Raw genomic sequence first — 137,889 nt, 5'->3', positions numbered from 1 at the left:
TCAATTGACACCGAATCGGCCCTGAGTTTCTGAAGGTCATATGCAAATATAAAAAGTGGTCCTTTAATAAATAAAAATGATTTTTTTATAAAAAATTGTCCTTTATTTAAATTACAAATAGCATAAAAAAAATAATCATCACTGCAAATTAACGTAAAAAGAGTCATAGTCTAATTAATAATAATAATAAAATATTTTCTAACTACTTAAAACGAGTTATTTTTGGAACATTTTTCGTAGGAAATTCGTCAATTAAGTAATGTATTAAATTTTACACTCGCTAATTTATTAAAACTACAGCTCCATAAAAAAGATTATGTGTCTAACAATTGGACTTTTAGGGCCCATTTGGTGCACAGGATAAGAGACAGGATAGGATAACTGTATCATATCCTGTTTCAGTCCAGTGTTTGGTGACACAACAGGATATGATAAGTTAATCCTGTAGCTTATCCTATCCTGTCTCTCTAGTTAAAATTCTTATCCTGAATTTGAGTTGGGTTACCAGCAGGATAGGATAATTTTTTTTTTTTACTGATTTATTCTATAAAATATATTTTAAAATAAAAAAAATGAAAATTAATAAAATATAAATAATAAAATAATTTGATAGTAAATTAATAATAAAATAATTAATTTTTAAATATACTTGTGATTTTCTCACAAGGGTAATTTTGTAATTTACATAATATAAAAAAATCAAAATTATACTAAAATTACAATATTTTAAAGTAAACTAATTATTAAAAAATCGTAAAATATGGATATTAATTTAAATTTTATAAGAAATTAAATATAATTATTTTGCAATGGTATTTTTATTATTTACGTATGAGATATATCATATATTTATTTAGCTTATCTAACATGTATATATCATTGGGTTATTTATTTGATCATGATTCATAAAAAAAATTAAAATTTTTTATTTTCTCATATTTTTTTATTTAAAACTATATAAATTTATTTGATTACTTATTTATATTTTTTATTTAAAAAATTCAAAGTATTACAAAATAATTTTAAAAAAATAACAATTAATTTACAAGGGTAATTTTGTCATTTAAATATTTTATATATCTTATCATATTATTATGAGCAAGTATGTATTAAAAACATGATATAATAGTTATCATGTTTGTTATCCTGTGTGCGCCAAACACAAGATAGGATAACTGAGGATAACTGTTATCCTGCTGATATCATATCATATCCTTATCCTGTTTTATATCCTATCCTATCACTATCCTATCCTGCGCACCAAACGGACCCTTACAGTTTGTTGTATAATATATTGATTTTTGCACCCCTAATTTACTAATACTACTACACTTAAAAATAAATTGAGGCCTTCATTTTTAGGAGGCCCAATGCCGCGGCACATGTTGCACATGTGTCTGGGCCGAGCCTGCACTGACATCACATTTGATATGTAAGAATCAAAATTCAAATCTCAAACACTCCACTTATTAAGTTTAAAATGTGAAATTCTAACCGTTAGTTACTTGACAAAAAAAAAAAATGTTCAGTTTATTAGAGAAATTGAAGCATAGTTCCTACGAACCAATCTTGCCACCAAAATTGTCATAAGTAATAGCAGTCAATGAAATATAGACTCAACAAGTAGAGAATATGTATAAATCAGAGCAGAACAAAACAAACTACATGTAATTAAAGCATATGGTGTGTCTACAGTTGATAATTTTATTTTAGTAAAGTATATGGTGTTATGGTTTTTACTACATAAACATAAGTAGCATATTATGCCAGTTGCTGCTATGTCGACCTGAACATTATTAATCTAGTTTTGCTGGCTTCACATGACTTCCCATTCTGATCACGATGCCATCAATGTCTCTCACGTATCCAACCTTTTGTCCCCACTCCTTCATCTCCGGCTCACTCACTGCCACCGCTCCGTTCTCCACCGCCCTCTGTTTCATTACATACAAAATTTCAATCAATCAAAACACAATACAACATAAATGCATTTAAATTTATTTAAATTATACTACAATGAATTACAATTTCTTTTAGTGTTATATGATGTCAAAATTAGTGTTTCAATTTAGAAAAAACAAATATAAAAAAACTTGTAATATTTTGAAAATCGGTTTTAGAAAATCCATTTTCAAAAATAAAAAGAAAAATTTCATTTTTTTAAAACTGAAACAAACATGCCCTAATAATAATAATATTGTCATACTACCTCGTTCGTATATATAAGAACTTTTTGTAAAATTTTATTGTCCCATTTTATAAGACAAAAGTTCAAAGTGCATTAATTAATAATTTCGCCATATTTAGAGTGACCCCTCTTTGTCTACTCTACTAATTAATACTACTAATATTGTTATATATGGACTGATCCAACACAAAAATATAGTAACAAACTTAAAGAGGAGTTCATTCGGAGGTCCTAGGCTTATTCCAGCTACTTAATAATTGATTAACAATAGATTAAAAAATATATATAGATATAGATGTGATTATGTACCTTGTAAGCAGCATCAACGTCGGGGTAAACAAAACAAACCTCAAGCGGTGGTCTTTCTTGTTTGGATTTATTGGCATGGACAACACCGGTGAGATCATCGGTCTCGTGCTGGTGGATTGGAGTGAAAGCAATAGTTGTGTGACCACTTTCCAACTCTCCCCATCTGAGATTCAAAATTAATCAATCAATCAATCAATGTTTAACAACGTTAATTAAATTACTTATAATTAATTAATTAGTGAGTCTAATTAATGTTGAAAGATTAAAGAAATGAAACCTGTGGGATTCGTCTAAGCGACGAACGGAATAGCCAAAGGCTTTGGCATAGAAATCAACAGATTCGGCAACATCTTTTACGTAAACCACCGTGTATGCAAACGCTGCTGGGTTGAGATTCGACGAGGTAGCCATTGATATTGTGTTTGATTTGATATCTTAATTGTTTGTTTGTTTGTTCCTTAATTTTCTTGTTCTATCACTTGCATAAAGTTTTCATACTCATTGGTGGAGAGCGAGTCAAATTTTCATGTAGGTACGTACGTGGAAAACCATCTTGAGTCGCACGTGGAGTGCATGCACGTTGTCACCTGTTTGCTTGCTTCCTTGCTTCTTTTATTTGACGGGAGAGATTGGGCTAGATATTATAGAATTTCTAAAATTACCCCTCTTTGTCATTTTTCTCTTTTTGGCACATCATTTGATTAGGGGTAAGTTTGTCTTTTCATACCAAAATTTAATAAAATAATATTATTATAATAATTATACTTTATTACACATCATTTTTGTATTTTATTTCTACTATTTATATGAGTTCTTTAGTTTTACTCATATATTAATAAGGGCTGTATATTTTTTAATAATTTATGTCGGACATATATTTATGCCTATATATTAATATGAATATCTAATTTTTGTTGCACTTTCTATGAAACCCGCATATTTTTACTCATATATTAATCAGGTTGTTTATTTTTTTATAATTTTTACGAGACTTATATTTATATATACAATACCTCTATAAAATATTGGTGTCCTAGATCGAATACTTTGAGACAATTTTTTTTATAAAAAAAGTAGGTCAATTAATAAGGTACAGATGAAGTAATTTATTTAAAAAAGTAATATATTTAGGGTGTGTTTGACCTGACTTTTTTATGCTCTAAAAATTTCTTTATAATTAAAGTAAAAAAAAAGAACTTTAAAAATAAAGTTAAAGTTGTTCGGTATTTATTAATTTTTTCTACTTAATGAGGACTTTTAAGTGATAATCTATTGTTTAATTTTTTTTGTAAAAATTTTGGTTTTATTACAAATTACCGTAAAAAAATTAAACAGTCAATTTATTAAATATATAATTTTTTATTTTGAACAATATTCATATACAATTATATAAAAAAAATCATGCACTATCATACAAAACATTAGAATAAATTATATGTGACATTCTTTTGTATATATTTTTTGTAATTTATATGATGAACTATTTCTCTACTCATATTTTAATATGGCGCGCATTTATTTTTTAATTTGAACAGGAACCTATATTTTTACTCATATTAATACGTACGTTTGTTTTTTTTTTTTTATAATTTTTACGGGACCCTAATATGATTCCTATTTTTTTAAAAAAAAATTCGACGAGAATCTATATTTCTACTCATATATTGTGGATTTATTTTTTTGTATTTTATGCGGGACATGTATTTCTACTCATATATTAATACGTGGGTCTATTTTTTGTAATTTCAACTAGAATCTATATCTCTACTCATATATTAATATGAGGACCTAGGTTGGAAACATCTTGGTGCCCCTTAATAAAAATAAGTTTTGGGTCTTCCAAATATAACAAACTATGATTTTAGTCCATAAAAGTAAAAATAGAATGTTTTTGTCCTCATAAAATTTTCCTTTTTGTTTTTAGTCCTTAATAATCAATTTATGTTCACGATAATGTCAATGTTATAACTATTTTATGTTCAAGACATGTCCATGTCATATACATCTATTATGTCAAACATATATACTCCATTCGAGATAAAAACAAAACTAGAAGATATCTATTGTGTTTCTCTACTAAAGGTTTTGAGAGAGTAAGTTTTTAAAACGGTCCATAAATTATGATGATACTATTAATTTGAATCGCTTTGGAAATTACGAGTTTAGTTTAATTAATTGTTTTAATGTTAAGTTATTTTACATAAATTTTGAGGTCAAGTTTATCGGTAAACAAATAAATATAACTGTTGCTTTCTCATCTGATCCTAAATATGTCATAAGTCACAACACAACCCTTTTTTTTTTCTTTGCTTTTTTTTTTCTTGTTTATCCATCAGAGAGTAATGATTTATGGTCATATTTGATCTAAAATCAAATCTTCTTGATATTTTTCATTTCTTTTTATTTAAATAAGTGATTTTCATATATTTTAGGTTTCATTAGAGTTTTCTTCTCCGTTATTTCAGAGTTGTTTGTTTTGATTCTCTGTCTTGGTACGATGTTTGTTTTGAATTTTCGTCTTGATTTGTTTTGTTCAGATTTGCAGATTTACTTCCATCCAAATTCAGTGGAGATTCCATGATTTTAGTATCTTCAACATTGCAAATCTGGAGGTATCATTATTCCGGACATTTGATTTTTGTCATATCAATTGTAGACTTTGTTATTAGACTAATCTCTCGAGTCTTGTAGGACCCAAATGGACGACAAACTCTTGAATGAATGATTACTGTTGTTTTTTAGTAAATATATATAGTTGCTCACATGTTTTATAAAATGTTGATAAAGACAACTTGGTCTAAGAGGGTTTGGATCCTTGAAATATGCATCTCTTAAGGTCTTATGTTTTATTTCCTCTTATGCCAATTTTGGTGGCCTAGTCCGTACAGAGCAACAAAAAAAAATGGGACACCCCACAAGTGAGTGGTGTGATTAGTCTCTCAAATTAGTTGATCCTTGGACTGAATATTGAGTTTTAAAAAAAAAGAAGTTTATAAAGACTATCATTTTTTTAATAGCAAATTGTTAATTAGTATGTTATTTGACACCTTGTTAGGACTTGAATCATGTACCTCCAATTCTATTACCCTTAGTTCAACCAGATGAACTACTCATCTTACCCTTAAAGATGATCATTTAGTAAACTAATCTCAAAATTAAATCAGTTAAATTTCATTCCAAAAGACTAAGAATGAACGAGGCAACTAACCTATCTCTACCTAGTAAGGCATTGTACGCCACCAAAAACCACTAAACTTGTGGATAAGAATATCAAACTCAAAAACAAAGTCATACTTGCACCAATCGACTACAAGGCATGGGTCATGACATGGGCGGAGGAAAAGGGGATCCACCAAAAGCATCCGCTGAATGGATTCCACAATATCTCCACCTATAAATTCATTACGGGGGTAGTCAGGGATATGAGTTACTAAGAAGTAAGAACATCTACTAGTATCATGATAAATGACATTAAACTTAAGTGATTTATAAATTTTTTAAAAAATGAATAATTTAAAAAATTCGAATTTGAATTTTAGTAGAAACAATTCTTTATCAAGTTTGCGTACCCTAAAAAATCACACCTAATCTAGTGAAACATTTAATTCTCTTTCCTATCCGTGATGATTTAGTCGTGTAAAACATGTGTGACCGTTGACGTCTGAATCAACAGATCTACACCGTCCACGTAATGATATAACAGTTAGTTCCCCGAATCAAATGATGCTAGTACTATACAACTGCGACTTACCATGAGCATTTTCTGGAATCGGCGACTAAACAAGATCAACTCAAAACGCTGACATTTTCGATCCATCATCTTTCTCCATAAATCAGGTTAACTTTCAATCAGATCCTTCATCCCAATAACTAGAAATACTATTCATCCAAAATAATTATTGCATATACTACCATTTGTTGCAAATTTGATACTACTAATATTTTACTCTACGGTGTTTGCATATACTTCATTTGTTCTACGATAATTCATATTTATTTTAAGAATTTGCACTGTTCATTATCTATGAAGCACCGACATGTACACACTGACACGTTGACACCGGTAATTAGTAATTATATGACAAAATGACATAATTGAATGTAATCAAATGTGTTGGTCAGACAATGGACACGATTTCCATCAGAAGTGTTGGTGCTATAGAGATAGATGTTAGTTCTGTATCATGTAATAATGCGCCATGTGTTAATTGCTTGTTTCCTTGCACTCTTTAGATCTTAATTTAGTAGCAGGGTTTTAAATTGCATTTGGTGATTGTAATTGTGATTTGTGGCTTCAATGTCAAGGTTTCTGGAACCTCTGTGATTGAGTTGTGATCACAATTGCGGCCGCATCAACAGCTTTTGTATGTAATTTTCAGTGTTATCAAAGATCCACAGTTTAAAACCTTGTTTTGTGGTTAGGATAGTGGAATGTTGTAGTTTAAAAGGATGTTTTGTTTAATTAGATAGGGTGTGTTTGATCTGCTAAAAAATAAAGGAATGGGCAACACAACTTTGATTTTAAAATTGTTCTTAGGACTGGACAAACTAGGGCAAAGGACAATTTTTTATCATCTCCACAAGTTGTCTAAAATATCAAAATGAATTTTTTTCCACCAAACATCGTACAAGACAAAATTTTGGTAAATACCTTAAGTGTTTGTCCTATGTTATTCTGTCCAGTACTTACCTTTTGCGAATCAAACGAACCCATAGATTTGACTTTGAAAATATTTCATTTGGTACCGATATTGTAACCTGTAGCTGAATTTTTTTTTGTCTTTTTGTTGTTGCGCTGCTTGCCAGAGAAACTGAATTGCCTTCAGTTTACATGGGAGAGAGGGTGGATAAGTCTAACATGAGCATGAGCTCTAATTCTAAACAAAACAGTCTTATCACTGGGAAAAAAACGTACCAAAAACAGTTGGTTGCATCACGTCCTAAAGGCTTTGCACAGAGATATTGTGAACCCCTTGTTTCATTGAGAGATAGTGACTTTGGAAGCAGTGCTGTGGGGCGTGCCACATTTTTTTTACTTAAAGTTGCTGCTTTAGAGACTGTAAGGAGGTTCTCCAAGAGTAGATACCCATGTTTGTGGCGAGGTCTGCAGGGTCTACAAATCCTTGCCATACCACCATTTCAATATATTCAGAGGTGGGCTGTCTTCAGGGGTTTGGTCAAAAGCATGCAGGTTTGTGATTATCAATTCAATATGGTTTCAATACATATTTATGTTTATATAGAAGGACATTTCAAAGCAGAAAAATGTGTTATGTCAGGAAAACCATTTGCTATGAAGTTGAATTATTTTGGAGTAGCATCATTTAAAAATCTTTAGAAAATGGCCATATCATTGGTATTTGTGTACTTCTAGATGATCTTTGTTCCAGAACGTTTTATGTGGGTTACTTCTATGTATCGTACATTTTTATTGAATTTGTTGTAAAATGAGTCTTTTTCATCTTCCTCATTTTTATTTTATATAGTGAAGTTTGACATTCCCTTTATTTTGACCAGTGAGATTTTTTTTCCTTAAAAGGCTATTCTTGCTTACAGTATTATTTCATCTTTGGCTATTATAAGATATACAATATGATATTTCCTAGACCCTTTTCCTGTAAAGGTTAAGGAGTGGAAGCTCCCTCACTTTTCTGTCAAGTTGCTTCAGTTTTTTCTCCTTTTACTATCCCAAATTCAGCTATATACATGAAGCAGATGGTTAATACTCTCTCTGCTACCAGGTACTATCAAGACCATTATTAGTCCTTTCCATTGCGACAGTCTTTACTGAAGAACTGGAATGTAGTGATGGAACCTCAGATCATCTTACTGACTCTCATGATTCAGAAGTATCTGCAGCAGAACCATCTCCTGTGCAGGATAATTTGAATATTAGGTATATGATTTGAGGCTTCTTACTAAGGTTTACATGTGCAATTTATCCTTGTTACGATGTTATTATGAACACTTTATTTTTTAGCTTAATAATGGCATAATTTTCTACGTAAGAACTGTGATGAGTATATTAACATTTGCTTATTAAGTTATTATTGACGTCTCGGCCCATAATTTCTAGAGAGTTATTTGCCTAATTGAGGATCATTTGACATTAACCTATTGTGGAATTGATAAAATTGGCTTCACAAATAACTGATATGCAACAACAAAACCAAACCGTGGACCATCCCACATTAAGCAGGTTCCTATGTTTCTAATTATTTTACTCAAATCGTTGTTTCTGAAAATTTGGAGTGATATTAGAATTGATGGGAAATTATTATCTTTATGTTTGGGAGGTTTCTTTCAGGTTCCTATGATTCTAATTATTTACTCAAATCCCTGTTTCTGAAAAAAAAATTATACAAACATTACAAAAAATCAGAATCGTCAAGAACAATTGAGAAATTGAAGAAGATATAGTTCAGAGAGAAAGTAAGATCTTTTGTATATTTCATAAGCAGAAATTCTGAATACAAGAGAAACTGTAGCTAGGAATACACCGTGAAGTAATCTAACTGATTACAGAACCAGTTAGTTACTTGAGAGTTTAGTCCTGAACTAAACTATGTAACAAAATTTGGTATTCTGTTACTCAACTCTCCAACCGGTGCAAGTGCTGCTCGGCACCGAAAACTGAAAACACAATTTCAATCAAGTGTAGTTCGGATAATATAGGCATCATTCTGTAGTTCTGATAATAATTAGTTTAGCTAGTAGTCTGGTAGTCATTGTATACAATAATCCATCCATGAAATTATGCAAAATCTAAGATAATTACTGATTGGACCACACTAAATCAGTTTCTACACTGTCTTCCTGAGAATGTAACTTAGTAACTTATTTCAAACTTGGACAGTTTCCAGGATTTAGAGTCTAGCTTCGCTTTGTTGTTTATATATCATCTGGAAAATCAAAATGCCTAAACCTCTCATAATATCTCCTACGTATAATTCGAACTTCAATTAAGACTTAAATAACTGTGTAGTCTGATTTATTCATGGCTTCCATTTTGAAGATTCTGGTTATTTATATATGAACTAAAAAACCGTCTATAATGAGAAGTTGTCTTTTTATTTATATATGACATTTGGGGTCTGTTCTTTTTGTGCTGTTTTCTGAACTTGTTGGTTGCAATACAGTTATGTGTATGTCTATGTATATTCCTCGTGTTTCAACATGCATGATGTGTGAAATTCATTACACTGTTTTTAAATAACAATACCAATCTTGATAAACAAAAAATATGCAGCTGTGTATTTCTCCAAAAGTAATGTACAATGTTGATGTTTATTGAACTAAGAATGTACAGGGTGACCCCAAATCAACCTTAGTCTTTCAGTGTTGGTGCTTGTTAGTATAAACTATAAATATCAATCTCTAAAGTAATTACTTCTGTTGAAATCCCATATCAACTGGAGATATGCCCAAGATAGTCCTTATAAAGCTCGGACAATCCTCGCCTCTTGATTTAGGTTTACGGTTGAATTAGGTTGAGTCCAAATTCTAAGATGGTATTAAAGTCTATCCAAGACTTGTTATCGGGTCACCCATATTTGTTTATGCTCTAGGTGATTTAGATTTACAGTTGAATTAGGTTGATTCCAAATTCTAATATGGTATTAAAGTCTATCCAAGACCTGTTATCGGGTCACCTATATTTGTTTATGCTCTAGGTGACTAGTCCTAGGCGTGGTGTTCTTGTTTAGCCACCTGTATTTGTCCACACTCCGGGTGTCTAGTCCTTGGTGTGTTTTGAGATTGACATCAACTAGAAATATAGTGAAAGTTGTCTATAAATTGGGAGTCTTCATCTCTTGATCTAGTTTTTGGGTTCGAGTTAGGCATAGCACAAAACCGAAGAACTTCAATCCTATGATAAAACCCATGAATAAAGTGCTTGTCACGATCTACTTGCTTTTCAGGATAAGTTTGAGGTTGTTGTTTAGGATTTGTTAAGAATTCTCTTTGCAGGCTTCTTTAGTTCTTGCTAATGTTTTTCTTTCCTTTTTCACAGTCAACCTGAGAGAGCTCCTGAAGTTTTAGAATATGAAAAATGGTTGACTCAACTAAACCAAGAGCTGGAAAATCAAGGGATTTGTTTGCCAGAAAGGTATTTTATGGTTTTGTGCATAATTATGCTATTCCGAAAAAAGCAATGACATGATACTCTCAGAATTCTATTTCAAATTAAGCTATTGGATTTTAATACGATTATAATCACTTTGTAATTTGTGTTGGTACTTGGTAATGTAGATCTACTCCTGTCTCCTTGTTTGGAAAGAAAGAGAAGCACAAAAAATAATTTATTGGCAATTGTGTTTAGTTGCGTTTAACAATTGAATATGTTAAATTATTTTCATTGAGTGAATAACATTCAATGTAATCATTAGGATATTCATCACATTCAACGTAATCACTTTATTCATCCCCAACTCGGGGATTAAGTACTTGTGCAATGGTACAGCGGTAGATAATCAAGCTATTAGTAACCATTGATTTTTTTCTGCCAATGTTCTGTATATTTTCATTCTTGAATTGTACTGTTGCATTTCTTTAGGCAAGTTTCAAAATCTTGGTCAGAGGTTCCTCTTATTAGATAGCAATAGCATATTTACTTGCATATTTCTTGGCTTCTCCTGTTGCAGCGGACCATGATTTAGTGGTGTTTGTGCAGAATCAACGACGATGAGCTCCACAGATTTTACGCAGCTTCTAATAATGACTTTTCATGCTTCCTTACCTCAATCAAGAAGACAATACGCTGGCGAGAGTGTTACAAAATTCTTTCAGTAGAAGAGCTGGAAATGTGGTCAAATATGGTGTTTTGGCATGGATCTGATTTGTTGCACAGACCTTGTCTCATTGTAAGGCTTGGGATGGCTTGCAGCTCACTGGCCTCCCAAGATAAACCTCGATTTGCTCAGGCAATTGGTATGTTTTTCTTTTGCACATTCAGTATTTTTTTTTTGCTTGCCACTAGTTCTCATATTTGCTTTATTTTGAAATTGTAACCCCCTTGCCACTTATCAATTTTCATGTAGTTTAATGAGTAACCATTGGTTTTTGCTTCAGTATCACAGGTAGAATATGGTGTCTTGCGCTTAGTTGATAGAGAGAACCCTCAAATTACAGTATTGGTTGACTGTGAAGGGTTATCTCCATTGAGAATTCCCATGCAAATACTGAGATCTTGTTCTTCCATTCTGCAAGATCATTTTCCTAATCGTCTTGGTTGTTTGTTTGTCATAAGACTTCCCGCAATTGCTCGTGTTATTGCCCAGACTTTTATTCAGGTAAACTCTTTTCCATTTATTTAGCATAAAGCAACATAAAAGTAGCAAAGAGAGAACAGTCTCGGTAAAAAAAACAAAAGAGGGAATGCATTCGTGAATTTGTTGTCTTGTTGATCATGAAGTTACAACTATTCAATAAATTGTTTGATTGAATGCAATTTTACTTATCCTTGTGGTGTATCAAACACAGAACAGGTTTCTTTGCCTGTACAACACATTTTTTTGTTACAAAATTATCACTTGGAAACATGTGCTTTCTTAAATGAGAACTAATTTAAGCATTTGAATCATACATAGGTTATAAAGCCAGCTACTAAGAAAAAGTTGAAAATTGAAGGAGAGATGTACAAGAAGCTTCTTTATGACTATCTGCCGACACTACCATTATATCTTGGAGGCCGCTGCACATGCGAGAAATGTTCTAAAATGGTCAATCACAATATGGTACAACCACATGAAACTGGAACCAGCACCAGCAGGATTGTTAGGGAGGATGATATCAGTGACAACGAGGATTCACCATCACTACATCCATCTATTGTATTAGATGAAAGTCAAAACAACAGCTATGATCAGTTGTTGAGAACTGCTGTCATTAGTCTTCTCGTATTTTGGGTTGTCGTAGCTCTTGGTGCTGGAATGTATGGACCCCCCGGTATGTAAAAATAGATTGACCAAATTAGTTTTATTTCCTTAGTTTGAATAAATCTGTAGAAAACGCCTCTTGTATGATTTGTCTTTAGGAATTAGGAGGCCGCACTTGTTTCAGATTCTACAGATAAAAGATCTCCAGGGCTGCAATAAAAAACATTTGTTTGTGGGTTTTATAATAACTTCTCTTTTTTAATGATTATAATAAAATCATATCATAGAATCCATATTGCCATAGAAAATTGCTCCTACTATAATGATTGATCCTTTTAAGTTGTGAAGTCAACAATAGGAAAAGGATTTGGAATAGATTACATGTTATTTAGATGTGATTACTGCGCTCTTTATAGAAGTATGGTGTGTTTTTTCTGTTCAACTGTAGTATAACTATAGAGTATAGACTGTAGAAGGCGGAGACGGAGACCGCTGTCCGCCACCCCTCACCTTGAAGGCTAATGATCAAATGACACATTCCTCTATGTTTATTGTTTACCACTTTGTTTTATTTTCGTATGGTTTGTGCTCATAAATTGGCACATCTCGAGAGAAAAAAGTTTCCATCTGATATTTTGTTTATGAACTGACGGATATTCTGAATTAAAATGTAGGTAGAAAGATTGTTAATTGTTTTTTATTTACAATGAGAAAAAAGAAAGGGGGAAAAAAAAGGAAATTAAGTCCTTAAAAAGGACACTCCCAATTGAAAAAAGAAAAAGACACTCCCAAAGCATAATACTGATAACATCTCTCGGTTAAAAAGCTTGAATTGTCCTCCATAAGGCCTGATTCAATTAACAATCTCAATATTGTTAGATTAGACATCTACATCTACATCTGAGTTTGAATCAGAGATTTTTGAAATTCTGAGTTTGAGTGGCACTTATCACTTCTTTTTTGGTATGTTTGGCCTGACTTTTCTTCAACTTATAAGTTACTTTTAGCTTAAAGTTAAAAAATACAACTTTAAAGATAAAGTTAAAGCCGTTTGGATGTTTAAATTTTTTTTTAATATAAAAGCTACTTTCAAAATAATTGTTCGACTTTGATAAAATATTTCTAGAAAAACCACCGTTTTATTTAAAATTTCTTCTAAATTAATTTTTTTAAAATTATTTTTTGTTGTTTACAATGTTACTAATGAGGATCGAACATAAGATCTCATGCATACTACCCAAACTCATCATCACTAGATTAAAGTGAGTAATTTTTAGATAAATTATTAATACAAAGTATATATATATAATCTATCATCCTTTGTATTAAATGTTTTTATATAAATTTTAACAATGTTATATTTTTTACGTCAAAAAAAAAAAACAATGTTATATTTTTTTAATATTTAAGAAATCTAAAAAATATTGTAGATGAGAAATATATTTTTTAGCATCAAATTATCTATATAATAAGGGTGTTTGGTCTCTTGACTTTTGCGTATAAAAAATATTTGTTGAAAGAGAAGATTCATCACAGGTCACATATTACACTCGCTATTAAATCGCAAGTAAAAAAATATTTAAATATTACTAATTCATTTGTCAATAAAAACATACTATAACTAAATTGTTAATATGTTTAATAAATAAATTGGTAGCATTGCACCAAAAAAAAATTGGTAGCAAGTAGTAAAAAAATAAACTATTCCAACTGAATAGAACATGCCAGGTAAAGAAATAATTCAATGGCACACGGTAAATGACAATAAAAAGAGTCAAAAACAAATATAAAATAAAACAAGAGATGTGTGTTCGGTGGGAATCGAAAAGGGGATGGAGAAAATAAGTCACGCGTGTCCAGTAAAAAGTAAGTTTCATCAACTTTTTTTGAAAGTACTTTTTACACAGTTTTCTTCTTTATAAAAAAGTGACTTTATAATATAAGTGATTGTTCTAAATTTTGTTTGGCCTGACTTCTTCTTTTAAGGAGATAAAAAGTTGCAAAAAAATTGGGCCAAAGGAATGAAATTTTAATAATTTAGAGTTTGGCCGCGAGGTAAAAAGTTTGATAAAAAATTATTTCCATTGAAAATTGAACTCCAATTCTCCACAACTCATGGTGAAAATTTGGCTCTAAATTATGCACAAAATGATTAATCCACAATTCAAGGTTTTTATTTTCTTAGTTGATAGAAGAAGTGGTCAGCTAGACCCAAAAAGTAAATTGTGGTCAAAATTTGGGAAGGCCGTCAATATACATTTTTAAGAAAAATTTTTTGTTAGTATAAAAAAATTAACAATTTTAAAATTGTTAATTTTGAAATGTAATATAATTATATAATTTACTATATTATCAATAACTTTTAAAAATTATTAACAATATACTCTACATTATTAATTTTGGCCGACTGCTATATCTTTTTAAAATTTTGTTGACAGTATTGAGAAAGTTTTGTATCTACATAATATAAGAGATTATTCTCTACAATTATGTATAAAAAGTTTAATTGTAGTTTAGATTTTCCACTTTTACTATTTTGCATAATTGACCTTTGTGTTTAAAAATTTGATAATTTTTGTCTCTTTATCAAATATTTGGTTTAAAATACAATAGTAAAATATAATTTTATCGATATTGATATTTTCTCATCATCGAATCATATATCATGTCATTTAAAACATATACATCACTAATTTTATAGTTCAAAAATACGTTGAAGACAAAAAATGACAAATTTTAAAATAAGAAACTAAGTTTATAAAATAACAAAAATAAGGGATCAAAATTACAATTAACTTAAATAAAAAATATTGAGAAAGCAAAGTGTTTGTGTTGAGACTGAGATGAGAGTGAGAGAAGTAGAAGACAAGACAAGCATTTCAGTTATGTGATAAGTCCCTGCAGTTTTACCTAGTTTTGATATTAGTCCTTGTAGTTTTTTTTGTTGGTTTTTCATCCCTGCAGTTTGAAACAATTTTGGTATTAGTCCCTCTGTTACTTCCAGTCGTTACAAAAAAGGAATACTTAACGGAGTGCCACGTGGCCCAATCAATATAAGCCACGTGGCACATTAAAAAACACCACTTTTATTAATATTTCTTTTACCATTACTATTTATTTATTTATTTTTTATTATTATTATTATTATTATTATTATTATTATTATTATTATTATTATTATTATTATTATTATAGGGTATACAAAATCATTACAGGGTTATAGAAAATCACATAACGAAAACGAAGGCAAGAAAATTGGTTAGGGTTTATCAGACACAAGAGATATCAAAAGGCATTTATGGATTTCGCAAATCACATAATCGCGGTTGGTTGTGTTTGAAAAACTGCTTAAAGGTTCATTTTTCTTCAATGGTTCGTCTTTCTTTTATATTTTCTTCTATGGTTCGTTTGTCTTCTATGAGAACAGCAACTGGGTGTGTTTTTGTTGGATTTGATCGGGTTTTGCTTGATTTAGGTGGTGCTGGTCTGCTGCTTTTTTTTTTATGTTTGCGGGATTTTGGATTTGATGGAGTTTTACTTGATTTCCCTTGTATTTTATAAGTACTTCTTGTACTTTTCATTCTAATAAAATTTGCCTTATTAAAAAAAATGGTTCTTTTGTCTTCTTTTGGGAAATATTTTTCTTATTTGGGAAACTGTGGTTGATGGTGGTGGTGTGGTTGATGAAGAAGATGAAGAAGATGAAGTTGGATGGTGGTGGTGTGGTTGATGAAGAAGATGAAGTTGGATGGTGGTGTGGAAGAAGAAGAAGAAGTTGGTTGTTGTTTTAGAAAATGAAGGTCACAAAATCTCTCTTCCATGGCCATGGCTGCTGCTCACGAAGTAGAAGGAGACACTAAGTCAAACCCCTCTTTTATGCAATCATTTATTTTTCTTCACAGTAAAAAAATTTAAAGTGGTGTTTTTTAATGTGCCACGTGGCTTATATTAATTGGGTCATGTGACACTCCGTTAAGTGTTCCTTTTTTGTAACGGTCGGAAGTAACAGAGGGACGAATACCAAAATTGTTTCAATCTGCAGGGATGAAAAACCAACAAAAAAAACTACAGGGACTAATACCAAAACTAGGTGAAACTGCAAGGACTTATCATATATTTAATCCTAGATTGGATTGTAGCATACTCTTGTTTGTTCATGTCAAAAAGAAAAAAAACATACTCTTGTTTGTCTTTTTTTGTCCATGTATGTACTTTACTTTACTCCAACTCAAATTCAACATGCAACTATTTCCATGACACGTGTCACCCCGTGATTGGTAATCTCGTACACGAGCACCAGCACATTCGGTATCGTCTCAAACAAGCTCACCACTTTCACCTGGTAAAAGGTTAAAAATACAGAAAAATTAGATTTATTTAATCTTTTATATTTACTACTATCTTTTTTCACGAGAATTTAATCTTTTATGTAACAAATTAAATTTGAATTCCAGTTACATTAGGATTCAATCCCTATCATCAATCTCATTAAAAATTCATCCCAAAATTTGTTCAACCTTCAAATCCAAAATTGCAATTGAAACCTCATTCACATCAATCAGTTAGGTAATTACTGATTTACTCGTACATTTGATTCCTTAGTTAGGTGAATTTGATTTTGTTCTCTTCTGTTTGGTGTGATTAATTGTTACCTTGGAGCTTTCATTGCTTCCTTCAACTTTACGTGACTTTCAAACCTAGCTTCCAAATTAAATTAATCACGTTTGTTTTTATTCCTTCCTTAATTCTAATTATTATTTTATAAACTTTTACTGAATTAATTAATTAATTAATTTAGCGTCAAACATTTGTCATTGGATCTAATTCTCTTGCTGTCTTCTATATATAATTTGATCTTATCACGGTTTGATTAGATCACAAGTGTTGGTAGGGTTTTACTTTGAAACTCTCAATCAGGTTCACTACTACCTGTTCTCTCTCTCTTTTTGTGTATTAAGTATTAAGCCTCTGGTTCTCGAGAGATTTCGATTTTGATCTGATTGAAATTGATGCAGGAATTGAAATTAAGAGGCGTTTGCAATGGCAACTAATGGAGATCACCAAACAACATCTAAGCAACCTCCCTTGCCATCTCCACTGCGTTTCTCCAAATTCTTTCAGGTCAGCTAAATTTTCTTGCCTGTGGCCACATTGTTGTTCTGATTTGTTTTCGAGATCATCTGATACAAAATTGTGTTAATTAAATTACTTTGTTCTCAGTAACACCGATGATAATTTGAGAAAATTGAAGTGATTTATGCAATTATTATATTGGTCGGTGTTAGACACCAGATACATCTTTAATCTCAAGTTTTGGTGCTACATAAGCTTCGATTTTTTTATTTGTTGAATCTGGTGATCATAATAAATACTGTGAATAACTTATCGTTGTTTATGAGTTTGTTCTCCAGAACTTGCAAATTAGTGTGGTTTGCTTTTATACAGAACATGGCCACTATTCACTGCAAACTTCAAAAAATTGAATTCAGAGCTTACTAAGACCCCTTTTTAAAACTAATGAGTTTAACTGATACTTTTTCCCGTTTAGCTATCCGAAAACAGTTACGGATTTCGACCATCCGATCTAAGTCAATGGTCGAGATTCTTTAAGATTGATTTAGTGAATGTGTAATGAGTTATCCGATCTCAAATCCATGATCGAGATTGGTAATTGCTTTGTAATACGTCCAGATCCTTAGCTATCCTCTGAAATTGAATATCCTTGGTTTATAAAAATGTGTAAGTGAGCATACAAGTATTATATATGATAGTATAGCTGTTTGTTGAAATTTGTTACATGATTATGAATGAGTCTATTCTCAGAATCACTTAGTCTGCATAACATTTTTCTGTTTTGATGCTTAACTTACATTTCTTTCATTCTTGACAACAGTCGAACATGAGAATCCTAGTTACTGGAGGAGCTGGATTCATTGGTTCTCACCTTGTTGATAGATTGATGGAAAATGAAAAGAATGAGGTCAGCTCGTTTTTCTTTTTGCTTGTATTGTTTTTTCCATTGATTCTACTATTCTTACCTAACATTATCACCCTAAATTTGATAAAATATACACGATACTGTGTGATCTGATCAACTTCGTTAACATCTTTAATCAGGTCATTGTTGCTGATAACTACTTCACTGGATCGAAGGACAACCTCAGAAAATGGATCGGTCATCCAAGATTTGAACTTATCCGTCATGGTATAGTCCATCTTTTTCTTTTCAACTTTCTGTGCATGAAAATTCTGTGTTCATGTATCGCATTGAATGTTAATTTACTTTTTTGTTCCATTTGGCAGTACATCTCTGAACACTTATATGTAGGCGGTAAAATGATTTACTAACTTAAAAGGCTACAAAAGCTGTTTCTATATCACTCACAATTTTGATCAGCTGGCATTATGAAAGCTGAGAACATTTATAATGATGAATTGTGTAATTAGTATATAATGTTCAGCATGCCTTCAAATCAGCTTACAACTCGGTAATGCTGATGAATTTTTCATTCTGATTCCTTTGTAGATGTCACTGAGCCTTTGATGATTGAGGTGGATCAGATCTACCATCTCGCATGCCCTGCATCCCCTATTTTCTACAAATATAATCCTGTGAAGGTATGGCCGTGTCTTATTTTGTGTTTAATCATACTGTTTACTTGGCAAGTAGATATAGTTGTATCAACAATTGAAGAGTTTACTTTTAATGTCCATTCATCATTGCACTGTCACTAAAATTGGCTGATTCATATAAAAGTGCATAGAACCCACATGCATAATGCTAAAATCTGCATCAACGATTATATCTGCTGTATCACTGCTTGAAAGATTTCTTTTCATACTGCTCCTTGAGAGATTATCTAATGTGTAATAATAATTTTACAGACAATAAAGACAAATGTGATTGGCACTCTGAACATGCTTGGGCTTGCAAAACGAGTTGGAGCAAGGTTAGGAATTTTTGTTTGGGAATAAGATTTATAATTTCAGATTCTGCCATCGGCTGGTCTTGGTTTTGTTTTTTTGGTGCGGAATAATCTTAGTTCTTATTTTATTGACAGAATTTTGCTTACATCAACTTCGGAGGTATATGGTGATCCTCTTGAGCATCCTCAAACTGAGAACTATTGGGGCAATGTTAACCCTATTGGTATGTGCTTTTATCTCATTCGTTAACCTATTGGGCTTCTTAAATGAAATTGTATATGTTGCTATGATTTTTAAAGATATCTGTACTAAATAAACCTTGAAGACCTTTCTTATTTATTGTGTGTATAATAATATTAATGGCTTGTTTGGTTATGATTTTTTCATGACAAGATGTAGCTTAACTAAGAACTCACTTTTGTCCATAACAGGAGTTCGTAGCTGCTATGATGAGGGGAAACGTGTGGCTGAGACTTTGATGTTTGATTATCATAGGCAGCATGGATTAGGTAATTCCTGGTCTTCTGTTCATATTAATTTCCTCTCATTCTCTGTAAGGTATATACCCTGTAGAAGTTTTGTTTTGTGATTGAAGAAACTAATATTTTTTTCCGACATAGAAATTCGCGTTGCGAGAATCTTCAACACATATGGGCCGCGCATGAATATCGATGATGGACGTGTTGTAAGCAACTTCATTGCTCAAGCACTACGGTAATAAAACTTACATTTTCTTCTCGCTTCTCCCCATTTCTAAATTAATGCCTACCAGTTTAACAACCTTTTCTGATGCAACCATTTTTGTTGTGATTAGTGGTGAATCCTTGACGGTCCAATCTCCGGGAACGCAAACTCGCAGTTTCTGTTATGTCTCTGACCTGGTAATATGACCCATTCAATCTTTGTTTTATTTTTCCCCATTGAATTAATAGTTGTATGCTGATTTTGTGTATTCTGAAACCCCTTAGGTTGATGGTCTTATCCGTCTCATGGGAGGATCGGACACCGGTCCAATCAATCTTGGAAACCCAGGTTAGATTTCTACAATTGATTTTCTTTGCCTTTTTTTATTGTTATAATATCTTCACTTCCTTTTCCTTTATTTGATTCTGGAGTCTCTTTGCTTTTTCAGGTGAATTCACAATGCTTGAACTTGCTGAGACAGTGAAGGAGGTTAGTTCTAATCTTTTATCCCTTACAACAGCAATCCACCTCTCATATAGTTTGATTTACACTCTTGTAAATTACGAGTAATTAAGTTGTGTTATCTGAAACGTCAAAGAGCAGCTATAGCGGCGCTATACCACAGAAGAATTTAAACATTTCTCTATTGTTCCGCAATACGCTATCTAATACAAAATGTTGTTTAATAGCTGCTATAGTGATGTTATAGCACTGTATCATAGCAGAATTCGAACAAACCGTGATTTCCTATGATCTGTGATTGATTTCACTGTCTAAAACTACTTGGGAGACAATTTTAAAGTCATGTTGTGGTTGATTTGCAGCTTATTAATCCAGATGTGGAGATTAAGATAGTGGAGAACACTCCTGATGATCCAAGACAGAGAAAACCAGACATTACTAAAGCAACTGAAGTGCTTGGCTGGGAACCAAAGGTCAAGCTGCGTGATGGTCTTCCTCTTATGGAAGGAGATTTCCGTTTGAGGCTTGGAATCGAGAAGAATGCATAACTTGTTTTAGCTCATTTTATTACATGTCAATAGATAATAAGTGGGGATGCATTGCTCTCAGTTTTCAAATTTTTTACTTACATAATTATGGTACTGAGGAAGTTAAGGTGCCTGAAATTTTAGCTTCAAAAAGTATCAGAGACCTCTAGCTCTCTTGTTTGACAAAACAATACAGCATGTCTGTCCAATTTTTGCTGGTGGAATTATTATTGAATTTACATTTATCTAAAATGTCCCTGCTTCATGCTTCTCTTTACAACTTGTTTTGTATGGTTTTTTTATTCAACCACTTCAATTTATAAATTTTAAACCACTATAAGAGCATTTCTAATGAGCAAGATTTAAACAATCCAATTTGAGTTCTATTAAATCCTTTACACTATGCCACAATATATTTAAGCAATCCATCAACCTTTGCTCAAATGGTGAACATTTTTTTCAAGTCAAATGGTGAACATTAAGAAGCTTTGTATTTTTATGCTTTTTTTTTTCCTGCTTGATTTTGTTTCAACTTAATTTATTTTACTTTTTTGTTATGCATAGGCAATATTTTAACCATGGATCAACAATGTTTCAACTTAATTTATATAATTTCTTGCTTCCTAAAAATATCATCTCTCTTATATCTCTGCTTCCCTCACTTATCTCTTTAGATTCGACGGGAAAGAGAAGTTGTGCACAATGAGTAAGATTGGTTGGCATCCAAAGATTGCTCAACACCAAGCTCATCAATCACTTGTCTTCGGGGACGAAGATTTGACTTATAACATATTCAAAGGGATATTGACTATCCCACAAGGAGTGATCATCCTCCTCGTATTTACCAATAAGTAAATCAAAATGCCATCCACCACGAGGAAACTGGACGGGGGTGAAGAAAGTAGAGGTTGGCGCAGCAGGCTCAAGATAGATTGAACGATCAATAAGGGTGGATACACCGGCTATGTCCCTACAAACCCTCTTTGTACTTGTGGTCTCTGGATGAGGGTTTGAGGATGTGATTGTGATGATATCACGATGTAAGGAGGGTTGAATGATTCCTTGCACAACCTGATTTTTTCCCTTACATCATACTGGCATGAAGTTTCAATCGTCGTTAGCGATGACTAATTTTCGTCAAAAAAATTGTATGGCACATAAGGTAGATTCTCCCCTCCCAACCAAATTTTTTCCATATACATGAGTCGGGAATCAAATATCTGACCACATAGTTAAGAGGGTTAAGACTTTTACCACTTTGATCAATTCATTGTTGCTCGAAAAAAAAATCATTGTTGGTCATTGCCTAATTTATTTTAACACACATACAAATAAAAAAGTTTTAATATAAAATAATTTAGTTACAAAATTTAATTATCCTTTCTATTCATTTTTTAAAAGTATGTTCAAGATGATTTTTAAAAATTTAATCCATTGGTTAGCATGGGACTTTAATATTCACTTTTTGTATCGGATCTTAATGCTATTGTATTCATTGATCATCTGAGACATCGGAGGTTAATAGGTATAATAGATATCTCGGCGTTATCTGGACACGGAAACGTACGACGAGCGATACGTCATAATATTGGTAGATGGCTAAAATCTATATAACTGATTAGGGAAATACAAATGAATGAGTTAATGAAATCTAATCCCAGCAAACTTATCTCTCTGTGATTTCAACCATTTCTTTACCGTCGTTATAGTTTCGTACTTTTTCACAAACAAACACTTTCAATCCCTTTACTTAAAATTATATTAATTGTTGAACGACATCGATATCGTACCAGTCCCTGTGGAGACGATAAAAACATACTTACTTTTGTACTTCAACAAAATGGCGCTGTTGTCGGGGACTGGCGTTAGATATTGAAGCATCGCAACAATTTATATTCTTTTAATATTTGTACATATTTGTATATATTTGTATAGTTGTGGTTTGCACTAATCCTTCTTTGCTAGCCAAAGAAAAAAAATTCTTGTTAGTTCAATCCTTTTTCAGATTCTTCATCACATATAGGACCATGGTTGATCGTGGTTATAACAACTTATATACTTCAAATGAGTATGATTCATATCAACAATATCCTTTTGAAAATTATGGGCAAACTCCTTACTATTATCCTCCTGAACCAAAACATAACTCAAATTTGGAAGAGATAATGAGTAAGTTCATGGAAATGCAAATGCAACAGAACCAACAACACCAGCAACTTATGCAACAAATGCAATAGATGCAAGATCAGCACCTACAAAATCTGAAAAACAATCTTGCACAGAGCAAAAATATGGAAAACCAGCTTGTTCAGTTGTCTAAACAGTTGGCCAATAACATTAACCAAGGATGAACTTTTCAAACCAACACTCAAACCACTCCTGACGAGAAAGATAATAATCTAAAGAAAAATGAGGAAAATGAAGAGAGTGTGGAAGGTGTTGAAAACATTGAGGAAGAAAGAATGTTCGGAGGATATGGTGTAGAGAAAATAGTGAAAGAAATAGAGACACCACACAAAGTAGAACTTCCTCAAGAATTGTTATGTATTGAGAAGACTAGCATTGTTGATATTGAAGAAGTGATGATGGGTGGAGAGCAAAATGCAGGATTACTTGACAAGGAAATATCATGTGAACAGAAGAAGGAGATGGAGAACAAGGTGGAGATTGATCAAGTCATTGACGAAATTTGTGCCTTGTTCAATGTTAAAGAATTGGGGAGGATTTGGACTCCACAACATATTTATCTTAAGTTCATGGAGTTTCTCCCAAACCGAAGGAAAAAGACGGGTGATGTGTTTTCCGTCTCATTTTGGCGACCCTAACCAAAAAGGCGTCAAGCTAATGACGTAAAAGAAGCGCTCGTTGGGAGGCAACCCAATTTTCTTTACTTAGCTTTTATTTAATGCATTTTTATTTCACCTCATGTTATAATAGTTTTTTGAATGTGTCTATGTCGTTTTTGGAAGCAACGAGTTTAAAAATGGTGTGAATTTCATCTGAAATTCTGTTTCTGCTATAGTCGTTAAGCGAAACCCTTGCTCGCTAAGCGAGCTTATCAGAGCTTTTGGAAATTCTGACAAAAGTCTAGGGCTGTATGTTTTACCTTGTTATAAATGCAGGCATAACTTCATTTTCATGGCCTGAGGACAATCTACACTTGTTGAAGAGGGAGAACAGCAGAAGCAGAGGATTAAAGCACGCCATATACAGTGACATTTTATTGTTTCAGTCATTAAATTCATGTTTTATGTTTATTGCAAATCTTGACTAAAATTTTTGTAAACATACATGGTTTAAACTTTTGTGATTGTTACATGTGCATATGAATTGAAAAGTTTAAGTTTGTGATTGATCAAATTCAAATGCATGGTTAGAATGACTTTTCCCTTAAATTGCTTAAATTGCATTGCTTGAGGTCAAATGTTTGTGATTATCTTTGAATGTTAGGATGCATTTAAACCAAGTAGCTTTATTCAATTTGATTTCATTCATTCCTTCTTAATATGATTGATTGATTATGAATCACTTAGACCTAGCCGGGTGAGATTGTGTGAACCTTCCATTGTTTATATATTTGAGAGCCAGCAATTGTGTTTAACTCTGTTGATTTTAACTGAATCTTGCTATTACTTGATGTGTTTGAAGTCATGGAAATGATCAAGGCCATGTTTCTTTTTAAGTGATAACTACTTAAGCCAAAATAACCTACCTTGTGAGTTGTGTGATCCTTTGCTACCCCCTTGAGCCAAAATTTTAAAATTTTGTTTGATTTTGAACCCTTGAACCACAATAAAGAAAAACAATGACTTAACCTGAAATTCTGGTATCACTAGAATGATGTTGCCTAAGATGTCCCAACAACTACTTTGTGGATAATGTTGTTTTCTATTGTTGGCACATCTTATATAACATATAAAAACTGACAGAAAATAAATAAATGGCACAAGTAATTGTTAACCCAGTTCAGCCAACTGCCTACTCTGGGGGATACCAATCCAGGAAGGAAATCCACTAATAGCTCTAGTTACTAAGACCTCCAGCAAACCCTAGGATTTACGCCTTACACTAAGACCTCCAGCAAACCCTTGGTTTACGCCTTATAACCTCGACACTACTCATGCAACTTCTGCCTAGGAACTCCTAGACATGAGATCCCATCTCACTTCCACTCACACAACACAACCTGTGTTGATTATACAATGTTAGGAATGATGTGGCGACAACTTGCCAAGACAACACTTCACTTTTGCTTAAAAGCTTCAAATGAATCACACACGGTAAACTCCGTACTTCAAAGCTTAGGAGTAACCTTAAAATAACAAACTCACTTCTTAACTTGTGTTATAGAATCCACAAGCAAGAATTACAATCAAATAATAAAAGACTCAACAAAGACTCAATATGTGAACTAATATTTTTCAATGAGATGTATATTCTTGAGCTTGGTCTTCGTATATATAATGATTAGGCACGCTCCTCTTTCTTCACAAATGCTCAGACGCTCCTTGAGAATCATAAAGGATGATCTGATACTTTTTCAATCTTCATTAAGGATATATCAAGACTTTCCAAAAGTGTTTAAAGGACTTTATATGATAGGATAAGTCATCCGGCTATTTCATTAAGTTTGTCTTATCCTTAAAACTCCTGATCAGATCAAATCTCCATTGAGCGTGCTCTTTAAGTGGATTTCCATAAATAGCAGATGCTCTCATAAATGCGCGAGATTTCCTTCAGCAAAAAGGATGTTGTAACATGTTTTCCAACATCTTGTTAGTATATTTGTTTTAGCAAAATTAAGCCAATTCAAATATCCAACAATCTCCCCCTTTGGCAATTTTTGGCTAAAACAATTTCAGGCCATTACCCTTGAGAGATTAAAAAGCGCAATCCTTCAAATCACCATGGTCACACAAAAGAAGGAATGTTAGAGCATCATTTAAACAAAATTTCACATAGGTGAAAAATATATGCATCAGAGGCAGCAGCAGCGGAGTTATCATCAATTAGCCTCGAGCAAAATAAAACGTGGTATCAGAGCAAAACATATATCATATGTTCGTCCAATCAGGGCAGCATCCATTCAGCAGCAAACTCCCCCTGACTTCATCAGCTTGTGCATCTTCTCTGGGTAAAAAATTTTACTCCCCCTGAATACTTGCTTACTGCTACTTAAAAACATGTCATAACAAAAGACACAACAACATGTAGCAGAGACAAACAAATCAAAGTACTACTCCCCCTTTTTAGCCACAAAATGTGCCAAAACAGGAAAGTTAAGTATCCAAAGTGCAGAATTAAAAGTACAGACCATGCACTCAGAAGGTGCTAAAATCCAGGGCACAAACAACCCACAAACCAAATAACAAAGTGCAGTAAAACATTAAACAGATTACAAAATCATTCATCATCACTGCTGTCAGAGGCTTCATCCTCATCTGCATTGTTTTGATCACCTGTAGCAGCCACATTTGCACTAGCTTTCACAGGTACCTCATCAGCTTCCAATCCTTCAATCATCTTTAAGAACACATTCTTCCTTTCCTCAAGCTCAGCCTGCTGTTTATCTAACTCCTGACATTGAAACTTTAAACCAGCAATAATCTCCTTTTTGGTCATAACACCAGCTCCAGCAGCAGATGTCCCAACATGATCAGTAACATTGTGATTACCAAAAAGCTTATGATGAAAAGTAAAGCCAGATTCCCTCTTCTTAGGCGTGTCAGTCACAACTTTAATATCTGGATATTGGGCCAAGATAATTCCACATAGCAAAGATGGAAATGCTATTGGCATCTTTACAGCTGTTGATCTAATATGCTTAATGGTTTGATCAAAAATAAAGGTCCCATAGTCATAGTCAAACTTGGTTCCTACAGCATATATAAATCTACCCAGGTTGGTTGCAACATTGGTTGCATGCTTGGTTGGTACCCAATTGGTTGATCCTATCCTATTGAGGATGGCATATTTGACATTCAATTTACTCGTGGGTATCAGCTTCTTTGTGGGCCAGATCTTAACCTTACCACCAGTTATCTCAGCACTCACAACATCATTAGCAACCTCTAATTCAGCCTTAGGTTCTATAGATCTTCCTAAGTAATTATTAATCACAACAGGGGAAAAATTGATACATTTACCTCTGACAAAAACTTTGTGGTAGTCCTTGCTCAGTGGATTATCATATTCTTCAGGGATGTTCACCAGAAATTCTTTCACAAGCAGCTCATAACAGGGACTGAAATCACAAACTGTCTTCATCAGACCAGCTTCCTTGATGTAGTCAAAGATGTCTTGACATTTGAGAGCATCTTTGGTCAGTTCCCTTTCAACAGCCAATCTCCTTTGGTAAATGTAGTCCCATCTCAGTGCAAAGGCAGCACGATGGAAGGAGATGTTATCACAGGGGGCTTCTTCAATACCTTGAGGAGCCTTCTTCACAGTAGCTTTCTTAGGGTTGGCAGATGAGATGTTAGCAACATCTTCAGCAACATCATAGTCTGAGTCACTAGATGACTCCTTCTTTCTCTTCAGAGTCTCCTTCTTCTTGCTGGGAGGGGAGAGAACCTTACTCCAACCTTTGACTGGTCCAACACCTTTTGTTTTCACTCTTGATGTAGGAGTCTTGCTTGCAGTGGCCACAACCTTCCCTGTACAGCTTCTCAACCTTTTTGTTATACCACCAGTTGATTTTACAGCAGTCTTGGTGGTGACATAATCATCAACATCTACTACATCCTTTTCTTTCTCAGCTTCTGCAGGCTTGTCAGCTTCAACCTCTTGCTCATCTGTAGGGATGGACTGGTTGCTCTCTTCAGATTGAGTTTCCTCTTCATCAGCAGAAACTCCTTCATCAGCAATTTCAGTCTCTTCATCTGAGGTTTCAGATGTTGTGACAGTTGTCTCAACATCTTTTGCAGCATCAGCTTCCTTCACAGGTTCTTCTTCAGCGGTTTCAGTTTCTTCATCTTCATTCTCATTCAAGGATGTTTCAACATCCTTCATAACAACTTCTTCAGTAACAGCAGGGGTTGATTTTTCAGCCACCATCTCAGCAATTGTTGGTGATTTCTCAGCAATATTAGGCTCAACCTCTGTAGGAGTGTCTTCAATCTCCGTTTCAACAGGCATAGAGTTAAGATCTTGCTTTGCAGCGTCAGATCCCAAATTTTCTTCGCTAGGGTCAACAGCAGGAGGAATTGTTTCAACAACTTCAGACACAGGTTTAGGATTCTGAGATTCTCCTTCGTTGGTTTCAGATGTTTTCTCAGATGTGTTAACATTCGAATCAAACACCAAATCAGACATAGACAGAGAAAACTTAGATTTGTAATCCCTTCTTTTCCTTTTAGAACTTCCTTTACTAGATTTATTACCCAAAGGAGAGATAGCATCACTTACTTTGATGATTTCTTCCTTTTTCTCAACATATTTTTCTTTTCCTTTCTTCTCAGCGACATTTGTTTGAGCTTTGGGTTTGGAAGCACGAACAGTCGTAACAGGGACGGCGTCCTTGATGATCTTCGAGGAATCGATCTTCGCCTTTGATCGAGTAGAACGGCCAGACTTTGTAGTTTGTGATGATTCAGACATGTTTGAATGACGGTTTTTGAAGTTTGAGAAGTTGAATGGATGAAGATTGTGGTGAGAAGCAGTTGAATAGGGTTCACGATCAAAAATTAGGATTTGGGAGAAAGTGTATTGATTGCGTGTAAAGACATATTTAAGGGAAGTGTGTAATGATTTCCCTAAATTAGCGTGCATTGATTGATGGGAGAGAAAACGGTTCCCTTTTGCACGCCTCAACTGCTGTAACTGCTATGCATCTTCATGCAGGCAAATTCCCAATTTGCCCCTTAAAAATTAAAACTGATTAGCATCAAGCGCCTTTGTAAAAATGTCAGCTAGCTGTTCACTTGTACCAATGTGCTTAAGTTCCACACAATTTTCTTCAACAAGGTCTCTGATGAAATGATGCCTGATGTCTATGTGTTTAGTTCTTGAGTGTTGAACTGGATTCTTTGATATATTGATTGCACTCAAGTTGTCACAATATAATGTCATGACATCTTGGTCGACATTATATTCTTTCAGCATCTGTTTCATCCACATCAGCTGGGAACAACTGCTTCCTGCAGCTATGTATTCAGCCTCTGCAGTAGACAGAGACACACAATTCTGCTTCTTGCTGAACCATGAGATTAAATTATCACCCAAAAAGAAACATCCTCCTGAGGTACTCTTTCTATCATCAGCACTTCCAGCCCAATCTGCATCACAATACCCTATCAAAGTTGAATTCTTTGTCTGGGAGTACAGAATCCCATAATCACTGGTGCCCTTTATATACTTCAGAATCCTTTTGACTTGGACAAGATGGCTCATCTTTGGCTTGGCTTGGTATCTTGCACAAACACCAACAGCAAAGGTGATGTCTGGTCTACTAGCTGTAAGATACAAGAGACTGCCAATCATGCTCCTGTACAGGCTTTGGTCAACATCAATGCCATTCTCATCTTTGGTTAGCTTCAGATGAGTAGCAGCTGGAGTTCTCTTGTGTGCTGCAGTGTCCATTCCAAACTTTTTGACCATGTTCTTCGCATACTTGCTTTGAGAAACAAATATGGTGTCTTCCATTTGTTTAACTTGCAGACCAAGGAAATATGTCAGCTCACCTACCAAACTCATTTCAAACTCTGATTGCATTTGTTGTACAAAATGTTGCACCATCTTTTCAGACATTCCACCAAATACTATGTCATCAACATATATTTGGGCAATCATCAGCTTTTCTTCTTGTTCTTTAACAAACAAGGTTTTGTCATGGCCTCCTTTTCTGTATCCTTGACTAACAAGAAAATTTGTCAGCCTTTCATACCAGGCCCTTGGAGCCTGTTTCAGTCCATAAAGGGCCTTCTTCAGCTTGTACACATGATCAGGATTAGCAGGATCTACAAAACCTTTAGGCTGCTCCACATAAACTTCTTCATGTAGGTACCCATTAAGAAAGGCACTCTTGACATCCATTTGGTACAGCTTAAATTTGAAGATGCATGCTATACCAAGAAGTAGTCTAATAGATTCCAGTCTTGCAACTGGCGCAAATGTTTCATCAAAATCAAGTCCTTCAACCTGAGTGTACCCTTGAGCCACTAGCCTTGCCTTGTTTCTTGTTACAACACCATTTTCATCTGACTTGTTCTTGAACACCCATTTTGTGCCTATGACATTAACACCATTGGGTCTAGGAACAAGATCCCACACATCACTTCTTCTAAACTGAGTTAATTCATCTTGCATGGCTTCTATCCAAAACTCATCAGTGAGAGCCTCTTTTACATTTTTGGGCTCAACTTTTGAAACAAAACATGAATTAGTAACCACTTCATTTGTCCTTCTTGTAGCAATTCCCTGGTTAGGATTTCCTATGATGAGATCCTTGGGATGGTTCTTCTGTATTCTTATTGAAGGAACTTTACTCACAGGACGAGGTGTAGGAATGGTTGATTCATCATCTGAATCTGATTCTTTTTCTGCTACAGCTTCTTCAGATGTTGGCAAAGTTGTTGCAACATCATCTTCTGTGTCAGATGTTTTAGCAGATGTCAAATCATCTATCACAACATTGATAGATTCTACTATTACCTTAGTTCTCTGGTTGTAAACTCTATAAGCCCTGCTGTTTGTTGAGTATCCAAAAAACAATCCTTCTTCACTTTTAGGATCCATTTTTCTTCTGTGCTCTCTATCAGATAGGATATAGCACTTACTTCCAAACACATGAAAGTGTTTGACAGTTGGTTTTCTGCCTTTCCACAGTTCATATAGTGTAGTAGAAGTTCCAGTTCTGAGTGTGACACGATTGTGAATATAACAAGCAGTATGCATAGCCTCAGCCCAGAATTGATATGGAAGATGCTTTGCATGCAACATCACTCTGGCTGACTCTTGTATTGTCCTGTTCTTCCTCTCAACAACACCATTTTGTTGAGGTGTGATTGGAGCTGAGAATTCATGCTTGATTCCTTCAGAGATGCAGAATTCAAGGAAGCTTGCATTCTCAAACTCTTTTCCATGATCACTTCGTATCCTAACAATAGCAGAGTTCTTTTCTCTTTGGAGTTGAAGACAAAGTTCTTTGAATGCATCAAAACTTTCAGATTTGTCTTTTAGAAATTCAATCCATGTGAACCTTGAAAAATCATCTACCATGACAAACGCGTACCTTTTTCCTCCAAGGCTCTCTACTTGCATTGGCCCCATCAGGTCTATGTGCAGTAATTCTAGAACTCTTGTTGTGGTAAGATGTTGCAACTTTGGATGTGACATCTTTGTCTGCTTCCCTATTTGACATTCTCCACATATACTTCCTTCCTCAATTTTGAGTTTTGGAAGACCTCTGATTGCCTCTTTAGCTATTGCCTTCTTCATGCCTTTGAGGTGCAGGTGGCCAAGTTTTTGGTGCCACAACCTTACCTCTTCTTCTTTACTAATAAGACATGTTGGTACATCTTCTTCTTTAGGGATCCAGAGATAGCAGTTATCTCTTGACCTTACTCCTTTCATCAACAGCTCTCCTTGCTCGTTTGTAACTAGGCATTCAGCTTTTGTGAAGTTAACTTTCATGCCTTGATCACAAAGTTGGCTTATGCTGATTAGATTAGCTTTAAGCCCTTTTACAAGCAGCACATTATCTAGCTTTGGTAGGCCATAGTTTGCAAGTTTACCAACTCCCTTGATCTCTCCTTTGGCTCCATCTCCAAAGGTAACAAAACTGGTAGCATATGACTTCAAGTCTTCAAGATAGTGTTCAACACCTGTCATGTGTCTAGAACAACCACTATCAAAGTACCATGTTTCTCTTGAAGAAGCTCTCAAGGATGTATGAGCTATTAGACCCGTGATCTTCTTCTTTTCTCTCCATTCCTGTCTTGTTGTAACATTAGGAAAGACAGGAGTGTAGAATTCTTGATGAACTCTCCTTGGATATCCGTGCAGCCTATAGCAGAAAGGCCTAATATGTCCTTTCCTTCCACAATGATGACATGTCCAGTTATAGTACCTGGGCACAGGATGTTCCATAAGATGTTGCGACAATCCTCCTGACACAAACGTGTTGTTGATTGGAGTATGTATAGTGGCATTGTTGAACTTCATCTGTTGCTTTACTCTTTCATGTTCAAAACCAATGGGCTTAGGTTTCCCGTAGTTTTGTCTTTGTAACATTTCTTCAAAAGCATCAGTACCTTTGGTCATCATTTTAGCCACTTTTGTGACTTGATCCAAGTCAGCTTTTAACTTGGTCACTTCTTCACCTTGTTCAGCAACTTTACACAGAAGGTTAGACTTCTCCATTTCCAACTGTTGAATTTGACTACTCTGATCTTCAACCTTAATGTTGAGATTATTAATGTTCATGAGTAAGTCATTTCTCTCAGCTTGCAGTTTGCCATTGATCTTCTTTTGTTTCTCCAATGCTTTGCAAACTTCTATACTTCTATTGTGAAGATCTTTGTAAGTAGCAGCTAGTTCCTCATAAGTTACCTCCTCATCACATGATTCTGAGTCAGATACACAAACTCCTGTTAAAGCATTAACAAATTTGGCAGATTCTTCCTCCTCTGAATCTGTATCAGACCATGAAACCACAAGACTTTTCTTTTGCCTTTTTAGAAAGGTTGGACATTCAGGTCTGATATGGCCAAAACCTTCACATTCATGGCACCTCACTCCTCTTTCATCTTCATTTGTCTTCTTCTGAGAGCTGGACTGTTTGTTGAATCGACCATTTGGCTTGGCCCTTTGATCTACTTTCTTCATCAACTTGTTGAATTGTCTCCCAAGCATAGCCATGGACTCAGCTAAGCTTTCTTCACTTTCAGATTCAACTTGTAAATCATCAGCAGCACTTTTTGAGGCAAAGGCTAGATTCTTATCTTTCTTTTCATTTCTCCTGTTTAGGCCAATTTCATAGGTCTGAAGTGATCCTATGAGTTCATCTAAATTTAGACTTGAAAGATCATGAGCCTCCTCAATAGCTGTCACCTTCATATCAAATCTTTTAGGCAAAGATCTGAGTATTTTTCCAACTAGCTCCTCATCTGAGATAGGTTTTCCAAGTGCATCAAACGAATTTGCAAAGTCAAGCACATTCATCTGAAAGTCATGAATGGTTTCTTCCTCCTTCATTCTGAGATTCTCAAAATTGGTTTTGAGCATCTGAAGTTTAGATAGCTTAACTTTTGATGTTCCTTCATGAGCTTTTCTCAGAATTTCCCAGCATGCTTAGCAGTAATACATCTCTTAACAAGCCTGAACATGTTTGCATCCACACCATTAAAAATTGCATACAAGGCTTTGGAGTTGCCAAGTGCCAGATCATCCTCATCTTTAGTCCATTCATCATTTGGCTTCTTGACATCAGTTTTATTGCCATCTTTGTCAAGAACCATTGGTGGTTCCCATCCACGTAACACAGCCTTCCATGTCCTGCTGTCAATTGATTTTATGAAAGCCTCCATTTTAGATTTCCAATAATCATAGTTCTCAGGACCTGTCAGTAAGGGGGGTTTAGACACTGACCCTCCTTCTTTATCCATTGTACCAGAAAGTACTCTCCCTGGAGCTCACCCAAAATAACAGAACAGGGTGCCTGCTCTGATGCCAAATTGAAATTCTGGTATCACTAGAATGATGTTGCCTAAGATGTCCCAACAACTACTTTGTGGATAATGTTGTTTTCTATTGTTGGCACATCTTATATAACATATAAAAACTGACAGAAAATAAATAAATGGCACAAGTAATTGTTAACCCAGTTCAGCCAACTGCCTACTCTGGGGGATACCAATCCAGGAAGGAAATCCACTAATAGCTCTAGTTACTAAGACCTCCAGCAAACCCTAGGATTTACGCCTTACACTAAGACCTCCAGCAAACCCTTGGTTTACGCCTTATAACCTCGACACTACTCATGCAACTTCTGCCTAGGAACTCCTAGACATGAGATCCCATCTCACTTCCACTCACACAACACAACCTGTGTTGATTATACAATGTTAGGAATGATGTGGCGACAACTTGCCAAGACAACACTTCACTTTTGCTTAAAAGCTTCAAGTGAATCACACACGGTAAACTCCGTACTTCAAAGCTTAGGAGTAACCTTAAAATAACAAACTCACTTCTTAACTTGTGTTATAGAATCCACAAGCAAGAATTACAATCAAATAATAAAAGACTCAACAAAGACTCAATATGTGAACTAATATTTTTCAATGAGATGTATATTCTTGAGCTTGGTCTTCGTATATATAATGATTAGGCACGCTCCTCTTTCTTCACAAATGCTCAGACGCTCCTTGAGAATCATAAAGGATGATCTGATACTTTTTCAATCTTCATTAAGGATATATCAAGACTTTCCAAAAGTGTTTAAAGGACTTTATATGATAGGATAAGTCATCCAGCTATTTCATTAAGTTTGTCTTATCCTTAAAACTCCTGATCAGATCAAATCTCCATTGAGCGTGCTCTTTAAGTGGATTTCCATAAATAGCAGATGCTCTCATAAATGCGCGAGATTTCCTTCAGCAAAAAGGATGTTGTAACATGTTTTCCAACATCTTGTTAGTATATTTGTTTTAGCAAAATTAAGCCAATTCAAATATCCAACATAACCTTTGTCTTAGGATGATTGAGCATTGAATTTAAGTAGGGTTGAAAACAAGTTGGGGAGAAAGAGGTTATTTGTTTGAGTGAAAAAAAAAGAAGAAGAAAGAAGTAGTTGAAAAATATGAGATGTTGAAGATGGTGATTGAAAAAGAAAAAGAAAAACATTGAAAGTCATTTGACACACAAATGAAAATCAAAGAAAATGTGTTACAAAAGAAAAAGAAATGAATAGAAATTGTGTCAAAACAAAAGAATCACCAAAAGTAAAGAATGGGGAAAGTGAAAGAGGATGAATAGCTTATGTAATGTAATGAAAATACTCAAAGTTTATGCTCTCTTATCCTTAAGGCCTTTTGAATCCAAAGAAAAACAATGTTTTTTGTAGCCTAGCCCCATTACACGCTTAAGAAAGACCTTAGTGATCCATGATTGATAACATGTTTTGTGATTATGTTGAGATGTATGTTTGAATTGATTTGTTGTGAACACATTGCTTGGATTGAGAGAAACACTACACCCTTGAGTTGAAACACTTGTGAGTATTGTGATTCTAGTTGATTATCTTGTTGATTTGGAAAGCTTGAAATCTTACTTGAGTTTTGAGACTATTTCAAATTCATGCTTTGATTCTTTGATGATTATGATGATTGATTTTGAACTTGCAACACATTGAATCATGCAAACAATGATGTAAATCCAAAGTTTTTGATTAATTGCAAAGCTTGAATGAACTATGCACAAATGATGTTTGAACCATGTTTTGAGAGTTTATATTTTGGACTTTTGTTTGAGAACAAACAAAGTTCTAAGTTGGAGAGAGTTGATAAGTGCCAAAAAGTGGTAATTTTACTTATATATTTTAAGCACTTATTGACTTATTTTAAAAGTAATTTCATATAAAAAAACCAAACTAATTGTAAATATTAGTCTTAATGAGAAAATTTGTTATTTTTACTATTTCTATCTAATTCCAACATTTTTTGTAGGAAAATTTGGATTTAATGAAATTTGGAATGAAGAGATAAAGATTTTGAGAATGAGTTGTTGGCTAAGCGACGACAAAGCGATAGACAAAGCGACACAAGCTGTCATAAACTGTAGAAAAATCAGTGTCGTCGCTGAGCTAGAGATAGCGAGTCAAGTCAGTGGCAGAATGAGCTGTAGCGAGAGATAGCGAGGGATAGCGAGAGGCCGTCGCTGAGCGAGCTGTAGCGAGAGCCAGCGAAGCCGTGGCGGTTAAAGAGTACTTCAGGGTGAAGAAACCTCCATCGTTAAACGAACAGTTTCATCGCTAAGCGAGAATCCACTTTTCTGTCACTTAATAAAAGGTCATCAGACTTCAGTTTTTGGGATCCAATTCACTTTCAACCACTCAAAAACGCAGAGGGAGACCCCAAGAGCCAGAATCAAGGAGATTTGAGGGTGGATCTACAACTTTTGTTGGGAAATCATCATTGATGTTTGTTCATCTCTTTTCTTCTTATCTTTTATAAAGCTATCATGAAAATGAATAGCTAATCTCTTTTTTGTTGGGATTAGGTGTAAATTACTCTATTAGTATGTATTTATCTTAATCTTGTTATATATGTTTTAGTTTATCTATCAATATTGATATTATCTTTGAATCTCATGTTTTATTTTAAGATTTGAATTGTTTTAGACATACACTCTTTGAAACTAAAAGAACTAAGATGATATCTATTAAAGCTTAAATTCTAGACATAGATTTAGGTTTAATATTCACTTTTTGTATTGAATCTTAATGTTATTGTATTGATTGATCATCTGAGACATCGGAGATTAATAGGTATATTAGATATCTCGGCGTTATCTGGACACGAAAACGTACGACGAGCGATACGTGATAATATTGGTAGATGGCTAAAATCTATATAACTGATCAGGGAAATACAAATGAATGAGTTAATGAAATCTAATCCCAGCAAACTTATCTCTCTGTGATTTCAACCATTTCTTTACCGTCGTTATAGTTTCGTACTTTTTCACAAACAAACAATTTCAATCACTTTACTTAAAATTATATTAATTGTTGAACGACATCGATATCGCATCAGTCCATGTGAAGACGATAAAAACATACTTACTTTTGTACTTCAACACTTCTCTTCTCTCTGATTGTTGTGTCTATGACACTAATAAAGTACGCGTCACGATCTTTTCTAATATAATATGATAATATGTTATAACTTGTATCTATTGATCTATGACTATTCTCACAAATTTTCTTCAATTGGTATCAGAGTCGTTAGATACATATTATGGCTATTGTTGAATCACATGAACCCTAATTTAATTTAATGGCTTAATTAGTATTTTGGTCCTTTAAAGAAATTTTTGGTTTAACATTGGTCCCTTAATGAATAAAGGGTAAATAGGGTTTTACCCCCCCTGTAAAATAGGCCAGTTTTGCGTTACCCCCCTGCAAAAAAAAATTTTGTGATTACCCCCCTGTAAAATGAAGATTCCATCATTTACCCCCCTCAGTCGATAACATGGATGCTGACTGGACAAACATGATGACGTGGACACGTACAAGTGGAATTAATTTATTTTATATTTATTTTTTTATTGTCAATTCATTAATGAATGTATAATTATTATTTTTTTAATTAAAAAAAAACTGGAAAAAAAAAGAAGAAAAAAACGATAGTAATTGGGGTTGAAGGTTCATCTTCTTCAATAGTTGTGATTATAGAAGATAAATAATTTAGGGTTGTTAATAAGATGTGAAATTTGAGAGAAATTTGGGTAAGAAGATTTTGTTGATTGTGTAGGATTTGATTTGTGATTACACCGAGAAGAAGAACAAAAATGTTTATAAATAAATTCCATTAACAATTTCTTTTAATTTCTTTTTCTTTTAGAAAAATTAATAATTATATTAAGTTATTTATCTACGTGGCACAAAAACTTTAATAAAAACTGAATGAAAAGTCACACATGCATCCCACGTCATCAATTTTGTCCAGTCAACATCCATGTTGTCGACTGAGGGGGGTAAATGATGGAATCTTCATTTTACAGGGGGTAATCACAAACAAAAAATTTGCAGGGGGGTAACGCAAAACTGACCTATTTTGCAGGGGGGTAAAACCCTATTTACCCATGAATAAATGGTCCTTCTAGGTCCCTTATTGATATCTCTGTTAGTCAAAAGGTCCCTCCCATTAAATTTTCAACCACAAATATATTAGGTAGACCAATATTGTAGAAGGTCCACCATATACCTCAATAAATATTTTAATATTAACCATTTGATCTTATTGTAAAAAAAGATACCATTGAATTTTGCATGTTCATGGATCTAATGGTACATCATCACCAACTAAATTATTTTTCTATTTCTTCATCTTCTTCCGCAAATTCCTCTCATATTCTTCATAAATTCATCATTCATTTCCAGATTTTCCATTAACTTCAAAAAAAATTAGATTTTTTTAAAAAAGTTCAAAATTTTAACTTCTCACAAAATCCCAAATCTTGAAACAAAAACCCTAAATTTCAAAAATCATAGATCTCAACATCAACCTCCTACAAAATCCCAAATCCCACATCAACCTCCTACACATGAGGTAGGTTTTCGTCATCTTTTTCCTTTGTTTTCATTATTCTGCTTGTTGTGTTCATCGTGTTCTTCATGTTTTTCCTTGCTTCATGTTCTTCTTTTTCGTTAATTTGCTTGCTAAAATCGCCTGGTTTGCTGTGATTTCTCCACTATGTTTTCAATTTTCTGTTTGTTGTGTTCATTTTTGTTCCTATTTCATGGTTCTACTTGAAGCTATAGTTGTTGTGTTATCTGTGCGTGCTGATATGGGTAGAGCTCAAAATGGGGGAAATAAATTCATGGGTATGTTATTAAAGGTGGATATGAAGGACATCAGATTAAAGTTGTTAGAAAATCTGGAAATTATTGATGAATTTATGAAGGACATAAAGAAGAATGTGTGGAAGAAGATGAAGAGATAGAAAAATGATTTGGTTGATGATGGTGCACCATTAGATTCCATATGGACATGTAAAATCCAATGGTCTCTTTTTTACAATAAGATCAAATTAAGATCAAGTGGTTAAAATTAAAAGATTTATTGAGGTATATGGTGGACCGCCTACAATGTTAGTCCACCTTATAAAGTTGGTTAAAAGTTAACGGAAATGACCGTTTTGACTAACAGATATATCATTAAGGGACTCAAATGGAACATTTATTCATTAAGGGACCAAAGTGAAACAAAAAATTTCTTTAAGGGACCAAAATACTAATTAAGCCTAATTTAATTAATATTCTAATGAATCGATATATCCGATTTTAATCTTTTTGGAACTAGATTTGGGGTTTGTGTAGTAGGTAAAGAGGAGGGATCCGTTGACTCCAGGAGTATGTCTCCATTGACTTACTCTGTTTAATAACTTGATATCGGCATTATATTTCTTCAATCCAACCGTTGAATTCAAAGATCTCATTGAGTAGATCAACTCCACAAATTTTTATAAAAATTCAAAACCGTTTGATACTTTTTCTGACAACTTGAATTGAACATACTACAAACTTTTTAAAAAACCGTTGAATTTCAATAGTTTGAATAGATAACTACATTTTTTGAATTTTTCTAAAAATTTGTGGAGTTGATCTACTCAATAAGATTTTTAAATTCAACGGTTGGATTGGAGAAATATAAAGCCGATATCGAGTTATTAAACGAAGTAAGTCAATTAAGACTTTTTTGAGTCAACGGATCCCTCCTCTTGTGTAAAATAATAAATCGCTATTGTGAATCATATATTATTGGATTGATAAATTGTTGTTTTGGATCATATGATTTATTCTATCTACTTGCTGATCGTATGCCAGTTGCTATTTTTTTTTTTTCTATTATTATCCTTATACATGAATTGTGAACAGTTCTAAGGCTAATAAAGTGGTCCATATATAGTAATCAACCCCCCCAAAAAAAAAGTGGTCCATAGTTTTGCTAAATTTGGAGTTTCAACGTAGAATATTTGACTCAATCCCTTCCTTTGCTAATAAAGTCATGTTGGCTGATTTAAAAATATTTTACAATGTCCTTAATTTTTTATATTTTGTTTTATAATGAGCTATAAGCCCGTTAGATTTTTTTTTTACTACCATGTTATATTTCATTTAGTGATAAATAATTTTTGTTGGAGAATTCGTGAAGAATAGGTATTTTCCCCTCAACAGAATTTTTTACTTGCGTAGAGTGAGGGATCAAATCCATGATCATTTCTTGTTTAAGGCTCTTGTCACTTAGACCAATTCATTATTGGTATGAGTCTATTTGATTTGCAAAAGGTAAATATTGGACATTACAAATAAAGTAGCGTTTGGCCGAACTTAATTTCTACTTTTTTATGATTTTAAGTAAAAGTTAGGCCAAACACAATTTAGAACAAATAAACAGTGCCCCCGGGGCACTAGTTAAGGATATAAATATGGAAATTTCATCTCGTAAATTGTGCATTCAATGCTTTAATATGTAAAAAGTTATTCTCTCTCATCATTAACTTTTTCATTTGTTTCTTTTTTTAGTATGGTTAACTAGTGCCCCGGGGGCATTGTTTAGCATGACCCATATTAAAAAGCAACTTTTATACAAAGAAGAAAATTAAGAAAAATTGACTTTTAAAATAAGGTGATAAAACTTACTTTTTGAAAGACACGCTCAACTTATTTTTCCTGTCACCTCTTCGAATACGGTTGACAGCATTGTTTTGTTTTATTTTTATTTTATATTTTTGAAACCTTATTTCTTGCAGTTACGATATACTACAATTGTGTTACGGTATACTATATACAATTGAATTCAACCGTAGTAGTTTATTTTTTTGGTTAATTGCTAGTATGCTTTTTTTTTTTTTATTATATTAAAGTATTAACAATTTGGTTATTATTTATTATTATTATAAAAAACAAAAATGCCCTTTTTCACAATTCTGTACACTAGTATAGTTTTATTGACAAAAATAAAATAATATTTTTCTTATGAGTATTAACATTTGATTATGACGGACTTTTTTCAAAAAATACGACTATATATTCTATTCCTTATTTATATAACTTAAGATGTGATTAGTTTATACAACTTTGAATTAATACTTGTATAAAAGTCATCACAAGTGTGCTACTGTTTTTGCGTAGCAAGTATTGTGGAGCCATCATGTAAGTCAAGTCACCCTTTGTTATTTTTCATATTGTTAATATATTATCTTCCATTGCCTTTGCTCCATTCATTGCAATCACCAAACCCAGTAGTCACTTTTAAATTTTTGTCTTGACTCATCTGCTTTTTCTATTTTTCATTTGAAGAATGGCTGAGCAAATTCCATATGCTGTTGCTGCAAGCCTCATTAACAGGTATGGTTTTTTCAACCCTTTTTCTACTCCTTCCCACTAACTTGTATGGTTTTTTTTTTATTTGAAACTTTTTGGGAAAAAAAAATGAAGAAAATTATCAAATTGAAAGAAAATTTTCTGTTGACAGGTTGGGATCTGCTACCTTGCTTGAATTTGGACGGATTTATGGTGTTATGGATGAATTTGAAAAGCTTAAGAACACAGTTGAGTCTATTAAAGCTGTGCTCCTTGATGCTGAAGAGAAACAAGAAGCACAAAATCATGCTGTGCAAAACTGGATAAGAAGGCTCAAAGACGTGCTTTATCCTGCAGATGATTTGTTAGATGAATTTGTTATCGAAGATATGAAACACAAAATGGATGTAGTTCATCAAAACAAAATAACAAAGGTAATTCATTTCTTATCTCCAAACAGAACTGCTTTTCGCCGTAAAATGGCTTATGAGATTGAAAAAATACAAAAACAGTTTGATGATGCGGTGAAAGATATGTCTGTGTTGAATCTAAATCCAAATGTTGTGGTAGTTGATAAAAAAAACAATGTATGGAGAGAAACTTGTTCTTATGTGTTAGAGTCAGATATTATTGGAAGAGAAGATGATAAAAAGAAGATTATAAGCTTGTTGTCCCCAAATGAAATTCAGAATGTCTCTTTGGTTGCTATTGTTGGGATTGGTGGTATAGGAAAAACAACTGTTGCTCAATTGGTATACAATGATGGGGAAGTGCAAAACATGTTTGAAAATAGTATGTGGGTATGTGTCTCTGATATCTTTGAACTCAAGGCTATTATGACAAAAACATTGGAGTCATTAACCAAGAACAAAATTGATGACACATTATCACTGGACAATTTGCAAAATATGTTTCGTGACAGTTTAAATGGTAAGAAATACTTGTTAGTTCTTGATGACATTTGGAATGAGAGTTTTGAAAAATGGACTCAATTGAAGACTTTCTTAATGTGTGGTGCTCAAGGCAGTAAGATTTTAGTGACAACTCGTAGTAAAACCGTGGCACAAACAATGGGTATAAGTGACCCCTATGTTTTGAATGGTTTGACTCCAGAAGAATCATGGGGTTTGTTAAAGAAGATTACATTCAGAGATGATACCATTAGAGTGAATCGGAACATTGAATCAATGGGTAAGAAGATAGCAGAAAAGTGCAGAGGAGTTCCATTAGCAATTAGATCATTGGGAGGCATATTGCACGGTAAAAGTGAAGAAAGAGAATGGATCAATGTCTTACAAGGTGACTTTTGGAAATTGTGTGAGGATAAAGATAACATATTGCCGGTCCTAAAATTGAGTTACCAAAACTTGTCGCCTCAACAGAAACAATGTTTTGCTTATTGTGCTTTATATCCTAAGGATTCGGTAATTGAGAAGGATGAGTTGATTCAAATGTGGATGGCACAAGGTTATCTTGAATGTTCAGTTGAAGAACAATGCATGGAAGATGTTGGTAACCAATTTGTGAATATTTTTCTGATGAAATCATTCTTCCAGGATGCAAAAGTGATTCAAGATGGTGATATAAATTATTTAAAAATGCATGATTTAATGCACGATCTTGCAACACAAATAGCAGGTATTGATTGTTGTTACTTGGATAGCAAGACAAAAAGATGTTTAGGAAGACCAATCCATGTATCAGTGGAATTTGGTGCATTTTGTTTGTTGAAATCATTGGACCCAAATAGACTGAGAACTTTAATTTTGTTTTCTTCAAATGAGAAGAAGAAATTGGATGAAGAAGAATTGACAATTATTTCAACATTCAAATACTTGCGCGTCTTAAAATTGGTGCATTCTTCTCTGAGCAAGCTATCCAGTTCAATTAATAAATTGAAGCATTTAAGACATCTTAACTTATTGACGTGTTATGGACTAGAAAATCTTCCCAAATCTATGTCCAATCTTGTTTGTTTACAAACAATAAAATTGTTATTGGATGAAAAAGTTGTACTTTCAACAAAAGATGTTTCAAAATTAATCAATTTGAGACACCTTATGATTTATGATTGGACCTTCAGAGACAAGGCAGCACCTGGATTTGGAAAATTGAGCATACAGCAACACAAGGGTTTGATTTTTTCCAATTGGCTTTCTTCTCTCACAAATATTATTGAAATATCTCTTGATCGTTGCGGAGATTTTCGATACCTCCCACCATTGGAACGTCTTCCATTCCTTAAGTCACTTGAGTTAAACTGTCTTCATGAATTGGAGTACATATATTACGAAGAGCCTATGCTTCACAAATCATTTTTCCCATCTTTGGAGAGCCTAATTTTTTGGCAATGTCACGAGTTGAGGGGATGGAGGAGGATGAGAGAAGATTTCAATGATATTAAATCTTCACATCATCTTATGTTTCCTGAGTTTTCCTGTCTTTCTAAATTGTCAATTGATGGGTGTCACAGGTTAACTTGTATGCCTTCTTTTCCAAACATCAAGAGATTATCATTGAATGATTGTAGTGTGGAGATATTGGAAGAAACACTAAATATAGCAGTGTCGCGATATTCAATTGGTTTCCCTCCTCTTTCCATGCTCAAATTTTTCAAAATTAATGAGACCATTATGGATGTGACAAATGTCCCACAAGATTGGTTGAGAAATCTTACTTCTCTTGAGAATCTTAAAATTGACCATCTTTCAAGTCAACAATTTCAAGTAATTGAAATGTGGTTTAAAGTTGACCTCATCTGTCTTCCCTCTCTCAAAAAAATTACATTTCATAACTGTTTTCATCTAAAGGCATTACCAGATTGGATATGTAACGACCTCCCATCACTCCAACATATCAAGATGATTAATTGCAGAGATTTGGTGTCGTTGCCTGAAGGAATGCCTCGTCTTACTAACTTACGCACCTTAGAAATCATTGAATGTCCACTTTTAGTTGGAGAATGCCGGACAGAAACAAGTGCAACTTGGTCTAAAATTGCTCACATCCCAAACATAAACATGAAGTGATTTGCATAAAAAAGGTAGACATATATCTTCTTAAAACAACTAGTATTTTTGGTTTTTTAGGTCCGGTTCGGTAAAATCAAACTATAAACCTGCTTATATAGGTAATAAGTTAATAACTATTTAAGTATATATTTTTTCCTTTTTTTTTAGCCTACTAGTAAATTGCTGTTTGAAGGCTATAATATATCTGCTAATTTTAACAAACCAATTGGGTTGATTTTGATTAATCATTTAGTTTTATTATGTATAAAAGACAGATCACCAATTCAGTTATCATCTTCCTTTTATACTCCTCTTCCAACATTTATTTGATTCTGGAGTCTCTTTGCTTTTTCAGGTGAATTCACAATGCTTGAACTTGCTGAGACAGTGAAGGAGGTTAGTTCTAATCTTTTATCCCTTACAACAGCAATCCACCTCTCATATAGTTTGATTTACACTCTTGTAAATTACGAGTAATTAAGTTGTGTTATCTGAAACGTCAAAGAGCAGCTATAGCGGCGCTATACCACAGAAGAATTTAAACATTTCTCTATTGTTCCGCAATACGCTATCTAATACAAAATGTTGTTTAATAGCTGCTATAGTGATGTTATAGCACTGTATCATAGCAGAATTCGAACAAACCGTGATTTCCTATGATCTGTGATTGATTTCACTGTCTAAAACTACTTGGGAGACAATTTTAAAGTCATGTTGTGGTTGATTTGCAGCTTATTAATCCAGATGTGGAGATTAAGATAGTGGAGAACACTCCTGATGATCCAAGACAGAGAAAACCAGACATTACTAAAGCAACTGAAGTGCTTGGCTGGGAACCAAAGGTCAAGCTGCGTGATGGTCTTCCTCTTATGGAAGGAGATTTCCGTTTGAGGCTTGGAATCGAGAAGAATGCATAACTTGTTTTAGCTCATTTTATTACATGTCAATAGATAATAAGTGGGGATGCATTGCTCTCAGTTTTCAAATTTTTTACTTACATAATTATGGTACTGAGGAAGTTAAGGTGCCTGAAATTTTAGCTTCAAAAAGTATCAGAGACCTCTAGCTCTCTTGTTTGACAAAACAATACAGCATGTCTGTCCAATTTTTGCTGGTGGAATTATTATTGAATTTACATTTATCTAAAATGTCCCTGCTTCATGCTTCTCTTTACAACTTGTTTTGTATGGTTTTTTTATTCAACCACTTCAATTTATAAATTTTAAACCACTATAAGAGCATTTCTAATGAGCAAGATTTAAACAATCCAATTTGAGTTCTATTAAATCCTTTACACTATGCCACAATATATTTAAGCAATCCATCAACCTTTGCTCAAATGGTGAACATTTTTTTCAAGTCAAATGGTGAACATTAAGAAGCTTTGTATTTTTATGCTTTTTTTTTCTGCTTGATTTTGTTTCAACTTAATTTATTTTACTTTTTTGTTATGGATAGGCAATATTTTAACCATGGATCAACAATGTTTCAACTTAATTTATATAATTTCTTGCTTCCTAAAAATATCATCTCTCTTATATCTCTGCTTCCCTCACTTATCTCTTTATATTTCTATCTATATCCTTCAACACTTTGCACCGGCGCTCAAGCTCTTGTATCCTACCTTGCAACTCATATGCATTGGAATGATAACAACAACGACATTGTTCACTAAAATCATTAACAAGTTGTTTAGATTCGATGGGAAAGAGAAGTTGTGCACAATGAGTAGGATTGGTTGGCATCAAAAGATTGCTCAACACCAAGCTCATCAATCACTTGTCTTCGGGGACGAAGATTTGACTTATAACATATTCAAAGGGATATCGACTATCCCACAAGGAGTGATCATCCTTCTCGTATTTACCAATAAGTAAATCAGAATGCCATCCACCACGAGGAAATTGGACGGGGGTGAAGAAAGTAAAGGTTGGCGCAGCAGGCTCAAGATAGATTGAACGATCAATAAGGGTGGATACACCGGCTATGTCCCTACAAACCCTCTTTGTACTTGTGGTCTCTGGTTGAGGGTTTGAGGATGTGATTGTGATGATATCACGATGTAAGGAGGGTTGAATGATTCCTTGCACAACCTGATTTTTTCCCTTACATCATACTGGCATGAAGTTTCAATCGTCGTTAGCGATGACTAATCTCCGTCAAAAAAATTGTATGGCACATAAGGTAGATTCTCCCCTCCCAACCAAATTTTTTTCATATACATGAGTCGGGAATCAAATATCTGACCACATAGTTAAGAGGGTTAAGACATTTACCACTTTGATCAATTCATTGTTGCTCGAAAAAAAAATCATTGTTGGTCATTGCCTAATTTATTTGAACACACATACAAATAAAAAAGTTTTAATATAAAATAATTTAGTTACAAAATTTAATTATCCTTTCTATTCATTTTTTAAAAGTATGTTCAAGATGATTTTTAAAAATTTAATCCATTGGTTAGCATGGGACTTTAATATTCACTTTTTGTATCGGATCTTAATGCTATTGTATTCATTGATCATCTGAGACATCGGAGGTTAATAGGTATAATAGATATCTCGGCGTTATCTGGACACGGAAACGTACGACGAGCGATACGTCATAATATTGGTAGATGGCTAAAATCTATATAACTGATTAGGGAAATACAAATGAATGAGTTAATGAAATCTAATCCCAGCAAACTTATCTCTCTGTGATTTCAACCATTTCTTTACCGTCGTTATAGTTTCGTACTTTTTCACAAACAAACACTTTCAATCCCTTTACTTAAAATTATATTAATTGTTGAACGACATCGATATCGTACCAGTCCCTGTGGAGACGATAAAAACATACTTACTTTTGTACTTCAACAAAATGGCGCTGTTGTCGGGGACTGGCGTTAGATATTGAAGCATCGCAACAATTTATATTCTTTTAATATTTGTACATATTTGTATATATTTGTATAGTTGTGGTTTGCACTAATCCTTCTTTGCTAGCCAAAGAAAAAAAATTCTTGTTAGTTCAATCCTTTTTCAGATTCTTCATCACATATAGGACCATGGTTGATCGTGGTTATAACAACTTATATACTTCAAATGAGTATGATTCATATCAACAATATCCTTTTGAAAATTATGGGTAAACTCCTTACTATTATCCTCCTGAACCAAAACATAACTCAAATTTGGAAGAGATAATGAGTAAGTTCATGGAAATGCAACAGAACCAACAACACCAGCAACTTATGCAACAAATGCAATAGATGCAAGATCAGCACCTACAAAATCTGAAAAACAATCTTGCACAGAGCAAAAATATGGAAAACCAGCTTGTTCAGTTGTCTAAACAGTTGGCCAATAACATTAACCAAGGATGAACTTTTCAAACCAACACTCAAACCACTCCTGACGAGAAAGATAATAATCTAAAGAAAAATGAGGAAAATGAAGAGAGTGTGGAAGGTGTTGAAAACATTGAGGAAGAAAGAATGTTCGGAGGATATGGTGTAGAGAAAATAGTGAAAGAAATAGAGACACCACACAAAGTAGAACTTCCTCAAGAATTGTCATGTATTGAGAAGACTAGCATTGTTGATATTGAAGAAGTGATGATGGGTGGAGAGCAAAATGCAGGATTACTTGACAAGGAAATATCATGTGAACAGAAGAAGGAGATGGAGAACAAGGTGGAGATTGATCAAGTCATTGACGAAATTTGTGCCTTGTTCAATGTTAAAGAATTGGGGAGGATTTGGACTCCACAACATATTTATCTTAAGTTCATGGAGTTCCTCCCAAACCAAAGGAAAAAGACGGGTGATGTGTTTTCCGTCTCATTTTGGCGACCCTAACCAAAAAGACGTCAAGCTAATGACGTAAAAGAAGCGCTTGTTGGGAGGCAACCTAATTTCTTTACTTAGCTTTTATTTAATGCATTTTTATTTCAACTCATGTTATAATAGTTTTTTGAATGTGTCTATGTCGTTTTTGGAAGCAACGAGTTTAAAAATGGTGTGAATTTCATCTAAAATTCTGTTTCTGCTATAGTCGTTAAGCGAAACCCTTGCTCGCTAAGCGAGCTTATCAGAGCTTTTGGAAATTCTGACAAAAGTTTAGGGCTGTATGTTTTACCTTGTTATAAATGCAGGGTGGATGGTGACATTTTGGGATAAGTAGTAGAAAAACTTGGAGTTAGATCCCCCTAAGATCAAAAATTCATAAACCAAACCCCTTCTTCTTTTGAACTATAGTGGACTAGAGAACTTTTTTCAATTCATCAAATTAACGTTTTGCAATTCTTTTGAATTCAAGGCTATCACTTCTTTTTGTACTTCTTTTCAATATTTCTTTTCTTGTTTTTTTTTTTTTTTCATTTTTCATGTCTTTTTATCATTTTTCTCTTGACTAAAGCCTTGCACAATTTGTGAAATTTTTCAATCCAAACTTTGTATAAGTTCTCTAGTACCCTCACCCCAAACTTTATTTGTTGCTAATTCCAAAGAGCAACCCCAAACTTAGTGGTGAGCAATGTGCATCAACCACTAATTAGGTGCCTAACCTCCAAGAAAGTCATTCCTTTTTTTTTTCAAAAATTTCTTAAGGTTTTGCAAAAATAACATATTTTCTTTCAGCTCAAATTGGTTAAGCAAATGATATATATGTAAGGGTGGATAGAAAGACTCAAAGGTACCAAAACAACATGCCTCGTGTGTGCGACAAAATTACCAATCAAATAAAGAGACGACAAGCAAAATCGAGAGACAATACACGAGTGGATATCACACATAGAAAGAATGAGAAGTGTTTGGCTCAATACCTCACGGTTGGGTCGAATCAAAGAGCCGGTCAAAAAGTGTGCATTCCCTTCCTTTGCCTCTTGATCACATGAGTGCAACAAGCAATTGCACTGAAAGTTTAACAAATCACACACGGATAGAATCAAACAATTGATACTCAAGTAATAGAAAGAACATGCCAAGATATCGAAACAAACTCTAAAGGTAAACGAAATTCCACAATTGAACATAAAAAGATTCAAATTCAGAGTTAAAAGTATCTTCATCCAGCAAATTCAAAGAGAACATCAAACAATTATTCATAAAGTAGCATAAGAGTGAAAGGGAAGAAAGGACCGTAAACTCATGGGTTGCCTCCCATGAAGCGCTTCTTTCTCGTCATTAGCTTGACGCTTCATCATCACAAGTTAGGGAGGATACTTCAACTTTGATTCAACCCGGCTCCTCTTGTTCTCTTCATTCAAAGGAGCAATATTAATATCAAATAGTAATGATTTCACGCTTCCCGAATCACTCTTGAGACCTTCCCATTTGGCCTTCAAATTGGTTCTTTCCTTCTTACTAGACCGTGATGGAGATTTCTTAGAACCTTTCTTCACCGAAGCTTTCAATGTTGAAGTGGAAGACTTTTGAGGATTAACAACCGGATTGGGCTCTTCTTCTTTGCCCACCTTGTACAAACAATAGATAGGAACCACACCATCCAAGTCCCATCCTAGGTCGTCATTCACTTTCTCCGCTTCTTTTAACACGTCATTCTCTTCTAGTGGAGTGAGCAAATCACTTATGATCACGGGTTTCCTAGAGTCGCCACCCAAAAACACATACTTCCATTTAGGAGGAAGTTCTTTCAATTCCGGTGGCTTTTTTATCGCTTTTGGCTCTTTCTCCTCTTCTAGGGGGTTATCCAAGTTTTGAAGAAAAATTTCAATCTCATGATCCCACTCTTCGTCTTTGTCATCTTTTACCACTTCCTCTAGCACTTCCACTTTGAAACATTCGGATACCACTCCACAAAATTCAAGGTCTTGGTTCTTGACCTTCTTCAACCTAGGATAAGGCATTCTAGCATATGGTGAAGGAACTTGAAACTTGGGGTCCTTCACAATAGGTTTCTTGCCTTTCTTGGCACTAGACTCATTCTCCACTCTCTTTTCAACTTCACCATTTTTACTCTCATCCTTCTTAGGATTCTCCACTACTTTTTGTGATGAAACTTCTCTACTCCTCAAATTAATGGAATTACAACTTTCATTACGAGGATCCGTGGTGTTTCCACAAAAACCACTTTGAGTTTGTAGAGAAGATACTTGCCTTGCTAGTTGACCCATTTGGTTTTCGAGATTTTTGATGGAGGCTTCATGACGTTCGCTTGACACTTCTTGGTTTGCCTTCATCACCTCAAAATTGCCTTGAGTCATCTTCATGGCTAAGATAAGAGTGTCTTCAAAAGATTCAAGGTGACCTTCAAAATGTTGATCTTGAGGGAATGCTTGATTTGGATTAGCTCCATAAGAACAATTCATGTGATTCTTCACTCCAAGATTGTAGGTGTTGAAATGAGGATTATTTTGAAAGGTTGCTTGCACCATACATTGAGCTTCTAGTTGTTTGGTAATTGAAATTCTGGTATAGCAGAACCAGATGTTGTATAGAATGTCGAGACATCTGGTCTGACATGAATAACACGGCAAGGCATATAACATTAAAACGGATACTGAGAAATAATGTTTTATCAGATGTTCCAACATTCAATTTAAAGAGAATGTCATACTTAATGTTGGAACATCTTACGAAACATAATAAAATCAACAAGTAAATAAACTGCACAGGAAATTGTTAACCCAGTTCAGCCAACCTGCCTACTCTGGGGGATACCAATCCAGGAAGGAAATCCACTAATAGATCTAGTCACTAAGACCTCCAGCAAACCCTTTGAATTTACGTCTTACACTAAGACCTCCAGCAAACCCTCGGTTTACGTCTTACACTAAGACCTCCAGCAAATCCTAGGTTTACGCCTTATGACCTCGACACTACTCATGCAACTTCTGCCTAGGAACTCCTAGACATGAGATCCCATCTCACTTCCACACAGCCAACACAACCTGTGTTGTTCATATAATGTTGAATAAAATGTGGCGACAATCACCGTGACATATTTTACTCTTGCTTAAAAGCTTCGAGTAAATCACACACAGTTAACTCCGTACTTCAAAGCTTAGGAGTAACCTTAAAACATTACAACTCAATAAAACACAGTCCTACTCAAGTATTAAATCAATACGTGAGAGGCTCACAAACACTATCTCCTTGCTTAAAAGCTTCGGAGATATTAAATACTCTACTCATTACCTAAAGGTTTCTGAGTGAGGACATAGTGACCATCTCACAACCTGAGTGGTTCACTTACACCAACTCTCCTAGAGAGTGGCTTAAAGACACGAAACCCTAAAGACTACATCTTTGATGAACAATGGTTTCGGTTAATAAAATCATGGTCTTGAGTCTTCTTTATATAGACAGAGCTAGCACGCTCCTGATCTTCCAAGATAAGCTTCATAACACAGCTGGTCTTTGAGTCACGTCCAGCTAAGCAAATCAGACCTTAATAAAAACTTTCCTAAAATAGTTGATCCTCTTTAGGAAATAAACAATGTGTTGAATCATTCCATTAAGTCTTGATAAGAACATATCTTCACTGATAACGTCTTGATCAGATCAAATCTTGATATACACGTTTGTAGAGTGGATTTCCATATATAGCAGATACGTGTAATAAATGCGCGAGATTTGGGCAATCTGACTGTCGTACCCAAACATGTTACAACATTTGGTCCAACATCTTTTGTACCCAACATGTTGAAACATTTGGTCCAACATCTTGCTTGTATATTTGTTTTAGCAAAATGAGGCCAACACACAAATATCCAACAATCTCCCCCTTTGGCAATTTTTGGCTAAAACAACTTCAGCCCATTAATTAGCATAGAGAGATTTAAAAACCATACAATCCTTCAAGTCAACGTGAGCACACAAATATGAAGGAAGGTAGAACATCTTCTATGTTACTTCCAAAAGAATTCCTCAAATAAAAATAACGCACAGGGTAAAGAAATAAACTTTACCATAAACCATCAGAGGCATACACAGCAGCGGAATCATAACCAACTTAGCTTCATCCTTCAGTAGAGAGAAATAAACTCTCACAAGCACACTTGGGAAAAATAAATTCCCACATCAGCATCAACATTTTGTAGCGCATCATAACGTCCATACATTAAGCACACATAGGTAGAGAACTTGATATTGCATTACTCTCCCTTAATATCAGATCAGAGAAAAAAATACTTATCTCCCCGTGAATACATCAGCTCATGCATCTCATCAGGCCATCAGAAAAAAATGGTTCTTACTCCCCCTGAATTCATGCATGTCACAACACACACTACTACTTCTTCATAGACAGGCTAGACTAGCTTGTCACAACATCAGATACAACATTGTAAAGTAGCAGACAAACACAAACAAACATACTACTCCCCCTTTTTAGCCACAAAATATGCCAAACAAAAACTTCGTGCATTAAGAGCAATAGTAATGAACATCACAGAAATCCATAGTGCAGAATATCAGAGCATAACAAATCCATATATTAGTATCTAGCAATCCATAGTCTTGAAATAGCAGAAGCATTACATCACGTACCAACAGAAAAGACAAATGTCCTCAACATTATGCTCCACATCATATAATCATCAGATACCATACATCACATACTGCTACCGCACACAAAACACATCACAGATCATAACTCCTTAAGCAAACCACAAAATAGCAGTTGGGAAGAGTAGATTCCCACAAAGCTGAGAAAAATAAGTTCTCATGCAACCAGGATGTTCCAACATATGGCAGGACATCATCCAGAGCAAACAAATAGATCATTGCACAACAGAATAGTAACTACTTATTGCATTATGCTACTTCCCCTCAAAGTCAGAATCAAAGAAAAAATTAATTTCACTCCCTCCAAATACATTGACACATGCTTATCAGAATGATCATCAGAAAACAATTCTTGCTCCCCCTCAATTTTATCATTCATATCAGCACATAAGCATACAGCAACACAGATTCAATACTACACCACTCAGATTAGCATATGTCTAAGCATCAGACACCACATCATATAGTAGAACACATCCAACCACTAAAAGAGCATGCATATGTTTCAACATCAGGTAGCACAACAGACATTAGCAGCAAAACATATCATGCCTACCAACTACTAAACTACTTCCCTTTTTAGTCAGAAGTTTAGACAAAATAGGGTCTTCATGCATTAATCAAAGAGTACAATAGTATAGATATCCAAGAACATAGTGTACAGAGCTACTACAAACGAAGACAACACCATGGGATACATACCTCATCAGATATAAATCAGCAGTGAAGTCATCATCAAATAGCCTAAAACAGATCACACTTCATCAGCACAAAACTTTCAACATGATGACCAAGATGTTTCACCATCTAGTACCACATCAGATAGCACAGGTTCCTCCGGTATGATATCAGAGCATTGATAACAAAGATGTTTCAACACATGTTAGCACAACACATAGCATATGTTAGAAAAAATGTTTCAACATATGGTAGCACAGCTTCTAGCACAAGTTCTTCCAGCATGGTATCAAAGCACGTGGTCTTCCAATCAGGGCATGGAGCATCCATCTAGCAAAAACTCCTCCTGTACACATGATCCCATCTTTGTGCAAAGGAAGCACGATGAAAGGAAACATTGTCACAGGGAGCAACAGGCACATTCTGAGGGATCTTTTTCCCACCAGACTTTTTCTTTGAGGCAGAGGGTGTGATGTCTGGTACATCCTCCTCAACATTATACTCAGAGTTACTTGAAGGTGCTTCCTTTCTGTTCAGACTCTATCTCTTCTTACTAGCAAGCACAATAACCTCATACATGTTCTTCAACCACTTCTTCATTAAGTGGCACAGTTTTATGCCTTTCTTTAGACTGAGAGACCCTTCTTCAACCTCAGTAGAATTCTCTTCATCAGACCCTGTTTCTTCATCAGATGAGTCAGATGGGTCAACAGATGTCCCAACATCTTTCACCACAACAGTTTCTTGAACGGGTTTCTGGACAATAGTAACATCAGCCTTAGGTTGGTCCACAGATGTGTCAACGTCTGTCACAACATCCTTTTCAGGAACAGTTTGTTTTGATTTATCAACAACAGAACCAATAGCATCTTTTGTCTGAGATACATCAGCAACAAGAACATCTATAATTGTGTTTGTGGAATCAACAACATTCACACCAGCAGAGATAATAATGTCAGGAGCTAGTAATACTTCTCATAGCTTCTTTCTCCTTTAAAGCACAAAGGGAGAAATAAACTCCCATATACAGAGGAAAATGAATTCTCACACATCAGAGAAAAATAAATTCTCAAAAATCAGATCAGGATGTGTAGACATCATGGATGACATCATAGCATAACATATTTCATGAGAACATAAAGCTAGAGGTTTCAGAAGCAGATCTGAAACTATCACACATAGTAGTATTAATCACATTTAAGTATCACATATCTGAGCATTATCACATCTGATTACAACACATCTGAACACATATAGTACTTCTCAACAGAATGCACATCCACACAAACAGTCATAGCATGACCAGTTCTCTTTCAGTCATACTTTGAGCAATAGCTTGGTCTCATGGAAGATCATCAAGATCAGTTTCTTCCACCACAGTCTAAACTTCAATACTCCAAACCACCATCTGGTTTAAGACTCTCAGAGCCATATTAACATTAGTTTGGGGAATTGTAGAACAGGTTTCAACAACACTATCAGGTTGGTACAAGATGTTTCAACATCTAATGTGACATCAGACTCAGGTGAGATTTCTTTGGGGGACACAACCACAATTTTAGTGGGGGATAACAAAGTGACAGAATCAACAACTTTGAAAGATGACACATGAAAGAATTAAAAAAAAAGTCATCAACAACCACAACATTCATACTAGACTGACCTATGGTTTTAAGAGATCTTGGTTTATCTAGAATTCCAATTTCAAAGGCAGATCTCACAGATTTTTCAACACTACTCACAACATTTGAACCGACAAAAACCTTTAACAGATGTAACAACATTTGATTCAACATTAGGGGTAACAACTGAATCAATGAGGTTATCAAAACGAGTTTGGTAGGTTTATTAACATCATCAACAAACATAGATAGACTTTTCTAGGACCTTTTGAGAGATAAGATTAACTTGGATAATGGATTTAGAAATAGGTTTCCTAGATGATGCATATTTTGTTCACCAAACAATATAGAAGTAGTTTCAGATGGATTCAAAGTATTCACAGACCTTTTATGCATTCCCTTTTGACACGTGGTTGATCACACTGTCCATTTCACTTCCTTGTTGATCTTACAGGAAACATGTCTCGAATAATGTTCTAACATTCAGTCAGACGTTGTCTTCTTTTACTTGCATTGATCAACACATCTTCAAACATACTGTCTTCCACTTGATTCTAAGTGTTCTTCTTTCACTTAGACTTAGTGACACATACCAAGACATCTGAATATCACATTTGTGACATCTCTCAATAATGAAGACTCCTGGAAAGTCCTTCCAAAAAAAAACTGTAGAGAAAAATAAATTCTCCCAGACTCAACCATTTAACGACTTGAGAGATATGTGAATAACTGATATAATTATTCAGCTTTACATGACTAGAATCAACCATGCCTTGTTAATAATTTCATAATGTCACAACATGTTGTCTGACATCATATTCTCATATGAGGCAAAGATCTCCAGAAGCTTGTACAACACTCTAGACAATATATATGTACCAATGCAATCCACAGAAAAACACATGACTCTACCTGTCATAGATAATCAGGGCTCCAGCTGAAGATGAAAACTCGAGCACTAAATGAAAACATGTGAAAGACTTCATGCTTTCATGTTGAAGGGCAACACCAACTCCTTCAGTAGAGTCGATTCTGAGTAGATATTCTCACTTCTTGAGAATACATTCAAGCATTCTGACCTCTTCAGTTAACAAGGACACATCTGATCAATGTCCTAGCAGAACCACACTATGTATCATGACCTTTTGAATAGGCAGGATGTCATGCATACAAGGTGTAAAGTCACTCACAAAGTCCAAAACATCTTAGTTTGCTTAAAAGCTTGACTAAGATCCTGATTATCAACCCTTTTCTAGAGTGACTTGCAACAGAAGAAAACCAAAGACAATTATCAAACCTCAGTATTTGACAATATTCTTCTGCCCTTACATTCACTAGTAGTTGTTGATACTAGTGGAATAAATAGTCATGCATTGCTAGACCATACTATTAAAACAAGATCAGAACCTCCACATTCTGATTCACATAGTCAGAAACACGTCTTCTGACCACACAGCTTGAGCACTCCCATGCAAAGTCTCAAGCACCTTCCACAGAACAGCCATCAATAAATATGATGTTACAACATCATTTAGGACACCAGCTTCTGATTTTGGAACCCAATTACATTGATTCATAAATCACCATTCAAAAGAACTCATTGTGCATAGACATCCTTCAAGAAGCTCCCAATAGAGTACCATCAATGCAGATCATCCAGGTTTTTCAAAACACCTTCTCACACAAGGTATGACATTAGATCTGACATCATTCTTCTGCACATATATGGCACCAACAGATAACATCCACTCATGACAGTTATTCTTACAAAAAGGTCATTCCAGATTAGGTCAGTTGCTTGACCTTGTACTCCACCCTGAGTAGAACCAGCTTCCTTGGCTGAAGGAGCAGATGTTGTAGAAGATGTTTCAACATTAATTCTGACATCAATCTCAATCCCATCGGTTTCATCCTGAACTATGGTCTGAAGATACCATAGTAGTCCATAACTCTTGCAAGGGGACACAGGAGAATCAACCATCAGTAGTTGATCAACCTTCAATATCAAATCATCCACACATGCAGGGACGTGCATATTTTACATCTCAAAAAATTCTTCTAATGTTCCAACCCCTTGTCTTACTTTGAGATGTTTGATGACATTCTTCTGAACCTATAGAGGAGATTCCCTCTAACAGGTATCTGGAACACTTTGATCCAACATAATATCAGGTACTACAGATGTGACAGTACTTAGCACAACATCAGTCTTAGGTGCCAAAGATGTACCAACATTCGACGCAACATCATTTTCAGAGACAGATCAACAAACTCACTTGTGACCTTAGTGGAAGCATTAAATACATCAGATGGATTTCCCTTGATTAGTGTGCACCAGACAATGGAGAGAGGGATGCAACATATACTTCCTTTCTCTTCAACACAAACACATATCTTGAAGGGAAGTAAAAACTTCATCAATCTTAATTCAAAAGATATCTTTAACGCACAAGGTAAAGAATTAACTTCACCAAAAATACCAGAGAACCATAATCCTTTGGTCCCAAAAAAATAAATCCTCCTTGTTTAATCATGCATTCATACAACTAGATATTATCACAAGAATATAACATGCATGGTTAAAACATCATATAACACATCAACACTGCGCACAACTTTAACTACCACTTACTTGGATGAACTAACTCAAGAGGTCAACCATATGTTGATTGTGTCCCAACAAACTTATCTAAGACATGTTTCTAGCGTAGAAACCATCTCAGACACAGATGCCTCCTCTTCCAGGTCAGGAGAAGGTTCCAAACATATGTAACCAACACACACATTTGTTTAGCACCCAAGCATCTGCCATGCCCTACTGTCATCCAACAAGATTCTGCAGAATCTGCTCGTCAGATGTTCCGTCAGATGTTCCAACATCTGGTAAGACATCAGTTCCCTTTTAACGGAACACACCAAGAAATCCTTTATCAAAGCCAATGGAGGTTAGCTTTTGGAAGCAAAAATAAATTGCTCATAACTTTCTTCAGATCCCTTTTCAACAAACTCATACATGAGTGCCTTTATGAGTGGACTTAAGATCACCCCCAAGTATCTTTGTCATCTCTAACAAAACTCTCCTCGAGCATCACCACACCAGGGCTTACATCATAGAACAGAGTAGTGCATCCTCAACAAACAAAACCACCAGGAGTTTTCCATCAGATATATATGCAGCGGAATTCAAACCACAAAACTCCTCAACAAACCTCAGACACACTACAATAACACATGTTTGAAAATAAATCAAACCATACAGCAACTCATCACAAGATCTACACGCCTGACCAACAAAAAATAGGTCTAATACACACCCTATCATGAATAGTCCATCCTCCACTTCTAGGGACCATTCAATCAATGTGAACTTCTCCAAGTTCAAACAAATTTTCAGTATTCCTTACTTGCCCATAACCAGAAAGTATCTTCCCTAAGATCTCATCCAGAAAACAGAACAGGATGCCTGCTCTGATACCAATTGAAATTCTGGTATAGCAGAACCAGATGTTGTATAGAATGTCGAGACATCTGGTCTGACATGAATAACACGGCAAGGCATATAACATTAAAACGGATACTGAGAAATAATGTTTTATCAGATGTTCCAACATTCAATTTAAAGAGAATGTCATACTTAATGTTGGAACATCTTACGAAACATAATAAAATCAACAAGTAAATAAACTGCACAGGAAATTGTTAACCCAGTTCAGCCAACCTGCCTACTCTGGGGGATACCAATCCAGGAAGGAAATCCACTAATAGATCTAGTCACTAAGACCTCCAGCAAACCCTTTGAATTTACGTCTTACACTAAGACCTCCAGCAAACCCTCGGTTTACGTCTTACACTAAGACCTCCAGCAAATCCTAGGTTTACGCCTTATGACCTCGACACTACTCATGCAACTTCTGCCTAGGAACTCCTAGACATGAGATCCCATCTCACTTCCACACAGCCAACACAACCTGTGTTGTTCATATAATGTTGAATAAAATGTGGCGACAATCACCGTGACATATTTTACTCTTGCTTAAAAGCTTCGAGTAAATCACACACAGTTAACTCCGTACTTCAAAGCTTAGGAGTAACCTTAAAACATTACAACTCAATAAAACACAGTCCTACTCAAGTATTAAATCAATACGTGAGAGGCTCACAAACACTATCTCCTTGCTTAAAAGCTTCGGAGATATTAAATACTCTACTCATTACCTAAAGGTTTCTGAGTGAGGACATAAGCACCATCTCACAACCTGAGTGGTTCACTTACACCAACTCTCCTAGAGAGTGGCTTAAAGACACGAAACCCTAAAGACTACATCTTTGATGAACAATGGTTTCGGTTAATAAAATCATGGTCTTGAGTCTTCTTTATATAGACAGAGCTAGCACGCTCCTGATCTTCCAAGATAAGCTTCATAACACAGCTGGTCTTTGAGTCACGTCCAGCTAAGCAAATCAGACCTTAATAAAAACTTTCCTAAAATAGTTGATCCTCTTTAGGAAATAAACAATGTGTTGAATCATTCCATTAAGTCTTGATAAGAACATATCTTCACTGATAACGTCTTGATCAGATCAAATCTTGATATACACGTTTGTAGAGTGGATTTCCATATATAGCAGATACGTGTAATAAATGCGCGAGATTTGGGCAATCTGACTGTCGTACCCAAACATGTTACAACATTTGGTCCAACATCTTTTGTACCCAACATGTTGAAACATTTGGTCCAACATCTTGCTTGTATATTTGTTTTAGCAAAATGAGGCCAACACACAAATATCCAACAGTAATGATTTGTAGAAAGACATTATTGAACTTGCAACTAGTTAAGAGTGCCTCTTCATTGTATGATTCAAACATGTCTTCCTTCCGCTTTACGATTTGCTCGTGTTGTTTTCTCAATCTCAGAATCGAATTCCAGCTCAATTGGACCTGTTCTCCGCATGCACAAGAAAACAAACAAGTAGAACGCTCTCGACAGAAAAATGTAAAAACAGAAAAATCAAAGAAAACACAAAAAATATAAACATTATTGCCTTGTCGAATCAATCACAATCCCCGGCAACGGCGCCAAAAACTTGATGGATAATTTTCGCAAGTGAACGAATTACCACGTAGTAATAAAAATATCGATCCACAGGGATTGTGTGATTAAACGAGTCTAATAGTGTTCATAAACATGATGCAAAGAATACACATAAATTGGGGGTTTGGTTGAGTAATTTGACGGTAAGAAAATCGTGCTAATTCAATAAGTGGAAAAGCGAGGTAGAATCATCGGAATCACCTAGTCTATAGCTTAATCACATGCAATCTACCATACAATATGAATTCACTCAAGTATTCGCAACTGGATCAACATGATGGTGAATCGCAATCTCTTGTCAAAATCCACCCTATTCGTTGTCGATACTCCTCCGATCTCTCGGATGAAAGCTACCTACAACGAAGTATTTGAAAACGCGTTGATCGTTCGCTACACTCTATGTTTCAATCTCTCGACCGGAAACACTCAAGTGCTTAATGCAATTCAGTTCAGAAATTAAACCAATATTCTCATACGTGACTTAAATCTAGATCCATTACAACGCTAATGAAGAATCGTAAGGCATTAAGTATAGATTTGCATTAAACGAACACTATTACAAGAGTGAAATCATACAATATAGCAGAATTACATTAGATTACTCTACATCCTAAGCTATCCTAGATCCTACCTCCACGAGAAGTCTAGCTCCTCATGTTGCTTCGTTCGCCTCCTAGCTTCAACTTCATGGCTTGAGAATCCATGCCGCTGATGTGCTCGAAGCTATCCAATGAAATCCAGGATCCAATAGATGAAATGCTCAGAAAATCAGAATATCAGTGTACTGTAGCAGAAAATTCGAACCCAGATCCAGAAAACTGACTTTTCTATATATACTGATTGCAACCACGCTGCGCGTCAGATCTACCACGCTGCGCGTGGTTGCTGAAATTAACACTACGTTGCGCGTGAGATGGGCTACGCCCCCAGCGTAGTGCAATTTTCTCCTTGACGCCGCGCGTGATAGATCTCATGTCGCGCGTGACTAAGTCAGTGAGCAAGTCTTCTCAGGTCAGAGTTTCACGCCGCGCGTGGACAGTCCCCACGCCGCGCGTGATCAAAGCAGGTTTTTGGTCTCTCTGTGATAAGCATCACGCTGTGCGTGATGGACCACGCCCCCAGCGTAGTGCAAAATTGTATTTTTCTGCATAATTTCCTGCTTTCTTGTATTCCAAGTAACCTTGCTTCCGAGTTGATTTCTCTTGATTTTTATTGCTTAAAACCCTCTAAAATGAGTCTAATGTCACTCAAATAGGCATGGATTAGAGAGTGTGACGATCCGTCATCACAACCCCAAACTTAAACCTTTCCTTGTCCTCAAGGAAACAACTTTTACCTCAAGCTTTTGTGTCAAGACTTTGGCATTTTCCTTAGATTACTCGAATCATACATGCGTGAGACTTACCTGATGATCAATGGTCCACTCGCAAGCAACACTCAATTGCACAATAGTTCCCGCAAGGCATTTTCAAGTAACTCACACTTTTCAACCAATGCTCTATGATTTCATCACAATCCTCACATACACTCTTCAATCATGGTAAATCACTCAAATCAACACATCAAGCAAGTCAACAATAATTTTGCAAGTAGTCTAGAAATTCATTCGGTTCACTTTGCGCACACACTTTAGAGGTTTTTTAGGGTTATAACGTGGCTTGGCTAGGGTGGATGGTGACATTTTGGGATAAGTAGTAGAAAAACTTGGAGTTAGATCCCCCTAAGATCAAAAATTCATAAACCAAACCCCTTCTTCTTTTGAACTATAGTGGACTAGAGAACTTTTTTCAATTCATCAAATTAACGTTTTGCAATTCTTTTGAATTCAAGGCTATCACTTCTTTTTGTACTTCTTTTCAATATTTCTTTTCTTGTTTTTTTTTTTTCATTTTTCATGTCTTTTTATCATTTTTCTCTTGACTAAAGCCATGCACAATTTGTGAAATTTTTCAATCCAAACTTTGTATAAGTTCTCTAGTACCCTCACCCCAAACTTTATTTGTTGCTAATTCCAAAGAGCAACCCCAAACTTAGTGGTGAGCAATGTGCATCAACCACTAATTAGGTGCCTAACCTTCAAGAAAGTCATTCCTTTTTTTTTTCAAAAATTTCTTAAGGTTTTGCAAAAATAACATATTTTCTTTCAGCTCAAATTGGTTAAGCAAATGATATATATGTAAGGGTGGATAGAAAGGCTCAAAGGTACCAAAACAACATGCCTCGTGTGTGCGACAAAATTACCAATCAAATAAAGAGACGACAAGCAAAATCGAGAGACAATACACGAGTGGATATCACACATAGAAAGAATGAGAAGTGTTTGGCTCAATACCTCACGGTTGGGTCGAATCAAAGAGCCGGTCAAAAAGTGTGCATTCCTTTCTGAAATTCTGGTATAGCAGAACCAGATGTTGTATAGAATGTCGAGACATCTGGTCTGACATGAATAACACGGCAAGGCATATAACATTAAAACGGATACTGAGAAATAATGTTTTATCAGATGTTCCAACATTCAATTTAAAGAGAATGTCATACTTAATGTTGTAACATCTTACGAAACATAATAAAATCAACAAGTAAATAAACTGCACAGGAAATTGTTAACCCAGTTCAGCCAACCTGCCTACTCTGGGGGATACCAATCCAGGAAGGAAATCCACTAATAGATCTAGTCACTAAGACCTCCAGCAAACCCTTTGAATTTACGTCTTACACTAAGACCTCCAGCAAACCCTCGGTTTACGTCTTACACTAAGACCTCCAGCAAATCCTAGGTTTACGCCTTATGACCTCGACACTACTCATGCAACTTCTGCCTAGGAACTCCTAGACATGAGATCCCATCTCACTTCCACACAGCCAACACAACCTGTGTTGTTCATATAATGTTGAATAAAATGTGGCGACAATCACCGTGACATATTTTACTCTTGCTTAAAAGCTTCGAGTAAATCACACACAGTTAACTCCGTACTTCAAAGCTTAGGAGTAACCTTAAAACATTACAACTCAATAAAACACAGTCCTACTCAAGTATCAAATCAATACGTGAGAGGCTCACAAACACTATCTCCTTGCTTAAAAGCTTTGGAGATATTACAATACTCTACTCATTACCTAAAGGTTTCTGAGTGAGGACATAGTGACCATCTCACAACCCGAGTGGTTCACTTACACCAACTCTCCTAGAGAGTGGCTTAAAGACACGAAACCCTAAAGACTACATCTTTGATGAACAATGGTTTCGGTTCATAAAATCTTGGTCTTGAGTCTTCTTTATATAGACAGAGCTAGCACGCTCCTGATCTTCCAAGATAAGCTTCAGAACACAGCTGGTCTTTGAGTCACGTCCAGCTAAGCAAATCAGACCTTAATAAAAACTTTCCTAAAATAGTTGATCCTCTTTAGGAAATAAACAATGTGTTGAATCATTCCATTAAGTCTTGATAAGAACATATCTTCACTGATAACGTCTTGATCAGATCAAATCTTGATATACACGTTTGTAGAGTGGATTTCCATATATAGCAGATACGTGTAATAAATGCGCGAGATTTGGGCAATCTGACTGTCGTACCCAAACATGTTACAACATTTGGTCCAACATCTTTTGTACCCAACATGTTAAAACATTTGGTCCAACATCTTGCTTGTATATTTGTTTTAGCAAAATGAGGCCAACACACAAATATCCAACACTTTCCTTTGCCTCTTGATCACATGAGTGCAACAAGCAATTGCACTGAAAGTTTAACAAATCACACACGGATAGAATCAAACAATTGATACTCAAGTAATAGAAAGAACATGCCAAGATATCGAAACAAACTCTAAAGGTAAACGAAATTCCACAATTGAACATAAAAAGATTCAAATTCAGAGTTAAAAGTATCTTCATCCAGCAAATTCAAAGAGAACATCAAACAATTATTCATAAAGTAGCATAAGAGTGAAAGGGAAGAAAGGACCGTAAACTCATGGGTTGCCTCCCATGAAGCGCTTCTTTCTCGTCATTAGCTTGATGCTTCATCATCACAAGTTAGGGAGGATACTTCAACTTTGATTCAACCCGGCTCCTCTTGTTCTCTTCATTCAAAGGAGCAATATTAATATCAAATAGTAATGATTTCACGCTTCCCGAATCACTCTTGAGACCTTCCCATTTGGCCTTCAAATTGGTTCTTTCCTTCTTACTAGACCGTGATGGAGATTTCTTAGAACCTTTCTTCACCGAAGCTTTCAATGTTGAAGTGGAAGACTTTTGAGGATTAACAACCGGATTGGGCTCTTCTTCTTTGCCCACCTTGTACAAACAATAGATAGGAACCACACCATCCAAGTCCCATCCTAGGTCGTCATTCACTTTCTCCGCTTCTTTTAACACGTCATTCTCTTCTAGTGGAGTGAGCAAATCACTTATGATCACGGGTTTCCTAGAGTCGCCACCCAAAAACACATACTTCCATTTAGGAGGAAGTTCTTTCAATTCCGGTGGCTTTTTTATCGCTTTTGGCTCTTTCTCCTCTTCTAGGGGGTTATCCAAGTTTTGAAGAAAAATTTCAATCTCATGATCCCACTCTTCGTCTTTGTCATCTTTTACCACTTCCTCTAGCACTTCCACTTTGAAACATTCGGATACCACTCCACAAAATTCAAGGTCTTGGTTCTTGACCTTCTTCAACCTAGGATAAGGCATTCTAGCATATGGTGAAGGAACTTGAAACTTGGGGTCCTTCACAATAGGTTTCTTGCCTTTCTTGGCACTAGACTCATTCTCCACTCTCTTTTCAACTTCACCATTTTTACTCTCATCCTTCTTAGGATTCTCCACTACTTTTTGTGATGAAACTTCTCTACTCCTCAAATTAATGGAATTACAACTTTCATTACGAGGATCCGTGGTGTTTCCACAAAAACCACTTTGAGTTTGTAGAGAAGATACTTGCCTTGCTAGTTGACCCATTTGGTTTTCGAGATTTTTGATGGAGGCTTCATGACGTTCGCTTGACACTTCTTGGTTTGCCTTCATCACCTCAAAATTGCCTTGAGTCATCTTCATGGCTAAGATAAGAGTGTCTTCAAAAGATTCAAGGTGACCTTCAAAATGTTGATCTTGAGGAAATGCTTGATTTGGATTAGCTCCATAAGAACAATTCATGTGATTCTTCACTCCAAGATTGTAGGTGTTGAAATGAGGATTATTTTGAAAGGTTGCTTGCACCATACATTGAGCTTCTAGTTGTTTGGTAATGATTTGTAGAAAGACATTATTGAACTTGCAACTAGTTAAGAGTGCCTCTTCATTGTATGATTCAAACATGTCTTCCTTCCGCTTTACGATTTGCTCGTGTTGTTTTCTCAATCTCAGAATCGAATTCCAGCTCAATTGGACCTGTTCTCCGCATGCACAAGAAAACAAACAAGTAGAACGCTCTCGACAGAAAAATGTAAAAACAGAAAAATCAAAGAAAACACAAAAAATATAAACATTATTGCCTTGTCGAATCAATCACAATCCCCGGCAACGGCGCCAAAAACTTGATGGATAATTTTCGCAAGTGAACGAATTACCACGTAGTAATAAAAATATCGATCCACAGGGATTGTGTGATTAAACGAGTTTAATAGTGTTCATAAACATGATGCAAAGAATACACATAAATTGGGGGTTTGGTTGAGTAATTTGACGGTAAGAAAATCGTGCTAATTCAATAAGTGGAAAAGCGAGGTAGAATCATCGGAATCACCTAGTCTATAGCTTAATCACATGCAATCTACCATACAATATGAATTCACTCAAGTATTCGCAACTGGATCAACATGATGGTGAATCGCAATCTCTTGTCAAAATCCACCCTATTCGTTGTCGATACTCCTCCGATCTCTCGGATGAAAGCTACCTACAACGAAGTATTTGAAAACGCGTTGATCGTTCGCTACACTCTATGTTTCAATCTCTCGACCGGAAACACTCAAGTGCTTAATGCAATTCAGTTCAGAAATTAAACCAATATTCTCATACGTGACTTAAATCTAGATCCATTACAACGCTAATGAAGAATCGTAAGGCATTAAGTATAGATTTGCATTAAACGAACACTATTACAAGAGTGAAATCATACAATATAGCAGAATTACATTAGATTACTCTACATCCTAAGCTATCCTAAATCTAGATCCATTACAACGCTAATGAAGAATCGTAAGGCATTAAGTATAGATTTGCATTAAACGAACACTATTACAAGAGTGAAATCATACAATATAGCAGAATTACATTAGATTACTCTACATCCTAAGCTATCCTAGATCCTACCTCCACGAGAAGTCTAGCTCCTCATGTTGCTTCGTTCGCCTCCTAGCTTCAACTTCATGGCTTGAGAATCCATGCCGCTGATGTGCTCGAAGCTATCCAATGAAATCCAGGATCCAATAGATGAAATGCTCAGAAAATCATAATATCAGTGTACTGTAGCAGAAAATTCGAACCCAGATCCAGAAAACTGACTTTTCTATATATACTGATTGCAACCACGCTGCGCGTCAGATCTACCACGCTGCGCGTGGTTGCTGAAATTAACACTACGCTGCGCGTGAGATGGGCTACGCCCCCAGCGTAGTGCAATTTTCTCCTTCACGCCGCGCGTGATAGATCTCATGTCGCGCGTGACTAAGTCAGTGAGCAAGTCTTCTCAGGTCAGAGTTTCACGCCACGCGTGGACAGTCCCCACGCTGCGCGTGATGGACCACGCCCCCAGCGTAGTGCAAAATTGTATTTTTCTGCATAATTTCCTGCTTTCTTGTATTCCAAGTAACCTTGCTTCCGAGTTGATTTCTCTTGATTTTATTGCTTAAAACCCTCTAAAATGAGTCTAATGTCACTCAAATAGGCATGGATTAGAGAGTGTGACGATCCGTCATCAGGTGTTATGGATGAATTTGAAAAGCTTAAGAACACAGTTGAGTCTATTAAAGCTGTGCTCCTTGATGCTGAAGAGAAACAAGAAGCACAAAATCATGCTGTGCAAAACTGGATAAGAAGGCTCAAAGACGTGCTTCATCCTGCAGATGATTTGTTAGATGAATTTGTTATCGAAGATATGAAACACAAAATGGATGTAGTTCATCAAAACAAAATAACAAAGGTAATTCATTTCTTATCTCCAAACAGAACTGCTTTTCGCCGTAAAATGGCTTATGAGATTGAAAAAATACAAAAACAGTTTGATGATGCGGTGAAAGATATGTCTGTGTTGAATCTAAATCCAAATGTTGTGGTAGTTGATAAAAAAAACAATGTATGGAGAGAAACTTGTTCTTATGTGTTAGAGTCAGATATTATTGGAAGAGAAGATGATAAAAAGAAGATTATAAGCTTGTTGTCCCCAAATGAAATTCAGAATGTCTCTTTGGTTGCTATTGTTGGGATTGGTGGTATAGGAAAAACAACTCTTGCTCAATTGGTATACAATGATGGGGAAGTGCAAAACATGTTTGAAAATAGTATGTGGGTATGTGTCTCTGATATCTTTGAACTCAAGGCTATTATGACAAAAACATTGGAGTCATTAACCAAGAACAAAATTGATGACACATTATCACTGGACAATTTGCAAAATATGTTTCGTGACAGTTTAAATGGTAAGAAATACTTGTTAGTTCTTGATGACATTTGGAATGAGAGTTTTGAAAAATGGACTCAATTGAAGACTTTCTTAATGTGTGGTGCTCAAGGCAGTAAGATTTTAGTGACAACTCGTAGTAAAACCGTGGCACAAACAATGGGTATAAGTGACCCCTATGTTTTGAATGGTTTGACTCCAGAAGAATCATGGGGTTTGTTAAAGAAGATTACATTCAGAGATGATACCATTAGAGTGAATCGGAACATTGAATCAATGGGTAAGAAGATAGCAGAAAAGTGCAGAGGAGTTCCATTAGCAATTAGATCATTGGGAGGCATATTGCACGATAAAAGTGAAGAAAGAGAATGGATCAATGTCTTACAAGGTGACTTTTGGAAATTGTGTGAGGATAAAGATAACATATTGCCGGTCCTAAAATTGAGTTACCGAAACTTGTCGCCTCAACAGAAACAATGTTTTGCTTATTGTGCTTTATATCCTAAGGATTCGGTAATTGAGAAGGATGAGTTGATTCAAATGTGGATGGCACAAGGTTATCTTGAATGTTCAGTTGAAGACAATGCATGGAAGATGTTGGTAACCAATTTGTGAATATTTTTCTGATGAAATCATTCTTCCAGGATGCAAAAGTGATTCAAGATGGTGATATAAATTATTTAAAAATGCATGATTTAATGCACGATCTTGCAACACAAATAGCAGGTATTGATTGTTGTTACTTGGATAGCAAGACAAAAAGATGTTTAGGAAGACCAATCCATGTATCAGTGGAATTTGGTGCATTTTGTTTGTTGAAATCATTGGACCCAAATAGACTGAGAACTTTAATTTTGTTTTCTTCAAATGAGAAGAAGAAATTGGATGAAGAAGAATTGACAATTATTTCAACATTCAAATACTTGCGCGTCTTAAAATTGGTGCATTCTTCTCTGAGCAAGCTATCCAGTTCAATTAATAAATTGAAGCATTTAAGACATCTTAACTTATTGACGTGTTATGGACTAGAAAATCTTCCCAAATCTATGTCCAATCTTGTTTGTTTACAAACAATAAAATTGTTATTGGATGAAAAAGTTGTACTTTCAACAAAAGATGTTTCAAAATTAATCAATTTGAGACACCTTATGATTTATGATTGGACCTTCAGAGACAAGGCAGCACCTGGATTTGGAAAATTGAGCATACAGCAACACAAGGGTTTGATTTTTTCCAATTGGCTTTCTTCTCTCACAAATATTATTGAAATATCTCTTGATCGTTGCGGAGATTTTCGATACCTCCCACCATTGGAACGTCTTCCATTCCTTAAGTCACTTGAGTTAAACTGTCTTCATGAATTAGAGTACATATATTACGAAGAGCCTATGCTTCACAAATCATTTTTCCCATCTTTGGAGAGCCTAATTTTTTGGCAATGTCACGAGTTGAGGGGATGGAGGAGGATGAGAGAAGATTTCAATGATATTAAATCTTCACATCATCTTATGTTTCCTGAGTTTTCCTGTCTTTCTAAATTGTCAATTGATGGGTGTCACAGGTTAACTTGTATGCCTTCTTTTCCAAACATCAAGAGATTATCATTGAATGATTGTAGTGTGGAGATATTGGAAGAAACACTAAATATAGCAGTGTCGCGATATTCAATTGGTTTCCCTCCTCTTTCCATGCTCAAATTTTTCAAAATTAATGAGACCATTATGGATGTGACAAATGTCCCACAAGATTGGTTGAGAAATCTTACTTCTCTTGAGAATCTTAAAATTGACCATCTTTCAAGTCAACAATTTCAAGTAATTGAAATGTGGTTTAAAGTTGACCTCATCTGTCTTCCCTCTCTCAAAAAAATTACATTTCATAACTGTTTTCATCTAAAGGCATTACCAGATTGGATATGTAACGACCTCCCATCACTCCAACATATCAAGATGATTAATTGCAGAGATTTGGTGTCGTTGCCTGAAGGAATGCCTCGTCTTACTAACTTACGCACCTTAGAAATCATTGAATGTCCACTTTTAGTTGGAGAATGCCGGACAGAAACAAGTGCAACTTGGTCTAAAATTGCTCACATCCCAAACATAAACATGAAGTGATTTGCATCAAAAAGGTAGACATATATCTTCTTAAAACAACTAGTATTTTTGGTTTTTTAGGTCCGGTTCGGTAAAATCAAACTATAAACCTGCTTATATAGGTAATAAGTTAATAACTATTTAAGTATATATTTTTTCCTTTTTTTTAGCCTACTAGTAAATTGTTGTTTGAAGGCTATAATATATCTGCTAATTTTAACAAACCAATTGGGTTGATTTTGATTAATCATTTAGTTTTATTATGTATAAAAGACAGATCACCAATTCAGTTATCATCTTCCTTTTATACTCTTCCAACATTTATGGATTATCAATTTATCATATACTGATTTGAGTTATTTTGTGGACGTAGAAGAGTAATGTGTGCTTGTGTTAAGCAAATACATGTTGTTGAATTGTACAAGCTAGCTTGCTCGATAAAAGAAATTGAAGCATGGAGGAGATGTGCAGCGCGAAGATGGTGTGGAAGGCAGTTTGATGATTTGATTCCCTTTTGTTTTATGACCGCCAAAGTGTAATGAAGCCCAATATTACAAACCTTCTAGAATATGATGAGTCAGCCAAATCACAAGGGAACCCACAGAATTTGCAAGAGAATAATTCAGTTAGTAGTGGAAATGAAAGGATTGGACCACGTGTTAGCAAGAGAACAAAGAAATCGCATAGTAGGTGGGAGGAATTTGTGAAGAAATGAGTAGTATAACTATGTGTGTGTGTGTGTTGCATTTCTATTTCATGGGTATTGTGAGTGAAGTTGTAACCCCCTCTCCCTCAAAACTCTCTTATTTTGCACATGTATGATTGTGTGATCGTTATCTTCAACCTTTCATCTTGGTTAGAGATTTCTGATCTACAATCTTGTTTACCTTTCAATACAATTGACCTTGTTGATTGTGTGATCGTTATCTTCGACCTATCATCTTGGTTAGAGATTTCGGATCTACAATCCTTTGTTTACCTTTCGATACAATTTGCTATTTCCTTTCGATACTCTGTTCATTTCATTGGTGCTTTCATCCAGCCATGGCTCACAGCGATGCTGGTTCTTCATAAACTGAACCAAAGCGCAATCTAGACGAGATGAAGCTCTTCCAAGCAGAAATTCTGTAACACATGGAACGGCTTGAGGTTGACAACGCCTCTAAATTCGACAAGGTCTACTCTGCGCTTGATATACTCATAGAACAAACTCCGACGAAACAGAACCATGGCGTAGGACTCAATAACAGAACATCGTTTAAGGTACGGAAAGTTAAACTTGAATTTCCTCGTTTCGATGGCACGAACGTGCATGAATGGATTTTCAAAGCTGAACATTTTTTTGAGTATTATGATACACCGGATCTAGACCGATTAACCATTGCATCGGTCCATCTTGACAAAGATGTAGTTCCATGGTACCAAATGATGCAACGGTCTCGTCCATTCACATCTTGGATCGAATTTACACGTGCTTTGGAATTGGATATTGGTCCTTCCATCTATGAATGTCCTCGCGCTACCCTTTTCAAGCTAACTCAAACTGGTACGGTGGCTGAATATTATCTGCAATTCACATCACTAGCTAACCGTGTTTATGGTCTAAGCAATGATGCATTAATTGATTGTTTTATCAGTGGGTTGAATGCTGAGATCCGTAGAGATGTGATTGTTCACACACCCATATCTATTGTGAAAGCTGTTTCTCTAGCCAAAGTTTATGAAGAGAAATACTTATCTAACCATAAACTACACAAAACCAATATAAATAACTACTCCACCAACAAACCATATCAGAACAAACCAGAAACTATAACTAGAAATTCGACCCCCATCCTCAACACACCCCCCACTAGACCAATGAGTCAATTTCAGAAAAACCCTAACATTAAAAGAATTTCACCTGCAGAGAGACAAATTAGACGTGACAAGGGTTTATGTTATTGGTGTGATAAAAAATTCTCTTTCACACACAAGTGTCCTAATAGACAGATGATGTTATTACAATATGATGATGATAATGATGAGGACCAAGTGCTCGATACATAGACTCAATCAGTTGAAACAACCACAAATAGCCTTATCACCAATCAACCTGAACATCACCTTTCATTGAATGCTATGAAAGGCACAAGTAACATGGGTGTGTTAAGATATTGCAGTACAGGTGCTGATTGATGGAAGTAGCTCTGATAACTTTTTGCAACCAAGGATTGCAAAAAAATTTAAGCTGCCAATTGAACCAGGACCACAATTCAAAGTGTTGGTAGGGAATGGTGAGATAATGACTGCAGGGGTAATTCAACAGCTAAAGTTTTATTATTTTATAATAAAAAAATAAGTTTATTATTTTTAAAATTTATTAGTTAAAATTCTTTTTAAATTTAATTTTTATTATTTCTTAAAATTCTTAAAAAAATTATTAAAAAAATAATAATAAAGTTTTAAGTATTTTGTTTTTTTAAAAAAATTATTATTTTTTGAATTTTTTTTGGCAGTAAAAAAATAATAATAAAGTTTTAAGAATTTTTATTATTATTCTTTTAAAAAAAAAATTAACTGACGTGGCTTTTTAAAAAATAAATATAAATTAAATGTATTTCCACGTGTGCATGTCACATTAGCAAAGATGCACGGTCAGATGCTCCGTTGTCCACCTTTGCTTGCCCCAAAGACAAAGGTGGTTTGGGTTTACGTAACTTTGAAGCCTTTAATATGGCTATGGTAGCGAAACAAGCGTGAAACATCTTACAAAATCCAGATATGTTGGTAGCCAGACTTATTAAAGCAAGGTATTTTCCACGATCTACTTTGTTTGAGGCTTCCTTGGGCTATAATCCTAGTTTTGTATGGTGTAGTATTTGGAAAGCTAGACATGTTCTTTTACTTGGGTGTAGGTGGAGGATTGGTGGTGGTGACAAGATACACGTCATGTCTGATCCTTGGTTACGTGGGAATGGAGAACGCTGGATTCCTTCGCCTCAACCTGAAGGAGTGTATAACTTATTTGTTAGAGATCTGATGATAGATAATTATAAAGCTTGGAATGTGGCTAAAATTCGTATGTTATTCTCGATCCAAGTGGCAGAGAGAATTATTGTGACACCTCTCATTGGGTCGGTTTATGTGGATAAAATGGTTTGGGAGGAGGAACAAAATGGTTGTTACTCTGTCAAATCCAGGTACAAGCTTGCTATGAAGTGTATTTTCCGCAATGATGAATACCATGTGGAGATAGAGTGTTTGCCTTGTTTCGGAATGAGGATTACGCTACTATAGGTAGAGTGGCTACCCTGTTTTGGAGTATATGGCATAACCAGAATGATAAAATTTGGAATGATAATGTTAGAAGTCCAAACCAAGTTGGTCGGGCTGCGTTTGATCATTAGAATGAGTGGTTTGCAGTCCATAAGATGCGAAGTAACGATGATCATGATGTTCCTCTTGTAAGCACAAATCGGTGGGAAAAGCCTCGTATAGGATGGTTAAAGTGCAATGTTGATGCAATATTTTTTGTCGGCGCAGGAAGGACCGCGATGGGTGCTTGTTTTCGTAATAATTCTGGGGATTTTACGGCTGGACTCATGTGGTGGCAGCAACTGACTTTATCAACAGAGGAGGGTGAAACATGGACATTATTGCAAGCCATGAATGAATCTAAGGGTAGAGGTTTTGAACGCATCCAATTTGAAAGTGATTCTCAAGTGTTGGTTGATGCTATTTGTACCAAGCGGCGAGACAACTCAAAGTTTCTTTCAATCGTTAATGAAATTATTTTTACTATGTTATCATGTGTGAACTTTGAAATTAAGTTTATTATGAGACAAGTGAATTCGGTTACTCACACTTTAGTTAGGGCGGTCAATTCTTGGACTAGTTTCCATAGATTTGAGATTATTCTTTCATGTATTAAACTTTTGATAATTAATGAAATGCATTAAATTTAAATTTGTGTGGTTTAAAAAAAAAGTATGTTGTGCCCATTACCCAACTAAATATAACTCGAGACAACAAAGAGAAATTTTACTGTATATTTGAAAATTTGAATGTACTAATATATTAGGTCAATAAATTAATAAATAAATGAGTATGTTTTGAAAGATTTTTTTTATTAAAAAAGTTATAAAAACTAAATATTATTTATTAAAATTGTCAAAAATATAAAATTTGATATTTTTTGAATTTGTATTCCTCATAATAGTTACAATTTTTAAGTCACTAAATTTAGTCTAGTGGTGAGGAGTTTGGGTAATATGCATGAGACCTTTGATTTCATTCTCTATTTCATTGTAAGAAAAAAAAAATAGTTGTTCCGGATACACCAAAATAGTCTCACATCGTTTGATAATCGAGACTAAGAGTAATTATATACAACACTAGCACCTTTCAAACCATCGAAACGCATTTACTACAAAGGACAAAGTTGTGACGGGTTAACCCAAAAGCGAACGATCTCTCGGAGATGTGGACTTGATGTCGAACCGAAACATTGGCGCCGTTTGTGGGGAATGGACCCGCACATGCTCGTGGGTCGACATCCTTTTTAGCCCCTTAACCTCGAAGCTATTGTCCAGATACACCAAAATAGTCTCACATCGCTTGATAATTGAGGCTAAGGATAGTTTATATATAACAATCACACCTTTTAAACTGTTGAGACGCATTTTCTACGAAGGACAAAACCGTGACAATTCTCTTGAAATTTTTATTTTTAAAATACAATAATTGACAAATTATTTTTTTATTCATAAAATAATTGTTGATTTTTTTTTTTGTTTACAAAATAATTGTTGATTTATTAATTTAATTTAATAATTTAATATGTTACGTTTGAATTTTGAGTGAACCCTAGAAGCTCCAAAAAAACCAATAATACTCCCCCGTCTCATTTTATAAGACTTTATTTGACTAAATACACTATTCATATGTCTTGTTTTGACCGTATTTTTCTAAAGGTATATAAATGTAAATATTATCATATAAGATCTTGTTTAATTTGTTTCGATGTATATTTTTAAAATATCAAATTTCTATAATTTTTAATAATAAAGAATTAAAGATATTCATAATCAAAAGTATATATTAGCAGACGTGCAATGGTCAAAGAGTTCTTATATTTTGGGGAAGAAATATATCGATAATAAAAAATGCAGTCAGCTGCCACGTCAGAATGTTATTATCCATTATCCAAAAACCAAAAGACACCACCGCGCCACCGCATCCATTTGCAATCAACATAAGTGTTTCATGTCGGAGCGTGCGTGTAACTCTATCTAACGGCCACGCTTTCATCTCAACATCAATTTAACCCTCCACCATCACTTAATTGTTTTCCACGTTTCTACTTTCTACGCTATTCTTCAGCAACTTACCATAAATAAAACTAAATAACATTAAAAAATAACAATACTTTTTATTAAAACCAAAACCAAAAGGAGGAAGAAGAAGAAGAAGAAGAAGGTAGCGGTTGCGTTCGGTTAAGAACACAAAACTTGAGCAGAATATAATTTCATTTCGATTTAAATATTAATTTGGAAGATTCTAGAATATGATAAAGTCGTTTCTGGATCGGGATTAGGATTCTTAGGGTTTTTTCTGATTCAGATTCCGATCGGAAATGTCCGGACCTAATTCGCCGCCGAGGACCTCCGGTTATCTCGATGCTTTATCTCAAGCGATCCATAAGAAGCTTCAGCGTGTCAGTTTTTTTTTTTTTTTATGCCGAGAAAATTGCATTTGTTTGATTTTACTTGATTGAATTTTTGTTTTGTCTTTGATTTTGTTATAGGCGCTGGCTAATTCTTCACAGAGGCGTAATTTGTTGCAGGAGCTTTTTGCTGATATAGCTTTAGAGGTTGATGATCGTGCCAAAGGTAATTTGATTCTTATTGTTTAATGATTCATATGCCAACTTGTGCTTCAAGAAGCATGGTGTTTAATCATTGTGCATGGTTTATCTTGTTTGCATGCTCATTGTTTGGAAGATGATAATTCTCTTGCTTAAAATGAGATTTTCATCTAAGGATAACTATCCGTTAGGAAGAAATAAGCCTAAGCCTTGATAAATGTGATTAGCTGGTTTGTGATGTTTGTATATGTGATATATCAGCTTTTTGCTATGTCACTTGTTTTTACTTGGAAATATCATATTTTTGTTGGTAATGTATCTTGATCTTAGTCTTCATAATAAGACTCATGCTTCAAAAATTCGGTATTTTATAGCCATGCAAACAATTGAGCAGAATACAGGAAACGGTTCGGCCGATTCACGATCTCGTGGATGCTTAAATGATTTGGTTCATGTCTTTCAATGCCTTAAGTTCTTACCCGAGTGACCGAATTCCATAGTTAATTCCTAAACCGGAAAGATCATCCCAAACTAAGAGTCTACCAAACCCAAACAAGATTTGATAACCATGGAAACTAAGCAGAATACAGAAAATGGTTTGGAAAATAGGCCTTCGATTCACGATTTGATAACCATGTAAACAACTGAGTAGAATACAGAATAATGGAATGCACAACTTACAAATGTATATTTGAATCTAAATAAGAGGTCAATAACCTTTTTTTGCTTGATACGAGTGTGAGGGGGGATATGTGTCTATTCTCTTTTTCTTTTCTTTTTTTGCAAACAAGAATTACCAAGTGCAGATTTTCTTTATTCATAATGACAGATGTAATTGTCAACAAGGAAGAAGATGTTATTTCTCCTGCAATTGATGCCATTGATGGTCCATTGTGTTTCTATGATGTGCTTGCTGATTACTTTGTACGAGTGCCTGAAAGTGGAAAACCCATCCTTGACATGATTGTCCAACTCTGGAGCCAGTCATTTGCTTCACATATTTTTAGCCTCCTGTTTCACAAATGGGTATGTAAGTTTGTCTCTGCACTGCTGCCATATTGTCTTTTGCTTTCTTGAGGGAAGTTTTACCTAGTGTGACCATGTGATAGTATTAGTTTGGTCATTCATTGCTGGTTTTGAATTTGAACATTAACATTTCAAATAAGTAAAATGAGTCACTCTTAAATCATAATGGCATGATTACATTCTGACAAATATGGTCATCTTCAATTTGACTGTATAATATTCTGAAACATCAAACATGCACATTGTCTCTGAACCTGGTTATGGTCATATGGAGTAGATCGCAAGTCGCAACTCTCTTTTTCTCTTAGCTGGTTATAGAGTGGCTGGCAATTCCCCCTTTCAATTGACTCACACTATGTATAACAGTTTTAAAAAATAAAAATAAAAAAATACAATATGTATAACCGTCTTGATATATATCCCATGTCTGATTAATGACTGAATAAGTATTTAGAATCTTTATCAATGGTTTCCAAAGCTCTTCTATTTAGTCCTAATTGTGGTATATAGTTAATCAATAAAACATATTGTGTTGTCAATAACTTCTTAATACCTTTATGCAGATGTTTGAAGTTCATCTTGATAATCCAGAAGTGCTGCTTCGGTATTCATCTGCCCTGGTTCAAGGTGCCACAAATGTTTTCTGGTATGATTCATGAATACAACTGTTAAAATTAAAAATATCACCTAATCGGATTGGCTGCCATTTACAAGTTACAATTATATTCACTTTCAAAAACCATGCTCTGAAAAGATATATGAACTTTATTTCATGCTCCATTCCACTCCTAAATGGGAAGAAGTAGAAGGAGAATATTTGTGGGTTCTCTTTATTATCTTTCTTTTAAACAATTATTTGTTTGCTTTCCATGATTTTATCAATGGTCTTTCTATCCCAATTCAATAGCAATCCATTTAACCTTATCTTATCCATTAAAAAAAACAGAATGTAATGGCAATTTTAGCAAATGTATCATGTATGAGTGTCTTCATGGGCTAGAACCCCATCTATAATAGAGTGGACATCGTACCATATTCAGAAAATCAATCTGGGAATTGAAATAATTATTTTTGGTGTCATGTACAGGATTGACATTCAAACAAATACAAGGCGTTTCCAGTCTATATTCCGTGTAAGAGTTCTAGTGGGATCCTATATTTAATTGAACAGATATGTAGCATCTGAATAATGTTAATAACATTATTGCTTCCTTTTCCCAACTGTTTTGCATATTCCTTGTGTTTCCCTCAAATTCAGTACCTCTTGGATGATGTTGCATTACACCACAGTCGATTGAATAAAATTCCTCTCCAGGTATACTATATCAGTTTAAGTTTTTGGCATTTTATTAATGCGGCCAATTGCTTATAGCTTTAGCTAGTCTAATTTTTTCGGTAGCGATGCCATTCTGAAATTCTCTATTTTTCATTGAACCTATCAGGCTCAGCGAGATATGTATCTTTTGCTCTCGAGGTTCATTCTATTTTACAATTCAGGTAGCCATCCAGAGAAGTTATTAGTCTATAATAAGGATGCAATAGTCTTTATAAATCTAATATTATCCTCTTTGCAGCTGGCAAAGTCGATAGCTTCTTGAAACAATGCCCTGTTTTCCAAACTGCTTTCTTAGTTGGTGGTCCGGCAGATATATTTGTGAGTGAACTCACTGATCAGGTACATCTGAATCACCTTTTTTACATTTGAGAGTTGTATTCCTGGGTTACATATGAAGAAATTATGTTACCCTTAATCATTGATGTTGATTTTTTTTTACCAGCTTCAAAAGCTAAAGGTGGAACCTGTGCTGCTGCATTATCTTTCAGAAATTAAGGTCCTTCAGGGTACTACATCAACCATTCAGGTGCAATAGTTGGATATGGAATATTCTTCTCTCAACCTGACTCAGCTAAGCCTTTTTTTGTTTATGCTAATGGCCACAGGTATGGAATTGAGAATGACTACAAGTACGAGATTGAAAACTTGTTTGTATAGTTTTACTTCTCCTGGTGGTCCAATGTACCCGACTAGAGCTGTTCGTCATGCTGCCTGGGAAGCACTAGATTTTCTTTTTCCGGTTAGTATTTTTTTGTTGTTTAATAATTAGTATTCAAACCAAATTATAATAAATTGCTAGAACTCTGTTCTCTCCAGCTGTAAATAACATTTCTTGTCAGAATAAAAGAATTCAGACCCCATCGTTGTTAAATATTTAACTTCAATTGAAAGCTTTTAAGTTCCTTTTCTGGACGGTATTATATGACTATTAAATAGTTAAAATTTCCAATATATGAAGGGAAATATTGATGGTTTTTAAATGACTTCATAGAATCGGCGCACAAATGATGTTTTTTTTTCCCTTTCAGCTTTTATATGCCACAATGTTCATATTTAAGTCAGCAATATAGCACTAGTGACTTAATTCATAAGCAATTAAGCATGAGCTTCATGCATACACGAAGTGTTTGTTTGCTAAATAATATTGATGTTGTTTTTTATTATGCTATGTTACAGGTTGGGCAGTACCCTCGGCATCTCATAAGTTTGTTCTTCAGGTTGCTCTATCCATGGTATTGGCCATCCTCTTGTTGGAACTTTGTGGTTTCCTGCATTCGGGCAATCTTTTACTCCATACTGGGGTTGATATTTTCTACGTGGGAAAAGATTGCGAAACCAAAAAAACAATAAATGTCCATGTCTTGAGGGTATTATGTACATGCATAGAACCCAAGTCATCTCTTGCCGACCAGCATGATTGCCTTGCTTCTTGACCCTCTGATATTTCTCTTTTCCACCCGATGTGATTTGTGTACAAAACGAGCTTGTTAATGCGATGTATATTTTGTTCACTATGGCTTAGAATAGGTTTACAAGTACGAGTAATATAACATGAGGAAATAAGTGACTAGTGAAAACAACTAAACGAGGAATTGCTATTCATTTCATTGAAAGCAGAGACAACCATTTTAGCTTTAACAAACTATTCTACATTGCTTTATAAGTGTTATATTTTGTGTTAAGATTTTAAAATTGTACGTTTATGCCTTGTCATAGCTGTGGGATGTTGGTCTCTACAGTTTTGAGGGACTTTAATCTTATGGTCTTTTTTACCAAGTTTGTCTCCGTTTTTCTTCAAGCTATTATAATTTTGTTTAATTTTAAAAAAAGGGTTAATTCATGATCCATATGAAGGTGTATTAAATTAATTGGAGTGGCCTTTTTATATGCTGTTTATATTCATTGACCATGATTAGTTTGTAGTACAACGTAGCTCCTATCAAGCTTGTGATCAAATTCAGTCCCAAAAGAAAGTCCATCATTAGATCTCCTACGTCATTTCAGTTTGTTCTATAGAGAATCACGAATAGGGAAGTGATGGAGGATTTAAAGATCAAGACTTTGCTATGCATTTGCGTCAATTATAAATTATCATGCATCATCTTCATGCTTTTAGCTCTCGAGTGATGAAAGATTTTAAACTTTGCTATGCATTTGCGTCAATTACAAATTATCATGCATCGTCTTCATATTTGTAGCCATCAATTTTATAAGTGCATCCGAATAATTGCACATCTTTTATTTTATTTCTAATACCAAAGACCTAGATCATTGTGTTGTGTCTGGTAGCATTGTAAAACAATTCTAAAATGGTAGGATTGAGCGTTACATATTCTAAACCATTGGCCATGGGGACACATTTCCCGTTATGTGAGTATGTGACTCTCTAAAACATTAGTACGATCTTGCATCTCCACTTCGTGCCTTTAACATTAAATAGGTAAAGTTCCATTTTGTTTCAATGTCAAGGTTAACAAAACCCTTCTATTCAAGAATTTGTGGATCAATACGTATAATGATTCTAGAATATTTCAAACTTCCTAGTAGGGGAAGATTTAATGTGACTAGATTTTTTGAACACCTCCAATTATATAATCAATATATCATTTCAGTCTCTTCAATTGAGGACAATGTTATTGATGGAATATGGCAGAATGCCAAAAAACCACCATATAAACATGTCATTGCGGTGGCGACATTCTTTCACCAATTTTCTATGGTGGTTGTTAAACAAATTGTCACGCACAGCCATTTAACAACAATGATTGAGAAATGTGAATAGGGTATGGTGAATTATAGAGGAAGTCTTAATCTTTAGATTCCTGCAGGTGTGACAAACAACTCCCCGTGATTTGGAATCATGTCTTCACAATTAAGTTCAAAAATGAGTTGTAATTTTTGTATAATATTGTTACCTAGATGTTTGCATACAATAAAAAACGTATAGACAAACACACAGAATGAAACAACAGAATCTGTAGAGTAAAAGCTAAGAATACAGAATCTGAGTATCAAATTATTAGGTATGAATTTGTTGTAGCTGCAAAACCCCTGTGAATTGTTTGACATTACCCTTTGTGCGCATAACCCACTCGAATGCGTCTACCATCCACTATCTGAGAAATGATTCAGAACAGAACAAGCTTCATAATCAAAGCAAAATTTCTAGCAAAAGTACCTCATACGAGGATTAAACATGGTGGCTTGAACAAAATCACATTGCCACCAATATTACTTGTGTATGATTGGTATCACAGTGGGTATATCAGAATCAGTGACCCACCATGATTTTTCAAAAAACTATACACTTTGTAACTTCTACAAAATCACGGTGGGTCACCGTTACCGCGATACCAAACATAAATAAGCATGAATTTTTGCAAATTCCCTGTGGTTCACCATGATTTTACCAAATTAGCCATGATAACAAACAAGCACAACAAGAGAGTTCATGTCAAAGTTTCCAATTACCCGGCCATGCAATTCTTTACGAGCTGAGGTAGCTGCAATTTCAGAATTGAACCTAACAAATCCATACCCTTTTGATTCCCCAGTTTTATGGTCACATATTACTTTAACTACACAAAAACATTAAATTAGTTCCAACATAACAAATTTGGGGATCTATAACATTTGAAAAAATATTGTTAATTTTACCTTCAATGATTTGCCCATGTTGTTTAAAGGTGTCTCTCAAGACTGTTTCATTCGTATTATGGGAAAGCCCTTTGTTCAAAACAAAATTTGAAAAACAGAAATCATGTCAAGAATTAAAAATACAAACGAGAAATGAAATTGGGTTATTGGAGAAGGAGAAAACCTGCGAGGAATAATTTGGTTGTTGAATGATGGCGTACGCATAGCAACAATTGATGTAAGTGTAAGGCTGAATTTTGGAAAAGAAGAGTTTTACTATTCACTATGGTAGCTATGCGCATAGCTACGAACTCTTTCTCGCTATCTGGCAAGACTGTTTGTTACTTCAACAATTCATTTCATGCGTTTTTGCTTCATTCATTACTTCCCCAGCAAAAATTGGTGGCTCAATTCATCAACCTGTGTAGAGTTGGGGTGTGCAAAGAAGGGAGAACGATTGAGGATGGAGAATGTTGTTGTTATTGTTTCACTTTCATCTAAATAATTGGTATGTTTTCGTCATCTCAATGCAGTTTTTTGTTTTTTTTGGTAGTCTTGGTGGCGTTGGAATTTGTGTTTATGATCTTTTTATGTTTTTTTTTCGTCATCTGCATTGAATGAATCATGTTGAATTTGTGTTTATGATATACTTTATCAATTTGAATGAATCTCATTTATTTTGGTTTGTAAATGTAGTGGAAATAGCACCATAAACTCACATGAACGCAAGGTTCCACGTGAATGTGTATAGCCTTCCAATATCGATATTGATCAGTTGAGTTGAAAATATAATTTTAGTCAGCAAAATAATGCATGTGAATGCTACAATAAAATGGAAGGAGGTAGGAATCCAGAGGAAACAAAAATGAATTTTCAAATACACCGGTGAACAAGTTATCCAAAAAATTAATTTATGTACTAGAACAGTTTAAATAAAAATTTCGATTTTCTTAGAAACAATTTGTGTACTTGAACAATTTAAATAAGTTTTACGGAACATGCTCTCAAGTATCTTCTATTTTCTTCAGTGTAAACCGGGAAACTTTACAAAATTAATAAGAAAAACTGAAAAAGTGAATAATTTTAAATGGGAGCATAATTGCAAAGGTAGGAGGTAAAATTTTCTATTATTCCCATACCTTTGGCTTTGAAATTTTCATATTTAAAACCCATTATATTTATAGTCATGATTATTATAGTTACTATTACTACATTGTACCATATTTTATTCGGACAATTTTAGGTGCTTGAATCTAAATTTAAAGGACCTTTCCCAAAAATAGGGAGGCATTAGTATTAGTATAATAAAATACGCCTATTAATTTTAACATGCACTCTATTCAATCTATCTAGGTAAATTAAGCACTTCAATCAACACACCCCATACAATGTAACTCTCAGGTATAGCCTGTGGAAAGCAAGATCATCATGCATTCAAAGAAAAGCAAGATCGCCGTGAATTTGGAATTCCAAACATAGGCAAGAGAAACTGGATGAGCTTCATGTGTTAACAATTATAACTCCAATGGTAGAGCATTTGGAATTCCCTAGCTGGGATTGCTATCTCCATTGGTAGACCATGAATCTTGACCAGCACATCTGTGTAGCAAAACGGGTGATAGATTCCATCTTGCTAAATAATATATCCAAAAACTACCAGTCAGGAAATATGTACTCCCCTATAACAAGTATGAACATCTCAAGATAACAGACCTTATTATAAAATTATATATATCAAACCAGCATAGGGTAAGGTAAAATTAAATAACAAAAAGATAAACCATTACTTCTTTATCTGGGATAGGGTTGTGGGAGGAGTGGCGGGGAATCTACCTTATTTGAAGATTCCACTGTAACGGTTTAATCATAACAAGGCAGCTGTGAGTAAAATCTGCAGCATCCCACATTTTGCAGCAAAAGATTTTTCTGTGCATTGATAGACGAGAGCATGGTTCCCACCTCCCACTTCCTTAATCCACTTGTTGATAAACAAATTATTTAAGTCAATGAAAGCAACCTAGAGTGCACATTACAAGCTGGCTCCTGTTAACTCATAGTTCATACAATCCTGAGGAATACTAATATTTTAGACAACAGAAGCCCAAACTCCACATATCAAGCAAATAGTGTTGGCTCAAGTAATTTTTTCCCTTCCCTAAAACATAGGGCTCCAAATACACAAAACATGTGGCTAACCATCACAATGCCCCCCTAATAACCATAGATGTAAAAGCAAAAAAAGGAACAAAATAACCCCTTTAGTTTATTTGCATGGCCTCTGCATGATACTTCTCCAGCTCAGCATCAAGGTCTTCTGCAGATACCTTTTCGTCACGACCTCTACCGCGACCTCCACCACGACCACCACCACGACCTCCACCGCTACCTCTTCCACGTCCTCGATTTCTTCGAATGCCTTGACCTCTTCCTCCCGGCCCTCGTAAATCTCCAATTCTTCCTTGGGCACTGCTCAAGACAGATAAATCACCGTCATCTTCAATGCAAGAAAAAATACCAACTTAACAAAACAATTAAAAAAAAGTTCTTCATTAATAGTATAAGTGGTTGCCTGATGTCAAATATATTAAAATTCATATCTCAAAAACAAGATCCAAAGATGAAACACAATATTATAAGAACAAAGAAACATGATACACTCACATCCATATGCACAGAGTATTTAGAACTAACTTGTGACCAGAATTTATTTGCAGCAATTTACTGATATAGGGTCACAACAAGAGGGTGAAAAAAAAATTGAGACTTCAAATAAGTCCAAGGATGAGGGGGAAAAATTGACTCGGAATATTGATTCCAAATTCCAAAAGTTTAGACCATTCTAAAGATTATAAATTCTTTGTAACAAGGACAACTAATAACAGATATCAACTGATTGTAATCATCATAAAGAATGACTTATTCGAGTATAGCAGCAAGATTAAAAAAAAAATCACGCGTGCAAGCCTAAAACCAATTAAAAAAAAGTATCCAAAATTAGCCATGCGCCCATGCATCAAGAAACAGTAAATAATGCTTCAAGAAACAGATTAAATAGAAGATCACTATAGCACATTCATTATGCTGGTGAATACCTTTGAGGAACTCCATTAAAATTTCCAATAGGTGGATTTACAACAGGAGCTGCACCAGGTGTAGAAATGTTGGTTCCAACAATCTCTATCTTCATTGGTTTCCCATCTAGTTGAACATTGTTGTATCTCTTTACAGCAGCTACAGCATCTTGTCGCCGTGAGAAGACTACTTCTGCAGTGCCCTATGAAAAAGAGTTTTTGTCTAAAACTATAGCAGGACAGAAAGAATCGATCAGAACGACCAAATTAAGCCAACTGAACAAGATACCTTCGATCTGCCACTCCGGTCATAATGAACGCCATGCCGTTTCAAGTCACCAACTTCAGAAAACAATTCCTGCATCATGTGAAAATTGAATTCTAAACATTAATTGTCAAACTAGAGCCTATATACATTCACATATGTTTAGGGATACAAATTCAATTTAACATGCGACTTCCTTCACAAATAAAAAAGTAAAATAGTTTTAGTTCTGGGTAGAAGACATATCAGTATAGTTAAAGGTGTTCCTAAGCAAGCTAGGTATCATAAGAGTGCCTTCATAGTGCAGGTAAGATGTGATGTGAGAATAGCACCTTTTACCACACACCAGTAAAAATGTTGATTTTATTTCAAAGGCAATATGTTGAGTTCATAATAAAAGAAAAGTTATAGCATTAATCACAACCAGATTGATTTAAAACCCATCTTTCAGCTCACAAACAAACACTCCCACTCTCCTCACATACTCACGCAATAATCGCATAGCAATACAGGTGCCTTAACAAATTTCAAGATGCTATTTCACTAATCACTAATATTAATATTAACATTAACTGTGATTCTTTTTAATCCTTTTTCCTAATCTTTTGGAGTACATTATACAGTTAAAAATGGATCTATGTATATCTATGAATCTATGAATAACTAGTAACAACATAAAACCAAAATCCCTAGCAATTTACAGATACTATATTAATAAAACATACTAAAAAGAGATTAAATACCTTTATATCATCATTGGAAACACCATAATCCAAATTAGATATATAGAGCTTGGTTCCAGTTTCTATGGAAGGCGCACGACCACCTTGAGCAGGAAACGCCGCCGCAGCCACATGTTGATCTCCATACAAATCATGCTGCCACGTAGTCTCCGGCGCCTAAAACAAAAACAAATCAAATCCAGATAGAAGAAATTAGGGTTTTGAAATCTAAAATTGAAATTCTGAAGAAATAGATAGAAGAAAGTCAGTTACCTTAGCGCCGCCGGAGTAAGGTGCGGCACGGTTGATTGCACGGTTAGGTAAACGGCGAGCGGGACCAGGTCCGGATCCGGGTCCGGGTCTAGAACGGCCTCTAGGGTTTCCGGATCCAGATTTTTTGTTGTTCTTGATGATATCATCGAGGGTCATATCGAGAGCGGCAGACATGGTTGAGAATTTGAGAGTTCAACGAGAGGGAAAGGAGGGAGAGGAAGGATCTGAGAGTGGATTGAAGAACGTGAAAAATTAGGGTTTCGTCGTTTGTTTGTGGGAGAAGAAGAAAGAGAAAAGAATTAGGATAATTGAAATATGCAGAGTGTAATAAAGGGAGATAAAGGATATTACAATGATTTATAGTTTGTATATATAGTATTTATAGAAAAGAATTTACATGTTGGTTTCGTGGTGTAGTTGGTTATCACGTCAGTCTAACACACTGAAGGTCTCCGGTTCGAACCCGGGCGAAGCCAAAAGTTTTGTCTTTTTTCGTTTTAACTCCTTTCAAGGATCTAGCGAGTTTCTAACATGTTTAATTTTCCTTTTGTTTTTTTTTATTACAGTTCCTTTAATTATTCAAAACAATAGTACTATTTAAAACATATCATGTGATATGTCAACTATATTATTGACTACTGCGGCAAACAGTTTTGCGTCTGTGTATATTGTATAAATTTATTAAAAAAAATGTGTCTTATGTTATGGTGAGTTTGTTAATAAAATATTTTTGGTGTTCAAGAAAAAAAAAATCAAGGGCATTGTTAGGGGTCCGGTTAAGGTGCATAAGCCCAAGCTTATGCACCATGCATAATTGCTATGCGCGCCCCCCATATTGCTACGCGCGCCCCCCAACTGCTAGCCCCCAATTTCTAGCGCGCTCCCCATATTGCTACGCGCGCCCCCCAATTGCTACGCGCCCCCCCATTTTCTAGCCCCCCAATTTTTAGCGCACCCCTCAGATTTTTTTTATCACGCTTTTAATTTTGATTGATTGAATTTTATTTTATTTTATTGATTAGGGATAAATTTCAGAGTATTATGTATGGTTAATTATTTTAGTAGTTAGTTTTAAACTAAAATCATGCCAAACCATCATCGCTGTAACCGCTGCAAGCTCTTCAATCTTCTTCGCTCTCGCTATCTTCGTTTTCCAATCGGAATCTTACAAATCGATTCTCTTGAATCGAACGAAAACGAGAACGAATTGCAATTTCTGAGATGAATCGGAATCGGAGTTTTGCAATTTCTGAGATGAATTGGAATCGGAGTTCGTGAGAGAATGTGTGACTTCGTGAGAGAAGGTGAAGAAGATGAACAGTGATCGCGGATGAACAGTGATCACGTTTTCACTGTTTCACGTAAGAGAAGATGAACAGTGAATTTTCGTTACAATTATTCTGGAAACCATTGTGCTGGTTAAATGGTTTCAGAGAGTTAAAAAGTGAAACCATTTGTATTATAAAATGGTTTTATGTGTTTATTGAAATTAATATTGTGTTTTTATGGTTTTAAAAATCCTGGAAACCATTATGCTGATTAAATGGTTTCAGAGAGTTAAAAAGTGAAACCATTTGTATTATAAAATGGTTTTATGTGTTTATTGAAATCAATATTGTGTTTTTATGGTTTTAAAAATCCTGGAAACCATTATGCTGCTTAAATGGTTTCAGAGAGTTAAAAAGTGAAACCATTTGTATTATAAAATGGTTTTATGTATTTATTGAAATCAATATTGTGTTTTTAATATTGAATTTATTGTATTATTGAAATAATATTCCTTAATTATTATTACTATTACTGAACCAAATTTACATCTCAAGATTCTCTAACCAATAATCACTCAACAATTATAAAAAAAAATAAAAAATAATCACTCTACTTTGTCTCCATTCAGCAAAAACACAAATATTTTATCACTAAAAAAAACCTCATCACAAAAAGAAAAACCAAGCTACCCAATTCGAGTCTAATTCATACGTTCTTCATCGCCGTTCAAATTCGATTCTGAGACAAAAAAAAAAAGCCTAGAAATCTAAAAAAAAAAAAACCTGGGGGGTGCGCTAGAAATTGGGGGGCTAGAAAATGGGGGGGCGCGTAGCAATTGGGGGGCGCGCGTAGCAATTGGGCTTTCAGGCCTAGTAGGCTAAAAATAAAAACAAAACGTGTGCATCAGCAGAAAGAGGGTGGGGATAGCGAGCCTTTGGGGGCTGGGGGGCGCGCGCGAGAAATTTCTGGGGGGCGCGCGAGAAATTCTGGGCTTATGCACCATGCATAAACATCTCCTTATGCATATTAACTTTTGCCCTTTTAAGTTATCAGATCAAAACTTAAGACACGGTTAAGTTGATTATAACCCATCCAAATAATTATAAAAAGGAAAGAAAAAAAAAACACACATCCAAATCAGTTCAATACTCAACTGAATTTATAAGCTAAATTTATTGTATAGGATGTTAAGTGAAAAGTAGTTCCACGTTCTCAAAAAAGAAAAATTATGTGGTCAAGGCTTTTTCGTGAAATTCACGAAGGTTATTCTTCGCTGTATATAACAATGTTCTAATGCTAATTAATCAATCCTACGTATTCGTGAAGGGTTCGCGATAACATCCTTCGCTAAAAGTAGCATTTTCCATGTAGTAAATACAAATGTAGCAAGCAGACAAAACTAAGTTTACTAACTGTTAAAAAAAAGACTGGACCTACCAAAAGATCCATGACAAATACAGAGGCATTTAACTTTAACCTTCTCTTCAGGTAAAAATTATAGATATATCAGGTGTGTGAAAAATAATTAATATCAGATGTAGATACTATGTTTGACAATGTCAAATTTTGAGCTTAAACCTTATAAATTCATATATGATGAGAAAAAAAATAGACTTTTCTTATACTAATTATCTTTTCATGACAAACTTTTTTTATTATCTTATGATTTATTTTTCATATGTTATTTCAAATGTGTTTGAGCTTATTACATACCATTTTTTCTTCCATTATTTTAAATAAAACTCATTTTTACCTTTTCTATTTTATTTTAATTTAAAATTAAACAACAAATGTATTTGAAATGTAAAATACCAAAGATCAATATGTGTCTAAAAACTATCAACTAATTAACCACTAATTTTGTCGAACATTTTAATTAACTTTTATGTCAACTATAATCTATCAATCATTCAATAAACTAGTATCCGCTTTTTTAACCAAATGACCCCTTCAACCTACTGAATCACCACCCATTGCAATCTAAAGTCTAAACCAAACTTTGCTATCTAAAGTCTAAACCAAACTTGTAACAGAAAATCTTCAACCATAACCCACTATTATTAGCTTATACAATTTCAACTACCAACACTATTTAGCTAGTACAATTAAATTAAAAGATTTCAAGTGCCACACTCCCATCCATCTTTGTCTTTTATATTTGAATTAGGGGTGAGCATGAACCCGAGACCCGACTCGAAACCGATATAACCGACAACATATTGAAGCATTCGGTCGGGTGCGGGTCGGGTCTCGGGTCAACAAATTGCGAAAAAACCGGGCATGAACGGTTGCATACGGGCGGGTGCGGGTCTCTAAAATTTAATTTCTCCATAACCGAAACCGACCGAACAACCATTAGATGCAAATTAATTTTTTTCCTTCTCTCCCTCTCAATCTCATATACTCTTCTCTTTGTTATTTTTATCCATCTTTGATATAAGATAAAAATGTTATATTTTACAAAGCTTATAATTAATAATATGGTGATGAAGAAGGTGGGAAAAATATTCTAATATATATATTCTAGATCTATTTTAATTTCTACGTCTCTTCTACTTGATATTTTATTGTGTTTAGATCTACATATTGAAAGAAAGTATAACTGCATCTAACCCTCTTTGTTTTTTAATTTACTTCGTCTATCTTTTGTTGTATTGTGACGAGGTATTAAACTATTCGAAAATTATGAAATTTTGGAGAATGGATGAGTTTTAGATGTAAACAAAGTTTCGATATAACCCGTAATAACCGACCCGTTCAACCCGCCACCCGTATGACCCGAACCCGAACAAACCGAAGATATAGACGGTCGGAATTGGGTCCAAATTAAATGGTTGCGGTTTTTATCGATTTAGTGATTTTCGGCCCGAACCCGACCGAAACCGACCGATGCTCAGGCCTAATTTGAATTATATGTTTTCGTCTTTCCTAATGTCCTTTCTTTTGTCATTTTATGTGTTTATCTTTCTCATTATTTTTTTGCCTCACATTATCACATATTTATAATTTTTTATTTCTCTCTTCTCACACACATAAAATCACACAGCTGCAATATTATATCCGGAGGTGATCCAAGTCTTTTTTTTATAAGCACAGCGTTTCTAGTTTATTCTAATTCTTTCTAGCCTCTCCCTCCCACCATAGAAACAGATTTAAAAAAGGAGTTTCTCTCCTGTAAAAACAAATAAATAAATAATTAAACAAGGATTATGCTTAATATCCAATTTTATTTTATTGTTGCTGAATTTCTATTTAACTTTGACAAGTCCTACCAAAACCATGTTAGGTGAACAAAAGAAGAACATCCGACACTGAGATATAAGGGAGATACTAACCTTGATAAAAACAAGAAGCATACCTGTCATATGCACTAAGTAGTGAGAATCAAATAATTGCTTTGAAATGTGGTACTAAATGTCAATTAGCTGAAAATGGAAGATATAAACATAGTCTTATTCCATATTAAGCTTTAGGAGAAAAAACTTTACATTCATAAGGGGAGATTGTTGTTAATTGGTTAGACAAAATAATTATAAAAAACGTTTCAAACAAATTATCAAAAACTATTTTATCTTCAAGATCTAGAAACAAAGCAGCTGAATACCACCAAAATGGAACAGATGCACCCATTTCCCCCCTTTTTAATACAATCCAAAGTACATTTACATAATATCTTCGATAAAAATTTAGAATTTTTTAAGATAAGATACTTCTTTCTCGCATATATAGTAAGAAATATAAGGTAATTTATGAGTGAAAGGCTATTCATAACCTCTGGTACGAGGATGCCAAAAGTGTCAAATACAAATGGAAAAAAAATTGCTTTCATTGAGAGTTGAACTCAAGACCTCCCGCTTACTAAACGGGTGCTCTAACCAACTGAGCTATGAAAGCTTCATGTTAGAAAGTTGCAAAGTCTTATAATTACAGAACAATAAATGACAAAGTTGACAAAATGAAATGAGGTAAGGAAAATTCCAATTCTATTTTTTTAGTTCCAAACTTGCATAAATTTCACTGAACTGCAACAGACACTGATACATAGAAGACTCATGCTATTGCCATGTGATTTTGTATCACCAAATTGCAAAATGGTAATGATGATGACTGAACTAATTGTTACATAGAAAGGATAATATGAAACAAAACACATGAGCAGATATGGTTGACAATAAATATAGAACAAAAGAATAACATAAAAACAGTCAGTCCATCAACAAATACAGTCATACTCCTAACTTAGTAGTTAGTAGTATCATAATGACTATCTTTATTTGCGCAATGAAAGGATAACAACATAAACACATGTATATTATCAAGATGAGTCATTCGCAACACTTCAGTAATGCAATTTATGTCTCCAATTTACGTGATAGTGTTACTGTAATGCGCGAGCAATGGCAGTATTTGTTTCATCTTCTCCATTCAGGCAGGGAAGATAAAGACGAGCTGTTGTCATGTGTGAAGAGAAGCACTAGAATGTGAGATCCAAAAGGGGAGTGTTAGAGGTTCGCGTGATGATAGATTAAATGAGATTAGAAGGTCACAATTTGGTGTCGAGTGATTCCATTCCTTTTGAAATGATTGGATTTCTTTATCTCATTCACGTCCAACGTCAGTCCCAACAAATTTCATTTCCAAGCTTCTTGGCTGCAAAGCACGAGTTTACAAGCCGATGAAACGATAACCATAACAGATGCAGAGTTGATCCCACGAAAGTTGAAAATGACAACGTTACACCGTCAGTGGTTTTGAAAAAAATTACACTGGAGTGGCAACAAAATCACAGAATCACTAAGATTCCGTCAAAACTAAATGGTGATTGTAAATATGCATTGAGTAACTGCAGAGTTTTCAAATTGCAAGTTAGAATTAGAGACTAAATACTTATTGAAATCAATAAAACATATAAGGCAAAAAACTAAAACACGGTCAATTTTGAAGTCCAATATCATTGATTAAAGTACTTCCATACACAAAAGGATCAACAAATCCAATTAGGTCATTACAACTTAGAAAATTAATAAATCTAAAAACAAAGAAGCCTAATTGCGCCTAAACAGATATAGTAACCCAATAACAACACTTCAAGAAATAGTCTAAGAACTTGTGAACTTGGTAACAGCTTTGGTTCCTTCAGAAACAGCATGCTTAGCCAATTCACCGGGAAGAACAAGTCTAACAGCAGTTTGAATTTCCCTAGAAGTGATTGTTGGCTTCTTGTTGTACCTTGCAAGTCTTGATGATTCTTGTGCGAGTTTCTCAAATATATCATTTATGAAACTGTTCATTATTCCCATTGCTTTACTTGAGATACCAATGTCAGGGTGAACTTGTTTCAGAACTTTGAAGATGTAGATCTTGTATGTTTCTACGCTCTTCTTGTTTCTCTTCTTCTTCTTCTCTCCTGCTGCCGCTGAACCACCGTCCTTTGGCAGCTTCTTTCCAGCCTTTGGCTTCTTCTCAGCGGGAGCCTTCTCTGCTACGGTGGACTTCTTCTCCTCTGCGGGTTTCTTCTCCGCTGGCTTCTTCTCTCCCTTTGGTGCCATTGAATCGGAGAATTTGGGAATTTGGAAAATGTTAGGGTTTCGAATTGGGAATGAAATAAGATGAAGTGAAAGTGGTTGAGTGAAGAAATATGCGTTGATTTATTATATATAAGAAGGTTCTCGCGTTTCTATTGGATAATAAGCGTTGCCGCGGATCGATGACGTGGAACTTGTTTAGCCGTTACGTTACATTACTAAAGGGACATGACAATAGACGGTGGAGATTTTGCTTTTATTCAACGTAAGCAGTAACGGTGGGTGGGATATATCCCTACTTTCATTGCGCGCTCAAATGGAAATTCCACTTTTAATTTCACAGTTGTTTTCGCGGTTTGGTTTTGAAATTTAATTTTGCGATTTTTTTTTTTTTGTTTTTGCGGTGGGATAGTCATTACTAAAGGGCTAGAATCGTAAGCATGTATATTCGTTATTCAAATTAGGATCAGGTGTTATCAACTTATGTTAGAGTTTTAAGTATTTATTTATATTTTTTTATATTTTATTGTCATTTTTTTTAATTATGTTTACTTATTAAAAAACACTTTTTGTTCATATTATTTTTTATTGGTGTAAATCATGCTTATAAATATTTTTTTTTTACTATTATTAATAAATGTTGTACTCTTTTTTTTACTCATTATTTTTTTGTTTGTCTATTTTTTCATGTGATATTTAACAAATATACTGATTAAATAATAGAAACTCCTCGAAGAACTATACTATAGAACGAATTGCTTATCAAAAAAAATTATATAGAACGAATTGGACAAATGTGGAACTGAGAAATTGAAGGCTTAATATGTTTCAAAACAAAATTGAAGGCTTAAGAATCTCTGAAAAAAAATACTCACCTTAAGAGGAATATAAAAATCAATAAAAATAGTAATTTAATTGTTCATAAAAAAAGTTATTCTCAAACTTCATACTTATCGAACAGAGAAAATGGTGTGATTGTCTGAAATATAAAAGGAATGAAGTAATTGACTTCATAGATTATTTTTCTATTTTATTTTATTATTTTATTAATTTTATTAATAAAAAAAAGTTACATAGTGATTTATACCAAACATAATATTACAATAGGGGGTATTAAGCAAAAAATAACTTACACGGAGTGGAACATACATTTGTAGATTTTATTATATAAAAAATACGATAAATATCAATTGAAAGTAAGGAAAGTAACAATGATTTTATATATAAAAAAAGAAATAATTAAAAGTAATAATATCATGTATTACTTTGTTTTTATTTTCCAAACATCACTGTAAGATAAACAAATAGATAAATTTTTTAAAATTTGCACCATTAACAAATGAGATATGCATAAAAAAAATGATATAAATTTTTTTTGTGTCAAGCAAATGACAAATAATTCTACTGTTCATTACACAAATGTGAAATTTTTTCACACGGGAACATGGGCTAAAATACTTCAGAAGAAAACAAATGTCTAAAGGAGAGAGATGACGATTAAGAACTAATATATATTAACTGTTAGATTAGTTTTTGCTTAATGACCTTTTTTTATGAAAATAAAAGAACAAATATACGAACATGTGGGTTGGGAACGGGGAGTGGAGTATCACTCTCCGTTCTACCATTTCTCCTTAAAATCTCCAAAATTTGGATCATTTATCATATTTAAATAAATTATTACATTAAATATAAAATTAATTTTACAAATAATTAAAAAACCCACAAAATATTTAAAATTTAATAATCCATATTTTTCATGTGAAATATCTATATTTTTCATTGAACATTAACCCGTGCATTTGCACGGGTAAGTTATACTAGTATCCGTTAATACCTAAGTTATGTTTTACAATTCAAATTTCGAGCTTATATAACTTATAAACTCTAATGACAAAAAAACGAATTGTTTGATAATTGTCTTTTAGAAAATGCTAAATAGTATCTTCAAAACACTAGTTAAGCATATTTATAAGAAAAATTTGTCTTTAAATGTGTGTATATTGACCTTAAAAGTATCAAAACTTGTGTTTCAAATATTAGCCTGACCCTTATCTTTTTATCACAAACTTATAACTTATTTTATTAACTTATGATTTATATTTTACACGTTTCAAATAGTGTGTGAATTTATAACATATCATTTTTTCTTGCGTTTTTACTTTTATTATTTTAAATAAAATTCATTTTTACCCTTTTTATTTTAATTTAAAATAAATTAAATATATTTTACAAGCAAAATATCTACTATCAATAGGTGTCAAAAAAAAGTTTAAAAACCATATATCAATATCTAAAAAAAAAGTTGAAATTAATTAAAATTCTACTGTATATTCTCTCAAGTTCATACATATTTTAGAAAATGAAGTTGGCATACCATTTCCAACAGGAAAGAAACAGTCTTATAGTTTAGGAGAGATTAGTTTTTTTAATTAAAAAGAGGGCTTAAGTACAAAGAAAAAAGAACGATTATATAGAAACTAATCTAGAGGTAGTTATCCCCATTATGTCCAATAGTAGCAAGCTACTTAACTGGTTAGGACTTAGGACAACTATCATTAATCATAAACAACACAACCATAACCCAAATCACACCCAATTTTAGCAAAGACATCCAAACATTGGTTTGACTCACGGTAGGAGTGAATCGAGTGATGCACCACAACCTCTCAGTCAAGGGCCAAAATCTGTCTAATTTTTTGCACCAGAGCACTTCCAGCAATCCCTCATTGTGAGAAATAACTTGGACTACAATACAACTATAGAATCAACATTTAGTTCCACTGTTCTAAAATTCAAACTTCTAGTAAGTTTGAAACATTCAAAAACTACCCACAGCTCCGCTAGATAAGCATTTCCTAAACCAATAAATAAAAAATAAATCCAACCATTCACCATCACTACATCTCAACACACCCCCACATCCTATTTTCCCATCATCAAGCAAGTCATCAGTATAAACCATCCGATATAAACTAAGTCTACCAACTTACATGCACCCCCCCACCCACACACCACTCCAAGTAAACTCAGTTATGCAATTTAATTGAACTTAAAGAACCTTAAAGTAAACAATGTAAAGTGAGATTACTTTAAGTTCATGTAACTGAATCAAGTAAACTTAGTTTTTTTTTTAACCAAATATAGTCTACAAATTTAATCAGTTATGCCAATTTGAGGAACCTATCTCTCAATTCTCAAACACCACTCCAAGCAAAGCCCCTTCAACCTGCTTAAACACCACCCACTGCAATCTAAACTCTAGACAAACTTGTGAACACGAAATCTTCAACCATAACATAACCCTCGCTTATTACTAGCTTATACGATTTTAACTTCCAACATCATTTACCTAATACAATTAAATTGAAAGATTTCAAATGCCACACTCCTAATCCAACCTTGTCTTTTTATAAGCACACGTGATCTAGTTTAATTCAACAAATCTTTCTACTTTCTAGCATCTCCGTCCCCCATAAAAACAGATTTAAACAAAGACTATACTTAGATCCAATTACAAATTTTCCATTTTAAAGACCTATTACTAATTCTCAAATAAATTCATTTGAGCTTGAATTCTCTGGTCTCCCTATTGAGAGATATTTTTATGTATTTTCAATCATTTATTCAAGGAGACCTTTTCAAATATACCATGAAAACACAAGAGATCATATATGATAAATTCCACCGTTTTAATACACAAAAAGGATCCACAAGATCCAATTAATTCAGTTACATCTTTAAACACGGGAAAAGCTACTAGTTGAAATATATAATCTAATAATAACTAAAATCAGATTCAGAAAACAAAGAAACCAATAAACAACAACGAAATCATATCAGTCTAAGAACTTGTGAACTTAGTAACAGCTTTGGTACCCTCAGAAACAGCATGCTTAGCCAATTCACCGGGAAGAACAAGTCTAACAGCAGTCTGAATTTCCCTAGAAGTGATTGTTGGCTTCTTGTTGTACCTTGCAAGTCTTGATGATTCTTGTGCGAGTTTCTCGAATATATCATTTATGAAACTGTTCATTATACCCATGGCTTTGCTTGAGATACCAATGTCAGGGTGAACTTGTTTCAGAACTTTGAAGATGTAGATCTTGTATGTTTCTACGCTCTTCTTATTTCTCTTCTTCTTCTTCTCTCCTGCTGCGGCTGAACCACCGTCCTTTGGCAGCTTCTTTCCTGCCTTTGGCTTCTTCTCAGCGGGAGCCTTCTCTGCTACGGTCGACTTCTTCTCCTCTGCGGGTTTCTTCTCCGCTGGCTTCTTCTCTCCCTTTGGTGCCATTGAATCGGAGTTTTGGGAATTTAGAAAATGTTAGGGTTTCGAATTGGGAATGAAATTAGATGCAGAGTTGAAACTTGAAAGTAGTTGGTGAATTATGAATGCTTGCGTTGATTTATTTATATATAAGAAGGTTCTCGCGATTCTATTGGATAATGGGCTTTGCCGTGGATCGATGACGTGGAACGTGTTTAGCCGTTACATTATATTCCCAAAGCGAGATGACAATAGACGGTGGAGATTTTGCTTTGAATCAACGTGATGAGTACGCTTTTGGCGATGGATCAAAATAACTTTTTCTTTTTCTTTCTTTGACGGGAAATATCTAATTACTTTCCACTTTTATTTCATTTGTTTTCGCAGTTCGATTTTAATTTTTTACGCAAAAAAGAGTGATTTTAATTTTGTGAGTTTTTTAATCATAGTGATTTTTTTTTTAGAAGGTGGAGTTGGGACTAGGATTTGCTGCAATAAATAAACCACGCATTAATATGCAGTAATGATTCATGTCCATTTATTTCACATCGAACGGTTAAGATACATTTGCATCAAAATGATCATGACTGTTCATTTAAATCAGACGGTTGTTGTTGTTGTAGCTGCGTTAACGCAGTTACAACAAGTAATTTGTGTCTCTATAGTTGAGGAGGGGGGAAAATGTATAGTGGAAAGATTTGTGTGGGGTGGGGTTGGTGAAAGGGTCGGGTTAGTATATGTCACTTGTTTGGGAATAACATTATTCGTAAGGTGGATAATGGGGAAAAACGCTCTCTTTTTTTAAGACATGTGGCTGGAATGTGAGTTATTTGGTAATAAATATAATAGACTTTTGTATCATGTGGGGTGGGAGGTTGGTGCGAGTTTTGTGCAACAGCGTGCAGTTAGAGGAATAAAGAGTTGTTTGAAGCGAATTTTGCTCGTCCATACAATCGTGCAGGTTACCATGCAGAAGGCCGGTTAAAGAATATAGGGATGCGTCGCGTTTGAATGGTGTGATGGCAGAGAGAATCCAGCGGGTTAATATGATCCGGTGGAATGCTCCTAAACAAGGCTTTATCAAGCTCCATATTGATGGGGCATGCAAATCGGATCAACTCGCGGGCTGTGGGGAAGTGACAAGGGGTAGTCAAGGTGAGTGGATTCGAGGCTATGTGAAGAATATCGGTCGATGTAATGTGTTCGTGGCAGAACTATGGGAAGTTCTTGAGGGCTTGCAATGTGTTGGAGTGTTGGGTTTTAAGAAGGTGGAATTGAACATTGATTCAACATATATTGTGCAAGTGCTCATGGGTAGAAATTTACATAGTTTGATAGGGGAATAGTAGAGCACCGAATATGGAAGCTATTGGATATGGATTGGGACATTGAAATTTCTCATTCATATAAAGAAACTAATATTTATGTCTACGCCTTAGCTAATGCTAGTTGAGGACTTGGGCCTGATATTGTTTATTTTGATGTTTGTCTGTCTTCCCTTAGTAGTTTTATGTTATAAGATAATTTGGGGATTACTACTACCCCTAGACTGATCTCTTTGTAATTATTTTTCGGACTTTAAGCCCTCATGAATACCAAAAAAAAAATGATGGCAGTTATGGGTAGAATGCAAAGTAATCAAAACCGGACCGATCGTTAAACCGGCATGCTTAAGGGTTTGAGGTTTAAAGTCGGACCGGGATTCAACTGAGGTCGGGCCACTTTTAATTATATATATTTTATGTATACTTTTAAATAATAATAAACAAAAAAAATAATAGATATCAACCAAAACAAAAAAAAAATTATGCAATATTGGAGTAATAATTTTTATTTTTATTTTGACAATTGAGTAATAATTTAATACTATTAAATAACATAAAATATCTAACTCAATTTCTTTTTAACTAAACAAAGGTCCGATGACTATATATAAAAAAAATTAAGTCTCATGACTTGTACTTTGCGTGATAATATATATTTTTAATTAAACTTTCCTTATTCTCTTCCTTACCCTTTTTTTTTCCTTCTTTTTCCATTTCATTTCTGTCTCACTCTTCTTCTGCTTATCAACAACGCTGCTTGCTTGCTATGAAATATCATATCGACAAGTATTTGCTACGGTAAAACGAGAAAAACGCGGTCCAATATTCTAAACCAAATAACTGCCGGTTTCACAGTTTTTTCCGGTTTTCATCTGGTTTTCCGGTTCGAATTCCGATTCTCTGGCTGAGCAGTTTCTGGTGTCTTTTGGATAAGACAGAGGTTCGGTTTTCGATTTTTGTTACCATGGTAGAATGTGATGGGGGTGGTGGTTGGAAAAGTTGTATTTGAAGTGTTGTAATGTTTTGGAAAACTTGATTATACATGTTGATGTATATGACAAATCATCGGTTAATAACTCGTATAGAGGGAAAGGGAAAAGGAGAGGGAAAGAGTTAGAGAGAGACATAAAGAGATGGAGAACAGTTGAACCAACAACAACAACAACAATAACCTTAACAACAACCTTGTAAAATATTCAAAAATCAATCATTAAATTGAACAACATTTGTGAATTCAACAAATATGATAACTTTTTTATCTCTTATGTTGAATAGGTGCACGTATGCAGTTAATGATCATGTCATCACAACATACGGAGTAAACAAAGCATATGGTATTTGATAAACGCCTTACAAATTAAGGAGGGTATTTGAAGATTTTTGTCAATTTATAGGTATTTGGCATTTCACTCGCAGACTAATCATTTATGCTTTTTCAAGTGGTATTGTAGTGGTATGATGCCTGACGATGTTGGTAGCAATCTACATGATCAAATGATATTATTAGCAAGAATAATTGTTGAAAGGTAACAATCACATAAACATTTTGTAACTCAAAGTCACTAAAAGAGTAACGCTATAATCTGTTACAATATTAAATAACCATTTCGATACACATAAAAACTAGAATGACAAATTTAATACTTAAAAAACTAAAAGGACCAATTTATAACAAATATTTAAATTATTTTTTACCACTTATACAAACATCGAACTTAATCATACCAGAAAAAAATATAATGACAAATTTTTGTTCAACCCAACAACAAATCCTAGGTTCTTCTTTCCCCCTTTCCGCTATTTTTTTTAAAACCCGGAAACAACAATCCAATGACAAAGCAAACATCAATCATATCAGAAACTAGTAATAGACCCGTGCTATCGCACGGGTCGTAACGTTACACATATTTTTTTTTTAAGTTACACTTTGCTAAGTCCACATTTTTAAGTTACACTTTGCTAAGTCCACATTCCAAAAGTAATCAAATTCTATATTCATTAATATATTAAGTAGTATGATTATTTCAAAAATGATTAACATTAATAGTAATTTTTCCCATGTATGATTTATTTAGTATATATATGATTGTTATTTTGAGATTGTTATGAGTTATATGAATCAGTAGCATAATTTGTCCATGTATGATTTATTTAGTATATGTGATAGTTACTTTGAGATTGTCATGAGTTTCATGAATCAGTAGAATAATTTGTCTCATATATGATTTATTTAGTATATATGATTATTATTTTGATATTGATAAGAGCTCTATGAATCAGTAGCATAATTTGTCTCAGGTATGATTTATTTAGTATATATGATAGTTATTTTGAGATTGTCATGAGTTCCATGAATCAGTAGCATAATTTGTCCCATGTATGATATATTTAGTATATATGATTATTATTTTGAGATTTTCATGAATTCTATGAATCAATAACATAATTTGTCCCATGAATGATTTATATATATATATATAATTGTTATTTTAAGATTGTTATGAGTTCTATAAGAGTAGCATAATTTGTCTCATGTATGATTTATTTAGTATATATGATAGTTACTTTGAGATTGTCATGAGTTCCATGAATCAGTAGCATAATTTGTCTCATGCATGATTTATTTAGTATATATCATTATTATTTTGAGATTGTTATGAGTTCTATGAATCAGTAGCATATATGATAGTTATTTTGAGATTGTCATGAGTTCCATGAATCAGTAGCATAATTTGTCTCACGTATGATTTATTTAATATATATGATTATTATTTTGAGATTGTCATTAATTCTATGAATCAGTAGCATAATTTGTTCCATAAATGATTTATTTATTGTATATATATATATATATATATATATATATATATATATATGATTGTTATTTTGAGATTGTTATGAGTTCTATAAAAGTAGCATAATTTGTCCTATGTATGATTTATTTAGTATATATGATAGTTATTTTGAGATTGTCATGAGTTCCATGAATCAGTAGCATAATTTGGCCCATGTATGATTTATTTAGTATATATGATTATTATTTTGATATTGTCATGAGTTATATGAATCAGTAGCATAATTTGTCCCATGTATGATTTATTTAGTATATATATGAATGTTATTTTGAGATTGTTATGAGTTATATGAATCAGTAGCATAATTTGTCCATGTATGATTTATTTAATATATGTGATAGTTACTTTGAGATTGTCATGAGTTTCATGAATCAGTAACATAATTTGTCTCACGTATGATTTATTTAGTATATATGATTATCATTTTGAGATTGATAAGAGCTCTATGAATCAGTAGCATAATTTGTCTCATGTATGATTTATTTAGTATATATGGTAGTTATTTTGAGATTGTCATGAGTTCCATGAATCGGTAGCATAATTTGTCCCATGTATGATATATTTAGTATATATGATTATTATTTTGAGATTTTCATGAATTCTATGAATCAGTAGCATAATTTGTCCCATGAATGATTTATATATATATATATATATATATATATATATATATATATATATATATATATGATTGTTATTTTAAGATTGTTATGAGTTCTATAAGAGTAGCATAATTTGTCTCATGTATGATTTATTTAGTATATATGATAGTTACTTTGAGATTGTCATGAGTTCCATGAATCAGTAGCATAATTTGTCTCATGTATGATTTATTTAGTATATATGATAGTTATTTTGAGATTGTCATGAGTTCCATGAATCAGTAGCATAATTTGTCTCATGTATGATTTATTTAATATATATGATTATTATTTTGAGATTGTCATGAATTCTATGAATCAGTAGCATAATTTGTCCCATAAATATATATATATATATATATATATATATATATATATATATATATATATATGAATCTATGATTGTTATTTTGAGATTGTTATGAGTTCTATAAAAGTAGCATAATTTGTCTCATGTATGATTTATTTAGTATATATGATAGTTATTTTGAGATTGTCATGAGTTCCATGAATCAGTAGCATAATTTGTCCCATAAATGATTTATTTAGTATATATATATATATATATATATATATATATATATATATATATATATGAATCTATGATTGTTATTTTGAGATTGTTATGAGTTCTATAAAAGTAGCATAATTTGTCTCATGTATGATTTATTTAGTATATATGATAGTTATTTTGAGATTGTCATGAGTTCTATAAATCAGTAGCATAATTTGTCTCATGTATGATTTATTTAGTACATATAATAGTTATTTTGAGATTGTCATGAGTTCCATTAGTATATATGATAGTTATTTTGAGATTGTCTTGAGTTCTATAAATCAGTAACATAATTTGTCTCATGTATGATTTATTATAATAGTTATTTTGAGATTGTCATGAGTTTCATGAATCAGTAGCTGAGATTGTCATAAGTTCTATGAATCAGTAGCATAATTTGTTCCATGTATGATTTATTTAGTATATATATGATAGTTTAATTGATATTTAAGTAAAATTTTCCCTTATTTTATTTTTTAAATTTGTAATATATTATTTTTTGAAGCAATCAGCAGTATATTTAAGTAAAAATATATTTTTACTTATTAATTAATGAAAATAATTTTGTAAAAAATTATAATTAGAGTAAAATTGTCAAAAAAAAATAAATAAATAATTAGAGTAAAGTCTATTATTTCATAAGAAGATATCATATTGCAGCCCAAGCCCATAAATCATGACCCAAACTCAAATTATTATTATTATTATTATTATTATTATTATTATTATCCCAAACCCTACATTTTCTCTTCCTCTTCCATTCATTCAACCGCCGCTCAATTCCTTCCTCTTTGTTTTTTTTTTCTTTTGTTTTTTTTCAACATCTTCCTTCATTATGATAAGATCTCCTTCATCAACATCTCATCTTCTTCTTCCAATATGTTCTATTTCTTCACCCCTTGCACATATTTGTTTTTTAAATCTTAATTGCCACTTTCTCACCTAGATCTTGACCTCTATAGACAATTTTTTGAAATACCATCGCCATATAAAGAATCTCATTCACCTCCTTTACAAAATCCACAAAGAAAATTTAAGATCGGAACACCTTCGTCGGTGGCCACCGTGCTGGTAAACATTATCACCGTGCCCAAAAAACACGTTTGGTGTTGTTGTCTTCTCTTCCATCCTACCGAAAACATTATGGGACTTCATCTTCTCCACTTTTCTTTTACATCCAAGAACAGCAAGATCAAAGACAACAAAAGGGGAAAAAATCATATCTGGTTTGATTTTTTTGTTTTATCTTTGTAAATTGTTTTTATGTCCTCTGTTTGTAGAAGTCATGCAATCTTTTGAATATATTTCCCATGATTTCACTACTATAATTATATAATTTTTTTTTGTTATTTATTTGTTTGGATCTGTGAAATTTATAGGAAAAATAATGTATTTATTTTTTAGTTACCTTCAGATGTTTCTGTTATTTTCTTACCTTACCTGTGTAGTAATTTAGTTTTTATTTTAGTTCTTTGCTTATCTAAATAAGTTGATATAATTTTTTTTAATATCTTTCTTATGTTGCATCTTCTTTCTTTTTCTATATAAATAAAAGTTAAATAATCAAAACTTATAAAATGTTCATGAATGAGAAAGAGTTGATTTTTTTTGTTACAGAATTTTTTTTCTTCTACATCTGAAGTTAAAACAATTTTTCTAGATCTCAAGCCACTGTCTTCATTCACGTGCATATCCCTCATCATCTCTTTCTCATTTTGCACTTTCAATCTTTATACTCCTTGAGACCTACAAAACAAATCAGTGTCTCAAAATTTTTAATTCATTATTAAAAAAAGTTTTGAAGAATTTATACAACAATACAAAAAAATTTAAACTATTAAAAAAGTTTTCTTTAATCTTAAACCTTCAAAATATAGTGAAAACAAAACGTTTATTCATATGGATCAACAACCGTAACCAAAAAAATCAAACTTTATTCAAAGTAGAACTTCATCTTGTTTAATTTGCTTTTATCCATTTTTAACAATTGTTATACCAATTATTTTTAATGAAGAAGAAAAGACAAGTTATGTTAAAATAAGTAGTAGAAAGAAAGAGACTATTGTTATACCAATAAAGTATGAGTTGAAAACAAAAAAAAAATAAAATAGAGCAAAGATCATTGTAGAATAAAAATATGGAGAAAGAATAGATCAAAAATGATATTGTTTTTGTTTTGCTCACTAATCTAATTTCTGGCGTTTCTCTTCTTTCTTGGAACCCTTCATTTTCTTCACTTTCATTTAGTGGAACCTTCATCTTTTTTATTTTCATTATCTTCTCTTTCACAACGTTTTAGATTAATGTTGAGTTTTCCTATGCTTTTTATAGATCTGAAAAATAAAAACAAAAGTAAGAAATAAATATGATATAAATCATAGAAATAAAAAGGAAGAAAATAAAAATTAATAAAATGAGTTTCATCATCTCCATACCTTTGTAAAGAAGAAATGAATTTCATTGCTTACTTTATTTTTTTTTATTCTTGTAACATTAGAACAACTATTCTGCAAAAAGAAAAAAAAAAGAATAGGAAACCAATATTAGTAAATTGAGAAGATCACAAAATATGATAAATGAAAAAAATATCAGATTGAAGAGTTAAAAGGTAAAGGAGAGAATGATGAGAGAGTATTGAGTGATATATATATTTGTTTAATTTGAAATTTGAAATTTGAAATTTGAAATTTGAGAATTTTCCCCCAATAGTTTTGACAACTTTTTGTTGTCACATGTTTTTTTCTTTCTAAAAGCAAGTAGTTGGAAAGGTGTGATGTGACATAAAATTTGACATTGAGTATCAATTGGATCAGTTAAAATTAAACAATGGCTTGGTTGGCTTGGACAATTGGTTACCTTTTATCTCACAAAACAGGAAAATGGCTTAGTTACTCCACTATATGGCTTAGTTACCTCAACACTTAGTTCAGTTTCAATTTTTTTGGACACCAAATACCCCTGTTTTGGACAGGTGGCAGTTTATTAAGCATGGGCAGCTTGGTCTTTACCAGGTACTATGAATTTCTTATATTGTAATTGACAATAATAAAATGAGATTTGTGTTGTTGTGGTGAAAGATTTGTTGCGAGTGTTGACAGAGAAAATGCTTCACCGCCATTGTTAGTGGTGTTGGAGGTCAATAAAAGGTGGTGAAAAAAGGAAGAGTAGCGAATGGAGGAATCCATGAATGTGTGAGAAGAGCACAAGTGTATTGTATTGTTTACTTGTTTATGCAACATGATTGAAATTATTGTCTTTCTCATTATCTATATATATATATATATATATATATATATATATATATATATATATATATATATATATATATATATATAATGTTTGGTCAACTATGTAATTAATATACAGCCTAATTACAAGAAAATTATTATCACAAAATCTTATATTCTATCACAAAAGTCATAAAAGAGAATGCAAGAAATTCCTTTGCCTCTAGAGTTGTACAATCATGCAAAGGATGGGTTCACAAACGTTTTGACTGGTCCGAAAATCATCAAAGATAATGCAAGGAAGTCCTTTGGTGAAGATGTCTACAATCCGATTTCGAGAGGTACCATGAAGAACGCGTGCCTGACCAAGCTACCTTTCTCGAACAAAATGAATGTCCATCTCAATATGCTTGGTATACCGATGTTGTACAAGATTGCAAGATAAGTAGACGACACTAACATACCCCAAGGTGGGTCGAGGAATTGAAAAATGGAGCTCCGAAAGAAAATTGTGAATCCAACACGACTCAAAGAGAACATTAGCAACACCCTTATACTCTGCTTCAACAATAGAACGAGGGAGAGACAGTGGGCTGTCTCTTGGAAGACCAAGAGATGAGATTGACGCATAGAAAAACACCTTAGTCAGGTGTGAAGTAAGCTTTGTCATGACAGATGGTGATAAATGTAATCTAAAATGTATGACACCCTAAACATAGCGTATAAAGAATTTTTAATGGTTGCCTTGTGAAGTACTATGTAAGATAATTGGAATGATTGTCTTTCTCATTATGTGAATATATATATATATATATATATATATATATATATATATATATATATATATATATATATATATATATATATATATATACTAGTAATAGACCCGTGCTATCGCACGGGTCGTAACGTTACGCCGATATTTTTAGAAGTTATACTTTGTTAATTACAATTGAAAAAAATGTTTTTTAAAGTTAGATTTATTTAATCAGTTATATGAATCAGTAGTATAATTTGTTCCATGTATGATTTATTTAGGCTTAATTAGTCAAATGGTCCCTTAAAGACATTTTAAGTTTCACAATGGTCCCTTAAAGAAAAAAATGTCCGGATTGGTCCCTTAATGACATCTCCGTTAACCAAAAAGGTCATTTCGTTAGTTTTTAACTCCAAATGCATTAGGTGGATCACCATTGCATATGGTCCACCATAGATCTCAATAATTCTTTTAATTTAAGTCGTTTGATCTTATTGGAAAAAAATAACCATTGAATTTTGAAGGTACACTATATCTAATGGTGCATCATTATCAACTAGTTTTTTTTTCTCAATTTCTTCATATTCTTTCTAAATTTCTTTTTAACATTCATCATCATCTTCATAAATCTCCTTCAACCAAAATCCAGATCAGAAAAAAAAAAATCTTCATCTTCTTCCTTTTCTTATTCTTCATCAACATCTTCATAAAAATCCAAATCCAAAAAAATACTTTAAAAAATTCAGAAATTAAAATCCAAAATCAAATTTTTTTCATGTGAATCTAAATCCAAAAAACCCAAATCCTAAAAACATTGTTAAAGCTAAGAAGGTGTAATTGATTCCAAGAACCGTTCCAAGTTACTCAACCGCTTCACCTCCGGTTCACACGAAGGCACTGCAACCACTTTCTTGATCTCTTCAGACCCAACTCGGTTCTCACGTTTCTCTTCTTACCACCGCAGGTGATGACCGACTCGCCGTAACATCGCTGTGAGCTGTACGAATCCTATCATTCTACGAATCCTCACAGCGACCGCGTGAAAAGTTCATACCGCGTGAAAAGTTAACAACGACCCAGAAATGAAAAACAAAAACGTTTTTGGTTATGCTATCTTTTGGTTGGAATTTAAGATTTCAATTACCAATTTAGGGATTTTTTTTTTTTGATGAAGTTGCTAATGAACATGTAGAACAAGAGAGAGAAAAAGATGTACAACAAAAGAAATATTTACTTGATGATGGTTCACCATTACATTCAGTAGACATGCAAATCCAACCACTGCATTTTTAATAAAATGATCAAACGGTTCATATAAAAACAAATTAACGGAAAGGACCTTTTTGGTTAACGGAAATGTCTTTAAGGGACCAATCTAGACCTTTTTTTCTTTAAGGGACCATTGTGAAACCTAAAATATCTTTAAGGGACCATTTAACTAATTAAACCATTTATTTAGTATATATGATAGTTATTTTGAGATTGTTATGAATTCCACGAATCAGTAGCATAATTTTTCCCATTTATGATTTATTTAGTATATATGATAGTTATTTTGAAATTGTTTTGAGTTCAATGAATCAGTAGCATAATTCGTCTCATGTATAATTTATTTACTATATATAATAGTTATTTTAAATTTTTTATGAGTTATAAGAATTAGTAACATAACAATCTTTGAAGTTACACATTGTTGATTAAAATTGAAAAAAAATATATATTTGAATTTAGATGTATTTAATCAGTATTATGAAACAATAGAATAATTTGCCCCATATAAGTTTTGAGCAATTTGTTCTCAGTAAAATTTTTATTAACAATTTGTTCTCCGGTTTTATTTTTTAAGAAGCTAAATTAGGCCACCCAAACTGGCACCAGAGAATTTGCTCTCTAGATTAATTAATTTTATTATCAGCTTCCGCGCGTACAATTGTTAATTAAAAGTTTTGAGCAACAACTTGTTCTTGGTGTATAATATTTTGTTAAAAAATTTCATCAGCAATAATTGTTCTCCGTGTAATTTAATTTTTTTCCCAACCTCTCCGTGTATAAGAGTTAATTAAAAAATTTCATCAACAACAATTTGTTTTTCGTATATAATGCTTAATTTAATTTTTTTTATGAACAACGACTTGTTCCCCGTATCATTTAAATTTTTCATGAGTAAAAATTTGTTCCCCGTATATAATAGTTAATTAAAAAATTTCATCAACAATAACTTGTTCCCCGTATATTATAGTTAATTCAAGTTTTTCATCAGCAAGTACCTTGTTCCCCGTATATTGTCAGTGGTATAATTTATCTAATGTATAATTTATATATATATATATATATATATAATTTGGAATTGTTATCGATTATAAAAATCCATAGCATAATTTGTCACATTTATGATTTGGTTAGTATATAATATGATAGTCATTTTGAAATTATTATAACTTGTGTCATGTATGAATTATTTTGCAAGTTAGCATTTCTCCCGTATAAGATAGTTTTTTTTGAAATTGTTATTAGTTATAGAACTTGTCTTATATGATGATTATTCTTTTGAAACTTTTATTAGTTAGAATTTGTCCCATATATGATGATTATTAGTTAAAATTTGTCTTTCGTATGATAATTATTAGTTAAAACTTGTCTCTCATATGATAATTATATTGAAATTATTATCATTGATAATTTGTCTCATATATGATAGTTATTTTAAAATTTAGATCAATTAGAATTTATCGTGTGCAAAATAAATTATTTTTTTGGGAATAATAGTTATTTTATCATCATTTTTTTTTATTAAGTTTCTCTTTTCCCTTATGTTACATTTTTGGACCTTAAACATTTTAATTGAATAATATTAAATCAAAAAATACAATATGGGCTTAAGAAATATGGAATGTGTTTTAGGCCCAACATGATCATTATTTGTTTTAACATTTTAGATTTTGTTTCTCTCTCTCGTTAAAGTTTCTAACCTTCCCTTAGAAGACCTAGCCACCGCTATCATTCCGCCGTCGCCCCCTCCGTCCAGTATACTTTGACAAAATAAAATACATATTTTTTATGCTCTCTTTCTCCTCTATAATTATATTAAAGTCTATTTTTAAAAAGGAGCAATCTTGAAAATTAGTGGTGTACCGGGCCATGGACCAGGGTGTGATTTGTTAAGGCCCAATACGAAAAAGCCCAATGGGAGCATCTAAAGGAGAAGCATGAAAACAACCATGAAAAACACATGATAAGCATGATCCACCATGACTTGGAGAAGAAGGAAGAAACTTGGAGAAGAAGGAAGAAGCTTGGAGAAGAAGGAAAAGAAACCGCCCACTACCCATGAATTCCTCTCCAAGCAAGGCGGTTATCAAGCAACAAGAAGGAGATATTTTGTCTATAAATAGGATCCTCTTCAGGAGAATTTTGAGGACTGATTCTAGATAAACTCACTCTCATCATGAGAAACCACCATATTTTCATTCTTGTAAAGTTACTCCATTTTTTCTCTGATCATTCTTGTATCAATTATCAATCTTGAGTAATACAAACCCCCTATGTTCTGATCGAATTCTGACTTATAAAACTCCCAGGGTTGTTGGGATTAAACTGAGTGTAATCACACCATTTGATCAATAATACAAACCCCCTTGTTTTTTACCAGAACATTTTGGCGCCCACCGTGGGGCTGCGGTAAAAACATTTGATCCCAGCCTACCACAGCAAACTAGACAAAAATCAAACATCTCCACATGGCTGGAGAACACGGAAATACACGACAGAGAAGAAAAAACCAAAGAAAACGGCGTTAGCGACGCAGAGAGAAACAGTCTTGACCATTGCGACCCTATGGAGCGGTTATGAAGTAGTCAACTGACGCAGAGAGAAACAGTCAGTTGACAAGAGGTGATGCGAACCAATTCCGCCCAGGTGCTTTCAATCCTTTATTTTTAATTTCGATGTCTTTGAACTATTCTAACAAATGTTTGGGTGTATTTGGCTTCAACTCACTATAGATCGATGATTCTGTTTTAATCTTTTAGTGATTTGAAGTAATTTAATCCACATGAAATTAATTATATGGAGGCCAATGAGAAGACAAGATTAGATTTACATGCTGATGTTATAGCTTTCATCTTGATAAAGGCTAGTTCTACGCTTGTTATCATGATACTGATTTGGATGTTTTAAAACAAAAATAATAAACATATGAGATTTAACATACTTGGTTTGATTCTACGGTGGTTTCTAATTCAATTCAGTTCATTCATTTGTGGCCTCTATTTTTAATTTGATTCATTCATGTTTAATTTTGGGTGATCAATGACGTGGATTTGAGTCTGCCGTCTCGCCGAACTGTTGTCGCAATCCAACGTCGTCGTCTCGCTGCCAAATTGTCGGTGGCGCAACTTCACTCATCATTGTTTCAAATATGGACGTCACTATCAGCGAAATTATGCAACTATGAGAATTGAACACATAAATAAAAACAACATCAGTTCATTATCCAAGTGATATCCATACAAGCTCTGCACCTGGTTATTGTACAAGCTGATTATATTTTATCTGTGGACAAGTACTATTTGATTAAACTTGAAGTAAGAGAAGGTCAAATGCAACTTCGAAGATCAGATCCGTCACGTTTGAATTGAAATGGTGTCGCCATAGTTGATGTGAATCTAAACTCTCCAACTCGCCGAACTGGCGCCACAGCGACTTACCGTCCAACGTCGTCATCTCGCCGTAGAATCGTTTTTGTTGCTAGGCGACTCCCGATCCAGGTGTTAACGTTCTTTTCCTCTAACTTACCATTTAATCATATAGTTCTCGCTCTCTCTATTGTGATAATATATTATTTGTGCATATATACGTTATCGGTTTTATTAACATGGTTAATTTATAGTTCATGAATCACATTCTATCGCCATCTATAATAATAATAATAATAATAATAATAATAATAATAATAATAATAATAATCTCATCAATGAGTAAAAGAAAAGAACATCGGTACTTACGTATTTCAAGGTTAATCACTAGAATGAGACTTGTTCTTCTTTTGGTGTGCCACTTTACAAGATCTAAATTCAAGAATCGCTGTTCTGTTTGGTTCAAAACTGTTTGTGCTTATTTGATATGTGATATCTTTAACCCTGCTATAAATTATTCTAGCACACGATAAAATATTTTGTGTGATTGTATGAACTAACTTTCTTAAGACCTCATGTAAACATTTTAAACATAAAAGAACTTTTGCATGAAAGAACTTCAACTCTGATAAGTAGAATAAGTCAACACTTTAAATTAAAATGACCAAGACAAATATAACCAACAGAGAAAGTATAAAAATTTTCATATGTTTCTACATTTTTTCGGTTAAGAACTAAATTAGTATTCTTCTTACAAAGTATTTTGCTTTTTACTTATAACTAACATGAATATGCTTTCTCTACGTATCACATTTTTATTTATTTCGGTATCGATTAATTAAAATTAATCATACATGCAAAGTTTCAATAATTAATGGAGTATATGAGACTTATTATTAGCTGACGTGTTTTTTGCATATACTTGAAGCACTTGCTATAATGTCACCTTCTTTGAAATTTATCTTGATTAGGAAATTTAGTTTATTCATCTATGATTTCTATTTTGATTCATTGATGTTAATCATAGTGCAGGACAACGAACAAATGTGGAAAATTAACATGAAAATTCAATAATTATCACTCGGCGAGATAGAAGCCGCCAACTAATCTTTCAGGTTGAAGCATATTCCGCGATGACTACCGCAATGAAACTCAGTCTCGCCACGCCAAAACATAATTGTTTTTCTTGCTAGGCGAGGAGCGCCGCAACAAACCGCCCATGGCGGTATCATTTTCGTTTGTTTTATTTTTCATATATTATTATTGTTGAACTTCTAATGTATCAAAGCTTATTTGCAGCAATCATGATTAAGTTGCGGGCTCTGATTGAAAAAGAAAAATTAAACAAGGTTGCAAGGCCTTGGCGTTACCTGTAAGTCTTACGAGTTGGGTACGTCAGAAAAAGAAAAATTAAACAAGGTTGCAAGGCCTTGGCGTTACCTGTAAGTCTTACGAGTTGGGTACGTCAGAAAAAGAAAAATTAAACAAGGTTGCAAGGCCTTGGCGTTACCTGTAAGTCTTACGAGTTGGGTACGTCAGAAAAAGAAAAATTAAACAAGGTTGCAAGGCCTTGGCGTTACCTGTAAGTCTTACGAGTTGGGTACGTCAGAAAAAGAAAAATCAAACAAGGTTGCAAGACCTTGGCGTTACCTGTAAGTCTTACGAGTTGGGTGCGTCAGAAAAAGATACAGCAAAGAAAAGCGAGATTATCAACACCGCCAGAAGAAGCTTACACACAACCAAAGCAAGGCGATTCATTATAACGCCAAATCATTTGCAACCACCAAAAGGCACAGGTATAAAGTTATTCATAAATGATATATAATTATATTTAAAGAGCTAAAGACATTGCAGGTGCAAAGTTAAAAATTTTCAAAGGCGAGATTATTGTCAACACCAGACACAAAGTATAGTGGAAGTACGACTCCGAGCAGCGCCAATTATTTTTAAATTGCCAAGAAGTCACAAAATAAGGCGTGCAAGCCTGACAGTACGAAAATCAACTACAACAAAGAAGGGCGAGTCATAATGACGCCGAATCATTTACAATCGCCAAAAAGGCAACAGGTGAGATTGTTGTCAACGCCAACGTAAAAATGCAAATACAACGGAACAGGCGAGACGAATCGCGAAAGACGAAGAGGCGAGATTGGTGACAACGCTGGCTCGAAAATGCAAATACGATGGAAAAGAAGGAAGGGCGACTTGCCAACTTGCTCAAAGTCGCCAAGAAACAATGACAACAATATTCAAAGCCACAAATGGCGTGCATCAAGATATTCAAAAGTCATAGAAGGGCGTACAAATTATCTAAGAAATATAAACAACAAAAGGAAGGACAAGGCGACAAGCAAATAAAGAGTATGAGTCAACAACAAATAGGCGACATAGAACCATGCCGAGACATAATAATCGCCAAGTTACTTCATTCAAAAGCACTTCGCCTTCTTGAAGCCTCGTGCTTGGGGGGCTGTGTACCGGGTCATGGACCAGGGTGTGATTTGTTAAGGCCCAATACGAAAAAGCCCAATGGGAGCATCTAAAGGAGAAGCATGAAAACAACCATGAAAAACACATGATAAGCATGATCCACCATGACTTGGAGAAGAAGGAAGAAACTTGGAGAAGAAGGAAGAAGCTTGGAGAAGAAGGAAAAGAAACCGCCCACTACCCATGAATTCCTCTCCAAGCAAGGCGGTTATCAAGCAACAAGAAGGAGATATTTTGTCTATAAATAGGATCCTCTTCAGGAGAATTTTGAGGACTGATTCTAGATAAACTCACTCTCATCATGAGAAACCACCATATTTTCATTCTTGTAAAGTTACTCCATTTTTTCTCTGATCATTCTTGTATCAATTATCAATCTTGAGTAATACAAACCCCCTATGTTCTGATCGAATTCTGACTTATAAAACTCCCAGGGTTGTTGGGATTAAACTGAGTGTAATCACACCATTTGATCAATAATACAAACCCCCTTGTTTTTTACCAGAACAAGTGGATATGCATTTTTCAACCTTCAACTGTTCATCTATGATGAAGCTATGAACAACTCTCTCTGCAGAGCAACAACAAAGGAGTCAAAGACATCAAAAGAATAAAAAAAAATCATATCTAGTTTAAATTTGTATTTTTTTGGCATCTATGTGAAGTTCACACCAGAGCTCTGCAACAAAAGCTCCACTACGGTCAACTTTGAACTCATTAATATGACATTCATCATGTAAGCTTCTTATTGGATTTTTTTTCCCAATCTGGTGGTGTGGTTTAATCTTCTCCTCTCCTGTCATGCATGCATCAACAATATTAAAGACAAAAAAAAAAAAGATCAGATCTAGTATTTTAGTAGTTTATGCATATGTTTGTAAATCAATATTGGTGTTTGATTTGCTTATATTTTTCATAATTTTATATCATATTAGATCGTTTTAATTTTTTCAAGTTTAAGAATTTATCAAAAATAAAATAAAAAATTCTCAGAACCTTGTGGTTGTATTTTTTTTTCCTTTTAGATTTTAGATCCTACAAAAGTTTTTGAAATAAACATATTTTCTTTGTTATTGACTTGTTTCTTTTTGGATCTGTTTATATTCATATTCCTCTTATTTAATGTTAATTGCTCTTTTTTATTTAAATTTGTTGACTTTTACTCTCTTTTTTTTAATCCATTTTGAGATATTTTTAGAATAAGTATTTTATCTGTTATTCTTCTTCTGCATTTTCCTCGGTAAATAAAATTAACATTTTCATGAATTTTTGCATAAATATTGTTTACTTGTAATATCAATATTTTTAGAATATGTTTGGTTGTTTCAAAATCCATGATTAACCGTAATTTTAATTTAAACAGAAATAATAATATTTCGAAATAATAATATTTCTTATTTTGTACTGTAACCTGCAACTCTACTGTGTTACACCTCTACTGTGCAGTACTACCATATCTGACTAATCACAAGTCATCAAAGAACAGCTCTATGTTCATTGAGACCCACAAAATAAAAAAAATTCATTGCATCTCATATACCAATGTAATCCATATCTCACTTTCATTCTCGGTTTATGTATTTACTCGGTATATGATTCTTTCTTTTTATTTTGTAGATCTAATTATTTTTTACTCATCTTTTTTTTCTATGTATGTAGTATTTAATTTAATTTTGATCTGAAAATAAAAAATAAATGTTGTATAATCACTAAAAAATGTTACCAGATACAAATTCTTATGATTTCTTGGTATGTGCTTTGTTTTCCTGTTTCATTTGTTTCTTTTCTTGAAAGTGTTTTGCTTCCGGTGTTTTCCTTTCTTGGTATGAATTCTGAAAAGAAACACATAAATTGTTAGTACATGTGTTTTGCCATATCTCAAAACATAGAAGGAAAAAATGAACGCCTTATGGCATCTCTTTGTTGTTTTAATTAACTTCACTCTTATATTCTTCTTCTTTTTTTATGTTCCATATAATTAAAACTTTTAAAATAATCAAACTGTTCTGTGTTTTATCTTCTAATAATTTCCAGTTTCAGATTTGTTATTTTATCTAATTTTCTTCATCAATTTTGTTAAAAGTGAGAAAAATAGCAAGATTTTTTTTTTTTAAAAAATAACATCAAGCATTTTTTTTAACAAATCTATACAAAATAATTGTCACCTTGAAAATAATAGTAAGTTTTATAATTAGTAGAAGTGGTATATATGAATAAAATTCATCGTTATTAACTTACTCATGTTCTTTTTTTTATAGTTGTTGAAGATAAAAAAAATGGAGAAACAACAAAAGTTAGATGATAAAAAGTGACATGATATTATTTATGAAGAAATTGCATAAAAGCTAAATGTGGATTTTTTTTTTTTCATACCTTAATCTTTTGTGTAGCATGAAGATTTTCATCTTCTTGTTTGTTAGATAGAGAAAAATATCATTTCTGCAAAATACAACATAATCAAGTTAGACAAAATATAGTTAAAAATAAGGAGAAAGAATAAGAACAAAGAAAGAAGATGAGAGGAAATGGTGTAAATTTCAAATGAGTATATAATGAAATGGAAGTTACAAAGAGTGGGAAAATGTTTTGGATTCGAATTTGAATTTGAATGAAAAGGAAAAAAACAATAAAGTTTCTATGCCAGAGTGATGTGACATAAATCAGTCATAACATGTGATACTGTTTTTTATTTTTTTATTTTTATAAAAGTAACTGATTCGGTTGATTTTCAACAGTGACTCACCTAAAAGACTTTATTTGTCTCACAAAATCAGTAACCGGCTCAGTTACTTTTCATTCTGGTTCGGTTAGCAATTTTTTGGACAACAAATGCCCTTAATTTGGACAGGTGGCAGTTTCTTAGATAAGGGTATTTTTGCATTTACCAGGGACAATAATATTCTTATATTGTATTGGATATATATATATATATATATATATATATATGATGTTTGGTCAGGTACGTAATTAATATACAACCTAATTTCATAAAAATTATTATCACAAAAAATTATATTCTATCAGTTTATGGGTTTAAGGAAGTGAATTTGTTGGGTTGTTGTTGGTGTGTTTAGTTTTGGGGATCTGGTTTCATGTTTTTTTTTTGTGTGTGTGAAGAACATGAGAGAGAAGAAGATGGAGAACAAGAAAAATATTTACTTGACGATGATTCACCATTATATTATATTCATTAGACATGCGAATTTCGGTGGTGTTACATTTTTAACAAAAAGATCAAATGACTCAAATTAAAACAAATTAACGGAGAAGACTATTGTGACTAACAGTCATATAGTCAAGAGATCAAAACATATATATTTTTTTATAGGTAAGAGATCAAAACAAATATTTTTTCTTTAAAGGATCAATGTGAAACAATTTTATTTAAAGACCAAAATACTACTAAACCTATATTTTACATATTCATTTCGTAAAAAAATAATTATATTTTATATTAAAAAAATACAAGTTTAATGATTTGCTACCTAAAATATTTTTACACAAAAATCTAATTTATATATCTATATATAAAGAGGATACAATTTTTCTTTTTGTTGATTTTTCATAATACTAACAATGGGCAAAAGTTAATATGCATAAGGAGATGTTTATGCATGGTGCATAAGCCCAGAATTTCTCGCGCGCCCCCCAGAAATTCCTCGCGTGCGCCCCCCAGCCCCCCAAAGGCTCGCTATCCCCACCCTCTTTCTGCTGATGCACACGTTTTGTTTTTATTTTTAGCCTACTAGGCCTGAAAGCCCAATTGCTACGCGCGCCCCCAATTGCTACGCCCCCCCATTTTCTAGCCCCCCAATTTCTAGCGCACCCCCCAGGTTTTTTTTTTTTTTAGATTTCTAGGTTTTTTTTTTTTGTCTCAGAATCGAATTTGAACGGCGATGAAGAACGTATGAATTATACTCGAATTGGGTAGCTTGGTTTTTCTTTTTGTGATGAGGTTTTTTTTAGTGATAAAATATTTGTGTTTTTGCTGAATGGAGACAAAGTAGAGTGATTATTTTTTATTTTTTTTATAATTGTTGAGTGATTATTGGTTAGAGAATCTTGAGATGTAAATTTGGTTCAGTAATAGTAATAATAATGAAGGAATATTATTTCAATAATACAATAAATTCAATATTAAAAACACAATATTGATTTCAATAAATACATAAAACCATTTTATAATACAAATGGTTTCACTTTTTAACTCTCTGAAACCATTTAAGCAGCATAATGGTTTCCAGGATTTTTAAAACCATAAAAACACAATATTGATTTCAATAAACACATAAAACCATTTTATAATACAAATGGTTTCACTTTTTAACTCTCTGAAACCATTTAATCAGCATAATGGTTTCCAGGATTTTTAAAACCATAAAAACACAATATTAATTTCAATAAACACATAAAACCATTTTATAATACAAATGGTTTCACTTTTTAACTCTCTGAAACCATTTAACCAGCACAATGGTTTCCAGAATAATTGTAACGAAAATTCACTGTTCATCTTCTCTTACGCGAAACAGTGAAAACGTGATCACTGTTCATCCGCGATCACTGTTCATCTTCTTCACCTTCTCTCACGAAGTCACACATTCTCTCACGAACTCCGATTCCAATTCATCTCAGAAATTGCAAAACTCCGATTCCGATTCATCTCAGAAATTGCAATTCGTTCTCGTTTTCGTTCGATTCAAGAGAATCGATTTGTAAGATTCCGATTGGAAAACGAAGATAGCGAGAGCGAAGAAGATTGAAGAGCTTGCAGCGGTTACAGCGATGATGGTTTGACATGATTTTAGTTTAAAACTAACTACTAAAATAATTAACCATACATAATACTCTGAAATTTATCCCTAATCAATAAAATAAAATAAAATTCAATCAATCAAAATTAAAAGCGTGATAAAAAAAATCTGAGGGGTGCGCTAGAAATCTAAAAAAAAAAAAAAAACCTGGGGGGTGCGCTAGAAATTGGGGGGCTAGAAAATGGGGGGGCGCGTAGCAATTGGGGGGCGCGCGTAGCAATATGGGGAGCGCGCTAGAAATTGGGGGCTAGCAGTTGGGGGGCGCGCGTAGCAATATGGGGGGCGCGCATAGCAATTATGCATGGTGCATAAAGCTTGGGCTTATGCACCTTAACCGGACCCACTTAAAAGTACTTGTACGAAATAATGTGAGTCTCTTCTAGTTTAATCAAGGTTTTGGATTTAATCTATGGCTTGAGTATGCAGAAATGTTAAAACTCTTAGGGAGAGTTTGTCATCAATCTGAGTTTCACAAGGTTCGAGAGATTAATCTCTGCAGAAAATATCAAATTTACAACAAAAAAAATTGATCCGATCATTTTGAAAATCTTAATCCGTCTTTAAATTCAAACAAATCTAATACAATATATTGGTCAGACTTTATTTACCTCACGACCGAAGTCTAAATTACTAGGGTCCCTTTCTCCTATAAACCAGATTTATCACCAAAAAAATTCAATCCGGTGGATAAGCGGCGAATCCCAATTCCTTACATATATATAATGCAATGTCATTGCAACTGAGTTAAATTCACGGGACATATAAAATATTTTTTATTGACTTTATTACTACTGCTAAAACAATATGCGTATTTTTTTTGTTACCCAAAGATATTCACCTCACAAGGATTTGATGAAAACAGCCTATAATAATGCTAATTAATCAAGAGGAGTGCTATATCCAGCGAAACATTAATTCTTGAAATTTCGCGAAGTGTATTTATGTGAGTAGAAGAGAAAGAACTGTGGCTTTCATATAGTTCCAGATTTAGCGGAATTCAGCAGGTAGTGGTGTGAATAATTAATTACACTGTCGTGATTCTTTCGTGATAATTCCTTCGCTATATTTAGCATTTTTGAATAATCAATCCTACGTATTCGTGAAGGGTTCGCGATAACATCCTTCGCTAAAAGTAGCATTTTCCATGTGGGAAAATCCATTTGGGCGCGGAATGAAAGTAAGCAGATATTTTTGGATTTTTATCCATCACCAAAAGCGTCCCCATCTCACCGTTGAATCAAACCAAAATCTCCACCGTCTATTGTCATCTCTCTTTGGGAATATAACGTAACGGCTAAACAAGTTCCACGTCATCGATCCGCGGCAAACCTCATTATCCAATAGAAACGCGAGAACACTCTTATATATAATAAATCGACGCAACATTCATCATTCACCAAAACTCATTCACTCTGCTTCTAATTTCATTTCCAATTCCCAATTCCCAATTCCCAATTCCAAACCCTAATTTTCTCCAAATTCCCAAATCTCCGATTCAATGGCACCAAAAGGAGAGAAGAAGCCAGCAGAGAAGAAACCCGCAGAGGAGAAGAAGTCGACCGTAGCAGAGAAGGCTCCCGCTGAGAAGAAGCCAAAGGCCGGAAAGAAGCTGCCAAAGGACGGTGGTTCAGCGGCAGCAGGAGAGAAGAAGAAGAAGAGAAACAAAAAGAGCGTAGAAACATACAAGATCTACATCTTCAAAGTTCTGAAGCAAGTTCACCCTGACATTGGTATCTCAAGCAAAGCCATGGGTATAATGAACAGTTTCATAAATGATATATTCGAGAAACTCGCACAAGAATCATCAAGACTTGCAAGGTACAACAAGAAGCCAACAATCACTTCTAGGGAAATTCAAACTGCTGTTAGACTTGTTCTTCCCGGTGAATTGGCAAAGCATGCTGTTTCTGAGGGTACCAAAGCTGTGACCAAGTTCACAAGTTCTTAGGCTATTTCTCGAAGTGTTGTTATTGGGTTACTATATCTGTTTAGGCTCAATTAGGTTTTTTAATTTTTAGCTTTTTTACTTTTCTATGTTGTAATGACCTAATTGGTTTTGTTGATCCTTTTGTGTATGGAAGTATATTGGATTTTCAAATTGCTTGTATTTTAGGAAGATTTTTAGCTTATATTTTATAAGTTTTTTGTCTCTAATTCCAACTTGCAATTTTGAAAACTCTGCAAATGAAAAGAATTTTGACTTAAGAAATATAGAACAAGTTATTAAAAATATTCAAGATTCGAGAAAGAATCGGTTGATAAGAGGTTCATCTTTTGTTTGATCAACTCTGCTTCTTTGTTATGATTATGTTTCCGTGGGATTGTAAACCTGTGTTTGAACTTTTAACTGTTGATGCTTGGAAGTGAGATTTGTTGGGTTGGGACTGGGGTTAGAGAGGAATGATTTCAGGAAATTCAAAATTTTTAAAATTCTCATGTTGGGTTTAGGGTTAACCTAATTTGTAGTTTGTTTTTAAAATTCCATTGAAAAGTTTATATGCATAATTTGTAGGTTATTTTGAATGTGGAATTCTCATGTAGGTTATAATATTCCTAATTTGTATAATTACTCGATGCATATTTGGAATCACATTGAGTTTGATTTTGTTGAAACTTTGTAGACTGTAGTGTAGTTTTTGTCAAAACCACAAACGGTGGATTGCTGTGATTCTAAAAGAGTGTAAGGCCTTTGAAAAGTTGAGATTATTGATGCGGTAATTCTATAAACAATAGTAATCCTGTAATATTTGCCCTAACTCCGTAGAAAGTTTGTATTCTAGTGCTCTAGCTTTGCAGAATGGTCTGCATTTTAGCAACCAAGGCAGTGCACAAAATTATGGATCTTACTGCTGCAATTCTGCTGAATATTTTGGTGTCATGTTGATTACAAGTGAATTAGTGTTCTTTTGCACATAAGAGCAAACATCTAAAAGGAGGGGGTTTTAAATTCCAAACACTTCACTGAATTGACACAATAACTCAGACTCTCTTTCAAGAACCGGATATTCAATATCCTTTGCTTAGCCTGCTGCTGATAAATAAAATGCAGACAATAAAGACTTCACCATACAAAGATTCCTTCACTTGAAGCTTGAGCTAACATTACTCCCCATCAACTTCATTAACACATATTCAAGAGATTCAACTTTTGTGGGATCAACTCTGCATCTGGTTATGGTTATGTTTTCATCGGCTTATAATCTTGTGCTTTGGTGTGTAGAAGCTTGGAAATGAAATTTGTTGGGACTGAAGTTGGATGGGAATGAGATAAAGAAATCCAATCATTTTGAAAGGAATGGAATCATCGACACCAAATTGTGACCTTCTAATCTCATTTACTCTATATCATCATGCGAACCTCTAACACTCCCCTTTCGGATCTCACATGAATGCTCCCACGACCCTTCTTGTGCTTCTCTTCACACATGACAACAGCTCGTCTTTATCTTCCCTGCCTGAATGGAGAACATGAAACAAAAACTGCCATTGCTCGCACATTACAGTAACACTGCCACGTAAATTGGAGACATAAATTGCATTAATGAAGTGTTGCGAATGACTCATCTTGAAAATATACATGGTGTTTATGTAGTTATCCTTTCATCGCGTAAATAAAGATAGTCATTATGATACTACTAAGTTCGGAGTATGACTGTATTTGTTGATGGACTGACTGTTTTTATGTTATTCTTTTGTTCTTGATTTATTGTCAACCATATCTGCTCATGTGTTTTGTTTCATATTATCCTTTCTATGTAACAATTAGTTCAGTCATCATCATTACCATTTTGCAATTTGGTGATACAATCATATGGTAATAGCATGAGTCTTCTATGTATCAGTGTCTGTTTCAGTTCCATGAAAGTTATGCAAATTTGGAACTAAAAAAATAGATAGAATTGGAAATTTCCTTACCTCATTTCATTTTGTCAACTTTCTCATTCGTGGTTCTGTAATTATAAGACCTTGCAACTTTCTCATATGAAGCTTTCATAGCTCAGTTGGTTAGAGCACCCGTTTAGTAAGCGGGAGGTCTTGAGTTCAACTCTCAATGAAAGCAAAATTTGTTTTTCCCATTTGCATTTGACACTTTTGGCGACGCAGCTTGTTGCCCGTCTATCTTTCATTCATACGTAATTACCCTATATTTCTTTATATATGCGGAATGAAACACAATTACCACTCCATTGTTTCGATATTTTATGATGGAATGGAAACAAAATTACCACTCCATTCTTTGGAAATAAACGGAATGAAATAAGGTATAATATTTTTTCCCCAATTTTATCCTTATTTAAAAACACCAAACTATGAATCTATTGAGATTTTTTTATATGATATATTTGTTTATATTATTCACCTATACATTATTAATAATTACTGTGGGTTCACAATTACAGCTCAACCATATATTACCAACAAAAAAAAAAAAAACAATTTCAGTTCAACCATAAGCCAAAATTATAAAATGTACCGGTGTATAAGTTCTACTATTATATATGACATACACATCCACAACACAACCACCTGTGATTGGTTTTAGCGTCCTATAACATAGTATACTACCGGTCTAACATATATACTACTCCCTCCGTCCCAAATTGAGTAACACAATTGACTGTTGTGTACTATTCACACATTTTGGTTTGACCATATTTTTCTACCGATACATAAAATAAACATTAGCATATAAGATGTTATTGGATTTGTCTCGATGAGTATTTTTTAAATATCAATTTTTTTTATAATTTTTACTATCATACAATTAAAAATATTAAAAATATTAATCGTCAAAGTTATGTATTGACATGCGTTAAACGGTCAACTGAGTCACTCAATTTGGGACGGAGGAAGTATCTAATACTGTACTAAATAAAAAATGAATTATGCATATCACAAAATCAAATTACTCCAACCATGCGAGAGTATAGAGTTAATACACAAGCAAACAACAATAAAGAAGATGAAACGGCGAATACCGAAGAAGAGAAGCACAAGGATAATAGAAGAGTTGGGGTAAAATTGTAATTATATTATTAATATATTTCATTCCATTTGATACACTCCAAACTGAGTGGAATGAAAAATTGAAGGAATGAAAAAATGAAGGTGATAATATGAGAGAAAAAATGATATAAAAGATAGACATATAAAAAGACATAAAAGTACATGCGGAAAGATGACCATATATGATTCAAATAAAAAAGATAAAGGTGGATTGGGAGTGTGGCTGTTGAAATCTTCTAATTTAATTGTACTAGCTAAATGGTGTTGGAAGTTGAAATTGTATAAGCTAATAATCATGGGTTATGGTTTGAAGATTTTATGCTACAAGTTTGGTTTAGACTTTAGATCGTAGTAGTGGGTGGTGATTCAGGAATCAGGAGGATGATGATAGAGATTTAATAATTAATTTACCAATTAATTAAGTACAAGTCATGCTCTTATACAAATAATGCGGAAGCTAGATAGAACAAAAGGAGCATGCATATGTAAACTGAATCTACGACATGTCAATTTATTAGAGATATCAGGAATACCTGGATCCACTATGAAAGTCCCTTAGCAATAGTCCTGAAACACGAAAGGTTAGACGAGCAACACGTACTCGTTGGCTAGTGTGGTTCTTCCTCAACCGGTACTCCTTATGCCTTGAATTCTCTTCAGATGGGGAGAAAAGGTTATTTGCTTGTGTACGGTATGTTGGGGACCATAGCCTATATATAGAGTGATGCCCAGTTAGGGTTCCCATTATTCCGTAACTGGTCATCCGACATCCACTCATATTTTCGTCCATATCCACTAATTAGTTCATTAATTAATATCATAATAGAAATCCATTTAGCCTTTTAACTTTATCTGATCACTTATCAACTAAGGCTCTTATTATGATAAATAGCTAATATAATTAATTTAAATATAAATGCCCACATAACAATTATTGGAATATAATATGAAATATTCCAACAATCTCCCACTTGGGCAATATATATTGATAATTATATCATGGTTCTTTAGGCGCGCTTCTGAATGCTATTTATCTTTTAGATTTCAACTTTACAATCTGGTCCACCTCACACATTAATAATGGGACCACCGCGGCTCTAGTCAATGATGTATAACGTGACGGAACCCCGACGACCACCACATCAATGTGTTTGATGACATAGATCGATATGGATGAGTGGCATGGAAATTACATGCAATGTGATCTCTAAATCATGTCAATTTCCAACTAGTCCAACTGAAAACTTTAGTGAGATCAAACTGAAGTTTGCAAATTCAATATTTGCACCAATGATACAGAACCAGTTATTAACAATAATAACCTCAAACTTTATTTCTGCAAAAAACCTTAACAAAATCTGTATCAGTATCAAAAACTAAAGTTAGAACATAACAAATTAGAGACTCCCACTAATCCAAGACCCTTAGTGACAAAAATAATATGAAAGACCTTAGGTGTCACGTCTTTGATTAGTGAGTCAGCTAGCATAAACTTTATCTCTATATGTTCTATCATCCAACAACAACTAATAAGTTGACAAACTTTATAAAATAGTTGTTGAAACATTATCCGACTGACTTATGTCACAATATAACTTGAGTTGTCTTTCAAAAACTTTTACTTTATGCAACCAAGTGACATAAATACCTACAGTCAGTTCTTGAGTTAAAATGTCCATTATATATAGACATCCAAAAGGATCAGAGTCAAACATCCTGATGATCTTCAAATTGTTAGATCTCCGATATGTGAGCACAAATTATTGTTCTCTATAACAATCTTTATGGTTGTCTCATTTTAACAATTCAAATTTTGAATTGCTCAAGTATCTGCCAAATGATCTTATTATATACACTATTTCCGGATGCGTATAAGTAAGATCGTACATAAGTTTCTCAAAGCTGAAGCATATATGAAAATACTTTATTTTCTAAATTTCCAGATTTTTCTTTTGAACAATGATTGAGACTAGATAGTCTCCCTTTATAATTAAGGCAATTCCTTAGTTTATTGACTTTCATGTCGAATTTACTTTCAACTTTATTGATACGACTCTTTTGTTATACCCGAATGATACATTGAGAATAATTTCTAAGTATCGAAATGCCTAATACAAAAGAGATGTGCCCAAGATCTTTTGTCACTAATCTTTTGTTAGTGATTTCTTGATTTTGCACAACAATCATATATCATTGTTGACTAAATAAAATAAATTTGACACATTAAATTTAGAATATAAACATACTCCCACTGAACCTGTATAATCCACAATTCTCCATAATATACATCTCAAAACCAAATGAGACAATCACCTTATGAGACTTTTGTGGTATCAATAATGAGACAACTTTCTTAACAAATAAATGGATTTATTTTGTTTGCACATTATCTACTTTGTGTCTATTGACATAAAGTTTCATCTGATTGCACTTTATTGTGTTTCTTAATGTTGTCATTAAGAAACACTATCTTGATATCCATCTTATTTAGCTCCAAAAACTATAATAAGTAACAAGTGTCGTGACTGTCCTAATAGAGTTTTCAAAACAAAACGAACATGAATTCTCTTTTCAGTCAATACTTTATGACACTTCATACTTTAATTATACAGTAATGAGACAACTTTCTTAACAAATAAATGGATTTATTTTGTTTGCACATTATCTACTTTGTGTCTATTAACATAAAGTTTCATCTGATTGCACTTTATTGTGTTTCTTAATGTTGTCATTAAGAAACACTATCTTGATATCCATCTTATTTAGCTCCAAAAACTATAATAAGTAACAAGTGTCGTGACAGTCCTAATAGAGTTTTCAAAACAAAACGAACATGAATTCTCTTTTCAGTCAATACTTTATGACACTTCATACTTTAATTCTTGAATGGTATTGAGTTTGATCTTCATGAATTAATCTCTTAACCTAATTGAGAGAAAGAACACTAATGTCCTTATGAGAATCCAAATTTACTATATAAATAGTAACTGTATGAATTGATTTAGAACCAATTCTTCCTCACTCAATTTTGTTCTTTTACCATATCTCTCCCCCAAACTCAATATCTTCAAGAGACTTTGCAATTTCCGTCTCATAATGTTCATTAACATGGGACCAAAGTTTATATTTCTCAAAATTTTCAACAATTCTAGATTGTCACAAGTCACAACTTAATTGACTATAATAGTATTTTTATTTAAAAGACAAATTGAATCTCTAATTTAAAATAATAATAAAGAATTTATAACATTAAAACAAAACTTAATTCACATGATGATTCACTAAATTGTCTTTTAAATACAAAGTAACAACAATCTAACAAATAGTTGAAAATCATCAATCTTCACCGACTTATTTTCCCACTAGATTGATGTGTCTTTCAACATCATTGAAAATTTGTCAGTTTAGATCAAATTTTCTTATTATTCTTTATTTGCCTTTATCTTTTGAGGTATTTACATAATAAGCACTATTTTATTATCTCTTCTTCAATTATTTCTTTATTGCACACTTTATGAAATGATTCTATTAAAGAAACACCTCTAACTTTAATAGTTATAAGACTAATTGTGCAAATAGAACACTATATGCTGAATTTTCGACAAAGTAACTTGATTGTCAAAATTATATCACTTTAGCAAGATTAAATAGTTACCTAATGTACTATTGAGATTTTCTTTGCTTAATAATCCGAATGAAATATTATCTCTCCGCCGAGAGCTTATTTTTCGCTTCATTGCTTTAGAAGCACTTTAATTTAAGCAAAGAAAACATGACAAAAAATTATGTCATCTTAAGTAATACCTCAAATGTCTTTGGAATTCAAAACTTTATGACCATATGACTTATGTGATTTGGAGTATACTCACTTTGTTAACCTGAATCTCACTTAAAATATACTAAATTGTGAGAGAATTTGAGTTTCTCCACTTTTACATAAGGTCTAGATCCAAGAACACAATGTTCTTCCTATATTAAAATTCTAACATGAATTTGCAGATACATAAACTATATTAGTTTATAGAGAACAAAAATTACTCACCAAGATACCTAGTGCACCATTGATGTCAAGCCCTTAGAAAATCACATCAATTGCTAGTGGTATTTCGTGACAATGATCAAACACTGACAATCAATAATGACAAACAATAATTCCTTATGATCGCCACATGCTTACCATTATAAGTGTCAATGCAATCCACTAAATACTTGTATGGACTTACACCAACACCACTTTATTAGACATGTCAATAAATTATTATAGAGACATGTGTAACGACCCAATTTTCATATTATTATTTTTATGTGTTAAAATATTTTATTTAACGTGCCATTTTAATTAAGTTAATAACTTGAGTTATTTATCGAGTACTTTAGTTATTAAGCAAGTAGAGAGAGTTAACGTGTTATTGGGCCAAACCAATTGGGCTTGAGGCCCAATGGGCCTTGTGTGTGTGGGGGGCGCTACTTATGGCCATGAGAGGAAGAGAGAAATTCATTTTCTCTTTTGTTCTTGTGCTCTTGAGAGAGGAAGAGAGAGCTTGAGGAGCTAGGGCAAGGGGAGAGCTAGGGATTCGAGAGCTTCGTCGTGTTTTCTTCGAATCCAGGTAAGAGAGTAGATTTCATATTCGTGGGTGACTCGAGGAAGGGGAGAATGTCGATTTCTCCTCACCCGAACTTCCTCCACCCCATTTTCGTTTTAGTTTGGATGGATTTTCCTAATGGAAATCGATTCTAAGGTTCATAACATGTTTAACATGCTCTTATCATGATGTATGAACGAATCTAATGGTTAAAAACGAGATTTATAAAGGATTAAACTCAAGAACTTTGTGTTCTTGAGAGTTTTGAGTAAAAGTGTTAAATCTCTACTTTTTCGTAGTAAAAATGGTAGATCGGTGAAATGAACCGTCCTTTTGTGTTTAGATATGTTTGTTGCACTTGAATACAAACTCATTTGGGGTTTATAACATGAAAAATGGGATTTTTGGGTGAATTTGGGTGGAAATCGCATGTTTTGAGCAGTTCTGGCAGGAGCTGTTCGCTACAGCTCGCTGCAGCTCGCCACGAGCAGGTGAGCCACTGGTGTGGTTCGCTGAAGCTCGCTGAGCCTTCGCTCAGCGAACAGCTCGCTACAGCTCGCTAAGGCTCGCTTAACCACCGTGACAGCACAGTACATTGCTGTTTTGGAATTTGAATGGCTTTGAGGGTTCTAACATGTTATATTATGTATGTTAATTGTTGTAATAGACATATATGATTATAATATGGATAATGAACATATTGTATGAGATTAATTGAGTAATCTTAGAGAATAAATATGATTGTGATGATCATGAATATGTGTTAGGAATATGACTTAATCTTATGCTTTTGTGATGATGTATGCAATTGGATTATGTGTGTGTATCTTGTTTTGGAAGATGATTATTGATGATGTTTGTTTAAATGTCAAAGAAGTATATTAAGGTGTTAATCAACTTAATAAAGAAGAATATTAGGATTTGTGGTATTCGATGTCGAGTCGTCGGTGAAGCTCCACTCTGATTGTGACACGGGAAAAAGGGTTTTATATGTATATAGAGTCTCCTTATCTAGGTTGTTTTGTATAGCTAATAAATACATTAGTTGATTTAACATTTGTATAAACAAGTATTTTTACTAATTAACCACATTGGTATTATTTTGGTAGAGGAGTGTAATACTCGAACTGATATTCAATAAATTAAATGTGATTTTCCGTTGCGTATTTTGAAAAAGATTTTACTAAAGGTAGAAATATATAAATAATGGGTTTGGGTGTTACAATATGCAAAACTTTATTTGTAAATTAAAATACTCAAACAAGATACCAAGCGCACCATCAATCCTCAATATTTGGATTGTAAGAATTAATTGCAAGCGGTACTCTCAATGCAATGATCAAACATTGGTGATAAGTCCTGTCAAACAATAGTCACCTTCGGGCATCCTATTATCCACATGGTAAATAACTTTATAATCACCACACATTTACCATCACAAGTATGCAGTTATCCGGTCAAGTTGTGCCTTGCTTCGGCCCGACGACAACTCATGTAACACCCTAACCCGTACTACCCTTAAAAACGTAATTTTAAAAACTTTTCAACAAGTGTAAAGGCAGAGTGCCACGCGGTAATTAAAACACAAAGCATACACACAGAGCGTCATGAATTTTAACATGAAAAGCAACAGCGGATTCAATCAACCAAGCATGCATATATATACATATATATATACATAAGCCAAATTCATCCCTAAGGATGTCACTTTTACAAGAACTAGCATAACAAAAAGGTAACACCGATATACGATGAAATCCAAGCGTAAACCCCGACTCGATGTTACATTACCAGAGCATTCACTAATTACAAACTCTAGTCAAAAGCTAGTACTAAGAGGAGTAATCTATGCTAAGTCTCCTCACCAAAAGGTACTTCAACACCACGCTAGAACAACAGTCTAAACGTCGGCACAATCCTCAGCCTGAATATCTGAACCCCCAAAGGTCCAGCAAATAACACAAAGCAGAGAGTTAGAAAACATAATCGCATATCATACGAGCATAAGAAAGACCTTGCATTTTCGAACTACATCATACATATTCTAACTCACGCCAAAACATCGCACTAAACGATTATCAATTAATAAGGTTCAACACAATTCAACCAAATAATGTCACGTACCATTTATCAAATATATGCGCATTTACCCTAAGGTATCTAATGCCAATTAATTCACTGTCATGCCATCCCTAGACACGACTAAATGCATGTGGTACCAAGATGTCTCACCAATGGTGGACCAAGAACAGTTTTATATCATGCTGGATATGTCGGAACTTACCGAACCATCTTATCTCCCTTGGATAAGCCAAAACAGTTTTATATCCTGTTGGATAGCAGCTCTGGACTCATGGATTCATCTAATCCGATCCTCGGCTTCATTATGGACACATAATCCATTTTCGTTATTGGAACCCAAGTTTCCAATGTTCACATACAGTCATGAATGCATGATTACTTTTAAACACATCAAATACATGACGCTATCTAGCTCGAAGCTAATCATTCACTGATGCGGAAACACAATTCCAACATCTAACACATTAGGATAACACAATACCCTATCACTCAATTCATAATTATTCACATGATAATTATCTGCATACTCATTGTTATATACACAAGGTTTCATTTACACTTATGTCATAAAACATACATCATTCTCTTATCATTGCAAATTAATGCTAAAACATCTACATTGCTCACATTAAGCTACAACTTATTGCATACACGTTTATCATTCATATAACGATTAACAATAAACATTAACAGTATCAACATGTATCAACAATCATGTAAGGATACCCCTAAACCATGTTACAAGTGCCTAATCACACTTATAAACAATAACAAAAAGTTGCAGGTTCAGGACTGTTCGCTGAGCGAATCCAAAGCGAACAGGTAGCGAACTCATTCGCTAAGCGAATCTCAATTCGCTGTAGCGAACCACATCAGAGGATTACAGGTACATGGCGAACAGGTAGCGAACTTGTAGCGAGCTTATTCGCTGTAGCGAACTCCTGTTCGCTAAGCGAACTACACCAGAAAGAAAATCTGTTCTTGAGTTGTCTAAGGCGGTTTAACACTAAATCAACTCAAAAATTCATCCAAACATGTTATAAATTCATATAAACAGTCATTCCAAACATATATGGTATCAAGGAACATTAATCATCCCTTCCAAACATCCAAATACCTCAAATAATCAAAATCATGGCAATTACTTGAGTTTTAAGCAACTTTCATAAACTTTCCAAAAATGATCCAAACACATACATATTCATCATGGAATCAAACTAGTGATTAACACATACAAAGTGATGATGAAGAACATCATACTCACATACAAAAGCTTAATCAAAATCTAAAAGAAATTGAGTGGGAGAGTTCGGGAACGGAGACATAGACAATCTCCCCCCTCCTTGTCACTCAAGAATCATGAATTCTAATCTCTTACCTTAAGCAAAGATGATGATCCAAGCCTTCTCTTGCTCAAGCTTTCTCTTAGCCAAAACCCTAGCTCTTGCTCTCTCTAGCTTCTACTCACTCAAAGTTCAAGAAATGAAGTTATGAAACTATTCATAAGTTGGACTTGCTACTTATACTCATTCCCATGGTCATGAACCAAGCCCATTAGGCTTAGGCCCATTACCTCTCACGCCCCTCAAGCCCAAAACAAGGTTCTCGCGCCTAATAACTTACGATCGGCTAAATAATTATTCGTCGCTCACTAAAATAATAAAAGCCAATCAATAAATAAAATAACATTTAATAAAATATACGAATACGAAAAACGGGTCGTTACAATCCTACCCCCCTTAAAAGAATTTCGCCCTCGAAATTACCTAGAAACAGATCGGGATAAGAATCTCTCATCTTGCTTTCCAACTCCCACGTCGCATTCTCACCAGCCGGTCCTCCCCACACGACTTTCACGGATGCAATCTCTTTGTTTCTCAACCTCTTCACTTCTCTCCCTTCGATTCTCAAAGGCACAGTCTCGATGGTCAAGTCATCCCTTACTTGAACATCGTCCGATTCAATCACGTGTGTCGGATCAGACACATACTTGCGCAACTGTGATACATGAAAAACATCGTGCAAATTCGCCAATGATGGCGGTAATGCAATCCTATATGCAACTTTTCCAACTCTCTTCAAAATCTCAAACGGCCCAATAAACCTCGATGTCAACTTCCTTGACTTCAACGCACGTCCTACTCCCGTAGTCGATTTAACTCGTAGGAATACATGATCCCCCTCTTGGAATTCAATGTCCTTCCTCCTCTTATCATGATAACTCTTCTGTCGACTCTGAGACGCTTTCATCTTCTCACGAATCATCCGAATCTTCTCTGTTGTCTCTTGTACAATCTCTGGTCCAAGAATTGCACCTTCTCCAGTTTCATACCAACACAGAGGTGTCCTACACCTTCTCCCATACAAAGCCTCAAACGGTGCCATTCCGATACTAGAATGGTAACTGTTGTTGTATGTAAACTCTACTAACGGCAAACAAGAATCCCAATTCACGTTTTGCTCCAAAACACAAGCCCTCAACAAATCCTCTAAGGATTGTATCGTCCTCTCCGACTGGCCATCTGTCTGAGGATGATAAGCTGAACTCAACCTCAACTTCGTTCCTAAAGCTTCTTGCAAGCTTTCCCAAAATCTAGAAGTAAATCTCGGATCTCTATCCGAAATAATACTTGTTGGAATACCATGTAGCTTCACAATCTGCTCCACATAAATCTCGGCCAACTTAGGTACCAAAGTACCCTTCCTGATAGCAATGAAGTGAGCACACTTCGTCAGACGATCTACCACTACCCAAATCACCTCGTTACCTTTCTTGGTCTTCGGTAAACCTCCCACAAAATCCATTGCAATGCTATCCCATTTCCATTCGGGTATAAACATTGGTTGTAACAAACCAAACGGCTTCTGATGTTCAATCTTCGATTTCTGACAAGTTAAACATGAATAAACAAATTCAGAAATTTGCCTCTTCATTCCCGGCCACCAAAACAACTTCCTCAAATCCTGATACATCTTGGTTACTCCAGGATGAATACTCAAACCACTTCTGTGACCTTCTTCCATGATCATTCTCTTCATTTCGGGTACATCCGGTACACAAACTCTTCCGTGAAATCTCATGACTCCACTTTCGTCAATCTTGATATTAGTCTCCTTGCCTTCATTGATGAGTACCATCTTCTCCATCAATTTCTTATCCGATTTCTGACGTTCTTTAATATCTTCAAGAAAAGGATTCGTCAGTCTTAACATTCCAAGCTTCACACTTGAAGAAGTAACCTCACACACAAGACTCAAGTCTCGGAATTCTTCAATCAACTCCAACTCTCTCACCATCAATGATGACATATGCAAAGTTTTCCTACTTAATGCATCGGCCACCACATTGGCTTTTCCAGGGTGATAACTCAATTCAAAATCGTAGTCCTTTAAGAATTCGAGCCATCTTCGTTGCCTCATATTCAACTCCTTCTGGTCGAATAAGTACTTCAGACTCTTGTGATCGCTGAAAACTTCAAACCTCGATCCATACAAGTAGTGTCTCCACACTTTCAAAGTAAACACCACTGCGGCTAACTCCAAATCATGCGTCGGATAGTTCCTCTCGTGAACCTTCAGTTGCCTTGAAGCATATGCTACCACATTACCCCCTTGCATAAGCACTCCGCCAAGTCCTAACTTCGAAGCATCGCAATACACGACGAACGACTCTTTGGCATCAGGTAAAATCAACACGGGTGCAGTAGTCAACCTTCTCTTGAGTTCTTGGAAACTCTTCTCACAAATACCATCCCAAACAAACGCTTGATCTTTCCTCGTCAACTTGGTTAACGGTAAAGCCAACTTCGAAAAACCTTCGATGAATCTTCTATAATAACCGGCCAAACCAAGGAAACTTCTAATCTCCGAAACAGATTCCGGTGTTCCCCACTGTGACACAGCGTCAACCTTCGCAGGATCTACCGCGATTCCTCCACTTGAAATTATATGCCCTAGGAAACTCACCTCTTTCATCCAAAATTCACACTTCGACAACTTGGCATACAACTTCTTCTCCTTCAAGACTTGCAAAACAATCCTCAAGTGCTCCTCGTGCTCTTCCTCGGATTTTGAGTAAATCAAAATGTCGTCAATGAACACCACCACGAATCTATCCAAAAATGAATGGAAAATTCGGTTCATATACTCCATGAAAACTCCAGGTGCATTGGTCACACCAAACGGCATAACTGAATACTCGTAGTGCCCATACCTCGTCCTAAATGCAGTCTTAGGTATGTCTTCCGTCTTTACTCTAATCTGATGGTATCCAGATCTCAAATCTATCTTACTAAACACACAAGCTCCAACTAGTTGATCCATCAAATCATCTATCCTCGGAAGTGGATATTTATTCTTGATCGTCACTTTGTTCAACTGACGATAGTCTATACATAATCTCATGCTTCCATCTTTCTTCTTCACAAGCAATACCGGCGCTCCCCATGGCGAAACACTCGGTCGAACAAACCTCTTCTCAAGCAGCTCTTCAAGTTGCTTCTTCAACTCATTCAACTCTGACGCTGACATTCGATACGGCGCCATCGATATCGGACTAGTTCCAGGTACTAGGTCGATAGAAAACTCTACCTCTCGCTTTGGAGGCACGTCAGATATGTCATCCGGAAACACATCTGGGAATTCACAAACGATCGGTAACTCTTCTATCTTAACTCCTCCTTCGAGTTTCAATGATGCAAACATCATGAACATCTCGGCATGTTCTTTCAACGCTTCCGATACTTCCTTCCCACTCATCAAATGCAAGTTCTCCTCCGGCTTCGGAAAAACAACGGCCTTCTCACGACAGTTGATATGAATTCGATTAAAGATTAACCAATTCATACCAAAAATCACATCCATACCACTAAGTGGAATACACACTAAATCCATACCAAAGTGCCTATCAAAAATGGTTACGGGGCAGTTACGACATACTTGTCGGGTAATCACTGAACCATTAGCAGGAGTTTCTATTTCCATCCTACCCATCATATCCGTTACTGGAATACTAAGACGCTTCGCACAATCCAAAGAAATAAAAGAATGCGTCGCTCCCGTATCTATAATCGCAATTAAAGGAGTGTTATAGATGAAACACGTACCTCTAATGAGATTGTCCTCAAGGCTAGCATCCTCTCCACTTAAAGCAAACACCTTGCCCATCACCTTCTTGGGCTTCTTACAAGTTATACTCTTGTGGCCTTCATCTCCACAATTGAAACACACCACTTTTCCTCTACAAACCTCGGTCTTGTGGCCCAGCTTTCCACAATTCTTACACCTATCTCCTTTCTTAGGGCAATCATAAGACATATGACCCCTTTCTCCACAGTTGTAACAACTTCCATTAACCGGCTTCTTACCACCACTTGTATTACCCCTACCGCGGTTATCATAAGGTTTTCCTCGCTCTTGTCCTTTCCCTTTTCGGTCATTCGCAGCCTTGTAGTAGTTCACCTTAGCTCTACCATCTTCATCACAAATCCTACTCTTGTTCACAAGGGTCGCAAAATCCCTTATCTGTGAAAATCCAATCATATGCTTAATGTCTGGACGTAGACCACTTTCAAACTTCACACACTTGTCGTTCTCCGCTTCCATAGTGTTGTAATGCGGACTAAACGCACACAAGGTCTCAAACTTGACGGCATAGTCAGCTACCGTCATATTTCCCTGTTTCAACTCCATGAATTCCACCACTTTCTTGTTCTTCACATCCACAGGAAAATACTTAACCAAAAATTCTCTCTTAAACATTGCCCATGGTATAGCCATACCACCGGGTCCTAGCCTCAACTTGGCGTTCTTCCACCACACATTCGCTTCCTCGCGCAACACATATGTTCCAAGGGTTGTCTTCCCTTCCTCGGAACAATCCATTGCTTCAAAAATTATCTCAAGTTCCTCCAGCCACTTATGAGCTCCATCCGGGTTGTAACCTCCGGTAAATGTTGGCGGTTTCTGCTTCATGAACCTTTCCAACCTCATCTCTACCTCTCTTCCAGGTTGATGATCTCTAACCACAATGTTGGTGAGTGCGGCCAAAGCTTCCGCAATCTGAGCATTCGTTCTCGCAGCAGCCATGATTCCTGAACGAATCACAACTAGACGTTAGAAAGTACTAACAGTGTTCCCTACACATGCTCATACGGGGAAAAGAAAAGTCCTAATTGGTTCACACGAACCGACCTGCTCTGATACCACTATTGTAACACCCTAACCCGTACTACCCTTAAAAACGTAATTTTAAAAACTTTTCAACAAGTGTAAAGGCAGAGTGCCACGCGGTAATTAAAACACAAACATACACACAGAGCGTCATGAAATTTAACATGAAAAGCAACAGCGGATTCCAATCAACCAAGCATGCATATATATACATATATATATACATAAGCCAAATTCATCCCTAAGGATGTCACTTTTACAAGAACTAGCATAACAAAAAGGTAACACCGATATACGATGAAATCCAAGCGTAAACCCCGACTCGATGTTACATTACCAGAGCATTCACTAATTACAAACTCTAGTCAAAAGCTAGTACTAAGAGGAGTAATCTATGCTAAGTCTCCTCACCAAAAGGTACTTCAACACCACGCTAGAACAGCAGTCTAAACGTCGGCACAATCCTCAGCCTGAATATCTGAACCCCCAAAGGTCCAGCAAATAACACAAAGCAGAGAGTTAGAAAACATAATCGCATATCATACGAGCATAAGAAAGACCTTGCACTTTCGAACTACATCATACATATTCTAACTCACGCCAAAACATCGCACTAAACGATTATCAATTAATAAGGTTCAACACAATTCAACCAAATAATGTCACGTACCATTTATCAAATATATGCGCATTTACCCTAAGGTATCTAATGCCAATTAATTCACTGTCATGCCATCCCTAGACACGACTAAATGCATGTGGTACCAAGATGTCTCACCAATGGTGGACCAAGAACAGTTTTATATCATGCTGGATATGTCGGAACTTACCGAACCATCTTATCTCCCTTGGATAAGCCAAAACAGTTTTATATCCTGTTGGATAGCAGCTCTGGACTCATGGATTCATCTAATCCGATCCTCGGCTTCATTATGGACACATAATCCATTTTCGTTATTGGAACCCAAGTTTCCAATGTTCACATACAGTCATGAATGCATGATTACTTTTAAACACATCAAATACATGACGCTATCTAGCTCGAAGCTAATCATTCACTGATGCGGAAACACAATTCCAACATCTAACACATTAGGATAACACAATACCCTATCACTCAATTCATAATTATTCACATGATAATTATCTGCATACTCATTGTTATATACACAAGGTTTCATTTACACTTATGTCATAAAACATACATCATTCTCTTATCATTGCAAATTAATGCTAAAACATCTACATTGCTCACATTAAGCTACAACTTATTGCATACACGTTTATCATTCATATAACGATTAACAATAAACATTAACAGTATCAACATGTATCAACAATCATGTAAGGATACCCCTAAACCATGTTACAAGTGCCTAATCACACTTATAAACAATAACAAAAAGTTGCAGGTTCAGGACTGTTCGCTGAGCGAATCCAAAGCGAACAGGTAGCGAACTCATTCGCTAAGCGAATCTCAATTCGCTGTAGCGAACCACATCAGAGGATTACAGGTACATGGCGAACAGGTAGCGAACTTGTAGCGAGCTTATTCGCTGTAGCGAACTCCTGTTCGCTAAGCGAACTACACCAGAAAGAAAATCTGTTCTTGAGTTGTCTAAGGCGGTTTAACACTAAATCAACTCAAAAATTCATCCAAACATGTTATAAATTCATATAAACAGTCATTCCAAACATATATGGTATCAAGGAACATTAATCATCCCTTCCAAACATCCAAATACCTCAAATAATCAAAATCATGGCAATTACTTGAGTTTTAAGCAACTTTCATAAACTTTCCAAAAATGATCCAAACACATACATATTCATCATGGAATCAAACTAGTGATTAACACATACAA

The 137,889-nt window shown here is 34.2% G+C and overlaps 8 protein-coding genes, 1 long non-coding RNA gene, 3 other non-coding genes and 1 pseudogene across 17 annotated transcripts; 7 read left to right on the top strand and 6 right to left on the bottom strand.

Annotated features, from left to right (window-relative positions):
- Positions 1-1,658: 1,658 nt before the first annotated feature.
- On the bottom strand, positions 1,659-2,993 carry LOC123918549 (uncharacterized protein Mb0911c). The gene is made up of 3 exons (XM_045970627.1): positions 2,775-2,993; positions 2,498-2,660; positions 1,659-1,934 (listed from the first exon to the last, which is right to left on the bottom strand). Exons 1-3 carry the CDS (start codon positions 2,906-2,908, stop codon positions 1,797-1,799), a joined length of 435 nt encoding a protein of 144 aa, XP_045826583.1. The 5' UTR covers positions 2,909-2,993; the 3' UTR covers positions 1,659-1,796.
- Positions 2,994-6,198: 3,205 nt separating this feature from the next.
- On the top strand, positions 6,199-12,659 carry LOC123918548. Of its 2 annotated transcripts, XM_045970626.1 has the most exons (8): positions 6,225-6,334; positions 6,803-6,861; positions 7,304-7,688; positions 8,239-8,393; positions 10,512-10,607; positions 11,172-11,428; positions 11,570-11,790; positions 12,088-12,659. In XM_045970626.1, exons 3-8 carry the CDS (start codon positions 7,329-7,331, stop codon positions 12,451-12,453), a joined length of 1,455 nt encoding a protein of 484 aa, XP_045826582.1. In that variant the 5' UTR covers positions 6,225-6,334; positions 6,803-6,861; positions 7,304-7,328; the 3' UTR covers positions 12,454-12,659. The 2 variants fall into 2 exon arrangements, with proteins under 2 accessions (XP_045826581.1, XP_045826582.1); XM_045970625.1 differs by lacking the exon at positions 6,803-6,861 and having other exon boundaries at positions 6,199-6,334.
- A 4,151-nt stretch (positions 12,660-16,810) lies between these two features.
- Positions 16,811-21,227, top strand: LOC123918547 (UDP-glucuronic acid decarboxylase 5-like). Of its 2 annotated transcripts, none has more exons than XM_045970623.1 (13): positions 16,811-16,941; positions 17,391-17,496; positions 18,269-18,355; positions 18,493-18,580; positions 18,902-18,993; positions 19,261-19,325; positions 19,437-19,525; positions 19,734-19,811; positions 19,923-20,016; positions 20,117-20,183; positions 20,271-20,334; positions 20,435-20,475; positions 20,811-21,227. In XM_045970623.1, the coding sequence occupies exons 2-13, from the start codon at positions 17,416-17,418 to the stop codon at positions 20,994-20,996; spliced, it is 1,032 nt and encodes a 343-aa protein (XP_045826579.1). In that variant the 5' UTR covers positions 16,811-16,941; positions 17,391-17,415; the 3' UTR covers positions 20,997-21,227. The 2 variants fall into 2 exon arrangements, with proteins under 2 accessions (XP_045826579.1, XP_045826580.1); XM_045970624.1 differs by having other exon boundaries at positions 16,927-17,292.
- Positions 21,228-41,001: 19,774 nt separating this feature from the next.
- LOC123918545 lies at positions 41,002-70,655 on the top strand (annotated as a pseudogene).
- Positions 70,656-74,882: 4,227 nt separating this feature from the next.
- Positions 74,883-79,630, top strand: LOC123918546. Of its 4 annotated transcripts, none has more exons than XM_045970619.1 (11): positions 74,883-75,342; positions 75,433-75,517; positions 76,322-76,518; positions 77,082-77,164; positions 77,606-77,651; positions 77,777-77,833; positions 77,961-78,015; positions 78,093-78,193; positions 78,297-78,360; positions 78,460-78,593; positions 79,031-79,630. In XM_045970619.1, the coding sequence occupies exons 1-11, from the start codon at positions 75,262-75,264 to the stop codon at positions 79,202-79,204; spliced, it is 1,077 nt and encodes a 358-aa protein (XP_045826575.1). In that variant the 5' UTR covers positions 74,883-75,261; the 3' UTR covers positions 79,205-79,630. The 4 variants fall into 4 exon arrangements, 3 of the variants coding, with proteins under 3 accessions (XP_045826575.1, XP_045826577.1, XP_045826578.1); XR_006812840.1 differs by having other exon boundaries at positions 74,893-75,342; positions 78,297-78,380; positions 79,031-79,169; XM_045970621.1 differs by having other exon boundaries at positions 74,895-75,342; positions 75,472-75,517.
- Positions 79,631-80,657: 1,027 nt separating this feature from the next.
- On the bottom strand, positions 80,658-82,123 carry LOC123918544 (glycine-rich RNA-binding protein 2, mitochondrial-like). Its single transcript, XM_045970618.1, has 4 exons — positions 81,675-82,123; positions 81,512-81,580; positions 81,326-81,432; positions 80,658-80,970 (listed from the first exon to the last, which is right to left on the bottom strand). The coding sequence occupies exons 1-4, from the start codon at positions 81,790-81,792 to the stop codon at positions 80,923-80,925; spliced, it is 342 nt and encodes a 113-aa protein (XP_045826574.1). The 5' UTR covers positions 81,793-82,123; the 3' UTR covers positions 80,658-80,922.
- A 1,349-nt stretch (positions 82,124-83,472) lies between these two features.
- On the bottom strand, positions 83,473-86,145 carry LOC123918542 (THO complex subunit 4A). Its single transcript, XM_045970617.1, has 5 exons — positions 85,822-86,145; positions 85,570-85,725; positions 84,851-84,919; positions 84,583-84,764; positions 83,473-83,956 (listed from the first exon to the last, which is right to left on the bottom strand). The coding sequence occupies exons 1-5, from the start codon at positions 85,993-85,995 to the stop codon at positions 83,749-83,751; spliced, it is 789 nt and encodes a 262-aa protein (XP_045826573.1). The 5' UTR covers positions 85,996-86,145; the 3' UTR covers positions 83,473-83,748.
- Positions 86,146-86,223: 78 nt separating this feature from the next.
- TRNAV-AAC lies at positions 86,224-86,297 on the top strand. The gene has a single exon. It is a non-coding gene; the product is annotated as a tRNA-Val (tRNA).
- Positions 86,298-90,910: 4,613 nt separating this feature from the next.
- On the bottom strand, positions 90,911-90,984 carry TRNAT-AGU. Its single transcript has one exon. It is a non-coding gene; the product is annotated as a tRNA-Thr (tRNA).
- Positions 90,985-92,026: 1,042 nt separating this feature from the next.
- LOC123918541 (probable histone H2B.1) lies at positions 92,027-97,006 on the bottom strand. The gene is made up of 2 exons (XM_045970616.1): positions 96,468-97,006; positions 92,027-92,626 (listed from the first exon to the last, which is right to left on the bottom strand). The coding sequence occupies exons 1-2, from the start codon at positions 96,907-96,909 to the stop codon at positions 92,190-92,192; spliced, it is 879 nt and encodes a 292-aa protein (XP_045826572.1). The 5' UTR covers positions 96,910-97,006; the 3' UTR covers positions 92,027-92,189.
- Positions 97,007-104,369: 7,363 nt separating this feature from the next.
- LOC123918540 lies at positions 104,370-104,813 on the bottom strand. Its single transcript, XR_006812839.1, has 2 exons — positions 104,695-104,813; positions 104,370-104,592 (listed from the first exon to the last, which is right to left on the bottom strand). It is a non-coding gene; the product is annotated as an uncharacterized LOC123918540 (long non-coding RNA).
- Positions 104,814-119,577: 14,764 nt separating this feature from the next.
- LOC123918537 (probable histone H2B.1) lies at positions 119,578-120,279 on the top strand. The gene has a single exon (XM_045970615.1). It carries the CDS (start codon positions 119,680-119,682, stop codon positions 120,127-120,129), a length of 450 nt encoding a protein of 149 aa, XP_045826571.1. The 5' UTR covers positions 119,578-119,679; the 3' UTR covers positions 120,130-120,279.
- A 1,888-nt stretch (positions 120,280-122,167) lies between these two features.
- TRNAT-AGU lies at positions 122,168-122,241 on the top strand. Its single transcript has one exon. It is a non-coding gene; the product is annotated as a tRNA-Thr (tRNA).
- Positions 122,242-137,889: the final 15,648 nt, after the last annotated feature.

The sequence above is a fragment of the Trifolium pratense genome, linkage group LG3, assembly GCF_020283565.1.
Source record: "Trifolium pratense cultivar HEN17-A07 linkage group LG3, ARS_RC_1.1, whole genome shotgun sequence".
Classification (NCBI taxonomy): domain Eukaryota; kingdom Viridiplantae; phylum Streptophyta; class Magnoliopsida; order Fabales; family Fabaceae; genus Trifolium; species Trifolium pratense.
This window is presented reverse-complemented; position numbering and strand designations above follow the sequence as displayed.

Coding starts and splice junctions, on each gene's coding strand:
- LOC123918549 (XM_045970627.1), bottom strand. CDS start 2,908: ATGGCTACCTCGTCGAATCTCAACCCAGCAGCGTTTGCATACACGGTG. Junction 2,661..2,774: donor CGCTTAGACGAATCCCACAG/GTTTCATTTCTT, acceptor TTTGAATCTCAG/ATGGGGAGAGTTGGAAAGTG. Junction 1,935..2,497: donor ACGTTGATGCTGCTTACAAG/GTACATAATCAC, acceptor GTAATGAAACAG/AGGGCGGTGGAGAACGGAGC.
- LOC123918548 (XM_045970625.1), top strand. CDS start 7,329: ATGGGAGAGAGGGTGGATAAGTCTAACATGAGCATGAGCTCTAATTCT. Junction 7,689..8,238: donor GTTTGGTCAAAAGCATGCAG/GTTTGTGATTAT, acceptor CTCTGCTACCAG/GTACTATCAAGACCATTATT. Junction 8,394..10,511: donor CAGGATAATTTGAATATTAG/GTATATGATTTG, acceptor CCTTTTTCACAG/TCAACCTGAGAGAGCTCCTG.
- LOC123918547 (XM_045970623.1), top strand. CDS start 17,416: ATGGCAACTAATGGAGATCACCAAACAACATCTAAGCAACCTCCCTTG. Junction 18,356..18,492: donor TGGAAAATGAAAAGAATGAG/GTCAGCTCGTTT, acceptor ATCTTTAATCAG/GTCATTGTTGCTGATAACTA. Junction 20,017..20,116: donor TTCATTGCTCAAGCACTACG/GTAATAAAACTT, acceptor TGTTGTGATTAG/TGGTGAATCCTTGACGGTCC.
- LOC123918546 (XM_045970619.1), top strand. CDS start 75,262: ATGTCCGGACCTAATTCGCCGCCGAGGACCTCCGGTTATCTCGATGCT. Junction 77,834..77,960: donor TGAATAAAATTCCTCTCCAG/GTATACTATATC, acceptor TGAACCTATCAG/GCTCAGCGAGATATGTATCT. Junction 78,016..78,092: donor CATTCTATTTTACAATTCAG/GTAGCCATCCAG, acceptor TCCTCTTTGCAG/CTGGCAAAGTCGATAGCTTC.
- LOC123918544 (XM_045970618.1), bottom strand. CDS start 81,792: ATGCGCATAGCTACCATAGTGAATAGTAAAACTCTTCTTTTCCAAAAT. Junction 81,581..81,674: donor AACCAAATTATTCCTCGCAG/GTTTTCTCCTTC, acceptor TTTTGAACAAAG/GGCTTTCCCATAATACGAAT. Junction 80,971..81,325: donor GTAAAGAATTGCATGGCCGG/GTAATTGGAAAC, acceptor ATCATTTCTCAG/ATAGTGGATGGTAGACGCAT.
- LOC123918542 (XM_045970617.1), bottom strand. CDS start 85,995: ATGTCTGCCGCTCTCGATATGACCCTCGATGATATCATCAAGAACAAC. Junction 85,726..85,821: donor CTTACTCCGGCGGCGCTAAG/GTAACTGACTTT, acceptor TTTTTGTTTTAG/GCGCCGGAGACTACGTGGCA. Junction 83,957..84,582: donor TTTAATGGAGTTCCTCAAAG/GTATTCACCAGC, acceptor TGTCTTGAGCAG/TGCCCAAGGAAGAATTGGAG.
- LOC123918541 (XM_045970616.1), bottom strand. CDS start 96,909: ATGGCACCAAAGGGAGAGAAGAAGCCAGCGGAGAAGAAACCCGCAGAG. Junction 92,627..96,467: donor AGCTGTTACTAAGTTCACAA/GTTCTTAGACTG, acceptor TGGCACCAAAGG/GAGAGAAGAAGCCAGCGGAG.
- LOC123918537 (XM_045970615.1), top strand. CDS start 119,680: ATGGCACCAAAAGGAGAGAAGAAGCCAGCAGAGAAGAAACCCGCAGAG.